Raw genomic sequence first — 118455 nt, 5'->3', positions numbered from 1 at the left:
AACCTGGTCCTTCCTCTTGATTGTGTATTCATCTAATGAAATTTTGTCCGAATTTACTTGTATCTCTTCAGCGATTTCAGAGTTGATATCATCATCTTCATCAGCATCACGCCAAAAAAAAGCGAATGAAGCGAATTTGTCTTCATAAATAAACGGATATCTTTGCTGTAGCCAATCTATGAAGATCTTGCAATCTGTATAATAGTTGGAGCGTCTTGCCGCCCCCATCTCCACATACTGCTCGCTTGCTTTCACAGTAAGGCCAGAAATAAATTCTAAACTTGTGATTCGAATTAAAACTTATTTTCTGACCAGTAAAATAACTTTAAAACTATGAAAAGATGTAAATATCTAGCATTGATAAATTATAAAACAACTGAACGCATTGTCGGGTTCTTTCTAATTTTTTTTCCTTCAGAAAATTACTTATCCTCCTGGTTGAAAAGAACTTAAAACACTTAAAATAATGATTTTTGTAAGTTGGTGAGTAATATTTTTTGTTCCAATTCGAAAGTTCTTTCCAATAGTTTAATTAATTTTCGAATTTAACAACTTCCGTTTTCTGAAAAATTAGGAATTTCACCTTTTCAAAAAATGGCACATATCTCATCTTCTACAAATGCTATCAATGGGGCTTTTTCCCTGGTAATCTACATATAAAAAGGAGTAGGTGTGCCAAATATTAGCTCTATATCATTTTTTTTCTGGGTCAAAACACTTAACGACTGGACTATGAAGGTTCTCAAAATCTATGTAGGTAGACACCGGCTGATGTCTCTCCCCTTCTATGGCTAGCACAATGCAAGCTAAAGAAAATATAATTTTCGTTCATAAGGGAGTGTTTATATCATATCATATATTGCTGGAATCTCGTTTGAAAGTATCAAGATGGTGGTTAGTCGGGCTGGCTCTGTTCCCATGTGACAGGTTATTATTTTTATTAACAGAGCCGAGGTCACAAGCCAGCTGATTTGAGCCCTGAAAACCGAGCCAGCACGGTTAACCGCAGGAGCTGATCTGGGATTTTTTTATGGTTAGGCAAAATTTAATAGATTTTTTGGGAAAGTACTGTCAAGGGTTGTAGTGTTGTTCGAGGTAAATCGGCCGTTTTATTTTTGTTGTAAAAAGAGCTAATACTTTCCCAAAGGTAAGGTTTTTAGTTATTAAAAATCCTTCCTAGATTAGAAACGAAAGTTTCTTTACAGCCAAATAAAAAACAGTAACCTCCGTAGTTTTAACACTTCATCCTTGTTAAAACATGCGGATGGAAAATGCGTCCGTTTAGCAAATTAGATTCGAAACAGGCTTATCGTTTCCAGTTTCTTTGAATGACATACTGGTAATAAGTATCATCATCTAAGCATCTTTTTACGTTTTACGCACATAATACGAGCACAAGTAATAAGTTGGAGAGTTGCTTTTTTTTAAAATATGCAGTAAGTCTAATAACTAACAATACAACAAAAAATTACATTACGAGACAATTTTAGGAGTAGTAGTCAATAGTAGTGCAAAGTAGAAATATTGTTTGGAAAATTATAGTCTGTGTTAACAACCTGCAAATGCAAAAAGAAAAGCAGTATATAAAAGTATGAAAGCTTTTTAGTTACACTTACAGTGTACGATCGCAACATATAATAAACGTCTACAAAGAGTATATAGTAATCACCTCTTCATGAAGTTAATACAGTTTAATATTAGGGTTACCGGTGTAGTTTTGCACCAATTTCTATTAAACATTAATTTTAATGTTACGAAATTCCCACAACAGTAAGGCAGTTTATTAAGCCAGAAAAGAGTTGAAATTAAAAAATAACATCAAAACATTTAACATGTCTGTATATTATTTACCCTCGCAAGTCACTGTCACCTGTGTTTGAAAAATATTTTAATACTGTAAAATCTTTAGGAAAGTTTTAGCAACTATAGGCCAATTCTAAAGATTCTCATATAAAAAACAACATACATACAAATCCTACTCATATGCATAAGTTAACATGACATTTTGATTAGTTTAGAGTCTGTAACAGAACGTTCTTTAACATGCAATTTTTGTTTCGATCTGTACTGTTTTATGTGAAAATCATTTCTATGATTTACTTGAATATTCACAAGCTATTTTGATTGATTTTTTTCACTAACTTTGTGGATTATACCAGATATATATCCATTGTTTACAGTTTTCCAATAGATATTATAAGGATTCAAAACAAATCTTCTGTTGTCAGAAGAATATTCATCATAGGCACCAGGGTGACATCAAAATATCTTATCCTAAAACAAAATTATATACGTTGTATTGCTCAACAAGATGAGAATAAGAAATATTATAAAACAAACTTGGACTATTCATAGATTAGGTATTGTTTCATTCTTTTGTTTTTAGCAGTTTTATTACAATTAAAAGCAGCATGGGAAAGTTAAAGAGACCTCCTCATGTTCTTAAATGTTTTATAATGAGCAGTGGGATGTTGTATATGAAATGCACTGTTTAAAAGTTTCAACAAAGTCAAAGTTCTTAGGGACAATCACAATAAAAAGGTATATGCAAAACGTATAAATTTGGCGGCGGACGAGGTAGAATCCTTTGATGTTTAAGTATATCTCATACTGTATACATCGATTTCTTAGAGAACAGAAAGTTTTTTTAACTTGTAATGTGTACCTGCTTAACAGGGACACATGGCTGAGTGCTTATCATTTCAAGGACTGACAGCATTCAAATATTACCTTTTCTGATTTTGATGTTTAGGGGAAGGAAAGGGGATCTGCAGATCTATTAACATTTAGTACGATCCTCTAACTTCGGACACTTTTTCAGTTTTACCTCTCTAAAACCTTATCTACGCAAATCTAACGCTGGTTCCATCATTTATCGTTCGTTCCAAGCTACGCGGCCATATTTACGGCGAACTTGCTCTCATGCTGGCACCGCACACTGGAAAAAACGTCCACCAAAGAGCTCCACCGAGTACCCCTAACGTCGGACAACTTCCCCTAACATCGGACAGTTGCGTTTTCAATGTTTTTAGCCCCTCTGAGTGTTGCACCCTACCGGAGATTCTCCCTTTGACCGGAGCGTTTTCTCTACGGCAGCTGAAGCAATGTGTTTCTTCGTCATATGATTCGTCACTTTGTTCGTTCTCGCTAGTTGTTTTGATTTCTTCGTCCTCCTCCTCACTGCTAGTATTTTTTAAAAAATTCGATTTTTTTCCGCTTGTTTCGCGATGGTCTTGAGGATGCCTGCTCTATCGTGATTAATGAGGAACTTGTTTGTTGGCTGCGACTGTTTTTTTGCTCTTGATTTTTCTCTTGCTTTTTAATGTCAGCTGTTTTTTTTTTCCTTTCTTTCTCTCTTCCGCATTTCTTTCTTTTCCTCTTCTTCTTTCTTTTTCACTTCTTTTTCTCTGAATAATTTTATATGTTCCTCAGATGTGAGTACTCTTGCTTTTGTTATGACTCTGAGGTTCTTTTTTTTCTTTTCGGGTGACGATGGAATAATGAACGACTCAATGATAGAATCTGGAATAACAGCCAGTAACGGATTAGATCTCTTTTTTTCTGAATTGGCGTGGACGATATAACATTGATAGTTAATATCTGCACCACCTAGCAATATACATAGTGATGGTGATGCTGGTGAACAATGTGGTGTTGTTACTATTGAAGGCGATGTAACAAATGATGTGCTAACAACGGTGCTAAGCAGTGTCACTATGATTGACGTGGAAGAAGAAATGGATGCCGACGTTAGGGCAGATGTTGTAACTGTTGGGTGAGGTGTATAAACTGGTGATGGTGGTTGTCCCTCTGGCGGCTCAGAAATAAAAGAAGGGATTAGCCTTTTCTTATCAAAAGCTTCCTGATCGAATGGTAGTATTCTGCATTTCCGGAAACCTGTTTTAATGACGTCTATTCACATTTCTTTTTCGAAGGCAACTTTAAGGATGGCAGTAAAGTTCTTCTTGAAAATATTGACCAGTTCTTTTTCCCCTAAAGTAGATAACTTAATCATATCCGTCAGCTTCGAAAAATATGTTTTCAAAGGCTTAAAATTGCTACGTCAAGAGGCTGTAAAATGTTTGTCGTGTGCGGTGGCAAGCAGAAGAGATGAATATCTTTTTGCACGAGCAGTTCTTTTGTATCAATATCCATGTGCGAACCATTTCCATCCAAGATAAGAAGCAATGGTTTCTTAACGTGTCCAGTTTCTGGTATAAATAGCTGTTGCACCCATTTTTTAAATAACTTCTTATCCATATACCTGTTAGGTAAAGTGCCATATAGAGCTTTGTATGGACCTGTTCGGGCGTATGGGCCACTTGGGTAACACTTCTCAAAAATGATAAAAGGGGGTAAAGGATAACCAGCAGCCGAGACGGTAACATGTGCCGTTATATGTTCGCGACTGCCCTTGCTCTCTGCGTAAGCTTGTTTACAATTTCGTTCTACAATCACCTATAAAAAAGTGTAGAATATAAAAAAATGTCAAATATTCGAAGGTGGGATTTAACTACAACTTCCGTCCCAGTCACACGTAGTATAATGGGTTGACAAGTGGCAAGCGTCGATTGATCTGGGTTCGAAGGCTTCGGTCTTAGACAATGGTAGACAATAATTAGAGGTTCTTCGCCGTTTCTACGTAAATTGGGTACTCACTTTTTCAGATCTCATGTCCATGGCCATGCCAGTTTCATCACAATTAAATATTCTGTCTGGCTTGTTCATTATGTCAAGATCTTCTAAAGTCTTTTTTAATAAATGAAATGTTGATTCATAACATTCACGTTTGCCATTCTACTTCTTCCTCTATCAAGATTATCCGGCTTACAAAGGGTTAAGTCATTTTGGTGTCGTTTCTTAAATTTGTGCCACCAGTTATGTCTTGAGCCATTTACCTTAGTAAATCGAGTGCTTCCCTTTCGTTTGGCAATATCCCAAGCAAACGTCTTAACAGCTGCCACTAACAATTGATTAGCAATGCTTGCCATAAACTTTATGTAATTGACAAGCGATGTTTCTTCGTCACATTTCAGCTCTGTGTGTCGGCCAGGTTTATCAGTTTTGCACTTCATGTTAATCCTGTCACTTAGTGTTTGCTTTGGTACGCCACATTGTTTGGAAGCTTTTCCTAACGACATGCCTTTTTTAACTTCTGCCAGTGCATTGGCTATATCGTCATCTGACCACCGTTTTGGATCTTATCGTTTTGGTGCCATTTCTTAAAAACACGACAATTTGTTTGTATTACCCCTAAATTCGGACAATTTCTTCGTATCAGAGAAACACTTATAAATAATGTTAAATGTATAGAATGACCCTATTAAAGCCGTAACAATTTCAAAAAGACTTAATTCATCAAATTATCGTAGATTTAAGACATAATTCACCAAAAATCATTCTACCTCTAACATCGGACACTGTAAATATACAGGTTTTGAATACAAAAATGATGTCGCGGTTAAAGTTAAAATGTGACGTAAAAATGCCTTGATCAACACAAATATAACCTTGTAAAGTATCACTAGGCATCCTTGAATAAAAAACAAGCAAATTTGTGCCCATACCTTTAATGTTTGGAAAGATAATGCAAGATATCTGAATTAACACGCTTCGCCCGAGAGAACAAATACAAAGAAAGAGCGGATAAAGCAAGGGTGTGTAATTTACAGAACAGATCTCGCCGATGCGGCACATGTTTATATTTTAAAAAACGGCAGATCTTTCTAGAATTCCTCGCGCGCTATTTCAATGCAGTGAAGCTTACACAGAGATTTTTATGGAGTAAAGTGTAAACTGTCCGAAATTAAAAGATGTCCGAAGTTAGAGGATTGTACTAGCTTGGACTTTGCGTTCATGAAAGAGCTGTCCCTTAGTTATCTTAGAAGGATGTTTTCTCTCCCAAAAGAAACAAATATACACAGTTGCATAAACGGCTACACGAAGCCTACGCGAAGCCTGTGACCTTAAGACGTTAAACAAAAAAACTAACAAAATTCCAACTAGTATACATACAGGTAGGTAGCTAGTAATACACTCTATACCAAATTTAACATACACACCCAAACATCTTTCGACCGCCAAGACAGTGTTTACATAAATTGCCTCAGTTATCTCGTTTAGCATTGGATTAGGATGTTTTCTCTCCCAAAAGAAACAAATATACACAGTTGCATAAACGGCTACACGAAGCCTACGCGAAGCCTGTGACCTTAAGACGTTAAACAAAAAAACTAACAAAATTCCAACTAGTATACATACAGGTAGGTAGCTAGTAATACACTCTATACCAAATTTAACATACACACCAAAACATCTTTCGACCGCCAAGACAGTGTTTACATAAATTGCCTCAGTTATCTCGTTTAGCATTGGGCTTTTATAAACAAACAATAACAATAACAACAAGACGTATGATATACGCAAACAACCTCGCGAATAAAGTTTACAAAAAGCTGTCTATCAAATTGGGATTTTTGTTACGAAGTTAGACACGACATATTTTATTATTCAGATACGCAATAATATTTGTTACACACTTATTTTTCAAAATTGATTTGTGAGACCTTCCTGAACGGAAAATTCCTCGAACTTTTAATTTTCGATGGGTCCGTCTTGGGTGAACCGACTGACAGGAAGAAGAAAGACCACAAACCCACAAACCCCAAAATTTGCGAAATTCATTAATTCAGTTAATTCTGCCTACATTCACTTTTAAAAAGTTTGGTGGAAACACCTTTATTTACTAGTTAGTTAAACAAGTGTTTTAAACACTTGTCTTATTTTCTTAAAAAAGAAAAAAGAAGAAAAAAAAGTAAAAATAGTTACCAAGATGAGATTCGAACACACGACGACTCCCGTGTCGGTGCTCAGAGAGGCAAAAATTTCCATTCTTGTAGGACACATTTGCATTTTAATACAAGCTCACGAGCTTGTAATAAGTTAAAAACTTTTGTTTTGATAAGAAAAAGATTTTAATCACATGTTTTGTAAGAACATCTGGTGGTTTACCACTTTTAAGAATAGTTCTTGACACAAAAGTGCCTAAAATTCAGGAGCAGCTAAAACTAAAATATTTCAAGTATTACTTACTTTAAAGCAATGAATTTATTGTCTTGGCAACATGTCACACGTGGCTAAAATATTTCCCTCCAGCATTTCCAATCCTTTCAATATTTGAAAGGGTTTCCAAATTCAAAACTTCTTCATTTAACTTAGGTAGCCTACAATTGCTTTGATATTCTAGACATTTGAAATGCTACCTGCAATTGGACCTGACCCAGGTAAACCATGTTGAAAAAGAAACATCCACTTGTCCATGTAACCATACCCGTGGTCGTTTTAGGCGTTTAAACTTAAAAACCCACGGACGTTTTAGGCGTTTTTTCTTTACATTTCAGAATTTTATTCATTGGAACTTGAAAACCCGCGGACGTTTTAGGCGTTGTTTCTTCCATCTGTGATTTTCATTCATTCGGAACTTTAAAACCCGCGGACGTTTTAGGCGAATCGACATTTTGCTTATTTGAGTAAAATATAAAAAATCGATATAACGTTGCATCGTCATGAAGTCGAAATCGGCAGATGCCAAAAATAAATTTATAAAAATAATTTAGTTTTTTTATAGATTATTCTATCTATAGAATTTTTTTTTCTCTAGTAGGTCACAAAATTAGTCTAAGGCAATTGCCTAGGCTGCCTAACCCTAGAGCCGCCCCTGTAATATTGTTTATTTTCGTAGAATGTTTTTTTTTTTTCATAAACAAATTTATTGCTCAATAACGATTTGCGACAGTAGAAACCATGTTACGAATTACGTCGCATATTTCGACAAAGCAGCTAAACTAATATCTTCTCGAAAATTCGTATTTTCTTAATTTTTGATCCTTTTTTAATCACAGACTAAAAGTCCTGGGTACGAGATTGCTCATGCAGGACAGCGAATCATCTTATTTTTGACGTGGTGATAACCTTGCAAAACGCAAGTGGGCTTATTTAACTATTTGTATCCTCATTTAGTTGAATACTATATCGAGTTAAAAAATTGTATTGTATTGACCATAAGTATTTCAGCTCTGTGTACTCTCCAGTCTGGATCCTGTAACGTATTTGGAACCAAACTAGCTGGAAAAATCCACAGGTTTGCCATTTTAAACACACAGATACGGGATTTATTTGCAATCAAATCAAACTTATATCTTTTTGGTCCTTGTTTGGTGAAAACACCACCTCCCTACCGCTGTGTATATTTACTATTATTTCATACCTTTTTGTATGTCAACTATCTTGAACACAATGTAACAGCTTCCACATAACACTTTCAAATATCTTTAAAACTATTCCCCTCCCAATCACAGCCTCGGCTCAAGCAACTCCGCCCTGATAAAAAGAAAGAGCGTTGGGGGAATAAACTTGCCTGTTTTCATCGTCTTTCGTGTGAGTTCGTTTTTTAATAAACCATCTTCATAGTTTTATGTAGAATTAGTCCTGTTGCTAATTGTAAGAACTCTAAAAATAAATTGATGAGCTTCAAGAAAATCAAACTGATTCAGTTACAGCTAAAGTCCTTTATTTGTCAGTATCGTTGTCTGTCATCACATTTAATAAAATATTTATGAAATAAAATAAAATATTCAGTAAAATATAGTCATGAAATAGTTGATTATATTGCTTTTCAAGTAACAAACCTAACAAGAATAGCGCAGTTGTTCTTTGGTGCTACGACGTTGCTTTATTAATTGGTTGCGGTATTATAAGTTTCCATATCACCACACCCCTTGACTGGCAGAGACTTTGTGGACACATTTGTCTTAGTAATAGTTGTCCGCAAATTTACGTTGATTGGAATTTAGGCTGATTGCAAAAAGTTTGTACAGTTTGTCTAGATACATTCCTAAATTTATTTTACTTTCTCAAAATCTTTGTTTCATCTAATAGTAAAACAGAGTAGCGCAAAAGACATCCATGGGTTTACAATTAGTTGATGTAGATTGTATGTCTCGTATGTAATCAATATACTATTTCGCATACCTTATTCATCCGTAGATAAGCTGAGAAAACACAAAAAAACTATTGGCTTATATACGCGGGTGGGCCTATAAACGGGCGGGCTAACAAGCAGGCGGGAAAAAGGTGCAAGAAACACCATAAAGCTTTTGTTTCGTTGTAGAGAAAAAAAGCAAGACAAATAAAAGAAAAGATTTCTTGAACTATGCAAGACCTTTTGTTTAAAATTTTATACCAAAAGATAAACAAATTCCTAATACTGGTAATTAAAGTCGTAATAACTGGAGATAATCGTCGAGTGCCAGTTCCCGGTGCTGGCGTTGAATTACCCTGTACATACTTTGTAAATGTAACCAAAATTATATATTGAAGAAGAACTACTTTGTTCATCACTAACATACTGCCTGGCAATGAGCGGGATTTGATCCGCTGTCCCCAGAACTGGGAGCCGCAGACGAACCCACTACACTACGTGCGGCAATATGTTATTGATGAACTCAGATAGTTTATCCGGATGGTGTGTGTACATAGGTGTACAGTCTGTTCTTCTCTTCTCTGTTGAGAATAAAATACGGATGTGCTATGACAAATATTCACCTATAAAAAAATTATACTGTAAAAAGACTTTCTCTTGAAAAACTGCAAAAAAAGGGCGGGTTACAGGGGGTGGGCCCATACGAGGGGTTATATATAGGTAAGAAGAACCATAGAGTTGTACGCGAGTGGGTTTATACGGCTTATTTGCAGAAGAATGTCTAGAAAAATATTATGTCGCCCATTTTCTCCTGGAATATGATTGGGATTAGTATGCTAGATTGATCATTCATTCGAACAAATTATTTTATTGCTGACCGCATCAAACTTTTTTTCTTTTCTTTTTTCTTTTTCCCCACCACATGTATTGCGGAGTTGTGACGCCATCGCCACACATGTGATGCTACGATATTGCTTCAATAAAGTCGTTTAAAAAAATACGCGGGAATATCCTTTTTAATAGTAATAAAGCTATGTTTTTCTTTATTTACCAGAATTTACCTTTTGTATGTTTTTGCTATGCTATTAAATAATTTTTTTAATAAAGTTACGAGGACACCATTTTTACGTTAACTTACGTTAGTTTTGTCCGCCATTTTACTGACGCCATGGTAACCGAACAAAGCGTCACAAGCTACATTTGACGTCAATTAACATAAAGTGTACAAACTGACTTTTTTTAAAGTTTTGAACTGTCAAGATGTTTTTGTTAGTTGCGAAGATAGTTTTGACGTGTTTACTTACTTTTAACTCAGTGAGTAATAAAAAGACTGAAAAACAAGGTAAGGTGATTCTTCTGCTGTTCTACATGGTCTAATAATGAAGTTTGGGGACTCCTTTTATGTTAATTCCAGTTCGAAACTGGCCAGTTTAGTACGGCAGACAGGAAAACGTGACTCTTTATTAAAGTCCTGTGAATTAAATAGACTATTGGCTCTTAGCTGTTAGCAACCCATGTAACCTGTACATTGTATAACAATGTTTTGATGCATGTTTACTGGTATTATGGATGAACAATGTTCATAAAAAAATATTGACGTGTGAGATTCGCATGTTTACGTTTAGATTCAGTTTGTGGAATCAATGACCTGCACCTTTTAAATGTAACTCAGTTTTCGAGTTACGATGTAAATGTGTTGGATGCTGACAATATTTACAATTCTTCAAAGAATGTCATCAACTTTGTCAAGTCAACTGTTCAGTTGAATATTTCAGAATCATCAGAAAATCAACTTGTGAAGAACTTGACTAAGAATCAGCAGATACATGACAGCCAGCCAGTTATTACATCATGGCAACATGCAAAGGACAGAGCATCATGTTTTATTGATTGGATGTCAGAAGTTTCATTACTTGGTTTGTTTAACTCTTGTTGTGTAATTGAAACTTACAAAAATATGAAGAACGCGGTTGTCGGATACTCCATGCTTTCCTACCAATATTTGAAAGATTGTGGAAAAGAGATATTTTACAAGGTTTCAAAGTGCTCCTTGAACATTTGTTTAACTTTTCAAAAGTTATTGGAAAAATCTTTACTTTTTTGCCGTGCAATATTAGAATTAACAACAGTTCTCTTCGATGCGTGGTGTGAATGCATGTTTGGTAATTCTGATAAAAAGATGAATCTTGCTGCTGATGTTTTGGAAAGTTACTTGTTGAGTTTTCAAGAAGAAAAACAGAAGTTAAAGATAATGGTGGAAGATTATAAAGATTGTCTTGTTAGTTTCGTGAATCATGTTTTCGACATGGTATCGACTGCAAACGTGGAAAAACGCTTTGAAGGGATTAAAACATCATTGAATAAAATCCGAAAGCAGATTAAAACAAACTTCGACAATTGGTATGAAAAACTCTTTGATTATTCATATACCAAGATGAATTTGGCGAAAGATAGTTTGGGAAACATTGCTTTGACCATCTCTGAATTGTGGAAAGAGATAATGCAAAAATTGAAGGAAAAAGTTGATGATTTACAAGAACAGATACAGCAATACTCCAATGGTGATTTGCAGCTATGTGTCACTAGGGTAGTACGTATGATTACTGAATTAAAGGCTACTTGTAAAAACAAAGTTGCATACTCGAAGATTGTATTCAACACTTGGTATGAGAAGATTGTTGAATATGCCAATGATGATTATAATCTTGGGTTAATGGATGATATGAAAAAGTTGATATCGACCTTGGATATATCATGGAAGGATTTGGCAATTGTCTTTCTTTGTTGCTTGTTGTGTTACCATAATCAACAGGTTAGTTTCAAAAGAGAATTTGTTTTTCCATCCTCCATGCTTTGTGCAACAACAATTAAACGCCTTGTTTATCTACTGCTATTAATTTTTCTTACTTTAAACGATTTATGAGATGTTTGTTCAAAGTCCTGGTGAATAATTTTTATACATTTCTTTAACTTAGACTTCTTGTTATTATTTTAGAACACAAAAAAACAAATCCACGTTGTGAAGGATAAATATGGTACGAGTTCACCTAGTACTTTTGCCTTCAAATATAACTATCAAAAAACCATTCATTCATTCCTGAAAATCTCTATTTTTTAGGAAATGCAATTGGACGATTGCAAAAAAATATTTTAGTGAAGAATAAGCAACTTGATATTCTTATGCGCGCTTATGAAGAACTTAAACTTCATAATATTAGGTAAGTAAAACGGACTAGTGACCTTCCTTATTGATATGGTAAATCTGTAACTAGTAGTTTTTAAATTTGTTCTAAAGAATATCCACAGAATCCACAAATAAATGGGTGAACATGTTTTATAATACTTTTGGGTTGGGAAATTTTGAGAATTATGGAGTAAGTATGGAAACAAGTTAAATTTAGATCCTTTCATTATGAATAAAATTTGCTAAGTGCCACGCAACTATTTTTAGTTGAATTAGCTTGAAAATATCATTTCACACTGTCACATGGTGTATTTTAATTGGTTTCTTGTCATTGTATTTCCGACATATTTTGAAATCTGATGTATATGTTTATTTCAGCTCCAATCAGAACATGTTTCGAGAATTGAGAGAAGTTGAGAAAGTAATGATATCCACGCTGGAAGAAATGTAAGTCAACCCTCTGAGGCCAACAAGATGTTCTTGTTCGTCTTGAGGTCAACTAGATGTTTTTGGAAGATCTTGCGTATTTACTAAACATACAACAAATGTTAACACACCGGATATATATAAATCATAAGATATTGGGAAATGCACCTTTTTAAAAACCCTCTAACTTCCGTAAAAAAACTTTTAGGAGGGGTTGTTCTAAATTCTCTTTTCTTTCTTAACTCAATCAAATTTCTCAATAAAAATATCAAAAAAGGGAGACTGGTCAGTTTAGTTTAATAGACCACATTATACAAGGTCTTACTGATTTAGCTGATTTATTTCACCTTATAAAAAAATGCTTTTCTTCTTATAGTTATAGGAAAAAGGCCCCTAATATTGTACCCCCCAATTTGTGAATATAAATTCATTTACGAGCAGTTTGAGGTCATCATCAAGTTTAGATTTTGCATTGGATTGGCATTTTCGTTGTTGTTGTTTTTTTGTTTTGTTTTTTAATTTGAAAAATTTTTGACTTTTCTAGAAACAGAGGAGTTCCGCCACAGATTAAACAAAATTCTCAAAAACTAGACCACTTATCAAACATGGCTGACTTATATCGTAAGTATAAATATTGCTATGCTCTTTATTATTATTTGGTCAAAAATGTTAACATGTTCTGTTCCCCAAATCATGATAGCTCGCAAGTAGAATGGTAACCTAACTGCTTTGTTTTTAACACACCACACGTGTTTACATCTTATGAGAGTCTGTAGGTGCTTTAGCTACCAGACTCTTTATAAGCAGACCACCACCATCTAAAATTAGATAAGGACTTGGAACAAACTGAAAATTTATTTATATTTATTTATCTTTTAACTAATAACATTGTTCAATTTTTCTTTTCTAGGAAACACATCATCAGAAAATGTTCTAGTATCGCAGATTATTAAAATTGATGACTCAGCACAAGAAAGTGTTGATGTCTAAAAATACATTACAAATAAAATGTGTTAGTTTTTAATTTTGGATTGTCTTTACCCTTGTTCCAAAAATTTTCTTCAAGTGTACCTAAAGTTCGTCATTATTATTAAATAGATGAAATACTATATATGTGTGCACCCCCAATTCCTCCTGGGCTTCAATGTAAAACCTCCTAAAAGTTAATTTTTTTAATGTCTAGCCCACCTCACATTAGCATATCGCCAAGCAAATTTCCATCATATTCTTACCCAACCAAGTTTTTCCAAAAGTCATTTGACCACAAAAGTTCATTTTCCAGTATATTTATAAGGAAAATGCATTCAGGATTTGATTGATAAACCTGGTGCAAAACCATTAGGCATTTTCTTGGTTACGTCACTAAATTACATTTTTTTAGTTTAAAAACAAATTTTTCGCCAGAGGTCTGCTACACAGGAAGCTATGGCATAAATGACAAGAGAAGAGCCAAAAGTGTATTTTTGGGATTCGCTCGACGTTATATCTATTTCCAATGACTTCATTAAGTTTACTTATTACTATAGGAACGAGTTTGTAAAAATATATTTTATAAGGCTTTGTCACTTCGTAGTTTAGGACAAATGACTCAGGGGTTGGATCTAGCATTATTTTATTTTTTTTTTTACGACAAAAATTTTGTTGCAGTTAAAAAAAATTAGAAATAAACTCTCCCTGGGCTTCCTACAGAAAAACAGACTACCTACCCGAGTCTCTGAACATCTATTTAAAAAATAATAAATAAATAAATAATAAATAATGATAATAACCAATGGAGTTCTCTTTCCTTCCTTGAAAATCTACCCTTTCAACAATTGGTTTTTACGAAAGACAAACAAAAATGTTTTATATGAGTAACTGATAAGGTAAGAAAGATCCAACGGTGCTAGATATTTTTAAGCATTGTATTTATAGAAGATACGAGGAACACACACTGAGAATTTGCAGGAAAGCAAGTGGATGCTAATATTAAGGGGTATGTACGTTGCTATGTTGTTTTTATGTTTGTTATGTAGTTTGTGTTCGTTACGATCCAAGCGGTTTATTTGTGATAACTTATAGGCTGGAAATTTTATGGATCTTACTCTTCCCTATTACAAGCAGATATGGAAAGTCTTATTTCCGGTACTACGACAAAAGTTGGATTTTTCACTCTATGTCGTAGCAGGGAGTCGAAGCTGGATAAAAAAGTCTTTTTTTTCTTTTCATGTTAAACATTCTCCTAATCTAAAATACTTGTTTTTGAGTTATGAAAGGCAGATTAGGAAAATATTAATTAAATAAAAAAAAAAATTCGAAAAAATGGCAATACTTTTTTTCAGGAATGTTGTCCTTGCCTTACCCTACATCTCAGCGTGGAGGTGTATTTCTACCTTAGTAATTTTACGGATTATTTTTAATGATACAGCGCCGGGGGTAGTCTTAAATTTATTGTCTGCGCGAGGAAGAAATATGGATTTGCGCAAAGATGGAGTTTTTACATTTTTTCAAAAAAACATCATTGATAAAAAATGTTATTGTGGTGGGCTAGACTTTGACAACTTATAATTACGTAAATATAATACAGGGATAATTTTTTGTCACTTTCGTCTCAACATTTTTTTCCAAGGGTTAACCGATTTAGATGTTTGGTTTGAACGTAAAAATCTTTAAAATGATGACAGTAAGAGAGATAGCTTAGAAAGTGTAAACGTTAATAATTCTTTGGCTTCCAGGCTAGTCTCGTATTAGAAAACATAAAGACGTTACGAAAATGTTGGGTGTTAACATAGTTAGCTGAAAAACCGTGTATTTCAAAATATACTTTAAAACGTTTTAGAGTTAGAATCTTTGTATGGTATGATAAAATGTCAAGTTATCTAGGATTCAAGTCCAATAGTGTATGTTTGTATAAAGATTTAGACCACCCGAATGTTCTTTAGAATATTCTTCAATAAAAATCTGATGAGTAGGAAGGTCTGTCTAGCCATCAAATAACTTGTTTGGAATATTGGTAATAAATTAGACACTAACGTAGGCTTGAGATGACGAGTGAAGAACGCAATGACGTCATACGATCCCTTAACCATGGTAATTTTTTATCTCGACTTGTTTCTCGTAAGAAAAAGTTCTGTAAACTTTTCATGTTTCTTCTTTTATCTCACCATTAAAACTTGATTATAATTTGTTTATTTGTGAATGATAAGCTGGCGAGTAATGCTACATTCTCATCGTTACTTAGACATGTGAATGATAAGTCTAGAGTTTCTTTGGTGAGTGGGTTTCTTTTGATTCTGTTATTGCGGATAAACACTAATTTTTCTTCAGAGATTTCTTCACTAACATTGACGACACAACCTAATCGACAGAAGAGGAAAATATATCTGCCCAATGGGACATGGAATTCCTTTAAACTCCTGTTTCCAATCACTTCAGAAAATCAATAAGTTAAGAAAAATATAATAATAGCAGGATTTTGTGTGTTCAAAATGGCTGCACGCAGGAAATAATTTGCTGACGGGCGACCCCGTGGATTTTCCACGGGTTTAACGACTAGTGGGTATAAAGTTAAAATACAAAGATCTTACATTGACCTTTCAAAGTGTAAAAATTAATGTCTCCAAAGACAAGTGTGAAATAACCAATAAAGACTGGCTAATTTTTGCTGTATTATCAGAATTTTCGCATAGCAACCAGATGAAACGCTGTTTGTCGTTGTCAAAAAGGCTTCCATCAACAGAAAAAACGATATATTAGTCATATTTAACTTGTAAAAAACATTCAGCTTGTAATCATAATGTCTAAGGTTCGGGTCTCCACTTTAAATGTAGTGTTGTCAGACCATTTGGTGCCATATATTAACCGCTAATGGGCTTGTGTGGCAGGCAAGCAAGTTAGAGCAATGCTATACGCATCTGTAGGGGTAATGTAACATAGTTACAGTCGGAGGGGAGGAAGAGCCAGCCGTTAGAATGGAATCCCCAAGGACGTTAAAACTTTTCGTTACTTGCTTATGAAAATTTTTTTGCTAAACAATTCTTTTGCAAACCCGGATTCTCGGTTGATTATTTCTTCTGTTCTAACTGAGGATTTCTCTATCCTTCTAGAACCAAGGCGTTTTAAACGTGCACCATATAAACACATTTCTTTAAAATCTTGTTAGAACGTCGTTAGGATGTCATTTTATATCAAGTTTCGGGACTTCATTTTAAAAATTCCAAGTAGCCCTGTCATAACTTGTTTTTGCCACGTATTGGCTTCTGATGTGTTATTGAAATGACAGTTCGAACTCTACCAAGAATAGATTCACCCATAACTGTCAGGTGACGTTGTATGGTCGCCCGAGTTAATCCGATAATTGCAACTTATTTAAAAATTCTTCTGATGAAAAAAGTATTCTTTATAAACTCATTTTGACTCGGATGCATGCCAAGTTAAGTTTGATCGTTAATCTAATTGCCGCTTTTTCAACGCCCCTTACAAATTATTGTCATAATAAGCATTTACCGCTCCATGGACCCTCGTTCCCGGTTTTTTGCCTTTTTGATATGATGAAAAAGCCAAAAAAACCTGGAAACGAGGGTGCGTTCCATGTACACGGTTTACAAAGTTGGGGAGGATTAAATCTTTTCCATTGTTTTTTTGGTCATTTCTAACGTATTTTTACTACTAAAAGTGAGTGTTTGAAACGTGATTTCTAAGTGAAAAAATATTGACTCGTATAATTGCAGTTAGGATGCAATGACATTAAACTTGACCTCAACCTCGTCCCCAGGGCTACCCTACGCCTATGATATTTTGACAGCGTAGAAGAGGCCTGGGAACGAAGCTAAGGTTGAAAATAAGGTGAATCAACCTATCAGAAGTGACACGTTATAATCGTAGGAATGAAGATTTCATGTTTATTTCCGCAAGTGCAAATTCTTACAGAAACCAAAACAACTTCTGTGTTGTTTCCATCGCAATTAGAAATTTACAGATGCGATACAAAAGATTTTTACTTTTCTGTTCTATCAAACTTTGTTGCATCATTCTACTCCCTTTAAGGTTTTCAACGTTTACAAGTCACTAACCAATTTGTTTCTCATTTGGACTAAATAATATATAACAAGGGAGTGATTACATACAAAGCGTGAACGGAAATTATGGTCACGATGCGGTAAATTGATCATCAACAAAATTCGTCTAACATTTTGTTTAATTATTTTGTACCGCAGTGGTAATAGGTTGGTCAACTTACACAAGTGATAAAATATTCTTCTAATTCCATGCTTCATCATGTGGTATATTTAACCATCTTTGACGCAAGGATTATTTCTTCTCCAATGCTTGTTAGGTTCAATCAGCTACTTTCTTTGCAGGCTGTACTATATCACACTATATCGCACAACTTGTAGAAGCAGCCCAAATGCGGAAGTGATAAAAATATAAATATGTTAACAATACAGGCGTGACTTCATTTAGTGATCATCATCAACGTCTGATAAAGTTTTAAAATTGTATAAACTTTGTTTTTTATTCCAGATGAAATATAGAATAAAATAGTAGGATTTTTTTTTAACGTTTGGTTTAGTCATTTAAGTACGAAATAAAATATCAAAATATATCTTCTGTCGATATTTTTTTATACACAATGGTTGCATCCAATCTTAATCAGCAAGCATAATTCACCTGACTTAAACTCTGAAAAACTACACCCTAATAATTGTGCCAATGGTCATTCGCATAATGGCGTATCCATTTTTATATTTCTCTCTCCGATTAGCAGACACTCTTCGTAAAAAGTGTCGCTAATTGCGAGTGTTCGAATTTTTTTAAAGTTTTGAAATCATATTTTATGTGGTTAGCCTCGCTAACTTTAAGAGATATATACCATATAAATTGTTTTTAATAAAAACCATAAAAACGGGTTCTACAGTGTCAAACCTCCCCTTTAAAGCTACAGAAATTATTGAAATTTGTTCCTACTAGGTCAGTTTCATGTAGGGATTGCATACTGTATTTCCTCTTTTCAGCGACCTTCGGCGCTAATTTAATAATCGACTTAAAAGGTGCGGCGCTAATAAGAGGGCGGCGTTAATAAGAGGGCGGCGCGAATAAGAGACAGTGCTAATAAAATAATTTCTAAAATGAAAAATCAACGAATTTGTTTTTCCCTCTATACGGCTTTAAAACATAACACAACGTAATGATACACTACAAAATGTCAATAAAATCATCCTCGTCGTCATTCTGATTCACCGAAAAAAGTCTTTTACGAATAATCTGTTTCAGAACGTTGCAGAAGATACAGAACAATCAAATCACCTCGAACTAACTTGGTTTAACAACTCAACACCACCAACTCAGCACTATCATGTGCGAAAACTTATTGTTTAGATGAACTAAAATCCATCGGATGGTAGTTTTATTGATAATGGTGTAGTTGAAAAAGGGTTCTCTTTCTTGATTTTTTCAGCGTCTCTTTTGATTACATACTGTAAATAAAATAATGTTATACTTCGCGCTTAGAAAGTTCATAGAAAAAATCTCTAAATAACATAAAATAATTCCTTCCTGGCAGTGGACTATATGGAATGTCGAAAGTACTTTACTGTGGTTTTATGCACCACGTGGAAATCCACACAAACTGATAATATCTGTTCTGACAACCTGCAGGAATAACATTCATAGGGACTTAATTTAAAACGCATTTTTTCATACAAACATCTTTTATTTTAAAATAACCTTAACAGTTACTAATATCAGTCATAGAAAGACACAGACATAGATTATAAAGAACTTTCGAAAAAACAATGTATTCATTGAGTAATATTCCATGTTTTTGGCTTCAATACTAAGCTTTTCAGGAATATAAATGACAATTTAATTTTATAACAATAGACAAGACTGGATCGTAGAGGGTATAATTAAAGAAATAATAAAATTCTTTGCAATTATTTCCCTTTCAAAGCGTTGTAGAATTATCCGATTAGCAACATTGCGGCTACTGGTTAAAGTTAAGCTAATATATATTTTTGTCTTTTTATGTTTACGTCATGATTTTATTTCGAATGATCAAAACTTCATACCTTCCTCACAATTTAAGACACTCTTCAATAAAGACACACCTTCGCAGTTTATCTCTGCCAATACCCCGAACTCCTTTTGATATTACTTCAGCCTCGCATTGGTCTAACTACAAAGGGTTGATGTAATATATGCTATGCTTTTTATAGTCTTCCAGATGTTTTCAGGATCTTCTATATGTTGGTAAAAGTCCTAGAGGTTGTTTAATTACTCTTTATGTACACCTTCAATAACTCTGTTAGTTTTTATTCAGTTGGAAAATCAAATTCCTGTAAGGAAGACTGCTGACTGCTAGGGTGCTTCCTCGAGGTTGTACAGAAATATTTTAGGGAAAATGGGATAATTTAAAAGAACTAGTCCGTGGCCCGTGGGTAAATACAAGAGTTCGCCCGTCTTTTATTTGTGGCACTCGCGTGTCTCACTACTGCGGTTACCATTTTGAAAGAGAAAAAATGGATGGATTGATTTAGCAAAACAATAGTTTAGGTTGATTCTGTGACTCAAAATCGTTGTAATAAAACGATGTTAGAAAAACATACGTTGTGGACAAAGCACATTCTCAACAGATGGCCATTACGTAAACATTTGTAGATAATTAGCTTGTTTGAAACCAATAAAACCAAAAATCGAAACGACTTATCGACGGTGGCGTATGACATTTAAATAAACAGCTGCGTGATAACACTGAAGCGTCGTTCCTTTTAAATAACCTCAGATGGTTGAGATGATCACAAAAAATTTCCATCGCGAAAACAAAAGTTCACATTATCCGAAGAAAAGAAAGCATACAAAAGGGAGCAAAAAAGATCTTTTTCCAACCTCGTTCTGGGCGCCTTTTGTCTCTTTTTTATAACCAGTAGGCAAGATATCGCCGTGCTGATGTCAGAAAAGATACAAGATACCTATGGACGAGGTTTATTCAAGCCCCAAATGATCTTAGTGGCAAATTCTTTTGCAAAAATGGACTGTTTAAATGTTGTATTTTATGTTGTAAAATCTGATTGTTGGCCGTGTGGAAGAAAAAGACTAATTTTTTCTTTATTGACCTTAAAAAGTATATATAAAGTGACGATAATATAGAAAGAATAAACTTTATACATCCGCATTTTAGGCTGCATCGATGTTCAAGTTTCACTGAAGGTGAAAGTATGTCCACTATGAGTTATATTAAGGATTGAATTTTTGATGATGCTTTTACAAAAACTTTGTTACTTCATATCTGTTGCAACATGGAAGTATAAAAGACAATATAGTTACAAAAATAATCTATCAAATTAACGTCATTCCAGCACTTTTCTGTTAGTTCTGAGGTGTTAAGATCTAGTTTGCTGATAACATAACAAAATAGATTATCATCCATTCGTTTATGAGTTTCCGCAAAGTAACTAATTACCAGCCACATCAGCTTTTACCGAACGCCACATCAGATTTTACCGAACGCCAATTATTTAAATATTCATGTTTGAAAGGTAATTATTGTTGTTGCATGCGTGTATGGTCGATTGTGCAAAAACCATTTAAATGTCTACGTCAAGAATTTTGGCTGATAGATTTAGACACAAAACTCTGTCTATGTGGTCTCCTAAAATACCCTATGTTTTAGTTATAGCTGTTTTAAATGGGACAAAGTCATTACACATTATTACATACATATGCAAGCTCTAGAAATAACTCCCACTGTCTGAACTTCGGTTTCACTGCCAACACAGAATAAAAATAATTTCATTGGTTAAAATTTTAAAAGCATGAATACAACATCAAGGCTTTATATTTCTATGGATATTTCTGAACATTGACACAAAAAATCTAAGCTCTGTTTATATGGTCACTTCTTCAGGCTTGTGCAAAAATTAAGAGCGTTACAAAGCTTTTTCCAAGTATTGTTTAGTGTATGAAGCTTTAATCAATTGACTGATAAAGATATAAGAATGCTAAAAAAAAACATTTTGAAATTAAGAAGAAGTGAACTCTTTTCACTTGTGGTCAACCTCACAAAAGTCATAAACAAAAAAATGACATTTAGATACTTTCATTTATATCTACTTTCATCAGAAACTTGTTTTTTTTACCCCACAAGAAGTTGAAGAGCAAATAAACTCTTCACACTAGTAATTGCTCTGTTTACAATCTGTTGTATGAAACCGCCTTAAACAGGAGGAGTTGGAAAAAAATCTAATTGAACTGATTATGATCGCAGATTGTATGAATTCCATCTCCACGACCATATATTAAAAAGATTGTTAAAAATTAATTTGTGGTTATAATTTAAAGCTAGATTTACAAATTCCCATCGCATTTTAAAGACACCGCAAGAGAAAAGGCAATTTTCCTCTATCTTTTTTCTATACCTTGGTAATTTTTCATATCGGTTACTACTTTAATATAATTGGCTGGTATTACTAAATAAAATGTCGTAAATTTTATATTATGATGATGTTTTGAACATGTAAAATTGGAATATTTATGACACTGACAAAAATGAGTTCTTATAGTAACAAAATCATTTCTAAAAATATTGTCATAAAAGGGGCATTAAATATTTTCGTACAAAAAAATTGCTGATCAAGCAAAAAAAGACAACAAACACGATCTTAAAACCTGCGATTGGAAAACAGTTTTTTTTAAACTTTATGAAATAACCAAATTAAACTAGAATGCATGTTACTGTTAAAAAAAAAACAGTTTTAAAGGGTCTAGACCCAACAACTTTCGTCGTCATTGTGTCGCAAAACATATCACTGGTGTAGCACTATAATGTGTTCCGTATATTGTATGCGTGTTTTGTTTATACTACTGACAAACAGGATTCCAAGGGCGAAGGTACGGTCTTCCATGCCAGTTTTATGTCTATAAAAAATAGGTGTTAAGCAATCACTAGGAAACTCAAGGTGCAAAAAGGTTCCCTTTACTTATTCTGACTTAAAAAATAGGGTTAATTATAAAGGAAATGTGTACTTGATATTATAATGGTACAAATAAAGGGTTGCGACGTTTCGGATATTAAAATCATTCTTATGAAAAAAAAAATGTTTTTCTTGTGTTTAAACTGTTACAGAAGAAGTGGAATGAGAACGAAGTTAGGCGGGTATTATTAGTTCAGTTGAGGGAACAAATAGATTCTTGTTCTTGTTTGAAGGTAAGAAAATATCCGGAGTTAGAAAATACCTAATTACAAAATTTCCTTTTTTTCTATAAAAAAACAAGTTAATAACTTTGTGTTGAAAATTTCGTATATTATTTTTATGAGTTTTAATTTTATCTTTCTGTTCTTTCTTATCATTCTCTTTTACCACAAAATCTAGTTATGTGCGGTCTTCGTCTAAGAAAAAATTACGCTTGTTTTTACGCGAATGTTAATATGTCTTTAACCAGAAGACTGGGTGAGAGAATTCAGATTGCTTGAAACGGATCAGTTGAAAGAAGTTTTAACCCGACATTATTCTTCCAGAAAATCACAAAGGGCAAAACATTTTTGACGCCCTACATATTTTAGAAATGAGCAAATCATGCGCATTTAGCATTTACTATCATTGGATGGGAAGAGGTAATTGAAAATTGACACGAGTCAATATCAGTATGATGAAACTTGATAAGTCCTTCATCATTTTCAATGTCATTTTTTGTCACATTATGTCAAAATCCAGATGTCCATTACATCGAGCTTCCGCGTGGAAACAAAAGGTTACTACAGATCGCATCATTTTTTAATCACTTTGTAAACTAAACAGGTTTTTAATAAAACTTTATTAAACTCTACTTAAATTATAAATGCTGGGGAAACCACAAAATTGCGAAATTTATATTTATGAATTACAACATTAATAGTGCTGTAGAAAACTGCAAAAGGGTAGTGCGCCTTTTACTAAACGTAAAAAAAAATTAGCAAAATTTTAACCCGTGGTTACCCTAAAACATAGCTCCTTGTAATCTTTTATCAAAGTTACTCCTAACTGTTTCATTTTCTTATGATGAAGATAACAAAAGAGTTAGTTGATTATAATTTTAGTTGACATTTGTTAAGTGGAACCAATCACGCTATGAGCGCATATGTTCACAAATGACCATTCTTTTTAGCATGGTAATAGGATGTGAAATGTGTGTCATGTATACGACGTTGGAGAAAAGCTTGGCGTGTCTCCTTGACGGTTAAACATAAGATAGAAAAACATATCATATTTTCAAAACTATTGACTGAAATCTTTTAAACGGTTGTATTCTTTTTTTTTAAATTTAACAAAAGCATTGACATCAGCGTATATGTATCAAATTCTACTTTCTACACTTTTTGGACTCTCTGTAAGGTGACAAGTGATTGTGATGTAAATATTTGGGTCCACAAAATAGGAATTTTAAAATTTGAAACATGGCATTCTTTCAAACCTAACGAAATCACAATACCATTGGAGTTTGAATAATTGCCGCCCTCACAAAAAACAAAATAAACAATTGCTTCACTCTACAGTCACCCTCGTCCCCTAGTGTTTTTTGCCTTCTCTTATATCAAAAAAGGAAAAAAAACTCTGGGGACGAGGGTGCTCTACAGTATAAACTAGCATTTATTGATCGTTTTCTTTATTTTGTTTGACTTAGTTCCATCTTCTTGTTTTTTCAGTTTTTTGATTTACATTTGATAAACGCCCACTTCTTTCATCAGGGGCGTTAAGTTATCATATTACTGTTGCTAAAAATGGCGTTTTGATTTCACAATGTAATCAATTACCAGTCTTTCAAAAGTAAATAATGATATTAAATACTAGAATATTGAAAATATTGTTAAGCGCTGAGCTTGAAAATAAATACAGTTCTGTTTAAAGCAAATGAAGTTTCTGCTAGAATATCATACGCTGCTTAAACAATAACTTGTAACAATACGATGAGTCAATGTACAAAATTAAACATATGTTCATCAATTAGAACGCTACATGCTGCTATAAAACATATTACATTTTAAATCAATATGTCGCAACAAGCTGTGAAGTAACATTGCAGCATTATAACAGATAGCGGTAGTAGTGTGTATTCCCTAATCAGAATATTTAAAAAACCGCAAATAGGACATTATTTTAGTTTTGTTATGACACACCTTACAAACTTTTTAATATTAAACTCTTTCCTCATATTAATATGCTTTTTTGTTTTAACTCATCATCTAGAGACCAACTGAAGGAGCCATAAAGGCGTTTAGTAAGATACTTAGATTTTGTTAAAGGAAGTTAAGATTAGACCAATATTTGTGCTATCATGAATTAAGCCTTTGATATACCGCAATCACTGGTTTTGCATTGTGGAGAAACCGCAGTGAAATCTCAAGAAGAAAAATGATTGTTTTAACGTTGATGTAAACCGACCTTTAGTTTTTCTAGCGGAAACAGCCTTCAATTTCGTTATTGTTATTGTTTATAAGTCTTTTATAATAAGACTTGGCGGTTGCACAGCGTCACGTGGTATATGCAAAGTTGCCTAACCCGATGGTTTTGCTGTTTTACCTTCTGCTTTATTTAACGCTTCTAGCGTACGGTGAAAGGAAATAACTTCTTTCACGGCGTCACAATAAACGCAAGGCTGTCAGAGCATATATTAAAATAGATACCGAAACAGACTTGTTCTTAACCCTATATTAGGCATTGTAGAAATACAGCAACCGACTGGTATTCTTGTGGTACAGCGATCGCTTCCAGTGCCGTAAGCCTCGTGCTTAAACACCAGCCGAGTCTAGAGACTATACTAGTGTGAATTTATTTTCTCTGTGCTTGCACGACTTTCTTTGGTCAAATGGAAGCCACAAATACACTAACAACCCTTCGTTTATAGCATTACCAATAGGAACTGAAGAGGCTATCCTGGGCAAACAATTTCAATAATAATAATAATAACTACGGGGGGTTGTAGCAGAGTAGGACCATTCCTTTCGTGGAGCATGGGAGTGTACATACAATAAAAGTAAAGTGGATTTCTCACGATGGATTATGGTCTGCAAATATCCTCTTTGGAAGATAAATAAAGAACCCTAACAGCAAAAAAAATTATAAAACTTTTTTTAAAAACTGATCTCAGTTTTCTCCCCAGCATTTGTAGAAAAACTTTTTTCTTCGTAAATCTCACGTAAAACTTTCGTAAATTACAATAAAATATAAATGAAGGTTGTTTTTGTTTTTTGAAGGCGGGAGGCGGGAGGCAGGCGGCGGAGGGCGAGAAGGCGGGGGGCGTGAGGCGTCAGGCAGGAACGACTTTATTATGACACATGAAAAGGTCAAGTAATTGGCACAAAGTTACCAGAAAAGAATGTAAAAATTCTTCCTTCTTTTCAAATTAACAAAAACACGATATTGTCAACATTCTAGTGGTTTCCCTGAAATATTCAAATGGAAAATCATTTTAAAACCAAAACAATTTCAACCCCTATTAAAAGATTGACATTCGACTCCATGAAAATACTGACAATAGCCACAGTGCTACGAATCATTAAAAGCATGCGTTACAAACTATTTGTGATGCAAATACTAAATGTGTGTGTCCGATTGTCTACTTAATAAAATGTTTCAGAACACGCCCAATACTCCAACACCAAGAAGAATATTCCGACAAAAGCTTTATCTTTGCTTGCTGTGGAAGTGCGTGTAATTTATAGTGTAAAGTTTGTATAAACTTTCCAAAGAGTCACTAACTCGAATTTACAATCTAAAAGATATAGCTAAAACGTTTCTTGAGCAAAAGAGATAGTGGAAAACATCTATCTTATAATACCCTTATACGTCTGTCCATCTGTCTGTCACGCAAAATGGTAGCTTAGCTGTGCAAGTAGCGAGACGCACGCAATGCGGTATAAAAAGGACGGGCGAACCCGCAGATTTTTCCACGGTTAACGACTAGTTTAAGCAAATACAAAGCATAGTTAAGCGAGTCAAATCTCGATTAGACAAGCAAAAAAGGTAGTTCAGTTTTGTTTGTTTTTTCCGTTAGTTAGTTGATTTCTGCCAACGATGGTGGCATCAACGGCACTTCACTTTGTTTTATTTTAAAACTTTAGCCCTCAAATAGCTTTAGCTGTTTTAATTTATGTGACAAAAACATTTAGAAATGATTGAAACTTCTTTATCTTTAAACTTCCGAACTTCAATTTTGACCTTTATTGCAAAGGCTATTTTTACGTATGGCTGTTCAGAGATTGCTAGGAAACATTGATTATGTTAAAGAGAGATCTGACAAGCCGAATATATTTTTCACTGACTTTTCCCTTGCCCTCCTAGTCTCTAAGCATTTACAGCACATAAGAAAGTCTTGTAGCGTTTTTTGTTATGGCTTTTGTGAGCCTGGTAATTCTTTAGTTGTCTTCCTGTTCTTCTGATTTGATCAAAATTTGAATCGTACTGAACACAAAACAGAAGTCTTTATAACACTACGCATGTATTATCAGTTCATGGTAGTAGGAAGATAAAAGCCGTCGCTTTAGTGGCGTTATACAAAAATTATTTACTAGTATTTTTATCGAAACTCTCAATGTTTTTCATGCAATTCGTCGTGGTCAAATAATATAAAAACCAAAAGTTATTAAACAGTGGCTAAATAACAATAGAAGACGATAAACAAACCATCTCTGGAGACACTACTCGTCAATGACGTAAAAGAATAATCAATGAAAGATAGAGACATAAGTTATAAATAAAAAATACAAGGTTAAAAATACTGGAGATTTTATCACAGTTTATTCATCAATTATATATCTTTCGTGTGGGCACAACATAACCTCGATTAAAGCGAAAAGAAAAACAACGTACGAAGATAGTTGGTTAAGTAGCCTGTAGTTTTATATCAGTTGGAACTAAGCTTTTACTTGTAAATGATAAAAATTCATTTATACGACTGCCGGTCAATGTTACGACAAAAGATCTTTAAAAATTAATATTTAGATTATGGAGGTATAAAACGTCGGGTTTAGTTACAAAAAGTTTGTATAGAAGTTTTTTAAAAAAGAATCGAATGAAGTGAATGGCAAGGGGCAAAGTATTAACAAAAAGGTTAACCAATCAATTGCTCCATTAATAGATTGATTGACAGTGTAATTTAAAGACAGCGCGGTCTTTTCTTATTTTTATTCCATTTGATAACATTATCAAAATATCTGGAAAATTTTATCCTCCTTGAAAATGTTTGGCGTTCAAACATCCGTACCAAGTAAATATAAGATAGTCGTCCGAAATCTGTCCGAAAGTAATAATAAGAAAATTTACATAACATGAATTATTTCATGTTATGTAAATTATTTCTGATTGATACGATCGTCTGAAAATAATGGTCAATTTCCCTTTAAACTTAAACCAAAATCTTTTTTCCCAAAGCTAACCCTACACAAAGAGTTGTTTTTTGTGCTCTGCTTCATTAGCAGAAGAAATAACAAGCCTCTTAAAACTCTTTGTTACGCCCTTTGGTAAACGTTTTCTGTTTGTTTTTGTTTCTTAAAAAATTTTTGAATTCATATTTCTTTGTCAGGTTTAATGTAAATTTTCATTTCTGCACCATTTCAAAAAAAATAAGGTTCAAATAGGAATGTAAGAATACATTTATTCATCAAATTTTTGTTTTTACGTAATACTTTCAAAACTAGTGCAAAAATTATTTAATAAAAATTGCACTAAACTTTGAAAACTAAAATACCCAAAAACCTTTGGTGGCGTAACCCCATTCTGTAACATCATTTAGTAAACGACATATTTATTTCGCCTAATAAACGTTAATGAAGTCAATCAGACTAACCAGCCAATTATTGCAAAAAAGATTGTATTACGTTTTACGAAGAATGCGAAAACAATCAATATTATCCCTGTGTATAAAACGGAAAATAATCTAGCCGTTTGTTTTACCATGGGTTGTCCTCGCGAGAACATTAAAATTAAGCTCCCTTCCTACAACACTGTAAATTACACTGTTTTCTCCTGCCGTATATAATGAATTAACGCCTCAGAAAAACCTGTATGGATTCTCACAGAAACTAGGTACTTAAATTTTCGAATATACCTGAATTTTATAATATTATTTACTTTTTAACGCTTCTAAACGTTTTCTACTATTTTATATTTAAACGTGTGCAAATGTCTTTACAACATAAAAGATTCCGTTCTACAGATTCTATAAGGTTTAGTGCGACAATTTTATTTCTCAAAACTGATAACAAAAACATTTAAATAGACATGAGTTGCACGTACCATCTAAAGTTTCACCTGCACAGTCCTGTAATTGCCACTCACTCTGAATTAAAACCCTAACTAGTAAAGAATGATATAGACAAGCACAGCATGGTGCACCAGCAGGCTCCCTCTGTATATGGAGCAACAATAGTGCATATATACAGCACGTAACTTCCATGGTATGTTGCAATTTAGTTGCTTACTACTACCAGTAAAATAAAGAGTGCTGGTTTGCACGCTAACATTCCTGACATAGCTGTGTAACTACAAACAACCGGACTATATCTCACTAACACATCAGAATTGCTAAGTATCAACGACGAATTTCTCCATATTAAGAAAAAATAACAAGCATCCGAATGCTTATTATCTCACATCTTGATCAGTTGAACGAAAATAGACAGTAATTAGGAATTGAAAAAAACACGCTACAATTAAATGATATCAATATGCATATAAATAGGACCAAACTTCAATTCTTTGCCAGTTTTTCAACTTTAACACTTGTATCAAGTATATTCTATTAGAAGTATTTCAGTTTTGCAAAAGGGAATAAAACTCAAATGGTAATATCAAATGTGAAAGATAGTGTTGAAGAAGATCAAGACAAAGCATTGTCAATGAAATTTTAGGTTTGTTTGTTTTTAGGAGAGAGGGAATAGAAACTCTTTGTTTTTAACTTAGTAAGTGTATTTAATTTGTTTTCGTTTTTTTAGCATTCAGGGAGGTTATGACATGTTTGAAAATTGACTGAAACAAGGAAATTCACACTTCTTGTTAATTTCCTTGTTGTTATTGTTGTTGTTTAAAAACAATATTGTTTACAACATTCTGTTAAGGTAGCATTTTAATTTGATGCTTAGTTAACGGAAACCTTGAAATAATGACATCGGTCTGTTCAAAGCCTTAACTTTGATTGCTACAAAGAAGCGTTTATTTGTCATCGTAAGCTGTTGTTATGGGAGATTATTAGAACCTTCCATCAGCTGGCACCATCATATTGATCAAGCACGTAGTTAATTAGAAAGTCCACAGAAATCACACACAATTTAATCTTTTCAAAAAAATAATAAATCCAAAAGGTTGGAATATACAATGTGAATGTTTTCACACAGTAAAAGGGCTTTTAACACGTGCTTTTCAATATGGATTAATACACAACGTCGTATGAAATGAAGCCTAATTGAGTCTCTATGATCCAATTAGGTGAACTAGTTTAATACAATCACCGCATAATTAGTCTTAAATGAGAGAGCACTTTTATTTAGCTCCATATCTCATGAGATCATTAATATAAAGGATCCTTTTGTATATATGCGAGACGAAGAAACCTGTGTATACTAGCGAAATGCGTCATGATGACCTGCGGATATAATTAAAAATGATTTTTGCAAACACTACTACATAAGGCAAACCTAGCTTTTGTATGTACGACATAGAGTCATGCATGCACTAGCTTGATAAAAAATCAAATTACTTAGCTGAAAACGTAAAGGGAAATTAAATAAAACAGTTAAAAAGGTTATGAACTTTCCTGCCACAGTATTAACATATGGAGTGAGGAGGGCATAGCAGTTGCGGGAATTTGTTGTTTACATCCTGTGAAGTAAGAACAGGAATTTCATATAAAACCGCATATTAAGTACAAAATGATATTGTTGCCACAACAATATAAAGTGTTTATCGAGCATCTAAAAACAAAATGCCACAAGTTAAGTTGCTCTGGAATTATACTGGTTTGGCTTTTTAGAAAATTATAATTTTGGTTTTTTTACCACGCCTAAATCCTGTGTAGCATCCTTCATTAAACAATTTCAGAATGTAAGGCTGTACCGTACGTTGCTGAGTTATACGCGTCCTGCATTGACAGTAATTACCTTTGAGATTTTGTTCTGTCCTTATTTGATATTAAAGAAGAAAGTATAGCTATTCTCTTTCAAATCCTATTTTCTTGCTCAAATCTCATATCTCTCTATGTATCGTATATTTCCTAAACTTTTAACGCTAGTTAGCTCTAACGCCAACCTTTTTAAACACAGATCATAACATTCAACAAAAGTATGGCCAGCTTAAAATTGGTCCAAAAAGATAAATACGAAAGTGATTTTGATTAACTTCTTCCACGCTTAGCATGTCTATTCAATTACTTGGTGTCTATCAACTTTTCTTCAGCTTGATTGATGTTCTAATTAATACGTGAAATGGTTGTACGCGGTAAGTAATTACGCATGACAGAAGTGCAGTCAAGCTTAAAAGTATAGAATGGAATGGTAAAGTTGTGCGATGTATTCTTACGTTACGTTGAGGAAAAAGAAAAGATAAAAATACTTTTGTACGTTTGTTTACAAAAATGTAACCTTTTTTATCCGGGGATTTATATATATGAATATTAACCTTTTCATTTCATAAAATCGTTTGTGGTGAAGAAAACCAGTCACTGCTTACTCATCTTTATTGTTTAAAAACGAGGTCATGAAAACAACTCGTGATTGTAACAGCCTACATATCGAAAGATATAATTTGCCAAATTCATAAATTTACTAATACCTTGGCGTAGTTTACTTTTTGTGTTATTTAGCTATAATGGAACTTCTGTACTTACTGGTGCTGCTAGTTATTAGAAGAGGTCCAGTGAAATAGGACTTATGTGTTAAGAATTGCAATTTAGACTCCAGACTCCAGAAACAGTACAAATAACTCACATGTCCCTGCTTTACGCAAAAAAGTTTGGCTTTCGCTAATACTATATTGACTTCACTAGTAACTGGAAACATGACCTCCCGCATTGAAAGCAAGCTTACTGACAGGATAACATTCAGTATTGTCATGGAAGCAAACAAAACACGCTTATATTAATGACAACTTGGTTTTCGCGGAATTGCTATTTGTTGGTTTTTTATTATCCGTTTCAAATTCAATAGCGCAATCTGGTGGTAACTTCTTGGTGTGGTTAACTCTTTTGGCAAGAATTGTCTTGCATTTAAATTCTGTGAAGCAGTGTGTCATGCTTTTAATGTGGGGAGTCCCATGAAAGGTATTATTCCAACGTTTTCATAATTTCAGATCACAGCTAGACAGGTACCATGTGTTACATTTCAGCCTAAAATTTTATGATATAAAAAATTATATATAACCAATTTGCCGATTTGAGATATGTACTTTTTTTCTAAAATAAATGTGAATAAATAGCTATACTCCTCATCATCCAACCCTAATCATTTTTTTGCTACAATGTAATGAAAAAACTGATTTTCTATATTTCGAATGATTTGGATTGTTTAAATTGAGCCTGAGAGTAATAATAAGGATAGTGTTGCTTAGTGAAAATCGTTTGTAATTGTAGAGCTATCTTAAAATTGATTTATTCTACTCAAACGCCAGCGACAAAATATTATTTCACAATAATTTTTTACAGTGCTTGTGTATTACTCAACAAAACTATCAAGTGATGGTTAATTTTTGTAATTTCCTTTTATTACTATCCAACTGCTGTGCGCAAAGACAGAAATAATCTTAGACTAAATCACCTTTTTTTCTTTGTTTGTTGTTGTCTAAGAACTATGATTTGTCATCGGAAGTATAACTATCGAAGAGTCAATTCACTAGAAAGTGAAATTGCAATTTGCGGATGACACTGTATGATAGCTAGGTGAGCTGACCGCACAAGTCGAAAAAGATGACGTTCATAAATCTTTCCATTTCTACATTTTTTTCTGTATTTCTTCACCGACACACATTTATTTTGGTACTTCTCAAAGTGACTTGTATTCCATCAGCAATCATTTTGTACTTTTTATTCATTTTTAAGTGAGTTTCAACGGCGTCTTTTACAAACTATGATGATAAGCATAGTCCAGGAATGAATTTCTTCTCAATACACTGACGCAATGCGAGGGTTGAGTAAACAAAGATCATAGCTAGGCTTGACCTATTTCAGAAATAAACATGCTCAATGAAGATCACAGGGAAGTAGCTAAATATGAATTGTGAAACCTGCGTTTTCACCTTCAGTAATAAGGAAAGAGGGAGGAGATCCGTTTTTCCGAAAAAAGAATTGGTCTTTCAAATGTGACGTTAAGTTTCCTAACATTATACAAAATGTATTCCTATGATTACAAATCGTTTCGTCATAACTGTTCAATATGGGTGGGTCATAATTAAGTCTTTTCCACATTTATTGGCGATACTATCTGGTCCTAAATAACTAAACTATTATTAAAACATAAAGAACTCAAAAGTACTTTGCTGGTCAGTTAAAACTACGGAAGATGTAGTAGATACCCCATGATGTAACAAGGTTTAGTGTGCATGACAAAGAAAAAAGGAAAGTAACAGAATAAATATACCCGTATTTTGATCGTCTCTATCCCATTTCATTGTCGTGCTAGGGACATGCAAAATATTTTTGTACAAAGTAGCAAGCGCTAGATATGTTCCATACGCACATCTTTTGGCGATTGACCCTGGGAATATATTTCGTTGGTAATAAAATATAACTCAAGTAAAGAATCTAAAAAAATCAACAAAAGCGCCATCATTGAACGTTCTCAAAATAATTAAAGGAAGGTGATGTCAATATCCGGCCTTGATAGCTTTCTGTTGGCAAAAAAAGTCAATCACCTAATAAATGACATCAACAGATAAGTCATATTCTTTCTATAGGCAATTCCTATTTTAAATATATCTTCTGTTATCATTCGAGAAAGAAAAAAATAAATGACTGCACGTTGAATTGAATGCTTATCATTTTTACGATTCGCTTTTCTTAAATGACAAATGATTTTAATTAAAAGACTTTTGGAAAAAAATATTTATAATAACGGTCTCCTTATCTTGTGTAGTTGTCTTTATTGGTGATTTTTGTTGTTGTTGTTGTCATTATTTATTGATTGATTGATGGTTGTTGTTGTCCCTGCTAGTTATTGTTAATGTTGTTGTTGTTGTTGTTGTTGCAGTTTGCTTTAGATCGTTTCTGATTTTTGCGCGTTTTGTTATTGTTTTTTCCTTCTGTTTTTTAACTAAGAATTTGAAACAAGAGCTATACAATGTTGTTTCATTTGCACCAAGTAGGGATGCTATACGTCATTTCATCTCACGCTGGGAATGCAATTTTCATAATATAAAGACAGCGCCAATGGGTAAAGTTTATGGGCGAAATATGTTATAACCTGCTTATAAAATTCATTCATTCTTTGCTGTGACGATAAACCGATTGACGATTTTATTTATTTATTTCAATAGAGATTGCTAAGAAGGTGTCTGCCAACACAGGTCTTCTTCCGTTTGAAGGTTTGTATTGGCGAGACTTGTCTCGCTTTTACAAACATATTTTTATATCTCTAACTCTAGACAAAAAAGGCGAAACTACAATTACTTTGTTAGCCATTTCGTCATATATTTGTGTGGTCGTTGATTTTTCCATATGCGACCATATATATCTCTATTTGTCTATAGTTTTGCTTATGAGCTCTGCAGTCATTACAGAACGAGTAATCCCATGTTAAAAATCAAACAACGCTCCTATTCGTCTTTCTCTTATCCTTATCTGATAAAGAAAGCAATCTACGATATACAATGGCTTAGTACCACGAAACAATTCAAATCAACCTATACAATTCATCAAAAAGAGCGGGAATTTGAAAAATAACCTTCAATCATTATATTATCTTCTGATCGTTACTTCGCATCAACTTCATTGGACCATATAACTGACATAATCGAGACAAATTATATAAACAGAGAAACAGACAGAAATAGTCGGTCCCTCTATTACCTCACCAATATTAATTATAATGGTTTTTATTCTATAGTAATTAACACAACACAGCTATAAATGCTTGTTTATTAAGATCCACTTGACAGTCTGATGTTAAGTCGAATGTGTGAAGAACACATTGGATCTGATCAGGAAACAGACCAGTGAAGAAACAGGACTTTTTGTAACTCTTTTGTTTACATGTTTTTTGTATTCCTGAACTTAACACGTCGTCAACAAGTATTGATCAGAACAAACGATTTTAATGATCTATGACAATTAATTACATTGCATAAAAACATTTTTTTATGAAAGGAAACAGATACATTTTTAAATTAGAAGAGATGTGTGTTATATAAAAAGCAACGTGGATATACGAAGTAGATACATTCGGAATATTCAGTTGTATACAACAAAACATATTTGCAGAGAACATATATTGTTGTTGTTGTTGTTGTTGTTGTTGTTATTGTTTACTGGCGTTTTTCATTTGCTTATAAACTTTCGCAGGATATTCGTGTGTGGTTTTACATTAATTTTCAAATTTTACAGCGAATCAATAAAAGACAATGTACCGAAATACGATTGTATCAAATCTACTGACCATACTGCAGTTTTCAACTATACTTCATACCAACCTGGCATGCATTGAGTTGATAAATCGACAATGGAAACCCATGTCTTTAGAGGAACGTACAAAACGCGCAGATGTTGTATTATCTGCTAGAATTTTATCCACTACTCCAATACCTGGACAAAATATCTTCTACGCAGCAACTTTTGAAGTGATGAACGTCTTAAAAGGTTGGGAACTATTGAAGCTTTTACACAAGCGCAAAAGTCTATCCATTGTTAGATTGGATACAAAGATCGTTGTATCTGCTAAAGGGTTCGCCGATAGTCGACACTGTTTTTCTAATGTTGAAGTGGACGAATCCTATGTACTGTTTCTTGGTTATAAAAGAGAAACTACTGAGCTAGTAGCAAGATATGATGACTATTTTGGCGCTGCTGAACTTCTTTACAAGCGTACAGAAAGAAACATACTACAATCTTTAGGTAAGTGTTTAATTTCTTATTTATTTAATTTTCTTATTTTTATTTATCTTATATATCGTAATTAATTCGATTATAATTATTATAATACATATTAAATATTCAGTTTAAAATGCGAGCACGAGTAGTTGGTACCGTTATCTTATTAACATCGCGTGTAGAAACATGGTAATTAGTGTCATCATGTGAACTTAACACGAATTTAAAGTTTTTAAAATTTATAAACACTGAATATACGAGCTGAAGTTTCAGATAGAACTTTTTTTATTATTATGAATATGGTGAATATACCCTTCTCAAATTCAAGTTTAAATTGCTCCAGGAATTGGGAAATTAGTTTAATGATGAACGAACTGTCATGCGAAATTGTCTCGTTGTAAAAATGGGATGTTTACCTTAGCTACTGAAAGCCACATAAATATGTCAAACAAATGCAAAAACGGAAAAATAAAAAAAGCCAATTAGTCGCCGAGTGATTGAATGAGTAAATAAATGGCAGAATAAATTCTCGAGCTGAAATTACAACCTTTAATTTGAAATCTAAATGTGCTATATAACTAACAAGGGAGCTATAATCGAAACAAATATCTATTTTCAAATCAAAATATTTTATTTGACGTCATATATTAAACTATGCAGAGAATGCTTTTGAACGAATGTTTACATTATGTTTCCAAACGATCACATGTTTTTGAATTTATTTGCGTTATGCAACGGCTATCAAAAATTCGATGTATTTTTGATTTTGTCAATGATCAGAGTGCGGATCAATTAATCAAATTTTTCAAAAATAAAGACGGAAGTAAACGAGTTATATATGGCCTTATTAAAATTTAGGGGAAACGTAAAAGTCAATAAAAAAGGAGGAAAATGTATCTTTATAACAAGAAGAATAAAATTAAATGTTAGAGAAAGAACTGAAATTAAGTCAAGGATTCTTGTGGGCAAAGAAATTTAAAAAAAAGTTTGTTCCGATTCATGTTGGGAACGACTTCCGTTTTACACATACAGATAAATCTTTAACTAAAATACGACCACAAAACAAATAACCACATTGTACATAATTTTCGTGATTTCGTCACATGACGCCAAAACTTTTTTAAGTTGTTTAAAAATTATTAGAAGACACTGTTGGGTAGTGAACACTTTTGATGTTGTTAAGTTTTTAAAAAAACTATAAAGAAAAAGGATAACTAGAGATAGTTAAGATAGAAAATCAAAAATAAAAATTTAAATACTTTTTGTTATAACTTATTTTAAATGCTCAGCCATCAAGGGGATAAGTTGTGCCATAATAGCTATACTGATTTAATATAATATTAGATTTCTTCTACGTATACTGTTGACACTGCTTGTCCTCGTTCTAAGCCCCCCCCCCCCCCCTTCCCTATTTAAACCATATGTTCTTATCATTTGCTTCTTATACAGAAAACTAATTTGTTAAGCTTTATTACATTTCACCAGACAATTTTATTGTTTAAAAAATTAATCAATATTTTTTATAATGATGTAAGAAAAACAGATGGTATAAAAGAAAAAAAAAAGATTTAGGAGTTAGTCAGTAAGAAAGCACCACACAAAGATTATATAAAAGCATTGGTGTAGCAACAACTTGATTAGAATAATTAAGATAATTAACATAATTAGGCAGGAAAGGAAATAAGTGGTGATATATTATTTTCTGACAACACCAAAGTGAGTGCGACCATGTAGGGTGGTATGTCAAATACTGCCCTTTTGACTAATATCTGCTAGTAACGAAATGTTAAAAATGTTGCTTAGCTTGGGTGGGCTGTTTTAAAAGGAAGCAGTTTTAATTTGTGTAGCAACTAGAAGGAAGTATACAATACATTGTTTGCTACAAAACTTTTGTTACGCATAAGTTAGCTATTCCAATTACGCAAAGTCAATCGCGCTTATTATCTATGCAATTAACAAAACAGAGTAAATTTATTCATCATGTAGAATGATAACTGTTGTCGCACAAAGGGGATTGTGGGTAAGAAAGCGAGTTTATGGATAAGAAGTGTTGGCGCAAATAAAAAAAATATTCGCTAGTCTGAATTATGAAAACTTCTTTTCGTCACTTTTTTGTTACTGGCTTGTAGCCTCACATCAAAGACCTCAAACCCCTTTCCGGAGTCCTTTGTTTCCTTTTTAAACTCTGATAGATCAAAAAGCGACAGTAGCTCTAAAGGCAAGTTGTGATCAAACGTTTTTTAGCATTACCGTCTCACTAAAGTGGTCATATACATTCTCTCAGCATGCTGATGTTTCCCTATTCTAAATTTTATTTTCTCCCTAAAGAAATCTAATGTCATTCAATCGAGAGGAACGCGATTTGTAAAAATATGTTGTTGCACTGTAGTCTGGAGCCAGCGTTTAATTTGTCAACCCTTCAAAGGAAACAGAGATAAGCCATCACATTCTTATGTTTTAAATAGTTTAATAAGATTGTACTAACCGGACAGACAGTCTCTAATACACTATAAACAAGAGCAAGACACGTACACGACTTCATTACGTAATGTTTTGAATGTCCTTTCAAAACGTAAACATATCACATTACAGTCAATAGTTTAGTGCGACAATAGAGTGCTTTCTTCTCTATAATTAGAACTTAATCCAGTGGAAAAACAGCCCCTGCTGGCTGTCTGCCTACACATAAAAGTTAATAATACAGCTAAAGGAATAAAGATAGCAGTTGACAAATACAAAGATTGTTAAATATATATTTTTGTAGTCGTTGTTAGATTAGTTCGTGAATCGCGACGACGGTTGTCTGCTGAAATGTAGAAAAAAGGAAATGGCACCTTAAGAACAAAGAAAAAAAATGGATGAACAACTGAGTAGGCCATGTATCTAAACAAATATGGGCGAATTATGTTACCACCAGTAAACACCAGAAAAGAGTCAAGATAGTCGCTCTCGTACAACTTCATACTAAGGTCATGTTAGGGTCTTTTTATATTTGGATGGAACCTAAATCGGAAGTGTTCAGAGGTTTTTTTATTTTCAAAACTGTCAACTGTGAGGTGTTTTCTTTTTAATTTCGTATTATCCTTGATTTCCTGGTTTGGAGACAAATATCAAATCTGTTATCGGGTGGAGAGACGAAGTCTTGCTTAGGTAAAATCCTACGGATAATCAGTAACAGACTTATAGAATTTCCGGAGTAACAATGAAATCGGCTATTGGAGCCATATCTTTTAAATCTTCCAGACATACTCAGTTGACTTTTGTGGGGACAACCTCGAGCCTCTTAAAGAGGAAATAAAGGAACCAACATAGATTTTAATGCACTTGTTCTTATGAAAAAGTTATCGCTAGGATCAGTTAAAAGAAACTGCCGACAGTTAGATTCGACTTCCCTAGACTTACTTTGGTTGCCTGAATTGCAATATTAAAACTTTAATTTTGGGGGTAGAAAAGTTTTGTGTGTATTCCAGAGCGATCTCAAACAGAAGTAAACACGATGAAATAAATATGTTTTATATTTAACTTATAGTTTTTAATTGGCAGTTATATTTCTGCTAAATCAACATAAAACGTTTTGTACATATAAGAAAATCCTTCTTGACATAACTGTCGTAATTATTATTATTCTTATCTAGTTTATATTAACTTCGATAAGTGCTTTATCTCTGCAGAAGATGTTATCCTTATTAATTTACGCATACTTTCATATAGTACTTTTATCGCGTTAATATAAAATTCCCGCAACACGAAAGCAAATGAGACTTAATGCGTATTAACACAACCTTGTGAAATACGGTACAATAAATTAGATGGTGCCAAAAGTTTTTTGTTAGTATTTTTCTTTATTCTATAATTATTTTGTAGTTTGTAGTAATCCAATGATAAAAATATTTCCGCATCATGAAACAGAAAGATTAGTACAAACATAAGCGTGTAAAGAGGATTGATAAGTCAAAGAAGACGATTTTCAGAAACATATTCCTTAACACAAAGTTTGTTTCACGTGTTAAAAAACTAATTTAAAAACTGTCTTCACTAACAGATTTCCCGCCATTTTTGACGTAATAGGTTGGGATTAATAAATCAGTAAAATATTCGTCTCCTTCTGCGCATAAACATTACTTGTCATATGATTTTCTATCTGTTTGTCTGCCAAAATGGTAGCGGTCAGCAACCACGGCTCTTTCAGCTGGCTAATAGGTAGTTTAGCTATACTTAAATTTGTAACTTTTATAAACTAGGCTGGGAAGAATGGAGCAATTGGTCGAAATGTAGCAAATTTTGTGGCACTGGTACGCAGCAAAGATCAAGAGAATGCACTATGAAAGAACCTTGTCATGGTCCACGTGAACAGGCCAGAGAGTGTAACACATTTTATTGTTCAGGTGTGCAATATAACTTTATATAAATTTAATAAAATTATGCTACCATAATTCTTATCCATTCTTAGCTTTTTGTTAGACATCAAAGTTGTTTTCAGCCTTGAATTTGACATTAAATTCCAATATATTTAAAAAAAAATATTTTCCTCTTAGCAATCTTGTATTGCTTAAAAAATAAAAACAACAATTCCTGAAAACTCATGACTTCACAGCAAATATTTTATTCTTTTCTTTTACATTTAGACACGATAAACATACTACCTTTCATCTTGGAATATCAACACGACGAAAACATGTTACCATGGAAACTACCAGGAGAGAAATTTACAAATGACATAGAGCAGCGTTCAGTATCAAAAGCTCCCACACACCTGTTATTTACAGACAGTTTTCCAAAAGACTCTGTGTTACATGTTTCATTTAAAGGACCTGTGAAGGAGCCCCAATATGTTTACAGTGTTTATAATGCAAATGATCGTCTTATATTTGGCGTAAAGCTTTCCCCCTACGATATAAATTTTATCCAGGGTAAAAGGTTAGACTCGACCGTAAACTTGCCACGGGAGCACTCCTTCCCGCATCCTTTCACCAGTGATATGTGGTACACTTTCGCTATACATCTTAGTGGTGACGAAATTAAAATTAAAATCGACTGCGGAGAAGTGTACGCCTCTACTTTAGTTGAAAATATTTTTAACAATATGGATATATTTGGACAAATGTATCTTGGAGGAGGTCCAGGCGTTAAATCGAAAGAACAAGTCAAGGTATAGAATCTTTGCAACGTTTAAAAAATTCTTTCAAATAATCGGAGATTGTAGATTGCAGATGCGCATTTTTATCGCCGTATGTTTTACCAGGATAGTTTTGTATTTTAGGTCGAAATTGGTCAGATATCCTTAGTTAAAGACCCCAATAGTCTAAAGAATCAATGTGGCAAAATATTATTGGTAAGTTTGTTCACGTGCTACACAAATGCAAAGTGTAGCACTTTGTCGTTTTACTTTTTATTTTCCGACAATTCTTCATGTCGTTCTGTTCTTCACATGAGCTCACAAAGTAACACAATAGGGCTTGACAGTAAACGTAAGTTTTTTATATAAATTTAGGATACTGATGAAGAAAAAGAAGAAATAAATAAGGACGGGAAAGTGACAGAGATTTCTGGTGACGGGCCTTTAGCAGGACCTGATGATTCAGAGAGTGGCGATGTTGAAGAAGGTTATGGGTCTGGAGAAACAGAGGGTAAATATTTTACAGAACATCATTGAACAAAATCAATAATCCGAATAACGAACGAAAATAAATATATAAATAGACCCCAATTCGGTCCATATCGCTCTCATTTTAGTAAAATATTATTTCAATTTAAAAAAACTTTCTATTTTTTTAGTGAGCTGTGACTGCATGAACGGTGGTGTATGTAAGCAAAATGGCGTCTGCAAATGTTCTCAAGGTTGGAGTGGTGATAAATGTGCAACTCGTAAGTGTTATAAATGTATATTGTATTTCAGGGAAATCTGTATTACGTGGCGGTTCCTCCTTGACTGTTTTTTTTTTTGTATATAAACTTGTATTTCTCATTTTAGCTATGTGTTATAACAAATGTCTAAATGGTGGAAACTGTACTAAACCTAACATATGCAGTTGCAGAAAAGGCACAAGTGGAAAATATTGTCAATTTAGTAAGTCTTTAAGAAACTTGATAATGACCTTGCTTTCAATTCAAGCCTTGGTGCCAACCTATACTATGACATTATTCTTTAAGGGATAACCTCATAACCTCATTCATACCAGTTGATTTCCCCGCGTATAACTTTATTTGTTTTTTTATTATTTAGCTGAGTGTCAGTTACCATGTAAAAATGGCGGCATGTGCATTGGACCAAATAAATGCAAATGCAAGCAAGGTTTTCAAGGAACACAATGTCAGACAAGTAAGTAATTATTAACACTTGGAAAATCTGGAAAAATAATTAAAAGTTATAATAATTATTTTAAATTATTAGAAATTTGTCAAAAGAAATGTGAAAATGGAGGTACCTGTTTTGACAATAAATGTCAATGTCCGAAAGGTTTTAAAGGAGACATGTGTCAAGAGAGAGAGTAAGTACGCTCTTTAGACTCAATTTAACAAATTCTAAGATTGATTTTATACCCTTTTTTCGAATGAAAAAAGGGGGTAATTAACAGGCGCGGTTGGGGGTAATGGGGATGGTTAGGAACATTTAAAGAGTAAGGATGTGATCATGCGCATACTCATTCGAACATGCTGCTTGGCATTACCCTTTTCTCGAACGACAATTTCAAATTCTCTTTTACTTAACTCGCATTACAATCTGGTTTTAGAAAATGCATGGAGTATACAACAAAGCGAGTTTCCTTCACAAAGCCAGCAGTTTCAGTGAAATTTGTATGCAAAGAACGCAAAGATGATATATGTCAAAAAACAGCGTAAGTTTTTTATTATGTTTTTGTAAACAAAAAATCCAGGGTGCTTCCTAGAAAAATCTTGGAATAGACAACAACAACAAAAAGCTTTGCGAGATAAGACCCTAACTTACCTGAAAATGGGCGTACACATATAAAAAAGACGCAATAACGGGAACATAAAGTAACGGATGAATAGTAAAACATATATTTTATTTTAGACTGGAACAAGTGACTAGACTGGAAGTACATTACCGACAAGAATATGTTTGTAAAACGTAACGAAAGTTTAAATAAAAGAAAATAAACCGAAAACAATTAGACGCCCGAAAACTGCTTCCCACGGTGACAGTGTAGCTACCCTTACAAGATGTACACCATGGAGATTGTACTACTAGACCAAATTCGAATTGATACTACCAAAATATGCTTAAAGAGTCAAAAAAGGTTGTAAATCCTGCAAATGCAGGCTTATATAAACACAAACATATACAAATAAATATATGTATAGTTTTATGTTAATTATATTTTGTGACTTAGAAAGTAAATTTTGTCATCTCACAAAAACCAACAAAATTTCGCTCTTATGGAGAGTAGAAAACACTTGATGGGAAGAAAACGCTTTTTTTATTATTATATATCATTATTATATTATAGTTATTATTGTTTGTCATTTCAAATTGTATCTCACAATGACATACATATATATATATACATAGTATTGTATAGTTATTTATTACGAAATTTTAAAGATAAAAACACTAGAACGCAAAAAATTTCAATTGTTTTGAATTGTGATCACCAGTATTTTTGGTTCATTCTTAATACTTTGACAATGGATCTCTTACTTTCTTCTCTATCATTAATTTCATCGTATTTCTTTTGATAAGATTCCGGGAAACGAAAGTTCAAAAACAAAATAACTATTCAATATTTTCCGAAATTTTTATACTTGGATTGAATTGGTATCCTAACTCTGAAAAGAAAACTTCCATTTGCATGTGAGCTGATGTTATTTTGGAGAAAAGGACTGTTTGTATGTTTATCGCATAGATGTTTTGTGCTTCTTGAAAACGCATTTGGTTTACAACTGCACAATTACTTTTTGTATAAACCCATATCAACTGACAGCATTGCTGATAAGTAGCATACCTTAGATTTACCTCCTCAATAAGTACGAAACGACTTCCTTAATCTTGGAAAGATAGAAGAGAGAAAGTGTAATTTGCGGAACAGAACTTAAAATATACAGACCGTATCTTATGCAGTATTGCTTTATAAACTAGAAAAGGTCACGTTGACTGATAACCGTAAGCGTAATTCTTCTTCTTAATAATACTTATATTTTCGTAAGAATTAGTTTCACAATTTCACGAATAGTCAATTTCTGTTACATAATTGTTTCCACACGCTTCTTTTTATAAGAATACCAAATTTATAACCCCCTGAAATTCGAACCTGATATTTATATGGAGCGTATTTTTACAAAGAAAAAAAAGCGTGTAACAGCAGATAACTTCTGTTCATCAAATTGTTGATGGTATTTCGTTCTTTAACAACATAACGGCTGCATCAAAGTCAATTAGATTAATAGAATAAATCGCCATCTCTATCATTGGCGTAAGGGTTCTCAGAACCTGTGTAGGAAGACATGGACTGATGTTTCTTCAACTTCTCTCGCTGGCACAATGCCAGCGAGAGAAAATATTATTTTTGTTATTAAGGAAGTGCTTATATCAGCCCGCTTAGCTGGGCTGGAATCAGCTCGCTATCACATGACGTTTACTCAGCCTAAGCTGGAAAATAGTTACATGAAAAGTGTGTATTTTCAATGAAGTTTTTTATGTATATTTATTGTTTCTAATGCCTCATTTATATTTTATAAAAAATTTTCAATAAAAATAGTCAGTCTAGTTTGCCAGTCATATAAAAAAATTCAACTCACCTTGCCGGAATCTCTTTTAAAAAAAAGCAAGATCCTGGTTAGCCGGCTCTCTTCCCACATGACAGGTTATTGATTTTTATTAGAATTAGTAAAGGGAGCCGAGATCACAAGCCAGCTGATTTCAGCCTAACTCAAATGAAAGCCTCCTAACATATATATAAACAATGTCAACGGAGTAAAAAATTGGTGAATTTACGGAAGCATCATGACTTATTATTCACAAATTTTGCTATAAACAAGGTTTTAAAAAGTTGTGAACTTTGCGTATGATGGAATTGACAAAAATTGGCGAAAATACGTTTTTCGTGAATAGCGATAGTGGTTAAAGCATTTCGCGAAAAGCACAAAATGTGTGAAATTTAGTCCATTATTGTTGTTTGTTGTTTTTACCGCATGAAGCGAGGTTATAATAATAACGAAAATACAAATGAAACTCAATATTCATTTGTTGCTAGGAAAGCAACTTTGTACTCAGGTTGTGGTAAACCTTGACCGTGATATCATAAGGACAGCTTTAGGTAAGAGACATGTCGAATTTGCGGGAAAGCACAACAACGAAATACGTGTAACATAAATTAATCACAACGATAGCTTATATTTTTTTAAAAAAATAATTTTATTATCTATCTCTTTTCAAGGAGAAAGTTCTTAAACACGCTAAAATAAAGTTTATTAATTCCGACCTCCAAGTACGCCCTCTAAATAGCGCCACCATTTAGCTAACGCCGCACCTTGGAGTTTAAAAATGTAAAAGGCGACACAGCGGGTTAAATAGTAAAGGAAAATCAGTAAGGGAGTTTGCTTGTTTTGCATTAAGTAGTTCTCTCCCATGAGATATTTGTGACCAAAATCGTGTGCTCTTTTCCGCCACATGACAAACAAAGTTGGCATGCTCGATTACTTCTTCTATATTATCGGGTACAAACGAGACAGTATTCTTCAAGATTAATCGACTTTGCTCAAGCAGCTTCATCCTCACATCCTCAGAAATATTTCTTAAAACATTTATTTCAGGTATGAAATAGTACTCCAGGTGACCAGTAGTGAAAGCTGCTTCAAACTTTGCGAAAAATAATTGAATAACACAGAGTACGGATGCTTCCTCCCATAACACATGACCAGGCGGATACTCTTCCACCAACCAGCACATTATCGTTTTAGCAAAAAATGAAGAAACGTTCTCGGGATCAAACGGTTTGAGCCAGCGATAGAAGATAGACTTTGCGATTAAATAAACTAGCTTTTGTTCTTTTGTATAAAGTTCACTTAGCTTTCTCTCTACACACGAAAATGAATATCTGTTTTCCACGGCGCTATCGTTTTCCTTCTCATCATCAGAAGGTTTGGTGATCATGTAAGCATACTCACATAGCTCCTGTGCCAGATCTTTGTTAGGCCAGGCTCTTTTTCTGTTCACCCATTCGTTGGCTACAGAGGGCCACCAGGGAAGCTTCACAGCGATGATAACATCCCAGGTAAGACAGGCTTTGTATTTATCATGTACGTATACTTTAACGGATGAGGTGATGGAGGATTTTGTGGGCATATAACAAGTTGTGTTCAGTTTTACTTCGTCAGCTCTGACGTCCATAGCTGAAGACATGATAAATTTTAAAATACCATAATCAAAATCAGAATTTTTGGAAAAGATTTCTTTCAATTTGTTCGAGCTTATGTATCCATCTTCATTTATTGCATCCTTTGCATGATTTCTGAACTCATCCTTTTCAATCAAGTCTAATATCTTTTTGTCAACTTTTAATTTCGCATAGCCAGGTTTACCAGCTATATCAACAACTGCGTCTTTGCACTGGTTTGTAAAATCACAATAAACAAACTCAATATCTGCTTCAATTTCTTTAGTGATCTTCTCGTCGTGTTCTTTGTCAAGACAAAACATTCGAGCACTAATCGCTCCTTCGAATACACTGCCTGTCACATTGCTACGCACACCCCATCCTTTTATTTGCGTGATTGCGTGAATGTGATGCTTAATTAAGTCGCAGAGCTGGTCATCTATCTTTTGAAGATCACGAAAACGTTCTAACTTCGAACCTAAAGAACAAGAAACATTAAAACTCTTCGGTAGAATTTAATTTCGGGAAGGTTAATAAAACTAATGTTTGGTGAGCTGTAATGTCCATTTTTTCGGAGGGGGATGGGTCTACCTATTTTTTGGCGCCAAATTTATCCGGGAACACGAAGGCAAGTAGATAAAACTCAGTTTTTGTATCCCTTTAGTCGATCAACAATTCACACAGTCCAAAGAGAAGTGTTTTAAAGTGTAAATTTGCTGTGGAAACCGTGTTTACCAAAAAAATCTTAAAATAAAAGCAAACGGCCCGTGTGCTAAATGAGCAAGATTTTCGTGTTCAATCTTTTTTGATGTACTTAGCTCAGAAAATGCCATTTTGTTTACCATGCATAAATTAGGACCTGGGTTTTTAAGACATTATGGTATGAGAAAAAATCGCTTCATTCAGTAGCACAGAGTTTTGTTCTTCGGTAGACGAGGACCGCTAACAACACAATCGAAGCCGTGCTCGTTACTTAGATTTTCTGGTGGCGCAAATCCGAATTTTCCATTTTTATGCATAATGGGTGGCCACAAACAGCCAAGCAGGTAAATGATCGTGTCGATTCTGTAAGCACAGTTTACGATCATATATTCTCGATGTAGTTAAGGAAAGTTTCACGGCTTTTTCGCGCGACATAGGGGAATTTTTAAACATAATAAATAAGTCAATTAAATGACACAAGAAGGAAAAATCATTGTTTAACGCACCGCCCTTTTTTTTAAAAAATGTTACTTAATTATTTCGCGGGTGATTGACCACGGCTGTTTGGTCTGGAATTTTTATGCGTTGGACATAAAACACATGTCCGTTCTGGTCTGGAAATTATAATTTTAGCAAACACTTTTTCTTTTTGTCTGTTTGTTTTTGTAGCTAGATACTGGGTGTCTTTATCAAATTATCGCATGCTTATTTCACACTAAATATTTATGTGATATTTGGAAAGGGCATCCATTAGTGCAACGTTTGGTGCCAAATCTACTCCAGTTACAAGTGCATATAGAGATTTGTGGACCATTTTAGTACCAAATAGCAAAAAAACATGCATGTTTTTCATAATTATCCCGATGTCATAAAAAACCCTAGACTTTTTTGAAACGAATAGCCACCTTTGTTGTAGACATAAAAAGAAGCTAGATGTATCAGGATATTTTAATATAAGCTTGCGATGTTTAAAAAACCTTCCAAGAGTGTACCCTGCTTTGGGACGGATAACTCCTTCAAAAACATTTCATTAATCTAGACCAGGCCTTAATTCAAGAGTTGAAAGCTTGCAGACCAGATATAATATCAATTCCCAGGCGTGAGACATATTATTAAACATTTTTTTGAAGTTCAAAGTTCAGGTTTTAAAACCCCCGAAAAACGTGTATTTTACAAAACCCCACCTTAACTGCGTCGAGTTGATCAATTAAGTTGGTCAAAACCCAAGTGGTGCTACAGCTCGCATAAAATATGTTGGAGATGCAAAAAATATCGATGCAGGAAATTTTTATCATCGACAAATTCCTGTAGATGCAGATCTGTTTTAATAAGTCTGGCATCTTGAATAAAATTATCCGCGTTAGTTTGTTGCGACAATTATATCTTTGGCTACAGATCTTGGCATTTTCTAACGCTGAAAGTGAAGAAATATCGAGTTATTGATCTATCATGCTTAAAAATAGATAAATCAGTCATAAAACAGCTATTGTAACACAAAAAATGTTATATTTTTTGAACCACGTGTTGTTTTGAGTGTTGATTTTTTTTTGGAAATATTTTATCACTCTAGAGATTTTAGAATATATTGATGTTAGGGTTAATATAGCGAGCAGAAGAGATATTTTAAATATACTGAGTATATGTCTCAGGGGGGTACCGTATCCTTGACTCGGAAAAAGTTAAAGATTTTATTGCTATAAAGAATTAGGATAGAAAAAAAACGACTTAATAAAACGTTGGAACATTTATGAAAGATTTGGCTAATTTTGTAGTTGGTTAATTTTTAAAACTGCTAAAATAACTCGAAGGTTTCACTAACAAACTTTATATTAAAAATGATAAAAAACAACTTACAAAAACTTTCTGTCGACATCTCTCTTTATAAACATACCAATTGTATACAAACAGAAATCGCCACAAGTTAAATACAGAAAAAGGGAATTACCCTCACGTGATCTTTATCTTAAATTAGGTGAATTCCTTTTTCTTTTGTACTTTCCTAGAAAAAATATACGGTACTTTCCCTTAGATAATTTTCTCGGATGTCGTTAAACGCCTGTTAAAAGCCATTCTAGTTCCCATACCTCTTACAGATAAACCTGAATTAGTGCTCTAGGCACGAGAATGGTTCAAAGTCAAATTTAAACGCTTCATAAGAATATCATAAGTCTTAGCAAGCTGGGAATTATTCTTATCTCTCTGTTGTTCTAAACGGTAGACATATAATTTTAACCTGAACTCCCAGCCTGATAAAAAACGTGTATAACCAAAAAGAATTTCCTTATTTGATTGGCTGTTTGCTGACTCAGGGGCGGCGCCACTAGGGGGATGGGGGGGGCTTTACTCCCCCCAGCCCCCCTAGTGGCGCCGAAAATTGATTTTACCCAACCAGGGAACCTGCAGGCTAGCCCCTATCCATTTGGAAATTGTGGCGCCGCCCCTGTGACTATACCGGCTCGACTAAAGATTTTTTGTAACACCAGTCATTGTGTCTTAAAAATTTCCCTCATAAAGGTAAAGATCGGTTTCTATTGAACTCTGTAACTGCTGTCCAACTGTTGTATTGATAGAAAAAATGGTATATCGACACATTTGTTATGCAACATCTCTTGTGCCGCTTTCTTGTACAATGTGTTTCCAATAAACGGCGTGACGGCGACTTTTGTATAATGTGTGACTGCAGTGTAAAGATAACTTATTGAAATACGGTACGCGATAAAACAGATCATTTTCAAAGAAAGATATATTCACAAAAGAGAGCAGAAATACAGTTTATTTTCCACCAGCTTTCGATTTCTTTTCACCTTTCTTGACTTTCTGCTCAGTATACAGAACGTGCTTGTTGACTAAAAAATAAACAAGTGAACAAAAACATTACAATAGTCATATGTTCACAAACCTGGAACAATATAAGTGCCTTCGAACGAGAAAAATTTAAAGGATTTCTCATATTTTTTTGCTTCAACTTTTACAAAATTTCAATATTCAAAGTGCATTAAAACGCGCACAAGCGGACACGAGAAAATTTATGGCAAGAGAAGCATTAAAAGGCTTAACACAATGACTTACAAAAAAACAATGTTTTTTAACTGGACAAAAAATGGTTTAAAAATATTTATATAAGGCTACGTCTGCTAGTCTGATTTTATGATTTTAGAGGTTTTAAGGTCTGGGAATACGCTACTTTAGCTCCAGAAGATACGTTACTTTGGACACCCCGCAATACGAATATGGGCGACTATCAAGTATTCCAAAAAGTACTACGGTAATCTTCAACACATGCACGAACAACCCTGCTTATAGCTGAAACAACACTGTCTACAGTTTAAACAACCTGTCTACAACCCCCAACAACTTATCTAACAACCATGACTGAAACCCAAAGAACCTCTCTATAGCTCAAAAAACCCTGTCTGTAGCCCAAACAACCCTGTTTATAGGTCGAAAAACCTTGTCTACAGCCCAAAACAACCTGTCTACAGCCCCAAACAACCTGCATACACTCCGTGTTTAGGCTGAACAAACCTGTCTCTAGCATGAAAAACCGGCCCATAGCCTAAAGAACCCTGTTCATAGCAATAACTTACCCACAGGATCATGTTTGAGCATCGTTAATTTATCTTTCAGACGATTTCTAGTCGTGGTATAGAAATGTCCTGTTCCTGCCATGCTAACCAATCGAACAACAATACGTCTAAAAAACATGAAGTCATAACATCACATCTTTCGCATTCACAGTGGTCGGTTTAATATTCGGTTAAAATTCGTGGTCGAACTTAATACTCGGATGACGTTCGTGTCAATATTACATCGACTGCCGACAGTTACAAATAACCTTGCAGATTTTTTTTTAGAAAACATTCTAAAAATAAAAGGGTGGCTTAGCGAAATTAAACTTGACTGTTTTATGGAGATTGGCGAAATTAAATTTGGCGGTTTTACGGACCAAGGTGAAATTAATTTGTGAGAAATAATTTTCGTTTTTTTATAGAACTATGTGAGTTAACGGGTGTTAAGAGTTAATAGGGGCCAAAGTATTAAAAAAACACCCTACGAAACAGCGGCATTTTTTCCACGAAATGTTCTAAAACTGAAGTACCAACTGTAGGGAGCATGCAAGTGTCTACAAAATAATTTTATCACTTACTTAGCTTTTGCTCTAGCCACTAAGAAAAAAAAAGAAAAAAAAATTAGCATCGAAATAGAATTCTTAAGTAAAAACAACAAAAAACAAAATCAGCTTTACTTGTAACACTTGACACCAACACTGGGCACGTTATCCTCTTCGCATTGTTTGCCTTTCAATATGAAATAATTGTGTATATTTTTCTAGAAGTAATATTTAATATTTTATACAACATGTTGGCATTATTGTAAGGTTTAAACAAACGAAAACAAACTGTTTGTTGGTTATACAGGTGAAAAACAATCAAGAAGATTTTTTGATAACAGTATTTCTAGCGAACAACATTTTATTCGTTTTTTCATTTAATACAGCATCGTAAAAAAAGGGAAAACTTCTAAACAATTTTATAATATAAAATTAATTCACAAAATAATGTTTTCTCCAAACTAAATCGCAGTGAAATCTTTGCTTCCATCGTTTTCTTTCTTACAATGTTGTACATGTTATCTTTAAACTCGTGGGTGACACAACAATGGTAGTTGTAGAATAGTGTAATGTATTTTTGCCGACCTCAGCTTTTGCAGAAATACTTTGTATTTTGAAATTTGATAGTCTAAAAACAAAAGTCACTGAACTTCAGGTTTCGTCTAAAGAATGTCTTAAACTGCTTTTTTTATTATAATCCATCGGAATGTTACAACCAACGAACAATCAGACTAAAACAACTGTTTGACATATACATAGTGAAATTTTCATTAATATAAAAACGTTTTTATTCTACTTGTCGAATGTTTGATATGACGTTAGAGACCTCCATGTTTGTTATGATCTTTTCTAAAAGATTTACAGCCTTTTATGCAAAGTAATGTAGATCTCAATAAAGAAACCGAGATTTTTGTTCGGATAAAGATTTACAGCCTCTTATGCAAAGTAATGTAGATCTCAATAAAGAAAACGAGATTTTTGTTCGGATAAAGATTTACAGCCTCTTATGCAAAGTAATGTAGATCTCAATAAAGAAAACGAGATTTTTGTTCGGATAAAGTTAGTTGCTGTTGCAATAGAGACGTTTCTCTTTTCTAAAAATGAGGTCTGCTAATCATCATTAGCATTCTCTTCCCATTCCACCGTTTGTGGGAAAACACATTAAGACGTATTAAGAATGTCTTAATGCGCTTTAAAAAAGACACCAAAATTTTTGATTGTCATGAAATTTTTTTGCAGAAACAATGCAGATTGAACTAACCAGTAAATAAATTCTATGTATTTACCTCGTTTCCCCAACTCGTCCAACCAGGAATCAAACTTCTTGCGAATAACTCTAAACACAACGCTGTGTTGCGAACATACGGTCGTAATATTTCTAAACGTCAATATCAGACAATACAAAAGAGAGTAGAAAAATACAATACACTTTTGCAAGGGATTCTGTCTATTTTACAAAATTACTTAGACTTTCCAGGTTTCCGAAGGTTTAAAATCTAAAAGGTATTTTTTGTGTTCAATTCCATAAGAAATATCCATAAGCTTTTATCTTAAAATATCAATCTTGAATTATCAATAATTAGAAAACAGATTTCAATAAAACGAAAATCCAAATTGTAGAAGAATTAAGGTTTTTCCACTTTTTACACAATTTTTCGTTCATATATTTATAAACACTTCAGAAAAAGTTACGTTTTTACAGGGTGAAGGACAACCACGGGTGAATCAAGTTTTGCATACATATAATAGTGTTTGCGGAAAGAAATTTTTGCAGTTGGACAAAATTTTCATTATTTCCAAAAAGTTTTTAAGATTTTGTCTCATTAGCATGAAAACTCTTAAAAAACCTTTCTAGATACCACATCTCGCACGAAAAACCTCGGCGATTAATGATTGCCCTTACTTTTTGCGGGAATAAAATTTTCCAAAACCCGCGAAAACCACAAAAGTTCCACAAACACTTTTTTCACCTATTATACCAGGAATTTTTTTTTCTTCTTTTTATACACTTGTGTAAAAAAAAGAATTTATTCACATAAGCGGTAGTCTAAATTATTATATTTTATTAAATGGTCAGTAACCATATATATATTTTTTACAAAACGAGAGAGGGGAACCATAATAGATGCAGATTTAAGATAATTATTTTAAATTGCAAACGTGCCATAGTCAGAAGAAATCCTGGTTTTCTGAGACGAAACAATTCACAGAATGCTTCAAACATGTCACCCAGAGTACAATCAGTACTCCACGCAACAAATCGCAATAACTATTTTTACCGTCTAAGGTTGGTTTTCTTGAATGAATAGAACATGGTAAAGAACAGAAGATTCTTTCTCGCGGTATGTCAACAGCTGATTGTTTTCTTCGACCAATGAGAAGCGGCTCGTATGGTTTCTTGTGTGTTGAAGAGAACTCTGTTACGTACTCACCACATGTTGTCAACTTGTAAAACAAAGTTAAGAAAATGTTACCAATTTTTTATTATAAAGTGGAATAAATTGACTGAGTTAAAAATGTAAATGAACATTCTAGCAATTGCTAATGGTTGTTCATAATGCTCTTAGAAATTCATTTATTTTGATAACTCTATAGATACCCTAAATTAAGAAAGACAAAGTGGCTACATACCTTCACCCAGTGCCAGTGAGCAACTAACTCAACATCCCAATGCTTAAAAAGAACATCTCTAACAAACTCAAGATACTTTTGTTTGTTCGTTACCCACACAACGATAATACCATCTGGAGATAGTAAGTGTTGCATGGGAATCTTCTTTAAGTCGTATTCGGGTAGGTGCGAATATCTGAATTTAAAAATAGAATTAAAGAAAACCTGACAAACAAGGAAATAAAGAAATAAAACAAAAAAGCAACAAACAGGAAACGGGCGAACAAACAAACAGGAAACAAACAACAACAGAACAAGAAACAAACGAACAAACACAAAACGAATAAACGAACGCAAAAGAAATGAACGAACGAACAAAAAACATAAAAACAAACAAGAAACAAACGAACGAACGAACGAACGAGGAACGAACAAACAAGAAACGAACGAACGAACAAAAAACGAATGAACACGATACGAACGAACAAACACGATACGAATAAACAAACAAGAAACTAATAAACGAACAAAAAAAACGAACGAACGAACGAACGAATATGAAATGAACAAGAAAACTAGAAACGAACGAACAAGAAACGAAAAAAAAACAGGGGAAGAACAAACCAAGGTCATCGAACGAATAAATGAACAAACAAGAAAGAAACAAACGCTACCGCTGTGAATAAAATACGGGCATCAATACGAAGACAAACAAAATATTACTCTTATATCACAATCAACAACATGCATAAAAAAGTGTTTTTACTAAGCAAATCTTACTTCTTACTCCTTTTCACAGATTTATTCTCCCACGGTGGATCCATTACTATCACATCATATGAAAAACCTATGTAGCAACAAGCACGAATAAAAAAATGTGTAAAACAGAACAGCAACACAACGTTTGCACAGGTAACATCATTCTAGATAACATTACCCTACCTTTCAATAAATTCGGTAACACTTTAAAATCAGACATTATAAATGTGGATTGAGCAGGAATGATGTAAAATTGATTCGAAAATTGAAATATATGGGCTGCATCGTTAGAATTAGTGACAACACGATTAAAAATATCATCATATTTACTTGAGTGAGCTAGATAAAAAATGGTATACAGTGAAATGAACGTAACAAGAACATTAGAAAAAACTTTCAGAATTTACAGCAGCCTAGAATTGTTTTTTAGGTAATAAAGGTTTATGAAATTCCCTTTTCTGACTATATTAATTTTTAGCAGCTTTTTCTGGCTTTTTTCATATTAAAAAAAATAAACTGTTAAATATTAAAAAATACATACAATGAAGTATAATTGGTTGCTTGCAGATAAATTCACAGTCACTACAGAAGGACGCCAAATGTATTTCATCCACCGAATGTTGCACACTAGAAGTATCTATTGCAAACAAGGGGAGAAATATTTAAGAAGTTGACCAGTTGTTTATACGATGTTAAAAAGAAATGTAATTTTAACTCACAAGTATGATTCAAGTTGTTAAAATACGTTTTTCCAAGCGTAACAAGTTCTTTAGTTGAGGTGTCAATGAAAGTGGAATGCTGGATCGATAATTTGAAAAACAGAATTTTTTTATGGTAGTAAAATAAAAAAACAAATCTAGAAAAACATAATGGGGTCTTTAAAAAGGTCCAATTAGATAAAAGTGGAAATTTTAAACAATTTTGATCACATTGATCATAAAATATATATACAAAGATTTTTTAAAGTTTTACATTTCTTAACTAATCTTTTTTGCTACTAAACTTTTTTGTAAATAAGACCTATTTACAAAAATTCAATAATCAAACGAAAAAAATCACCTTCTGATGATATGCTATCATTTTTAATTCACCATGATTCATTGCACACTTTCTCTTACGCTATAAAGACGAACAAAAATCATACATATAGATACCAATTTCATAACATAAAAAAAATGTAAAAAAAACATTACTAACCTTACGTTTTCTTTTCTTTTCTGAATCAGACGTTACACCATCCTCAGATATCATATCACTGGATTCATGCTTCTTTGTTGTGTCACATCCTTTAACATATGGTTTGTTCTTATGATCAACTGCATCTCTATATGTTGCTTTCACATAAAATAAAGCTGCATTCGATCTGTAGTTTGTCCCTATTGCTGCAGATGTGAGAGAGTCATTTTGATCTAATAGCCAGCCGGATTTTGTTTTTAGTATTATAGCCAGTTTAGCTTTAACAAATTAAATCAATGATTAAAAAAAGGACGTTTTAAGTAATTTAATAAGACAGGCATTTTCGAAACTATTTCTTTTTGTAGAAATATAAAGCTTATCTCTCACAAAATAACAATTTCATTTATCATTAAGAGATTGAAAAATTGTCCATCTTTTTTTATTTCTTAAAAAAACCTTGACCAGTTCTCAAGTTTTTGGACTTAGAAGTTTTAATAATAATGCTAATTGAGTCATGACGTATGTATTTGAAATAATGAGGTGCTGTTAGGTTTATCAAAGTATGTGGTAATGTAAATATTTTTTGCATCAATTCAGTTTGATATTTTTAATATGTGTGAAGAATATCAATATTTTGTTATTCTGTTTATCACTCATAAAAAACCAATAAAAATTTTATGAAAACCCAAACCGATGCATACCGGGGGCTTATTTGTTTTGGGGGGGGGCTATTCGGTCAGGGGGGTTATTCGGGAGTGGGGGCATAATCAATGAATAACGGTACACAACATTTAAGGGACTTTTGTATGAAATCAACTTGCTTTTTAACAGGAGGTAAGCTTTACCAAGTCTCACTTATGTGAGAATAAAGTAAATTTGAAACCAATCAAAAAATTCAGTTTAATATATTTATTTAATAAATAAGATACAAAGAAGCTAATTTAAAAAAACATTTTAAAAATATAATAAAAACATAATATAAAATCCTTTTAATACAGCTATACCAACAACTGTGGAGTAACTTGTAAGTTGGTTACAAATCTTAAATTTATTTTACAGTACGCACACAAAAACTTATATATACAAAATAGAAAAGCATTTCTTCTTCTTTCTCCCCCACACTATTTTTTTGTCAGTTGTTTTTGATATTTATTTTGATAAATTACTTAAAGTTTAAAGGTAAATTTAATTAAAACAAAACTCAGCTTCTCATTTAAACAAGCATATTAATTACTTTGAACAGCGCTGGAAGTTGATTGGATGTTATGCTATGAATTATAACCATAAACTCAATGTTTTCTGAATAAGTTAAAGAACTTTACACTCCCTTGAAAATTTTAGGAAAAAGGTAATCTTGAAGTTTTTCTAACATTAAGTTGAAATTTTAAGAAATTTTAAGCTGAGTTTGGTTAATGAAGTAGTTAACCCGTTATGTGGTTAGTAAACTAACCAATAAACTTGGACAAAACTTTTTAAAACACATGAATAGAAATACCTTTTTTACAAAACTTGGTCAAAATTCATCAAAACACTGTTTTTGATTTTTCAAAGTGATATTTAGATAATCGATCTTAGATAACAATATAAGTTGTTCTTCTTACACTTTTTATTCCTACATTATTTCTATACAGCAAGATATGGCTTGGTTAACCTAGATCTTTGCTAATTACTTGCTTGTGACTAATTTAGGAGAATATTTTCTTTTTAATAAAAATCTTATATAAAAATGCAGTTAAAATACCTGTGCAACAATACCTAAAATCCTTCATTTTGACTGTGCTCAGTAAATATAGCCATAAAAGCAAAATATGATCCAAACATAAAACAGAGAATTCCAAATAAAATAATAAACCCATCTATCGTTATCTGCCACCAACGCAATTGTGCTCTACAAAGCTTTAAATGAAATGAACAGGGCACGACAAGTGACATAATCACTGTTATTGTAGAACCAACAAATGCCATTAGATATGCAAAGTATGGAACCAACACAGCAACACCCAGTGAGAACCCCATAACAACAAACCGTAAACAAACAGATAAAAAAAGGTTAAAATTATTTTCTCCATGTGATGGACAACATGGAAACATCTGATGAATTGCGTTGTCAAGTTTTTCAAGCACAACAAATGTTGGTAGAGAAAAATGTGATAAAATAGAGATTCCTATGAAACAGGCTGTAGCCACACCAAGTGCAAAATGATTTTGTAGATCAACCGTGATCACTTGATTTGTCTTCCCACCATATAAAATAGCATTAGTAAAACCAAAAAAACATTGCACTCCTGCAGCGAGAAAAAATGTGAGGTTAATTACAAATCCAAATCTCTTGCGTTTTCCCATTTGTTCTTCTAACCCTGGCATGACTCCATGAATGCCAAATGCATAGATTATAATTCCAATAGCTATAGGCAATGCTGAAATATTGTGTTTGGGCACTGATGAAATACTCCATTTTGAAACGTTTCCCAGACAGTAACCTTGAACTATAATTAAACCCATAGCCAATGAAAACACTCCAATTGTTTGCATCCAACCAATTACTGCCAGCTTACGGATAAAAAAAGTTGGCAATGCAAGTACTGCAGCAATAGCAGTACAGCCATGAATATTTACACCTGGCACTATCTCATGTGTCAGTCTACCAAGTACACAAATATTTAAAACACATATAGCTACCATTTCGAACACTTGAAAGGTTTGAATAAACCAAGCTCCTTTTCGTGAATTAAAAACATCCTGTGCAAGATCAACATAATCAACTCTGATCCTGACACGTCTTCTTCTGCTATGATAATCTGTTGATTTCTCATACATCATATTCACCAAAATTCTGCTGGTGTAGTTTGTGACAACACATATGAGAAAAATAAACGGTAACACAACATAGCCACCCATTGCAATTGCAAAAGGGAAACAAAGCAGACTTGTACTTAGCAATAGGTTGACAATATTCCACCCAACCAAAGCTGTGGATGCACTTCCTGTTACATTCTTTTCCAAATAATAAAACGTTTCTTCAGTGGCAGAAGCATCTGTACGAGAGATGTAATTTATGCTCTCTCGATCCGGGGGAAGAACAGTAGCCCCTGGAAAAGAATACAGTCAGGATTTATCAACTCTATTTAACTGGATTGTTTTTACTTCAATAATGACAATCATAGACTTTGTTAAAAATAATAAGGCAAAAATATGTTGAGAGGAATTAACTTTGGCAGACAACAAGACATTAAAAAAACATAAAATAGAGGAAGAGTTAAAGAGACAAAAAAAATTAATGACACTAAAAAAACTGATTGCAAAACAATGGACAAACCATCAGTATCTGTGCAGCAAGATTGATTACATGAATAAGCACCATAATCAGTTTCTGTTTCGTAAGCTGTACCATGATATGACTGTTCATCCTGGTAAGATCTATTCACCATGGAATCGTAATCATACCATCGGTGATAACTACACACACAAAACATGTCACTCACAGTGTTAAAAATTTTGACACTTTGCTTAATACAAGTTTCTACCTTTTAAAGTTAAAAGGCTACTCACACTTTTTATTGACATAGCAAAAATTATGAGACCATCAGACTGTTGCATAAAATGCTGATTAAGGTATGGAATCGTGTTTTCAACAAACAGTTACAGAGATATTGAAGTTTAAATCCCTTAGATGATATTATTATTCAGAACACATGTTAATAACATTCTAATAATAATAAATGTTCTATCCTGTATAAAACATTGTGTATATAATAACCCAGTTTTGACTCAATTTAGGCTAAAGGTGATGGCACCTCCCTAATACAAGGAATAAAATTTTGCACATAAGACCTGAGAGCAGCATGCCCGCCTTTGTTTTATGGGGTTGAAGGTGTGCTAGTGCAATAGACATGCTAGAATGACAAGACTGCCTGGCAAAGAACGCATACATTTTCAACTTTTCCTGTCAGAAATATACATAAAATGCAGAAATATATATAAAATGAAATTACAAATTTGAAGTTGTTGACGTTTGTTTTATGAGATAAAATGGGGCTAACTTCCCCTAAGTTATTGATGTGAAACTAATTTTTAACCTCAAGAAAGAGCTTATTTGTCACCTAACAAACGAGACCTACATATCACGTAAAAATATTCTCTTTGTAAAAGATACTGACACATGGACAAAGAGAATTAAAATACTGTACATTAAGAAGAAGCAAAATGAACATGCTTTGAAAAATATGTTGCATGTTGTAATTAAATATAATTTGTTCTACTCAAAATTAAAATACCTTACCTGTCATTAGTTGAATCACTTACGTTACCTAAACTTCCATAGGTAGCTGCTTGTTGGCCAAACAACAACGTATTACCCTCTTCGTCAGGAAAAATATCACTGAAATTTTCTGGAGCTAATACACCATAACCCACGTTATGATCCATTATTGACTTATAATGCAATCATTAATTTGTATATATTTGAAAATATAACACTTTTTTATGTCTGAAAGTTTAAAAACAAAATTTTAAATTTTACGAAAAATTAAAAAAACTGCTTTTTAGCTAGTGCTACAATGAAATTGTAAAAAAAATAATTTTCGACAAAAAAACAACAAAAATAAATTTGTGTTGAAACATGATCTATTTATGCCAAAACATACACAATGCACACATCTATAAACATAATTAGACACTTCAAATGTCAAGAGATAATATTAAAATGTGTAATATCACAAAGATCACTATATATTGTGTGAGTGTATATTTTGTCAACTAACAAGTTGTTAGCCTTTGCAGTTCCCATGGGGTCCTTTATATACACATTTCCAGCAACACTATTCTGTCTAATCTTGGTCGTCTATTAGCACAAAGTAATGAATTTTTTTTTTAGACATGGTTTATTACTATGATCATAGGTTAAATTATAATGTAAGTGAAAACGTATCATTGTAAAATGTAAATATATACATTTACAATACTTTTATAGTATGATATATGTAGGTTTTATCCAGGTGGGAATTTGTTGCCATGTATCTTTATTTTTATTTATTTTATTTATTTAGAATATTTATACAGCATTTTTTTCAGTAGTGTTACTGTTATCAATGAAATAGCTGTTAAAAAAAATAACATCAATAATGTAAGATACATTATAAAGATATTATAAACTAAAAACATACTAACCAAATTAAATTTACAGTTTTGCTCCTACAAATTTGACATAGATTATAATGAATTCATTTACATTAATTTCTTCTTAAAAAACCCTTCCACAGTCTTACTCTATATATGTATAATCCAAATCAAGATTTTAAAATATCAAAATTTGTTTTAGAAAACAAAAATTAATATCTTATGAAGTTACACAGGCCAGGTGATTTTTCATATATTTGCCGACATAAACTACTTAAACGCTGGTATATGCATGACCACACCAGTATTAGCACTGGGAATCTGGTACAAATGTGGGATGTAATTTATAGAACCTATAAGATATGTGGCAAATCTTATATCTATATATGTGTTTTGGAGCCTTTCTTTAAGCACACATAATGAGACATTAAAGAATTTAATATGTGGCATAAGTGTTAGGAAGGAGTTCATAACAAAATAACTTGATTATGAATTGATTTGGTATCAAATTGACTAGTATGCGAGTAGGAAAAAAATTAAATTGTGCTTGTGAGGTGCGGGGTGAGTGAAGTCAATAACATATTTGAAAGAAATAGCTTCAGAAAGTGTTTTTTGATACAACTTGTGAAGAAAAAGAATATTATTCATAGGTACAATATATATTAGAAAATTTAAGTATAACAAGATTACCATAAAGAATGGTGGCAGATGTGTATTGGTTGACAAAAGACACCAAACAAATAGCTCAATTTTGAAGTGTATAAATCTATTTAACAGAAGCACTAGGTTGACCCCAAATTTGAGAACAATAGTAGATGGGAATGAAAAATAGCATGACAAACTAAAATGAGGACATCGCACGATACGAAGTGTCTAATCTTAGCCATGGCTCCATTGTTAATTTGTTTTAAATTACTTGCAAGACATTCAACATCAATAAAGTTGCAAAATATTGGCTTGGGGAAAAGCTTTGTCTCAGTCGCCATCTTGTTTCCTAAAGGTAAAATAATTCCTTTCCTTTAGGGCTTGTGCCGTAAACTTCCGGATGATAATTTTGTGACTTAGACACAGGCCAGGATTTTATATATACAAAGCGGTTTTATATATATACCATGCGGTTGTTTTCTTTCGTAATATTTGTAAGAGATACTGAAAATGAGCTTGTTACAGGTACTGAAGATGAGCAATAACTCAATTGCTACTTCCTGCTTGGAAATGTCTGCAAAAGTGTAGAAAACGTACAGCAATGCCCACACAAAGGTTTTTGTTGTTTACAGTTTGACTCAGCAAGCCTTTTTGATTCAAGTCAGTAAAGAACTTCCTTTATCGCTGACTACCTGCAGCATTGACTACAATGAACACATGAGTAAAGAAAATGGACAGGCTAGCAAGTTAAAACACCAACTGGTAGAAGTTGTAGAATAGGGGGGTGGGGGAGGGAAGTCTTGGCCCAGCATCTGTGTCTTCATAGTATATGTTACAAGGAATTGCATTTCAGGAATGCTCTTGGGGAGGGGGGGGGGGGGGGGGGGGTTCAGGAAAGTGCAGGAGGTTTAGGAGGACAACCAATTTAAGTTCAGGCCAATTTAATTCGAAAATTCGCCTGAACTCACCCTTATATATGCAGGCGTTTGCGGCTTATCGACACATTATTATCATTATAACATTGTAACAGGATAGTATTTTTGACTTCATAACAATTTTATCGGAGGTCCATATTTCAGGTGAAGAGAGTGCAGAGCTAGACACATTTTGGAGTTTTAAGAACAATGTTAGGAAGTTTGAGCACAGATAATTTTTTGGAGCAAAATTTAGATAGCTAAAAGCATCATTTCCAGACAGATTTTTATTGCGGTTACAGTTTGTTAGCTAATTATGTTTCCATTTCCACATTTTATAGCATTCTTCCCCCTACGAACTAGGTTTGTTTTCACCCTGCGAAATTTTAAAAATGACGGATGTAGCACAAATGTGATTCATTACATAATCACTTAAATGCGCCCGCAAGTAAATATCAGGACTGTGACTCCCCGTGTATTTTTGTTTTAAGATAATGCAAAAACTGGCTATAATCTAAAAAAAAATTAGCACAAAACAACTTTCCCCAGCGGAGAAAATGTGGCTTCATATTTGCTTTATTATTTCAAATTTTATTAACTTAATTAACGTGAAATTACTAATTCTCAACATATATATAAATGTATAAACAAGCTTCGTAGCAGTGACAAGGATTTACCCAACCCCTACCTTCATTTGCTTAAAAAAAAAGGCAGAATGGAGGTAGTAAATCATCTGAGATGTTCTTAAACAAGTGAAATCACTTCTCCAAGTCGCCGATGCGATGGCAGGATAAAAAAGCTAAAATCCTCCAAGCAGGGACACGGATGGTGTGGTGTAGTGCACGACGGATTTTGCATAAGTAGGCAAGGCAACAGTGCATAGCTTGTCTCGTTTATCCAAACCTAAATCGACGCAGAAGGTTGGGAAATAATAGATTTGTACCGAAAGTTGTGAAGTGAAATAAGTGAAAATGAACAGGAAGGTCACGCGATGTGAGAGTAGCTGTTTTTTTGTTAAAACTTTTGTCTGTAGCTTAGCTAGATAGATAGATAGATATGCATATTTTACATGAATAGCCTCACTAATATTGAGGGATATACCCTGTCTATTATTTCCAGGAGGGGCCATTGCTTAGATGGAGAGTCCTAGAGTATTTAATGCTCATTTTGAGCTACGCAGGCCCAATTAGGGCCCACGCGCTCTACTAGACAACTCCCGGCAACATCAAACGGCCCACACATGGAGCCATCTCCCCAATCTCCCTCACATGGCTTGGGTTAACAGGGGGCTATGGTAACATTCACTTGCCCATGTTGAATTGCCGTCAAGAGAAATCGAATCTTGAATCTAATTTCCGTCCGTGAAATACACACATTCGGATAAATCTGGGAGGCTCAGGGGCGTGTTTTGTAGATAAAAGGTATCGGAATTGATGACAAGAGGAATTATGCTCGTGAACGACGAAGAATTTTCAGGCCACAAACAAATTTTTGAAATTTCTCAAAATTCCAGATGTTTTTTTCAAACTTCAGACCCCCTCACCCCGTAGCGGCGACATCCCGCTAATGGGCCCAAAGCAAATTTTCAAAGGTCCCTTATCAGTCAGAGATAACTGCAAGTTAGGCTATGATAGTCTAATAAGTCTACAATAGCCTATTTGAGCAATTTATCTCCCCTAATTAGGCTATCAACATGGTTTTTGCTGCCTATCCCTGTTTTGTTGCATAGTCGCTACAATTTTATTAGCTAAGAACATTCTATAGAACCTCCTTCTGATGGCCAAATATATTTTAGCCTCATTAGACTATTTTTTGTCTATATAACTGATCCAAAGATTTTTGATGTATAATTTTTAGTCCCACAAAGCAAACTATAAAAAATTTTGTTTGAATGAAGATGATCTAATGAGCAAACACACTCTGAAAAAAGTTTGCGCAACCAGACATGGTGGTCGAGATATCCTAAAAGAAGAAAATAAATCTCCTAGGATAGGAGATGATCTTCTAAGTAGTCTATGGAAAATCTCCTAACTAAGCTACTATCCTAGTTTAGCGTGATAGTCCAATTTGCGGTTGTCCCTGACTGATTATTTCAATAAAATTAAAATAACACAAAAAAGTTCCAATTCTTGCGTCCAGGTTTGCGTTTATACAGTTATTATGATATGTAGTAATACACGAAGTAGTGGTTTCAAAAGACAATGCTGCACAGCTATGAGAAAAATCTGCGCAGGGGCTACTGCGCAAAAACTAAAGAAAACAACAACAACAAACACGTTTGCCAGCCCACACAATGGGTATTTTTAGTAAAAAGGAAAGGTTGTTTTAAGTTTTAATATTGAAGTTATGTCTTCTAAATTGGTTTAAAGATGATTAGCACGTTGTAACTAGTTGTACAGATAACTTGAGTTGGATAAAAATAAGGGTATGTTAAGGGTTAGGGTTAGTTTAGGGGTATGAAATGGTGTACAAATGCCATAATCATAATGTTATTGTGGTGAAACCTTTATAAATACAATACTGCATGTTTCAAAGATTTCTTTTTTTTAGTCAAATTTTAATATGTTGTAGATACTGCTTAATTTTGCCATTTTGCAACATTTTAACGCTGTTTTGATTGTAAATTCTGTTTAATTAAGATTTCTACTGTGAAGGTTTGACCATGAAAAGTCCACTTTGTACCCCATTGGAGAGCAACGAAAGAGAACATTCTGACCACAAGAATAACTTTACAAATGCAATATTTCAAAAAAAATTTAAAAGCCTTTTTTGTTTCCTGTTTTACTGTAGCACAACATGTGGAATTTACCCTGTCTATTATTTCCAGGAGGGCCTATTGCTTTGATGGGGAGTCCTAGTATTTAAAGCTTACCTCTCACTTTGAAAAATCTTTATTGGTTCTCAAGATTTTTTACCTAAAATTTGCGCTAATTATGCATGACATATCCTGGATCTAAGTCAGTTGTATTTAAAGGTTTTACCAAGATATGATGATGTATAAAATCAATTTGTTTTTATTTGGGGGGGTTAACCTTTATGTTCAATTGGAGCTACACAGACTTAATTAGGGTCCATGCCCTGCCAAACAACTCCCTGCAAGATCCAACAGCCCACACAGAGCGCCATCTGCCCAATTTCTAACACATGGCTTGGGTTAACCTGGGGCTATAGTAACATTCACTTGCCCGTATCAAGTTGCTGCCAAGAGGAACCGAACCCTTGTCTCCTGCACAAAGTGCGAGAGTTATAACCATTCAGCTGCTGTGCCATCAATAGTAGCTACTGCCAGTAAGCTGATTAATCTTTCAGTATTCTTTCAGCTCTTTTATTGGGTCCTTAAGTATATTTTTCAAAATTTGCTAGTTTAGACATTTTTGCATGTTTTTTGTCTATTTCATGACTTCTATATTGAATTTCAATAAAACACCAAGTATTGTTCCAACTGCTTTATTTTCTTATGGATTGTAAAGTAGACCATGATTATGATGGATTTTGTATAAATATATATTGTAATATAGTTATATTGATCTAAAACCCATATTTCTAATCTACAATATGTAATTTGAATAAAGCTGGTAGGGTCTGGTAAGGAGTAAAATAACCCATATGTGAAAAATCACTTTCTCTTATTAGTGTTAAGGTGTGACGATTGAATGACAAATTCATAAGGTGTGCTGTTACGAAAAATTTAACATATTTTTTTATATGTTATTTATATATGTAGCATCTGTAACTACTTAAAAACAACCCTTAGAAGCTTAGTTTAATTATTCTAAAATGACGAGAAAAGGTTTTGTCAAAGCTTTACAAACTGCAGGCCTGGTCAGGAGACGGTCCGATCGCACGCGCACATGCCCACACGCACGCAAAGAAGTTTATCGTCATTTTAAAAATCTTGTTAAATGTCAGCGAATTAATGGTGTTTGGCTCATACAAGGCAAAAGTGGAAATAAAGCAGGTAACCGCAACATTTACTTGTTTTCAGGGTTTTTTTGTTCTTGTTTGTCATTGATCGGACATGTCAGATAACGAGTTGAACTATTTCTTTTTTCCTATGTGTAGGACGTGAATACATTCATTATATTGCGGAGGCAGTAAAAGAAACAGTAGCTGCTATTATTGCTATCAATAATTTTATGGCGATTCTATCAGACGGATCACAGGCACGCAAAACAAACAACGAGAAAGAGCAGGTATTGGTCAGAACAGTTCGCAATGGCATCCCGATTTATGTTGTTGTGTCTTTACTTGAAATGTACGAGCGCGGAGGAACCGACGCTGACTCCATTAAGGACGCTATTGATAGTGTCTTTCAAGAAGATGAAAATATCCCAATGGAAAGGCAAATGTATCAAGGCAAACTTGTTTCAGCCACAGCTGATGGTGCGAATGTTAACATGGGGATTTATAATGGTGTTTTGACACAACTACAACGCGAGAGACAATGGTTAATCAGCATACATTGTGTCAACCATCGGCTCGAACTCGCCATAAAGGCTGCTGTATCTGAAGTTTGTTCTTTTACAGATTGTGATAGATTTTATCTGTCAATCTATTTTTTATTTAAAAACTCCGGCAAACTGAAAGCAAAAACAAAAAAGGCCTCAGAAGCACTTAATGTAACCCATTACCCCCTTCCAAAGATCCATGGAACGAGATTTTTAAGCCATAGGAGAAGGGGTTTTCAGAAGTTGTTACATAATTAGCCTGCCCTAGTTGCCGTGTTTGATGAAGCCGAAACTGATCGTGGATATAGAGGTGAGACAAAGGGAAAAATTATTGGCATAGCTCGCAAGTTGCGCGATTATAAATTTCTGTGTAAAGTGGCTGCTTATCTCGATTTTCTGGAACGACTTTCTTCCTTGTCTTTGTTGTTCAAAAAAGAACAACTTATGCCGTACGAAATAATTCCAGCTGCGAACCAAACCATTGACAATTTTGAAGAAATGGCACAGGAAGAAATCGATGATATCATTGATTCAAATCTAAGAAAATTTAGGATTGTGGATCAGGACGGATTAGTTACTCTGGTATCGACATATCCAAAAGCTGGTCATGAACTAAAAATGGTTCAAAATCGCGAGTATGTAGACATTGAGCTCGATAACATCGCAAATTTGAGTCATGGATCCATCGAAGAAGCAATGGAAACGAGGAGACAAGGTGCAGAAATCTGTATTCCTTTGATTCGGGAGAAGTTTTCTTCTTTTGAAGAAGACAATTTTAGTAATATGAAATGGCTAGATCCACAGTATTGGACCGACTCTAGAGACGATGAAAAAAACGCCATAGCGCAGTTGATGGCTCATTTCCGTGAACCTCTATCGGCAGCTGGCTTTGATGAAAGTAAAGTCTTTCAAGAGTGGAAAGCGCTGTGATTCACCATCAATAATTTTTACAAAAATGTGAAGGCATCGACGGTTTGGGAAAAAATGATGGTGTACAAGAAACGCGAATTTCCCAACATTCTACTCGTCGTCAAACTAGTGCTTTGTCTTTCCAGCTCAAATTCATCCGTGGAGTGTGTGTTTAGTACACTAACGATTTTATTGTCGGATCGTCAACTCCGAATGAAACACAACACGATGGAGGAGTCATTGTTAATTGCTGGGAATAACTCCCTGTGGAGTGATGGAGAGAAAGAAGAAATTTTGAACAGCGCAGTCGATTCATACATGCAGAAAAGGAGGTTTGTCAGCATGGAGACACCTGTTCTAGTAACAGTTATGGATCACGATACACGCAACGAAGAGAGTAACGAGAGTAGTGATAGTTATGAAACAGACAGCGATGTATAAATAATCTTTAAGTTCGTTAAAAATATATACCAAAACTTTGTAGAGACAACAGCACGTGGGTTTCGTTTATAAAGTTGTTTAAATAACACTTGCATCCATTAAATCCATGATAAAATGTCTATTCCGCCTGTAAGTGCATATTTGCAGACTTGCTTCATCCGTGCTCCGTCTGTGTTCACCACTGCATTAGTTAAGAACCGCATGGCTGGATTTCTTGGTAAGACCTGGTTACCAACGACGAAGGGGCCAGGCAAAAGAGATATATGTCTACGTAGTTCTTTTAACTAAGTCAGGAGTCGGTGATTAGCTAGGATGGGGAGGTTGGCTATGAATAGACTTGCTTATGGATTAAAAAGGCCAGGATTATTCAATAACTCTTAGATCTAAAAGTAATCTGTTAACGGAGGTACTCGGTTCTTCCCGTACCTCATGTAATTTAGGTACACGATAGGGCGTAGGAACGCGATCGCGTACCTCAAAATGAGAAGCCTGCATTTACTACTTGGTTGTTTGGGGTCTGGATCAAAGTTGGTTATTCATTTTTCACATGCTTCATTCAATATGGCAGCTTGTTGTGAACATGGTTTGTAAACATTTTGTTGCTAAAATAAATAAGTCAACAAACGAAAAAGAAGCAAATAAAAAGTAAAAAACAATGCTTCAAAAACTCCACCCTGCCGCTCTCCTGAATGTAATAATTGCACGCCAAAATCATCAGCTAGGCGTGCGATACTGATCGCACGCCTGTATTAGTGTGGGCTTACGTACAACCGCACGCGGGTGCAAATATTCATGACCAAGACTGATTTTAATTTAAAGAATGAACTTTAATCCTGAAAACACTATTTTCGTTCTGTTATTCTTTTTTCCATTATTGCCTTTAGGCGAAATAAATAAATACCTTAAGTTGGTTAATTACCACGAATTCCGCGAATTGTATTCATATTTTCAAAAAATTAATCTTTGCGGGATCCATTTATTGGACCTCGTAAAAACAACCTAAAAGTATGAGAAAAAAGCCCTGTGAACTAGGTGGTGCCCTTTTATTTATCATATTTGGTAGTTTTAAGGTCATAAAGTGTTGTGCATAAAAATCACAAGACCTTTGTGCCACTTTTGCTGCTTTATCTGGAGTAAATTAATAATAACTGCTGGTTCCCTTGTTTTAACTTAAAAAAACAGCCGGTTCTCTGGTGGTTACTTCAAAATACGGCTGGTTAATGTTAGTTACTGCTGGTTCCTACTTATAGTATCTACAAAAGGTTCTTTATGTATAGGAATCAGGTTGCATTAAGTTATAAAGTTTGTGTACATATAGAGTTACATTTAAGCAGTACTGTAGGTCCACTCTGAACTTTGATAAGTTCAAAATGGGTAAATCTAATATAAAAATAATCTAAGCGATTACTTGTGGTTGCTAAATTCAAAATTATAGCTGCTTTGTTGGAACATATTTTGGCCAAGATTGTAGATTGCAAAATTGTTTCACTAATATATTAATTCACTAGGTCACTAGATTGTCACTATTATTTGCAAGGTTCAAAATTGTTTTGCTACTATAATACGAATCCCTAGGTTGTTAGTTTTTTTTCACCACTAATATGATTCACTAGTTCACTTAAAGTTGTTTTCTAACTTATATCTACATCCAAAGCCTTTTATAAAATGTCATTATTGAAAAAGAAGATAGTTTTGTTGTGTTTAGACACCTGGTTAACAGCAAAAACTTATATAATTTGCAAAAACGACCTTACAATTTAACTTTTGTAGTTTTTTCTTATAGAACTACAAATGGCTACACTGGTACGACAGATACACAGACTTTCTTGTCCCTGTGTAAAACTATTGTATCCAATATTTTCACCGGAAAGAAAGTATTCAAGCATATTACCAGCTAGTTTCCAACTTTTAAACAGAAACAATACTTTCCAATCATTTTCTGATGTTCTCAAAGACATATGGGATGGATATCTCTTTGCTGCTCCAAAGAAAAGAAGATCAATTGCAAAAAGAAGACATATGCGTAAATTTAAGCAATTAAAACCAAGAAACGATATTGAAGACTGTGTTGTATGTGGACATAAAAAACTCATGGGTAGATTGTGTAAGAATTGTTTTAGTTGGACTATGTCGTTGACAGAAAAGGTCTGGGAAAAGACAGGCGCAAACAAGTGGGGACGGTATGTCCGATGATGTGAATTACATGCCTGAAAATATTGACATACTTTTTGGTATACAGCCTAGATTCCAAAAGCACATTTTTAACTGTTGTATCATGGTTTTGCATCCTTGATTACAAAGATAAACTACATCTCCAGATTAAATGGTCAAGTGTTTTGTTTTGTTTTGTTTTGTTTTGCAGGGTTTAAATTAAAACTTAATTTGCCTACATATAGGCATCTATAAAAAATTCTCTTTAATTCATTAGTCACAAACTGCTAAGGGAACTTGTAGTTGATTCAACGTTCATGTTAATATTTTGTGATGAAACTAAAATGCGCGATACACTAATTTTTTATTTTACTATTATTATGTCTTTTATAGTTGTGTTTCTAGCTTTTATACTACTTAAATATAGAAATTATAAAAAATATACACAAAAATAGTTACATAGTTAATCAAAATTTAATTTTTTTATGTGATTTATATAAAGAATTAGCTACTTTACCTAAAATAGCTATAATACGAGTAAAAAACAAAACAGATTATTGTTGTTGTAACACCCTTTTCCGTTATGATTATTATATATGTTTAAAAATATGGTTGCTAAAATGTAATACTGCAAGACTTTAACTAAATTATAGTCGATGGCATCTCTATAATAATACGCCAGTTCTGTCTGTCTGTGACTTTTGCAAAGTGGATAAAATTTCTTTGATAAAGTCTATAAAACATCACCTATAAATTTCTTTGACGTTAAAGCAATATTGACGTCAAAGGAAAGTATATTAAGATTAGTGAAGCCATTCCATTGCACTTTTAAATTTGAGGCTAAATAACTTGGAAACGGGTGGAAATAACTGACGTCATCTCCTGTGTGGGTAACTAGGGACTACCTGGAACCAATTTAGGTAAGTTTTCCAAACCTGGGTTACCTAATTCGTTTCGGAATGGAGGGGTTAATGACGTCATCAAGAAACCTTTAAACGCTAATATCTCTGCATTCGTTTGTCAAAAGTACACAATCTTATATATACATATTCTTGATCACAGTTCAAGATCTATACGATGAAGGCAACAGGTATACATATTTTTAACAAAAAAATTTTAGGTTTTGACGGGCCATTGTTGACATCAGCAAAATTTTTAAACCCTTATATCTCATTAACCGCTCATCAAAAGCACATGATCATATACATTTTCTTGATCAGCATTTTAAGCTCTACATTATAGAGGAAATGTGAAAACAAGGTAATAAATTATTTTTTTATGAATGGGTTGATTACGTCACCAAAATTTAAATGTTGCTTCTTTTTTGTTTTTAATCTGCACAAGTGGATTTTTCCACGGGCTTTACTGACTAGTTTCGGAATAATATAAAAACAAGGTTAAATATGCTTGTCTTAACAACCCCCTCCGTTATGAATTTTAAATATATAATTTAATTACTGTTAAAGACTTTAAATGTTGTCAACTAAACTACAGTCCATAAAAAGATTTTGTATTAAAAGAACACTAATTATAGAAATAATTTTTCTTTTTATTTTATTATTTTAAGTGGGATTAGAATAGCATGCTGTATAAATTTTAAAACACGCAACTATAACTTGCAGAAACATCAAAAACAAGTTAATGAATCAGAATGCCCCCTTAATGTTTAGCTGATGATACAAATACCATGAACAAAGAATCAACTGCAAGTGAACCCTGTTTTGCATCCTACCAATTTCCACAGAATTAATATTAAAATCACTTATCTTTCCCTTAATTTTTGTGGTCCTCTAATTTTTTCCCCCAAATTTTTGTGCCATGTATCTAAATGTGATCAGAGTGACTTGATTATGATATGATATCCTTTTTAAAAATGTTTCTGAAAAAAATTATTTTACAGTGTTCCTTGTTAAGCCTTTTTTGTTCATTCAAGGTTTATTTCCTACAATTAGAAAAGATCTAATCTCCACACCCTTTAAAATTAAAAAAGTATAAAAATAATTAAAAAGAAGGATTGCTAGTACTCTATTCCATTGTTTTCTAATTCAGCATGTTTTAAGAACACGCCAAACCCTTTTTTAAACTTATAATAGAAGCAATTCAAGGGAAATATAAAATAACTACTTTTCTTTATTTAAAAATCAAAAAGATTTTTAATCTTTCACACATGCACAGGTTATATACAGGGTGTAATCCAGAAAACTAGGATATGAGCCATTAAATTCCAAATAAAAATTTTGTCAAATTGGTGCAAGGTATTATTAAGATCTTATTTGTTTACAACTTTTTGAAATGGATCATAAGTCCCATATTTTTGAGTCAATATGGTTAGTTTCTGTATCTATCAGGATAAATTCAAGTTGGGAAATAGCTGTTTAGCAGCTCCTGAGAATTCTGGATTACACCGTAATATATTGTAGAATTGAAATACAATCACTATAAGTCTGTATCATCCGAAGCGTGCAAACAGAAAGTCATTCTTTTCTTTGTTTTTAATTACTAAGGCATTATTAACCACTGTATGTGTTTTTTTAAATAGTAAACTACTATACAACCTGTCCAGATGATAGATAGAACTACCATATAATAGATGATCTTTAATTGTAATAAGTAGCCATTCTTACTAGCTACGTGGCTAGTACCACAAATACTGCCAAAGACTTAAAGATGGTGTTTAATTTCCCTATTTCAGTGTCTGTTTATCTTTGTGAAGTCTATTTGAATTTAATATTAACAGAATGACAATGCTCTTAGCTTTCGTGGAATCAAGTCTTTGTTTAATTAGTTTACTTTTGTTATAATCTTTCTTTTTATTAAAAGCTAATAAAAATGGAAACAAAGATTAAAGATAGAGGTACTCTCCAGAATTTCTTGTGCAAAGCTAAAGTATGTTTTAAATTTTCTGCTAGTATTAATAATTTTTTCAGATGCAGTATTCTGTAATCTAATTGTATTGTTTTTTGATGGATGATCTATTATAAAATTGAATATTTTCTTTAGAATTTTATGAAAGCTACACCAATTGAAAAATGCAATGTTTTTTTTGTAATTGGCAATGAATCGGCTGATTTGGACTCAATTATATCAGCGATTGTTTATGCTTTTTATTTGCATGAAAAGGTCAGAAAGCAGGTGAGGTATCTAAATATTTTGATGTTTATTGTCTTGTGTTGGCTTTATAATATGGTTTAAGTTTTTCTCACATTTTGATTGGCTAATCCACACGAAATATATGCTATATTTTGATTTTCTATCAAAAAATTAGTGCAATTATTTTCTCAATACTATAGTGCAAAAAGCGCTTATACTTTTTTACTGATTGGTTTAATTCGTTGGGTGAAGTTAAAAAAAAAGAGAAATTGTCTCAAATTTATATTTTCTCATATAAAACAAGTAATTTTTTTTTAAACCAACAACATTTAGTCATAAATATACACAGTTCAATTATTATTTTGTTCACATACAGTCATTGGAGATACATTAAGGTGCCAGTGCAAAGAGTAAATAAGTTTAATTGTGACTTCAGATGGGCATCTTATATTTATAGCATACTGAAGGAGATATTTCTTTAATTCGATTATCTGCACAGAAGGATTTTGTGGAAGTAAAAAGGAAATTGAGAAAGAAGTTATGCATGCATAATTATTAAGACATTTGTCATAAAATTAAATGACATAATCACATAATATTATCTTGCAATAATTTTTTTCCACTGTTGAACAAAGAACCTTTTGAACCATGACTGAAACTTGTAAAGGTTTAATTTCAAATGTTTATTCCTTTGAAATATTGTTGATTGATGAACTATTTATATATATGTTGAGAAGATGTATATAATCATGTAATACTCATAATATTTTGAAACTAGTATCGTTTGCAAAACGTTTTCTTGTGAAGTTTACTTTCTGTTTGTTTAGCATCTAAAATTAACTTACTTAATGTTGCTGTTCGCTATTACATATTGTTAACCGTCTGGATTTTTCAAGTGGGCAATACAGCTTTTTAGGCATTCTGATTGGCTTAGCGCTCTTGACAACAGGCCAATATTTTGCGGTATTGCCCTTTGTCAAGAGAAATGGTAGCTTAAAATGTAAACAAGCACGAAAAACAAGTTTTAAGAAGCATTGGAAATGATTAACTCCTACAATACATTTATCTTTAAAAACATTTTCATAGGATAAACACAACAACAATGTCAAGTTTAACAGTTAAAATAACCAGATTCAACAACATTCTCTCCGGGTGCTTCTTCAACATGGCTAGTTAACTACCTACATAGTCCATAAATAAAAAAAACGATGATCTTATATCCAGTTTTATTAAAAATACTAAATACAGAACGACGAAATTATAACAAATACTTCTCCTCCCATTTTCAGACTTGTTCCTTCGGCTTTTTGGTTACTCAGTCAATATAAAACTTATTATAGCCTATGTTATTCTTCACTAGCTAGTGGGCTAGTTAAAAAACTTACTTCAATATTCGCCGTAACTAAATTTTAGTTGCACATTCAACTTTTCTTCTCCAAGTGTCGAACATCGTAATGTTTTGTTTACAGAGATTTATTTTATAGGGACTTTCGAATTCTGCATACAATGTTTGTTTTTAGACAGGACTGTTTCGAATTTTGACCTTAAGTGTTAACGAAAGTAGTGCTAGTGGATTATGTTATTATAAGAACAGTAAACCGAAGTTCTTTATTTTTTATTTTATCGAACTTAGACGGTTAACAAATACAATAATCAGTCATTGCACCGACCTCGCAAGCTCAGTCGGCACTTAGACCTCGGGTGATATTTTGCGGTACAGCCCAGGGTAATCGGTTATTATTCTATTAGCGAAGTACTTTTACGTACATGTTGAAATACATTCACAATCCTGATTACAACCATATCATCATGTCTTATTAATGCATTTAGAATTGCAATGAAAGCTAAAGTTAAACAGAACCATTAGTCCAAGTAATTCAGGATTTTTAGGTTCTTAGATGTTAAGAGATTTTTACCGTCCAAGATTTTGTGGTGTGTATTTATTTATCTACTAGTCAATAAGGCCCGTGGAAAAATCCACTTAGGCAGAAGGACAATGAAAAAATAGGTTGTTTTAAATTTTTTGCTGACTTTTTTAACGAAATTTAGTTTATTCGTTGCCTGTACTGTGCAGAGGTGTAAACGCTGACCAAGAAAATGTATATGATCATGTCTTTTTGATAAGCGGTTAATGAGATATAAGGGTTTTAAAATTATGCTGACGTCAGCAATGGCCAGTCAAACCCCCCAAAATTTTTTTTTAGATATTTGTATACCTGCTGGTTTCATTGTATAGGTCTTGAAACGCTGATCAAGAAAATGTATAGGATCGCGTATTTTTGACAAGCGGTTGCAGACATAAGGTTTGAAGGTTTTTTTGATGACGTCATCAAAACGTCCATTCTAAAACGGATTCGGGGACCCAGGTTTGGGAAACTTACCCAAATTGGTTCCAGGTGGTCCCTAGTTACCTACGCAGGAGATGATGTCAGTTATTTCAACCCGTTTCCAAGTTATTTAGCCTTAAATTTAAAAGTGCAATGCAATGGCTTCACTAATGTTAATATACTTTCCTTTGATGTCAATATTGCTTTAACGTCAAAGTTTGGTAATTTACAGAGCAAATTTATAGACGATGTTTTATAGACTTTATCAAAGAAATTTTATCCACTTTGCAAAAGTCACAGACAGACAGACAGACAGACAGAACTGGCGTATTATTATATAGTTTTTTGTTTACAAACTTACTGTTCACTTGCCTTATCACTGTCCAGTCTTTAATAGACCATTAGAACATTAATAGACACAAAAAATGTGATATTTTGGTGCAACACTTTAGGTTAATGTGAAGCAAACCATTAGTCAAAGTAATTCAGGATTTTTAGGTTTTTAGATGTTAAGGCATTTCCACTGTCCAAGATTTTGTAGTGTGTATTTATTTATTTATTTTGGTTTAAAAACTTGCTATTCACTTGCCTTATTGCTGTCCAAGTCTTCAATAGACTGTTAAAGTTATAAATACAACTGCAGTATGGGGAAATAAAATTCTAGTTGACTATGTAAAAAAGGAATGTTCTTTCAATTTAGAATGGCAAAGACATATATGTCCCTGTAGTCTGCATCCCAGAAGAAGACATGCACTTACGTACAGAAGTTATTGTTTTATTTCAGAAGTGTGGTATTGATTTGAAAGATATTGTTTACATAAATGAAGTCAACTTTTTAGCATGTTTAACTAGCTATACTGTCAATGTGACATTAGTTGATCACAATGATGTTGGAACTCATGGTGTTTTAAAAAATTCTGTTCATCGTATTGTAGGTATGTTATATTTGCTCACAAGGTTGCATGCATGTTTCCTTTATTTAAGATAATTTATTAATACATCAAATTTTGCAATACACTGGTTATTTATTATTTTTATTAGTTTTTATTATTAGTTTTTTGAAAACTTCTTACCTTTCCAAGCAAATAAAAGCATGAGATACCAAATGAGCTTTAGACTCTACATTTTTGACTGGTGTAGCTTTGATGAAATTTTAAGGCGAATAATGGCGATGTGCTAGACAGTTTGTCTGCATATTTTAAATCATGCTCACTTGGCCCTCACCTGTAAAATGGTTAAAAAACTGTTATTGTTAAAGTAATTATGTCCAAAATCACTCTGAAGTGTGTGCGTTAACCAAGAGGTATATTTCCAAAAAGAAAACATTGTGCGTTGGAGTACACCGAAACAATTTCATGTATGGAGGATAAACTATTAATCAATTTTTTTTTTGTATGTGAAATGATTTTTCAACCCTTGGCTTGCAATAAGAAACCACCTTAAACTTAAAAGAAAGTAAACCACAAAATGAGTTTATTTATTGGTAATAATCTACAGTTGAATTTGTGTCTTTGTGCGTATGTTTTCCTTGTGTACATGCTTATTATTTTTGTTGAAATGTTTTTATTCATTATTACTTTGTTATTATTTATTTTTTATTATATTATTGTTTTGGTTTGTATTCTATATTATAGATCATCACCAGGACAGCATGCAATTTGATGAAAGCAAGGTCTGCAAAAACATAAAAATGGTTGGATCTTGTTGCACCTTAGTTGCAGAGGAAATTTACTACAATAAGAGTGAATTACTTTCTATACATCCAGTTGCAGAACTCTTACTTGCTGCTATTTTAATTGACACTATAAATCTTGATCTTCACTCTGCTCGTACAGTGGAATTAGATGTTTTTATTGGAGAAGTTCTTTCTCAACATATCACTCAAGATCCAGATGAACTATTTGAACTGTTGCAGAAAGGTACTTTTAAAAATATTTTTGCTACACATTTTTTGTTGATTGTTTATGTAAGAAACAGGTGGTTGCATATATAGTTTGGTCCTCAGCCTAAATGTAACACAGCAAACTAATCGTCCTAAATTCATTATCTGTTTTTTGTCTTAGCTAAACTAGACATCAGCCCAATGTCTAGTTACAATATTCTACGGAAAGATTACAAAAAGGTCCCATCTTGTGCAGTACAAATGGGAATATCTTCTGTCATGTTGGAACCTTCACAGCTGTTAGCAAGAGGTGACTTCCTATCTGTTGTCCAATCATATCTCTCTCGAAATGAACTTCAAGCAATTGTTATTATGTTTATTTATTTCGACAAAAACTCTATTCCACTCCGTGAAATTGCAGTGGTGTCTGAAAGTGTCACTACTTGTGACAGGATTGTTACCTGTTTACTTTCACACACAAAGAAACTTGATCTTTATGAAATTGCAAATAAAATAACTAATGTGTCTAAGCCAAGCATGCGTTTATTTAAGCAGGCTAATGTAAAGTCATCACGAAAAGTTGTTTTACCATTATTGCAAGAAATGTAAGTAATAAAGTGTTTATTTCTGTTTTTGGTGTTATAAAATGTTGTCAACTTTATTTGAAGAAATAAAACGACAGTTTTCATTACGAAATAGAATATGGAAAATATTCTTATGTGCAAACTGTGTTTTTATTAAAAATTGAAATGAATAATAATAATTCATGCAGTTAAATTCTGCTACCTAAAGCATTCAAAACAAAAGCAAGGTAATCCCATACTATACTGTATCTTGTTTAATAAATTTCCCTTAAAACCTAATAGTTGTAGGATTCAGTACAAACAGTTAATTACCACTTGCTTAGTAGCTTAAAATTAACTACTTGACAGCTGAAAATTATTTAATCATGTACTGAATTACTCTGAATGGCAATTAAATATAAAAAATTCAAGTACAAATTAAAGAACTGAAATCTTCTAAGGGATCTCGATGCATTACACTGAATGAATAGAAAACCCTTTTTTTTGTTTAATGTAAACATATAATGAAAACATATGTTATGAATGACATTGAGAAAATGTAGAAAGCATTAACGTGTTTCTATTGCAGTAAATCAAATTACATAAATTAAAATGTTTTGTTTTTGTGATATGTTCTTTATAAATTGAATTACTGTGGTATAATAACAACATGAAAAAAAAAAACAAAGATTGAAATTAAAAATTTATAGAATAAAAAAAATATAAATTATAAATAGGTTTAACAATAATCAATTTAAAGTGATTGTTTTGGTGGAGTATAAAGGTAAATCGAATCCAAAGTGTGTCAAATACCACACTTTAGAGGCTACAAAACACTCTTTACCTGATGATTTGCCATCTACCGTGACATAAACAAACCTGCGCCTTAGCTTCCCAAATAGTGCGAAAATAATGGATCAAGTGGGACTTAAACCCACAAACGTGATTGCTCTATACTATTTCTCGTTACTATTACATTGTCTTGAAGTTATGTAAGGTTTTACAGGCCTTAGGAGAACGCTGAAAGTTTCATGAAATACGACCTTCCACTTGCTTTTTGGGACTCTATGTTTTATATCTTATTTTTTAGTTAATGTCTGATACCTATTGAAATGAAAAAGTGTTTTTATTCTTTTTGTCTTGAAAATCTTATTGAAAAGGCTCATTCTTTTTGATAAACTTATTAGAAATGAATATTATTTTATAGCTTGTCTTGTTCTAAGCATGCAAAATACTTGCAACGAAGAAAAATTTGGGTTTTTTACCTCCTCCATTCCCTTTTAAGATGTTGTTGCTGTACTTGCTGGTTAACAAACTGAAGATTGGAAAAGTGATCCAATGGTAACGGCCATCTTTCAGTCCTAGGTTTTTTACTATATACAACAGTAAAAAGCGTTTGGCAACTAAGGCCTTACAAAAACCGTTCTAATGTTCATAAGTATCAAAGACTAGTCGTACAGCTTGCGGAGGAACGCAAACATTTTACAGAGAGAAAATATCGATGACCAATGATCCGCCGCATATAAAGAATTTTAAGAGAGGGGAATATGTTTAGTAATTACTTTATTGTGCAGAGCTTGAATCTCTGATTTAAATAATGTATAGGAACATGTCTGTTAGATGAGTCGTTTGAAGATTTTCCGATGATGCCATTAAGTATTAAGCTATTAATTCCACCATTAAAAAAACGTTCTTGGCAACAGAATTGAACTATCTAAAATAAAAACGCTTAAAAATTCGATGTAATATATCTTTTACAACTGTTCTTCTTTTGTTTTTCCCTGCTGTATGGTAGCTGTAGTTATCCTCGTGTTTCGACGCTGCTCGTATGACATCGAATCTTTGCATGCGACCAACTGGTAAAATCTTTTTCGAATCGAAGAGTTCATAAAGACATAAATTAACACATCTGACAAGTACGCACAGCTATACAATAAAAATAACAGCATGAGGCGCCACATGCTCTTAAATTTGTCAACTTTTTGAACGTAAAACAAGATCATTAGCGTGACTTGTGGAGCTGCGGTAAAGAGAAGGAATGTGATGATAATCCAGAAAGGTATAAAATACCCTTTATTTGGTCTTCTTTGTGTTGGCTCTTCGCCACAGGTGTTTCTTACAACTGACATATGTTTTGTTTTTTTCGTGAGTTTGATCTTGCGATATATATATACGTATGTTATGCCGAATATAACTATAACGATCGCGGTGTATGTTGGGAAAATAATTTGGTTCATAACGGCCAGTGGTTTGGTGTGGTAATGCAAATTTGTGAAGAGGACGATACAGTAACAACATATGCTTAGAATCCAACTGATTTGAATCATTCGTCTAACAATGTTTACGTTGAAATATAATTCGTACTTAATGTTGAGTATAATAGTGAAGAAACGGTCTGTTGTGAGAAGTACAATCAGGTTGTACCATTGAATGTACAGGAAGGAAGTTAGAAGTATAGCTACATTCTCATACACTGTGTCATGACCAAAATAAGCGAGGTAAACCAGTATATTTTGCAAAATCATGATCATTATTTCTAATATGCTTAAATTGATGAAATATTGTTTTTGGTTACGATGAATGCTGTTTGGTTTATTCAATAAGTAAATACCAATAATGTGTAAAATAATGGCTGATAAGCTAACTAAGGTGTTTGTCACTGCGATTATGAATGCAGTGGGTGATGTCATTATTAAATCGCGTTCTGGTAACCAACAGGAATATACACAGAGCTGCTGAAGAAATGAATTATGAAATGGTTTCACTGTTCTCTCGGATTGTTTATCAGAGTGGGTTTTCGATATTAAAACAGGTGAAGATACATTTTATTAATTTTTTTTTAAGGTCTCATTATAGTGTTTGTATTGTTTTATTTCAATCCAAACTCAACAATTTTATATGGCGCAGTGCTTTTTATATTTAACTTTTTAATTGAATTTAAAAACGGTTTGTTATGTGTTCCCCCTCCCTGTAGAAGTTGAGCTATGAACTTTAGTTTTTAAATTTAAGGCGTAATATTCAGAGATATATTTTAAACCTGACTTTCTCAAGTCCTGTAAGGGAAAGTAGTGTGAGGAATAGCTCCACGGATACTTTTTCACCCTGTTTGTGTGAGTCATATGATTCACAATTGTGAGATTTGCTGACTTTGCAAAAATATTTTATACTAGTCGTTAGCCCGTGAAAAATCCACGGGTTCGCCCGTCGCAACTAAGCTACCATTTTGCGTGACGGACGGACAGACAGACGTATACGGGCATTATAATATTTATAATATAGATAACAGATATTGTTAACATACATAACTCTCAGTATAATCTTAAAATTGTGTTTTTGTTTTATAACCTACATTGTACGTTACAGTATTGAAACCACAAGATCTGAATCTCAATTTCTGTACCCTACCAACTGAGAGTTGTCACGCCACCTTAAAACTGTTCATTTTTTGTTAACAAACCTACTTTCTACATTTAATGTTAACTACATTTTTCACGTCCTGTTGTATATCTTTTATTTGTTGTCATTTATTTCTTCTTTGTAACTTTGTTTATTTTATTTTAGAACAGAAATTTCTTTCAAAGTATCAATTATGCGGGCTGCGGATTTTACTCGATTTTGTTTTGCTAAATTTCTTTAAAAACTGTGAAATTATCCCTGAAAACCGTAAGTCCTACCCCTTCTGGTAACTCAACTTGCAACTGAATTAAAATGCATCTATTCTAGTAACAGTTCTAGATGAATTTTTAGAACAAAAAGGAACAGTATATAGATATTATTTAGTGTGTTTATCAAACCTGGACATCATTTAATGCGTAAATAATGCTTAATCCGCCTTTACTGTTGCCTAACTACTGGATCTACTGGAATCAACATAGAGGTGGGAAAGAGAGAGCTTACACTGAATATAACCTTGTATTTAGCTAGGGAATACCGAGATAGCTTAAGATTCCTAATTTAAATGTGCTTAACATTCGGTATGCTTTGTTGAGGTATTTCTGTTTCGAGCTTCTGCTAGAGAATAGTCAACTTTCTTTTTGGTTGTAACAATGTTTACTCCAACAAGCTAGCCAGGGGAATTTAATGCAAGCACATTATTTTGAACTACATGTGCATTTTTTGGGTTATTTTTTCTTTCTGTTCAAATTGATGTCGTTTTTCGCTTTTATATCTTCTATTAATTTGGTAGATTCTATACTTTAGAAATGTTTCTCGGAGCATAATTTTGCGGTTTTACACATTCCTGTAAAATGGCGGAACCTGCATCAGGCTCTTAACCACGATCTTAAATTCTGTGTACATGTCCTTTTTTTAATTTCCATATCATGTGATACAATTTGTATTTTTTCGCTAATTAGAACACGTGGACATTAACACAACAACAGCACTCATTTATTTCTAATTCGTGTATCAGACTTGTTGATATGTGCGGGATTAAATTGTATTGATCCATTAAATTTATGTGTACTCTGAACAAGGAGATCTTGCTCTAAAGAATTGTGGTTTTATGTTGTTTGTGTGAGCCTTGAAAATCTTCTCAAATACATGTGGATTCTCAATCTGTCTAATTTTGTTGGTAATCAGATACAAATAAGCTGTAGCGTATATATAAGGAAAACTTACATTTAGGTCTAATCAAAAACAGTATGTATCGATTCTTCTTAAGATGAGTGATATAGACACCTCCATTTCAGTGAAAGGCACAGTGAATGGACATTCAAAGAATACAGGTAAAATTCTCAATGACGACGTATCATCTTATCATTCCGCAGTTGAAGATGATACTATTTCAACAAGTAATGATTCTGGAGTAACATTTCCATCCATTGAGAATTTACTTGAACAAAATGAAAGTGTGGACAATAATTTGTTGACTTCTACATCCGAAGAAGATCTGGTTTTAGAAAATACCATCCCTCGGTCTCTGAAATCGAACAATGAAAGTGATTCTCCCATCTCAGACTATGAAACAGAGTCTTCCAAATCTTTAGTCATCCTCTCTTCAAGTCATTTCCTTACTGACTCACCAGCCAATACAACGAAACCTCTTGACGCACGTGATACAAGTTGCACCAATGATGCGGCCATTATTGACGCACGTGATACAAGTTGCACCAATGATACGGCCAGTATTAACGCACGTGATACGAGTTGTACCAATGATGCAGCCAGTATTAACGCACGTGATACGAGTTGCACAAATGATGCAGCCAGTATTAACAAAAGCTTTATAAAGCAGCTTATTAGAGATGCGTATAAAAAAGACGGTGCCGACATGTATGACGGAGAAAGCAACGACACATGGCAACCTCGTGCCCAATCTTCCCCAGCACGAAAAGCAACTCGTCAGAAAATTTTAATAAGGGAACTCTCTTTCGATGAATTACAAGATGTGCAAGGTATCGATTTGATGGCGCCTGTTTTTTTGGCTGTCACTGATGATGCTGACGATAATGTAAATGATCTGAGGAGAAAAGCGAAATCAATCGAAGACTTGTGCAGCACAACGTACGACGACGGTACGTACAATTCCGCTTTCTTTTTGTGTGTTTGTAGTAACGTTCTAACCCGGTTTCTACTGACTACACCGTTGGTAGGGATAATAAAAGATAACTGCCACCTTTGTTCTGATTTGCGGTAGGCAGTAGCGATACTTATCTTTCTGTTATTCTCAACCGTTGTTTACCTGGTTTTCACTGTCGCCTAATTATACTTCCTGCCTTCTTTGCTAGCTGCTCCTACGCACTTGTTAAATGTAATTACTTTATAGCTTAACGAGGATTTGACAGACATGTTTTTTTTTTTAAATGATTACTTACAACATTTTGTACATGTGTACATGATTAACCTATTATTGACAACTTTTAATATCAGTTATGTTTTAATTCGATAGAACGTTATTAGAAACTTTTTTTGGTTAAGATATTTTTTACTTAACAATTTTATTGTGTGTTTTTTAGGTTTAGACTTCCGGCAAAGAAGCAGATCCGAACTACCGCCGGGTTATAAGGACAGGAAAAAAAGGATAACGAGTCCTGCACATGACACCAACTTTTATAACTACGAAGATAGTGATACTGATTATAGTATAGACGATGCGAAAAGTCGTCTCACCAGCTTAAGTGTTCAAAGTAATGCTTCTTTTGATGACGATATAAACATGGCGTCTGTTAGCGACCAATATAATGAGTCTCTCGATGATTCTCTTGAAGAACGCGCCATTATGGATGTATTTATAAACAATGGGATGTACGATGAGGCTGATGTCGAGGCGATCAATGCGATGGATGAGAATAACTTAGATGCTCTCAAACGAATGAACGAATCGCTCATTTTTGGCGAGCAGAACTCTACAAAAAGGTAAAACTTCTATTTTGGATCCGTTGAAATGGTAGTTGTTGTCTGTATGTTGCTAAAACCCGTCGTCTGTCTGTCACACGGGCTGGTCGCATGTTAGGAATACACGAAATATTTTTTGCGGAAGTAACAACTTGCGACTTATTTTTAATTGATTCTCACGGACTTACCGCGGGTTAACGACTTGAGAAATTTCTTGTTGTTTTTTTGGTTTTGTCATCTTTTGTGACATTAAATCTTCCCTCCTTGAAACTAAGTAACCTTATAACCCAGGGCCAAAAATTGTGAAATATACGCCTGATAGATAGATATAATTGATGGTGCTCGATGGAATACGTTTGTTTTGTTTCATAGTTCAGTTGCAACATATGATGACGAAAAACATGAGAAATCGCCACGTCCAAATTCGTTAAATCTTGCAAAGGGAAACGGTAAGAACTCTAGTTGGCTCTTTGTTTTGTATTTAGTTCAGCTTATATATAGTGTGTATATTTTACAGTAGCAAACATGACGTTATCAGTTCGTAAAGTCGTGGCTAGGTGATCTCTCCATAACCTATTTTAAGATGCCCAATCTACCTTATACCTAGAAATAAACGAGGGACAAAATTAAAGATTACGGAATTAACACGAATTAACTTAAATGCCTATATGAATGTACAAAGAAGAATTTAATTAACGCAATTTTCTAGGTCACAAAAAGCCTTAAAATGACACATAATCAGGAAATAAAAAACACAAAATGTGATGAAGAACCCCTTATCTTTTTTTAAGAATAGCTTCATAAATCAATTTTTTCTTGTTTTCTTTAACACATGTTTATCAGTCTTTACAACCTGTCCTAATCACATAAGGTATTATGTCGATACTAAATTTTTTGCGTTAATCAGACAAAGGGAACAACGTTAGCGTGCGCGTGTATGTGAGCTTTGTATTGCGATTGAGAGTTAAGTATAGTTACAGGTTATAAATTAACCTAGACATTTTCAACATTCTGGATATTTAGGTTACAATTTAATAAGGGGCATTCAATTAACGCGAATTTTCAAAACTGGCGTTAATTTTGTGTCTCGTTAATTTCCTGAAATAAGATATACGATTTTCTTTATGTTGGCGAAATATTACTGACGTGATGTGTTGTTTGTCTGCCAGCTTTCTTAACACGTAACATCGTAACGTAACACGTAACGTAACATCTACTGCATGTACCACTTCTCACCCATGATATCATCAAAGCGATGTTTAATGAATATACAAGAGAGTGAGTGATTCTGTCTATTAATTGCGCATTATAATATTCTTTAGATACTGACCTAAATATGACACCAGTGAACGTTTCAGGTAATTTATACAGAATTGATTATCTGTCGCAATAATTTATGCAATATTTATTCATTTGTCGCAATAATTTATACAACTAGTCTTTAGCCCGTGGAAAATCCACGGGTTCGCTCGTCCTTTTTATACCGCATTGCGTGCTTCTCGCTATTGCGCAGCTAAGCTACCATTTTGCGTGACAGACACACGTATACGGGCATTATAATATAGATATTTTTTCAACTGTCGTAGTAATTTTATACAATGTTTATTTAACTGCCACAGTAGTGCAGACCATAATTATTTAATTGTGACAGTAATTTAAACAATATTTATTATCTGCCACAGTAATTTATACTATATTTTTCATTTATTTCGATAATTTATGCAATATTTATTCAATTTCACGGTAATTTATGCAATTTTTACCGGTGATGGTAGCATACATATTTTATATGGCTTTCTTAGTTAAGTCAAGAAAGTTCCTATTCCCCCAAAGCTAGGTTAAGCTGGATTTCCACTGAACCGCAAAATACTTAAATTTGATTGGCTATCTGCTAATTTATTCTTTTATTTTTATTATTTTTTTCGTTCCTGTCCACAAGAAATTTCAAATGATTACAACTTTCAGTTTCGATCGGAACGGAAAGTTTCAGAATTGTCCGTTCCGATCCGTTCCAGTCTGTTTTTAAGTGGAAATTAACCATTATTCCACCCTCGCCGACGCTAAATTATGCACGTCAATTGGATATTCTGGTTGGTCGCGAGTAATTGCCATTTTAAGTCATATTCAAGAAATCTATTTAATAAATTCAAGCTTCTCTAAGCCTTATTATTAAATGTAACGCCATATACGCACCAATTTGAGGGTAACGCCCTCATGAGGGTAACGCCCTCATGAGCGATTCTTTCAGCATGTTGCTTTTTTCCATCTTTAAAACAATTAATTAGATCATTTGAGAAACGATTGTAGAAAGTGTTCTTTATTCATAGAGAACTAGTCGTTAAACCGTGAAAAAATTCACGGGGTCGCCCGTCCTTTATATTTCGCATTCTGTGTTTCTGTAACAGACAAACAGACAGACAGCGGCTATTTTTATAGAGATATTAGAAGGAAGACTTACTAGCATTTGATTTCACGGTTAATGAGCTATCGGAATTATTTATGTTATCAGAACACATCTTTTTAAATATCCTTTGTATCCATAAGCTAACAGCTCTGTATTTTGTCGTTGGTGTAAGAATAGCTATTGGGGTGGTCATATACGGCTCTTTTTCTTTAGCCACAGCCAGCGGATTTTGGGAATATCCTTGCACCGACAGTCCCGTTGCAAAAAGTCCTTCTTTTGCTAATTATAATCGCCAGTTGAGTTTTAACACTTCACCTAAATCTTCCATGGTTAGTACAAGCGTCCACGATAGATTTATTGTGGTTAGTGTGGCTGGCCAGCAGAAAGTTGTTGACATGCAGCTGATTGAACCGTATTTGAAAGTACTCTCACATGGAGGTATGGTAACAAGGTGTTGTATTTTATGGATTTATTAAATTGAAGATGTCCTTCTGAGGTGGAAATTGAAAATAATTAGAATTCAAGTAGACTGGAGAGATCTTTTCTATTACAATTTTTTGTCACTTTTCAAATTTGTTAAATTTTCGCGCCGGCAAGATTGCCCCCTAATCTTGTCATGCCGCTGTCGTGTTACCAAGGTGCTGGGGTTTACGCCCGTTCTATCTGAAAGAAAGGCTAAGTGCTCTCCTGTGCTTTTAGGCTCAAAGTCATGATGTAATCGATAAGGGCGGCAGTGTAGAATTTACATTTATTCTTTTTTTTTATTTTTTTCAGGACATCACAGAGTGGGAACGAAATGTCACGTCTTAGTAGTTTTCACTGCATGTTACCTACCTACGAAATACACAGACAAATATCATATCATTATGGAACAACTTTTTTAGTATGAAAAGATTTCAAAACTTATATTCCATTTATATAACTGTGTTTAAATTAGCTTCTTTGTGATAATACATTATATGCATCCTCTGATCTTTTGTGTGTTCGTGGTTTTGCACGGAATGAAGAATTTTGTACCCCCTCTTTCGAAGTAATCTCCCCCTAGTAACCCCTTATTTTAGTTACCCGTGACCAGTCTCGTTCATCCAAAACAATACTTTAGAAGTTTGGGAAACAAGGCCAAACATAAGAAGCATCTCTTGTATAACTTAAAGTTTTCACATAAGGACTGTATCCACTCGTCATCAGTGTCGATTTTTGCTTCTAGTTATTTTGTACATGCCGTCAACTTGCTGGTGACAGACACGTACGAAATTGTGTACTTCACTTCTGCTGTGGATGGGAAAAATATGCCGTCACATGCATGGATCAAACAGTGTTATGATATGCTGGAATATAGGTATATCGTATTTGCTTGTGTATGATTTGCAGAACAATTGTTTGTAATATACGGGTCTTTGACGAGTCGTTGTGTATATTTTGCAGAACAAATGTCAATGTTTTTCATTGTACAACTTCTCTTTTGGTTTTTCTTTAGATTAAAGAAAAGTTTACAAGTTGTCTATTTTGTCCATCAATCAATATGGCTGAAAACTATCCTTCGCTTCTCAAAGTTATTTGTAAGGTAATTACTATACAATCTTTCCACGCGACAGCTTGTATAAAAGCAAAGCATCTCACGGAGTCAGGTTCTGTCATAGTAAATTAAAAGTGGCAAAATTAGAAGGAGTAGAACAGAAACTATACTTCGTCACACTAATATTGAATTCATTGTTCAGAAAAGTACCGTAAATACTCGCCTAAGTCATATCCTAACCCCCCCCCCCCTGTCGAATAAGCCCACATTTTCGATTAAGTCATTACCTTAAAAAATTTTTTTCACAAATAAGCCCTAACGTCCTCCAGAGCACATTCTACGGTAACGATCTCATATTTTTATCCAGACGATTTTGTTTTATTGTTTCCCTTCGATATATTAAAGAATTTTAATGAACTATGTTTCGTAATATACTTGACTCCCCGATTTATTAACCCACCCCTCCCTCCTGCTGATAAATAGCTCCCTGGGTATTTACAGTATAGCTAATATGTAAAGGGTCTTTACATAAGTAACTGTATTGTTTATTCATTTCCTGTTATTAGCTCAAAGTTTAGAAGGAAAATCCGTTTCATTAAAAATATAAAGACTTTGCAAAAACACATTCCGTTAGAATATATTTTCATTCCACCTGAAATACACCAGTAAGTTGTGTTATATTCGATTTTGTTTGTTTATTATTTTAGTAGCAATCATTGTCTTTCTTTTTGAAAAAGAAGGTTATCTTAAGGAAGAAATTTGGGCCAAAAAAAAATCTTGTCAAAATTACTTTTTCGTCCACGGTGAAATCCCACTAAAATAAAATTTTAAATCCTTGCCTAATTTCTTAATTTTTGTTATCCGTCAAGTTAAATTCCACCAATTCCACAAAATTTTTATCCCTTACGCTACTATTTCCTTATTTTCAAGTAAGTTAACTTCTAGCTCACTCTGTATTGAGGTGTAAGTCAGTTTTTCGATGTTTGTGTCATCTATCATAAACATCGTTGACGATGTCTTTTTTGTTAAACTCTAGTATTAATCTTGATTAGTAGTTAAAAATTACAACTCTCTACTTGATTTTTGTTAATGGTAGGGAACGCGTACAGCCATTACCAGCATAAATTTCGGTTCGATTTTTTAAAACCTCTGTTTCTAAGACATTTCTTACCCATGCTAAACTTTGACTCTCAAACAAACAGTCGTTAGATATCTTGTAAAAGCTCTTAAAAAGTCAGTAGGTGTATTTAAAAATTTTTATACAATCCGTAGAAGAGTGATATTTTCTTTTTAGGATCGACAAAAGATTTAGCTGATATGTAAATAACGTGAAGATTGATTTTATGCACTTTATCACTGTCCAAATTTTCGCTTTCACCAAACACGGTAGAACTATGAATTTGTTGATTATTGATATATTATAAAGGCGAAAACTTTTGCCACGTAGACCAATTTTTCGGAGGTGAACTGTAGCGTTTATTTGACCGCTATCCACATGTTGTTTTATGGTTATTTGTTGGGGCCGGGTGGGGGTATAAAAGATGTACATATGTAGAATATAGTAGTCTCGGAATCTAACTTTCGCAGTTATTGTAATTTGTTAAATAGGTAAATTATAGAAAATGCTGCGTTATCAAAGTAAAATCTAATCTGGTTTCAAATCTAGAACTAATTCCTTTCCTCGTTGAGACAATAGATGGTTCGGGGTGTTTCAAACTACCTGTTGTATGTACGAGACAGAATAAGACATTTTTTATCTCAAGAGTTGCTCATTCAATGCTGGGTACTAAATTGACAAAAAACACGTTGTTCTCCTGTTCCACAGGTTTCAAGGATTTCTCTCTCCTCCTTGGTGTGGATTTTATTTTCATAACGCACATAAATTTTTATTTTTCTACTAGTTGAAATGGAGTTTGGTATTCGTTAATTTGCATTTAATACTTAATATATTTTCAAGAAATTATATGTATTTTTGATAATTAATGTAACTAGTAGCTGTTTAAGCAATTTGGAAAATACATTTCATTACTATGCGCTTTTTTTTTGATCGTCTGTTCAAATTTTAGTCAGAGGACCATAGGACTTCGTCCCAAATGTTGCGCGAGCATTATTAAGTAACTTCTTTGCCTGTCAATGTGATGGCACCTTTGCAGGCAGTCAGGGTCTGCTAAAAATAGAACACCATTTCCAGAGCTTCAGGCAAAGCATTTCAGGACTTTTCCATTGAATTTCTTTGATTTTTTAGATCGATTGCTTTGAATATTCCATTATGACAATAATGTGAGTAACATGGAAACTGAAAGATGCTAACAATTGTTCCCTCATTTTTTAACTAACATTTTGTCGTTATTTTAACTAATACTATGGCGAGGAAAGAGATACCGATACGAATTCACTACCTTACGTGGATTACATAATTTTCGCGTGGACTTATTTTCGCGAATGCTGGGCTTATTGCGTGGATTTATTTTATATTTTATATTAATGTAACATTGGAACTGAAAGATGCTAACAATTGTTCCCTCTTTTTTTAACTGCAAGCTAAATTGTTCAATAGCGTCTAACGTTTTGTCGCCATTTTAACGGGATTCGAAAAATTTCGCATGGATTAATTTTCGCGAATGACAAGAATGGGTAACATTTTGCGTTGGAATAATTTGGCGAAGTCTTTAAATTTGCGAAATCGCGTAAATTAATCCACGTAGGGTATTTCAGAAAAGTGAGAAATATATCACACAAGAAGTTTTCTAGAGTAATCGTTTCTGAAGTTCTGTTTGTACGCCAGACTGATAAAAAATGTAATTTTAAGTTGTAAATATGTCACCAATTAAATACAAAAAACTACACTGTTTACGCACTATATACAACGTATATATCGTTCGTGTTCACACTTGCTGAGGATCTTTTTTTAGGTGGTTATACCACTGCGTTATAGTCGCGTGAGTTCATCAAAACCAGGTGGAGGAGAGTCAGGCAGCCCTCTGTTTCCATTAGCTAATTCCATGTGATATTTTTCTTGGCGTAACTTTTGAATCAACTGCGAGTATAACTGCAAATCTCTGCGTCGTATAAACTCAAGATATTCACATTCTCGCAGCGTTAAAATTTCATACATCTTCTTTGCTACTGTTCCATGTCTGAGCACGCACATGATAGTGATCAAATGATCCAACAATTGAACAAGAAACCCAACAATGGATATGATCATACCAAACACAAAGACGAACCAGAGCAATATCAAGCAATATTGGTAGAGAATGTTTTGCGACATCTCGCAAACAAATGTATGTTTATTTCCCATGGAAGTAACTTTGTCCTTGGTTGCTACATATACTTGACAGTATCCGAAGGGAGGTAGTAGTTCGTTCCCAGGCTTCGGAAAATCGCGCATTCCCATGTAATCATGCGCAAGATGGTTATCCAATTTACTCCAACGTACCCATTTAGGTCCTAAATAAAAACGGGTGAAATATTTTCTGTCAATTGCCTTTGGTATCACACTCGCGCCATTTGAGCCTCGAAGTCATTTGAAAACAAAGATTTCTTCATTCAGCTTTGAAATTTGGTTAGTTCAGCCTTGGAGGTTCAGCCTTACATTTTCTCAGATTTTCAACACAATTAAACTTAGCAATTTCAAAAAATAAGTTTAAAAAACTTTTATGCGCAAAAAAAAGATCACTTCTATTGACGTCACCAACTTGCTTCTATATCTGGTTGACGCCTATGATTCAGGTGAAAGGGCTTTTCTTGAAGTTCTCATTACGGGACTCGAAAACAATATAGTTAATCCATCACTCACCATATCCTTTAAATTTTCCAAGCAACGCACTATCAGTGGCAACGAAGGATACAACATTAGCAGCAATATATAACAACTTGACTACATATGTAAAAAGGATCCGGGTACGAAGTTGTCGAACAGGATTTACTTTGTGATTAAAGTATGTACGTAAAAACACCTCTGTGTCTGCTTCTCCCGATTTTAGTTTTTTCTTCAGACTAATTAGATCCGGATTACCGTACAAGTGTAACACATAAGGAAGGTAATACAGTATGGCCAGTGAAGCAATGAAAAATGGAAACCATTGATACTAGAAAAGAGACATTTAATTTTACACACATTTGAAATAATTGTGCAGACACACACGAAGTGAGAAAATCTGCTAACCTGCAGAAAAAACGTTTTTGTGAGAGGTCTGCAGTGAAGTCCCCTCGCTTGGTATAACGGGTCCTTCGTTTTGCAAAGCCGACCATACTCTACCAGCATACCATCATCATTAATGTCTTTTGGCATACCTGCAATAAGTATTTTATTACTTATAAATTGTTCTTGTATAAAAACATAAATCTAAGGTTCATAATAAATAGACATGTCATGTTTAATACACAAATACACACCATAGAAAGCAACTTCGTCAATTCTGTCCATCAATTCTCTAAACACATACACTCCCTGTATCCAACAAGCATCTGATACGAAGTCCCCATCCACACTACCAGGCGTTACACAACGTATGGAATCCTATAGTAAGGGCACAATTACATTTCAGCATTACAATATTACAACAATTTTATAACAACAACCGATTTGTTTTCTTGGAGAAAAACACAAAAACACGCTACATCATCTTCAAGACAGAAATTTTTGCAGAATCAATTGTGATTTGTGAAACTTTTACTTAAATTTTGCATCGCAAATATTTTTAATGTTAATGTTCTTGGCTAAACTTGAGAAAAAATAAGAACACACTTCAGGCTTCATTTTCGGATTTTCAAACAAAAAAAGGAATTTTTAAAGAAAATAAAAAAAAAACGCAGGAAGAAAATTTTTGAAAAACACCACTGTGTTAGCTGCATAAATTTCATAATAGCTGCTTAACCTGAATACTGGCCCGTGATTGGTTCAACCAGTATTATGACGCGAATCCGACCGCAAGAATAAGAAAACCACTAACCTTGTACCAGCTTATTCCCATCACCAGTGAACATACCAACAAAATTTTAACAATAAAAATCCGATTAAATTGATCTGAATATCCATCATGCCTAGATTTAATTTTAAAGGATAATAACCCCTTTAATTCACCAACAATCATCTTCACTATAAATTGTTCTTTTTTTCGTCTGTAAAACTTCTTTACATAAAATTAACTTGCTCTTCGATAATGATGGTTTTATATCAACTTTCCTTTCAAAGACGTCACATGAAGAATAAAATGCCGATAGGTCTATAAAAAATACATGTGAATAATTTAATGCTTGTTCATTTTATAGCAGCCACCACCTTTTAAAATATATATGTGCGTTAATTCACTGCAAAAGTTTTTTTTTGATGCACACTATAAACCCGCCAAATTTTGAAGTTTTGGAAATCTTAAATTAATTTTTATGTATAACATGTGTTAATACTAAAATACATTTATTTAAAGTCTCACCTTTTTAGCACGAGGTCTTTTGTAACTTTTTAGTGATTATTGCAAAAATTAAAATCTTTCTTTAAGAAAGTTGAAACCTTTATCTTACGCAACAATGTTCATCTATTTCAAAAAAGAAGTTCCCACAAAGTTGTTTCTTCGTTCCGCATGATTACCTGTGAACAATAACATACCGCCAATGATGGGCGCCATAGATTAATCGCTAACCAATCAAAACATAATTTAAAGAAACGTACATGCATTTACACATTTTTTCCTAAAAGTGACACTCCGCTGCCATCAGACATGAATATTACCAAGAGATTTTCAGAGTACGCTTTTTTTGTTAAATAAATAAGACGAAAGAAATGCGCCAATTTGGCATGTTTTTTTTACTCACGCAACCTCAACTGGTTGCTGTACCGGCACATGTTTTTCTCTCAGTGCCCAGGCCTTTCCGTCCAGAAAATGAGGGCTCCGTCCAATTTTATTAATTAGTTTTCAGGCCTCTTTATTTAATTCGTTTTGTCAAGTTTTTTCCAGGGATGGTTAATAGAAAACCTATTATATATTTTTGAGAAAAATGTGCAACAGGCTAAAGTCTTCGCTACCGTAGGCGGTCAATGTTTTTTCAACAAGTTTTCGTGGCCCTGGGCTAGGGCTAAGGGTTTTAAATTATTTTTAGCCCTTGAAGAGGGCTGTATTCATTCTATTAAAGCCCATTCTATTTTCTTTTCTTATTATGTACAATAAATTCACAATACCTTATAAAATAGAAATATAATTGCAATTATTTAACTTTGCATAATTAAGAAATGGTGACGTCATTTTTGAAACACGCAATCCATATCTCGCCCCGGGGCTTTTTGTGGCGCAGCGCCTTGCCCAGGCAACGAGATTGCGCCAACCTTTAATTTTCTTTAGGCCCAAGCGTGATTTACGGTTTGATTTGTAAATAACAAATAAAATAGTTTCGTGGCAATCTCGATCCCAGGGCCTGTAGCCTCGTGGTTATGACACAAACAATGAAACTTATTGTAACACCCAACTATTGATGATTTATTTTTAGTATGTGTAAACGTCAGAAGATATATGTCCTTCAGAGACTTGCTATGACATTAAAAAGTAGGGTGTCATTTCTATGTAAGAGCCCGGTTAGCAGACTTTTCTCACAAGTCTCTTTGTTAACACTTGTGGTGTGGGGTAGATCACTCACAAGGTCTTTCGAAAGCAGGATGAACTTTTTTACCCAATTTCATCCAATTACTGGGTCATAATTTTATGCAAAGAGAATTATTTATACTAGTCGTTAGCCCGTGGAAAATCCACGGGTTCGCCCGTCGCAGCTAAGCTACTATTTTGCGTGACAGACAGACAGACAGACGTATACGGGCATTATAATATAGATTTTGTTAATTTCTGCACTGTTTATTGTTTTTATTGCTTTCCAAACTTGTATCCAGTGCTCTTTTTCACTTTTTGATATTGGCACCAAATGTCAAAAAGTATTTACAGTTCTCTAAAATTATACATAACATATGAAAAATAAAAAGAATAAAAAGAAGATTACATGTTACGACACGCGTGATCTTTCAAGAAGTAATTGCACAAAATAAGACTATGTTCACACATTGCAGATAGGTTTTGTTCCAGAATCGTTTTGTTCCAGAATGATGTGAAACACGTTTTTCGAAAAACAGAGAAGCGGAATCATTCCACTATTTCAAAACGGAATCATTCTGCTTCGCATATCGGATAGCTTCAAAACCGTGTGCTCGCATGCTCAGAAGTTTTTTGTCTTGAATTCATTCAAGTGAAATAACAGCATTTAGGAAGCAAGGTTGACCCTAGAGTGAATCCTAGAGCTTACCCTAGAGGTTCACACAGTTTCTATGAGGATTATGTTTGATTTCAGAACTAAATGAACGCTGGTGGGTTAAATAATGAGAGGTGGGACAGGACTAGTGCCGTGAAGGGACGTTCACAGGGATGATTGTGTCCCGCCTTTATGTGGGAAAAAGTTTGTCAAAATGAATTTTTTTTTTATAATTAAAATATGCAAAATAGGACGGTGACGGTGTATCGGTATATGGAAAAAAACGTCACGCCTGACCTAGGACTCCGCTTAATTGGGGGGGGGGGGGGGGGGGGGGGACGAAATTGTCTATATAATAAACGCAAAGTGATTTTTGGAACAATTATTGAGAAGGGCGGGATCCCAAAAAACGTCCAGTCCTAGCAATCGTCCTTTCCCTCCTCTAATCCCCAGGGCATTTTGCCTTGTTGATGAAGTTAATAACGGCTCAGGGTCACAAAACCCTGGAGACGAGGTTTCGTAAACCCAACCGTCATGCTTTAATCAAACGCAACTCTCATACTTTAATCAAAAATTTTGCGCAAAAAATGTGACAGTGCGAATTTTTAACTTCTCTCTATCATTTATATTGCACAGGCAACTGAGGAAAGTTAAAACCAAAACCAATATGTGACCCAACGCTAAGATATCGAGACAAGATATTTTTGATTTTTTTTTTCATATGATACAAGCCGGCGGTAAACTCATCCGTTTTAGTATTAAATTTTCGACACAAAACTTCTATATATGCCAAAGCAATTAAATAAAGTTATGCGTCTCTGAAAACAGGTGCAAATAAATTTTGTTCAATAATAAAGTATTATAACCAACGTTTTCACATAATTTACAACGTAATGAAAAATCATTTTACGTAAACGAAACTAATTTATGTACTTTTAAAATCACTATTTTCAACCGTTCACAAATTGAAAACAAAAACGAATTAAAATAAGATAAAAATTCTCACGGACAGATGTTTTCCATTCATTACCCCCTGAACAAACTTTCTTCTTTCATCCGCACAAAATACAATTTTTTGTTTGAACCGGAGGTAGGGTATATCAAGTAGAATTATATATACAAACAGCTGTTAATTAACCCCCTGATTAGTGCAATATATTAAAATATATAAAGAGAAAATTATCCCATCTTGCTCTATGAAAGAATAGAATAAAAAAATCAGCTTTTTATTGTAATTTAAAGCGTGCATGTTTTAAGAAGGTGGAGTTTATATCCCCAAATCGATAAATCATATTCGAGTGTTCGCTGGTAAATACAGCAACACGCGTTTTCCACGAGTCAACTTAATTAATTGAGAAATACATGGCATAAATGAACAAAGAAGAATATACAAAGAAAGGCACTGTAAAAGAGCGAAAGAAAAATAAACTAAAAAATGAGCAACCCATCGCGAGGGAGAGTTCAAAGCTTTCGACATAAAGTACGAAAAATATCGAATCAATTATCGAATGATGCTGAATTTCATGCGTATCTTGAAAGCGAAAAACGAAGAAAAGAGTTTGAAAAACTAGACTTGGAAGAATGCCGATGCATCTTTCTCACCAATAAAACACAAATGAAAGGACGGCGGAATGCTATCACAGAAGAAGAATTGAAAGATCAGATGCGAAAAGTAAGTTTGACCTCGTTGAAAAGCAAAGTCGTTCGAAAGATTAGCGGAAACGACAAAGACGAATGGGAGTTGGAAGAAATTAAAAAAATTGTGCAGTACCAAACTCACCCAAAGAGAAAAATAAGTCCATGAGGGGTTGTTTTTATTGTCTGATAAATAATACTTCGTGTCATTCTGACAATAGGGGACGTAAAAAAGAAGACCTTGGAACAAAGTTGACTAAAGATATCTTGCAGATAAATAAATCCCTTGTATATAAAAATGGGAAAAAATAACTTGCGTGTATTGGCAAAATATAACCGGTGAAATGAAAACACACGCTATCGACAATTCAAATAAAAAATTCTCAGTTAAAACATGAAACGCTCTTCGATTATTCACCTTCGAAAAAAAAATATATATGCATATTTTATTTTTATGCAAGAGAAAAAGGTGATAAAAAGAAAAACCAACAAGGTGAAGAATTTTTTTTTAACAGAAACAAGCGACATCGTGGTGAAGACACAATAACACCATCCAACATTTCCCATGATTATCGGAATACACTGCGCCACCTGATTGATGTGTTTTGTTCCATATACCAAACGAACGAATATGTTGTAATAAAAGCAGAGAAAAACACAAGATATAAATAATTACAGGATAATTTATTTCAATGAGTAAAAAGCGTTTCTTTACACCAGGTCATCACTATCCCACGTGTATAATGCATCTTGTGGTACTCACTTACCAAAACACAACACGATCAATTTCTTATGTGTTTTAACTGAGTAAGTGAAAACATGCATAACATGGTTGTAAAACGATGTACAAAACATCTAAAGTAAATACATATTTCACAACAAATATATTTTATATACAGATTAAAGTCGAGTAATGTAAACACTCGCGCGCGAGTAAATATAAGGAACTATACCGCACAAAATAAAAATTCAATTAATTTAGAATATTATTAAAAAGATTGATATAAAGAACGGTAAAATAATCTTAGGAAGGTATAAAATGATGGGAAGTGCATGCATACAAGACTACTGCAAGTTGTAAAACGTTTCAAAAGGGAAAGATATGTATACTGACAGCAACAGAAAAAATTATTTTCGTGGTACAGTATTTAGACATAGAGGCGCCAATGTTGACAAAACAGCCAATTTATGATGAACCTCCCGTCTAAACAGAAAACGCAAGTTGATAAATAAATTAGAATGTAAATATTTAAAATGTTTAATGTAAAAACAAAAAACAAATAGAGTCTTACCCTAGCTTCTAATTCTTCTAAAGCTTCAGCTATTGCCTTTTCCAGATCGTTCAACTGCTTCTTGTTAGCTCTATAAAACCAAAGCAGATAAATTATAACATTACAAGGTAGACATGGTTCTGCAAAAATATAACAATGTCATTTCAAAGCAAAAAAACTTTCCACTGATCACTAACTAATCATCGCACTAGATCCCTGAAAAGTCTGATCCCTTTGCTTGAATTTATACACACATAGGATTTCTACTATACATTGCATGATTGTTTACACATAAACATAAAAAGTAAACAAACACAACCAAGTAGAAAAAACACGAAGAAACGTGTAAAATACAGACCTATAGCCACGCTTCGTTAAATTGCAATCCAATCCCTGGAACCCTTCATCGAAAGCTTTCAATTGTGAGGCGTTGACTGAGTGTATCTGATTCGAACCAAACCAACTCACATAGAGCTGAAAATAAGTTTCGCAAAATTAATTGTGTACATTGAATAAAAATACTAAAATAAAGCAAACTAAAAATGCCAGTATCAAAACTAAACAAACGTCCATTTGCGGGGGGGCAGTCGCGAGGGGCTGTTGCGAAGGGGCCGTTGCGAAGGGCAGTTGACCTGATTTACTTTAGGCAAGCGAGGTTATACTCAGAAAGCCAACTCTGGGTAGTACACGCTTTATTTTTTTATAAGAATATGGATTTTCTAACCAGGCTGGTCGTTATTTTTATTTCTCTATTGTTTCTACTATAGACCTATCGTTTATTCACCTGAGATTCCAGCCTGACATTCCTATAAAACATATTTTTATAAAACAAAAAGCGTATAGTGTACGAAGAGTACGGTAACTAGCATTTACAGGATTACATTGCAACAGTGCTTCACAACTGATCGAGACCAGAATTTTTAATTTTATACAGGTAATAGACATGCTTAGAATTGGAAAGATCTGTTATGGTAAAACTTACCAACTTTCCATCTTGTTGACTTTTTTTAGCATCTATGTAGTTGATAATTTTACCGGGCCATGATGGATAGCCTGATATTTGCACCCAAACAAGATCACCTTCAATGAATGACGTAGTCTTTCGGAGTGACTTGTCGACAGGCGTGTCTGGTCGCATATTATCTGGAAAGTGCTTCGGCGAGTGTGGTTTACTCCCATCACTATTAGAAAGCAGATCACTGGATTGCTCGTCACAATGAAGAGTAACTTCATCAGATAGTGCGGTCGACTTTTGTGCGTCGGATTCTATAAGATGTTTAATGAGTTAACACGGAAAATTTTCACAAAATCAGTGTAATAGTATCCTAAACTTGCATGATTCGCAAACGGCCTCGTATTGTAAACAGTTTGAATGTAAATCAGGGGGTAAAATTTAACGCAAGCTTTGCAAAGTTATAACCGAAATATAATTACAATATCAGTAACTCCGCTTTGTTTAAGAGTGTTCAAACTCGCAATTTTTTTAATCAGAATAGCCTGAACTAGGTCCTGAAATATCTTTTAAAAGGGAAAGAAAGCGTACGTACTTTGAAATTCAGCTGAAGGCAGCGAATTTTCGGGGCGGCTTGTAATTTTGTTAGAAAGACACGACGAGATAATAAGTGACGCGTGCGATTTTAAATCTGACGGTGCTAACGCTGTTGACGATACAGTGGATGCTTGTTCAGATACATCCGCTGTGACACTAACACCAGATGAAGTAAAGGGTACGCTGCTGGCTGTTGATATATTCGTTTGCAGTTTGGCAGGATTGACATTGTCACAAATAGAAATACTTGCTGGTGGGTCGTTTCCGGGTGTTATGGTTCGTGTAGCGGTAGATGGAGTGTTTGTTTTCGACGCTGCAAGTGCCACGCTTGTGATAAAGGAGAGTGCACCAGAGAGGGCTGCTGGTGAGACTTGTGAAACAACTGAATCTCGACGTAGCTGTTCTTGCATGCTTTCTAATAACTCTTGTTCTTTTTTCTTTTTTTCTTGCTCAAACAACTGAACTTTGGCTGTACCCGGCGGAGGTACTGCTGGAGCAATACGAACAAAATTGCCAGTTTTATCAGAACTCGATGGTCGTAACACACCTGTATTTGCCGGATACATGTACGACATAGGCTGGGTAGGGTATTGTATCATCGGGTAAGGATTATCAAGTTGTTGTTTCGCTATCGGATAACCCGATCTGTTAACAGCTGTCACATATTGTACAGGCATCGTGGGCGCAACAGCAACAGCCTGGGACGGGTGTGCATTCATCGGTATCAATCCTTGTATTTGCAATGTCCTCTTGCCGTCCTCAATTTGAACTGGATTTTGTTGTGCATTGGGTGACTTCTGCATCGCCAATGTCTTCAATGCTTGGGATGCATTACCATTCCCCATTAGCAAAATTTTATTTTGCGGTTCTGTATGCACGTAAGCCTGTGGGTGTGGTACGGAATATGTCCGTACGATAGGCGTATTCACTTTCGCCGTAGTTGTTTGAGAGTTGCTTGCATTTTGAGTCAAAAATTGCACCAACACCATTTGCTGACCACTAGCAGGTGTTTGACTCTGAGAACAATTGCTTGAAACAAGTGTTGTTGACAAACTGAGTTCGGGTAGAGGTTTGTTCACTTGCTGACTAGTTGCCCCTGTTACGGCTAGAGGAGGCATAGATGTTTCAGTGGTTGACTCTGATGAGGTTTTCCTAGTTGTTAATACAGCGGTTTTCACCAAAGCGTTGCATTGTTGCTGTGATAATGCAGATGATTGTTCTTGTTGCAAATGCGAAGAAGTGACAATAGCATGAGATGGTTGCGACAATTGCAAAGACTGAGAATTTATACTGTTAAGTTGGTTTCTAAGTGCTTCTGGTAATTGGTTAACAGAGCTAATAGTTCGGTTAGGTGGTGCTGCTGGGTTTCCCATAGGGATCTGAACTGCGTTTCGTGCATCAACAGCCAACGTGGAACCAGTTGGTGAAACTAACGTGACTTTCCCATAAGTTGAGGCTGCTTGTAATTGCTGATTGATAATTGCTGCTTGCAAATAGATTTCTTTTAACTCGGCAGGAGTTTTACCAGCAGTCGATAGCATGGCTTGAGATGTCATGACTTGTTGATTTGACACATACACCGGTGTGGACTGAATGGTCTGTAATGACGGAATAGCATCCGCGCTCTGCATTGATTTTTGAGCTGGGAAGTAATTTGTGTGTTGCATGTATCCATTCAGCTGCAACTCGCTCGCCTTTTTTACTGCTGCATCTGGAAGCACTTTTTTAAGTGTCTTCTTTTTCGAGTATGTCATTTCTTCTGGGGTTCTTATGGTGCTACCTCTTCCTCTTCCTCTACTTGAGGGCTTGCGCGGTCTTTTCTTATCTCCCATCAAAGACTTAGGAAAAGGCATATCAACAAGATTAGGTTTTATTAAAGGTGAAAATGACGGCTTTGATTTAGATGATGTTACAACACTTTTGTTAACTGTAGGTGCTTTACTTAAAGACGAATTTTGCGGAACTTTATCAGTCGTAGATGAGGCGTCTGTGTTAGATAGATTTAAATTTCCAATCGATGCTTGAGTGTCACATCCTGGAACGCTGTTGGTGCGGAACTTACTTAAAGATGGTGGCGGTGAACCAAGAGATTTGCTGCGTACCTTTAAATTCGAAAAAGCTGACGTTGTTTCCTCTTTCTTTTCAGTTACTCCAGCACCTTTAAAAGGGGTGGCCGATAAGGCATTTATCACATCCATGCCAGTCTGAAACATCTCTAAGGGTGAAGCACCAGTCAACAGAATCTTCTTCCTGTCCGGGACAGTCTTTTCATCTTCGCTTCCTCCCCTTTTAACCTTTCCTAAAAATCGTAAAAATAAAAAGTCAGTTCCAAACAATTACTTACATAAACTGATATGAAATTAAAAAAAATTAAAATTTAATGTTACAGATAGTTTCAAATATAGCGCTAGTATTGACCAATTTAAACTGCAAAACCGTTGTGTTATCTAGTGTAAATAAAAGCTGCTCTGAAACTGTAATTTTTTAATCTGAATGTCCATGAAAAACTACTGAGTCAACCAGCGATTTATTTAAAAATTTATTAGACTTAAAAAAACACTAGCACAACAGGTACGCTCGAAGCGGAGTTTAAGTAATCGTGCCAATTTTGAAAGAACTCCAAGTGTGGATGCATATCCAGTACCAACAAAAAGACGGAATGGACTTTTGGAAAGGATAAACTTGAAATACAATTGACTTGGTTTTTCTTGAAACATAATATGCCATAATTATCTTAAAAAAAATCATACTTTTGATCACACACTGGGGCAAAGTAAGTTTGGAGAAATAGGGTACCAAACAAACATTGGGCATTAATCTCTAGTACAAATTACAATCTTTACCTGGTTTTCTTCCTCTGCGCTCATGCTTTATTCTGCTAGTAGAAGGAAAGCACTCCTCAAAACGTTTACAAACACCGCAAGCAGTCACGTGATTGGGATCGGTGTTTGCAGAAAAACCAAATTTACTCGGAACTTTCGGATTGAAGCTGAACACTTCTTCCGGTTTGAGAGGGCATTCCAGTCCACATTTGCAGGTCGACTCAGATAGCAGATAGTTAACAAGGTCATCGTGATGGCGTAGTCGACTTTTATTTGGACTAAGCAGATGACATAAAATAATTTACAACCACAACTAACAGATCTTTCTAAGAAAGTACTTCACTGAATCTTGCAGTTCAAGAGTGGACTTAATATACCATTTTTTAACATTCAATTTCTGTTCACGTAAAAGTTGTTAAGCAACTGTTGTTAAACAGTCACTGTAGCGATTTTAATGAAAACATTTGTCATAAAGTAAAGTGACCCAAGAGCTGTTTTACAAATGCTGTAGACATTTTTTATCTCTATAACAGTTGCACAAAAATTACAGTTTTCATTAAAAACCAAGTGCAAAATAGAATGGACGTTCTAAAAAATGTCTAGGTTTGAATTCTTAACTTCTTAATCTCTTAATTTGAAAAACAAAACATAATAATAAAAGCATACTAACCTAACATATGTTATGCCATCTTTTTCTAAGATGCGGTTCCACCCTCTTGGGACAAATATCGGAGGTAACGTCAGATTTGGTCCATTTGCATTACCAGTTTTAACAGCTTGGAATGTTTTCTGTTCTATATTAGAAACCCCAACAACATTTCCTGTGATCAATGCATTACTGCTAGTTTGAATGTTTGGTGACTTTGTGAAGGCACTCATATTTTGGCGACTTACTTTAATAAGCCCTTCACCTGCTGCCAAATTGGCAGTTTTATATAAAACAGCTGGTGCTGGTTTTATATGAATATAGGAGCTGTTCGCTTGGGAAACATTTAGGTTTGTACCTTGCATGATAACAGAATTAGTCAATGATTTCATATGTGATAATGGATTAACAGTGCTAGTATAAATTGTGGAATTATTGGTTTTATTGCTGATGTTCTGTAAACTGTGAGTGTAAATAATGCCAGCTGATCCAAGTGCGGAAGAAGAAATTGAACATGTCGAATTGATGTGGGAAGATATAGTTTTGTAAAGCAACTCAGAATAGGCTAAGGTTGGTACATTGCGTGCTGGCAGAGATGTGGCTATGGTGTTTTTAGTTTGCGTATTTGTTGAACATGTGCAAATTACTTGCTGCTTTGCTTGTTTTTCCGTTGTTGAAAGTTTTGTATTATTAGCTGTATTGTTTATTAAAGATGCAACTGACAGATTCATCTTATTTCTTGAAATTGGGTTAGTAGGCGATGAAGATGACATTTCTCATGATCTAAAACAAAACCGATGCATGCATTTACTACACTAACATTTTATACAATCATCATCATCATCATAATCATTCTTGGCTTAAGCCGGGCGAATAACGTGATTCTTATGGTAATTCACATGTTATTTGCATTCAACAAGAATTACTCTTTTTAAGTAAACAGTTTCCTTATTGGCATGTTATGTTATTTGCATGTTATTCATACATATTACATAAGAATAACCTTATTTGCATTAATGTGAAGCTGGCTTTAATATCCGTTTTCCATTTTAGCATGGATTGGACAGGGCATAAAAAATTATTAATATCAGTTTTCATATAATAAAACAGAAAGAGTTATTTAATGGTGTCCCCCTCTCTTTTCTAAAATTTCTAAAGTTGTTGTGCAATAGAATTAAAACTTACTACAAGGTGTTGCTTAGACCAATTTATGCAGAATAAAAGTTAGGAAAAGAAACAAAATACAAGGTGTAACTATATAAAAGCCCATAAAATGTTATGAAAAAAGTTTACCAGCGGAAGAGGCTGAATCAGCACGTGTAGAGTTAATAGCGTCACTGCATAAAATACCCGGAAATGTGCAGTGAACACTATTACTACACACATAATATTCATATGTTGATTCAAATGTCCAACATATCAACATTTTTATTAAAATTTGTCATCAGGTCTGGCTGCAGCCTTCTTCAGGAATATTTGAGTAGGTTTGCGATGATTTGCGCATGCAAATCAAGTAACAAGTGCGATGTAAGCCTCTAAGGTTTTACGGAAAGCCAATATGCAGATCGTAAGGTATGGGATTGTTAGCAAAAAATTAAAGACGTTTTTAGATGTCTTTTTTAAATCTTCTGTTAGAAGATGCTTTTAAGATATCTTAATTGCATTTTTTTAAAAATGTATTTCGAAAGTTAATAAATTTGAATCTCATGGTATATATACATGTTTTAGATGTCTTTTAAAAAATCTTTAAAAGACGTCTTTCAAAAGATATCTAAAAGTTATCTAAAATATATCTTTTAAAAGACATCTTTCTTTTCTTCCTATAATGTATCTATTGTGTATTTTCCTACTTCTATATTATATGAAAAATTCAATATTTAAAAACGACAGTGTTCGCAAACTTGGTTAGCAAGTTTATTTTTCTCTGAAATTAATTTTTCACAAAAGTAAAATAATCGTCACTTTAAATAAAAAATACTAATGTCTTTTGACAACATTTTTTTTTCATGACGTCATAATTTTGTTTTGCTGACCCCCCTGGTGGACATTCTTAAACAATTGATCATCAACATTCAAAAAAGTATATGAATGTTCTTAAGGTGTGAGTAAGGGAAAAAGTGTGATGTTTTAAAATACCTTCTATTAAAATTACGTGAAAGTTGTAATATTGTTGTTTAATATTTTCTGAAAGTTTATAAAATTGCCTAAAAGATGATATAGAAATTATTGAAAGCGAAATAAAATTGATGACATTAAAAGACGCTAAAAAAATGACCCCTCCTTTACTAATGCATCTCCATTTACAAAACTTTTAGTTTTTGTATGATTGATGTTCACTGTTTTGTAATCACAACACATTGATCTAAAAACGATCTGAAAATTACGGTGCAATTATTTTCTGTTTTGAAGATAATTTCCATTAACTTTTTTTATCGAATTAGAAACCATAATTCGCTAAAAAATACGTCTTAACTCGAAATCTGTTCACACTTACGAATTAAATTTTAAATCGTTTTTAGGTACATCTGTCTTTGAAAGCCGTTCACCCTCCCCTTGTAGCTTTTATAGTTTTGTAAATGAAGATGAAAAGGCTAGCAGTACTAACACACAAAATGAACATTGCGAAAAAGAGCTTTAAAGATTTTTAAAAATATCATCACTTTTGTATAGTTAAATGGTCGCTACAGGTGTTTTTAACAACTTCTGTACAACGCGTGTGTCTGCTCATATTCACACTTAAAAAATATTCAGAAGATGAGAGATGGGCAAAGTAAAAATAAACAAAAAGGAAAAGGAAAAAATGTTACAACATCTGATGGAATATAGATTTAAAAAAATGATATGATAACATAAATGTCTGAGTCGTATTCGCTATCGCTGAATAAAACATTCATTATTTTCTTTCGACTTACGCTTTTGTTCAATTTGCGCATTATTATTTATTTTCAATCTTCGCTTGGATGAAGAGTTAAACACTTTCTTCTAATTTTTTTTCTCCTTTTTGAAGGAACAGAAGCTTTATGACGATAAGTAGAGATTTTTTAAAATTTTATATAGCCTAATGTTGTTAGTGTTGCTCGCTTGTAAAAAAACTTTTTTCGGAAAAAGCATTAATGAAATTCAAATTAAAAAAGTGATTTTTAATTGATTGGATAAAAACAAACAATCATAAAAGAAAAGTGATACAAAAAATTTAATGGTATCGTTTTTTACAACGTTGGTCGTGATTACGTTATCGTTACAAAATATGCTTATACCACAGTTTATTCCCAAAGTGAGAGACATAAACATTTTCACCTATATTTGATCTTTTTAGCACGTTCAGCTGGAAGACAAATGATGAGGATTGCGTTTTTGGAAAAAAGACGCATTTCTATCCTATTTTGAAAAAAAAAAAATTTCCTTTACTCACACCTTAATTTTCTTTTGTTTAAATGGATTTGTTATAATTTTTTTGTAAGAAAAAGAAAAGAAAATTGTCAAGCTTCACAAAGCCTTATAGTTTCCCTAAAATGTGTTTAAGTTTTGTTCTTATTTTGGTTTTGCTATGACTTTTGACCTAACAAAAAATCTGATAAAAAACATTTTATACTGTATACAATTTAGAAACGTGCAATCAAATTCTGGATGGTATCGAAGAGTAGAACTAAGTACCAGTTGACAGAAGACCTCTGATTCATAGACATTAGACTTAACTCTGTCATTTACACATTAAATATATCCCTTTTTGTTTCTTCTGAACTGACTTCTTTATTGTTTTGAATATTTATGTTGTTTATTAAAGAAAACAACCTTTGAATGCCCTAGAGAAAAACTACAGGTTTCTTACAGTTTATGGAAGAAACATAATGAAACTTTATGTGATGACTGTAAGCCTTGCTAGCGGTACAACTAATATCAACTACTAGATATTTTCACAGAACTTTTGAAGTGATTCTTTCCTATGGCCTAAACTTAATATATATATGCTTAAGATTTTTTTTGATTAGAGTTCTAATTTGTGCTTTAAAAGGCATGCTTATTTAAAAACTGACTAAGAAATAAGTGTACTTCTCTACGCATGCATAAGTACATATAGGAAGAATTCATAATACAGTTTTTTTAAATGATTACAATTTGTAAATATGAATATAAAAGGTTTAATTGTAAAGTGTATTTTAATATTTTATTTATTTATTTTTGTGATATTTGCCTACTTTGTAAAGTATAGCATTGTTTAAAGTATAACTAAACAATAAGAGTTTGATATATATATATATATATATATATATATATATATATATATATATATATATATATATATATATATATATATATATATATATATATATATATATATATATATATATATATATATATATATATATATATATATATATATATATATATATATATATATATATATATATATATATATATATATATATATATATATATATATATATATATATATATATATATAAGTTCAAATATATTTTCATTGAAATATATTTGTCGTCTTTGATATCGCTATCTCTGCAACTTATTAAAAATGTATCATAAATGTCCTAAATTTATTTTAAAATATGCCTATTTTTTTCTGAGAAGTATAAAAAATAAGAACAAAAACAATTAAAATAAAAATCAAGATAGGGACGTCTTATAGATAGATAAAAGATATCTTTCTGAAGATGCATTTAAAAAGTTGCATTAAAGATGCATTCAAGTCGCTTCTACATCTTTAAAAGGTCTGACAGACATATTTAAAAAGCATGTGGTGTTTTTCGAAAGATGTCTAAAAAGATTTTTGAAATGCATCTTTAAAAAGACCTCTTTTAGACGCTTAAAAGATGAATTATGGACGGACAAATTAACGCTAAAAAAGAAGTCTTTTAGAAATTCGGAAAATGTCTACAAGACATCTTTTAGAGCTCTTTATGGCAGCTGGATAAAAGACCTTTTTAAATAGACAAAATAAATGTTTCTTTTTAAATCTTTTCCAAAAAAATATGTAAAAAATACAACCATAATCATGATAACCAAATTATTTTTACTAAAATGGTTGTGTGCAACATTTTTTGTCATTCAAACAAATGGCACTAAAAGACATGAAATATATTTGATTGATAGCTAGCACTACTTGATTAATTAAAAAAAAATGTGCTTTTTTAAAATAACCAATCATTTTTCTTGCAACTCAAAAATTCTCTCTTCATTATTGAGTTGACGGTATGAAATGTCACAAAATGTAGAACTTCAAACAAATGTGGATGCTGGAGGATTGTAAAAGCAAGTGGCATAGTGGTTAAATGACATTCAGCAACAAGATTGTAAGGGGCAAGCATTTTTTGCCAATAATGTGCTACCAGCTTAGTAGTTACAACTCTTGTGCACTTGGGAGGTAGCACTGGTGAACTGTTAGATGTTGCAAGTTGTTTGGTAGAGCACAGAACCTAATGGGATTCGCGTATCACAAAATAATTTTTAAATACTTTAGAACTCTACATCTAAACCATGATGGCCTTTTCCTGAAATATGCATATATTTGTATTGTTTATCTATAGCTGTTTAAAGTGTGTTAACCTAGAATTTAAGAGATGTAAACATCAGATCAAATAAAAGTTATAATGACAAACACGTACACTGGGAAAAAGGTACAATTACATTTGCGGGCAGGCTATGAAAATGATAAATATGTTTTATTTCGTGATCGTATCCAGAACAAAAAATCCACCATTTTGAACTCGTTCCATAGCACAAACACGCATGCGCGAGTGAAAATATCGGAACAAAGACTGGATAAATACCGGGACCATTTCTTATAAACAACGAACCCCGATTTTTCCAACTTCGTTCCACCCAAGGGTATTTTGCGAGAATGTGATTTCTATTCAAGATAATTATTATTCAGTTACACAAAGTATTATAAAAGAAGCTGGAAATCGTAAATTTTATCGTATTTTCCTTCAGATGAATGAAATGAACAGTCAAACTCTCATAGTCGCGGTCAACACTCGATAGCGAACGTCATTCTTCTGAGGTCCCAATTTACAGCACCCCTGAGAACTTACTCTAGCAGCGGACACCCCGACAATGGATATAAATTATATAATTCCCCAGTGGTTTTTGGATAAGGATCATTTAAATTATATTTAGTTCTATTATTATATTGAATGTATTAATCTAAAATAAACAAAAGATATAATATAATAATCAGAATGTATATATTATTGAGTTCAATATCCTACATCCCCACCTCCACGTAAATACGTCTCAGGGACGTATTTACGTGGAAGTTTTGTGGCATATCGCGGCCTGGAGGTCGATTCCATGTTGGGAGAAGTGTTCGTGTCGCGAGGAACCGTTGTGGTTGCGTCAGGGGACTCGCTAATGTGCTGCGTAGATTCATCAGTCTTGTAAATCTCGTCTCGTTGGACAGCTAGGCGATTGGCCAGTGTCTTCTTCTTCAAGACACCAAGGCTCTATGGCGACGATGGGGTCAATCAACGGCGTAGAGGCTTGTGCATTCGGCGAGTTTGCGCATGGGGATTGAGGGCGAAGTGTGGGCACGGGTCGGGTGCGTGAGAAGTTGTTACAGCTGACAATTTCCGGCGAGGCTGGCTCGAACTTTCACAAGAACTTCCTGTTCATACGCGTGACACGTCCTGTTCCATCGATCTTCAAGGTATAACTCTCGTGACCGTGACTTTCAACGACAATCCCAGACCGATCCCAACGCTTTGGATGGGGTCCTGTTTCGTTCTGGACGTAGCACCGATTACCAACATGAAATATCGGGAGAGACTTCGCATGTCCGTTGCGGTCTTCGGCAGTGCAATGTGTTGCCAAACGTTTCTAGACGATTGATGAAGGCAAACGCGTCTCGAAGTGGCCTACCAAAGACGTTTTCTGTTGGAGAAGTGTTGCAGTCAGGCTCTGGTGTGTTGCGCAATTGCATCATTGCTCTCCGAAAGCGATCGGTGTCCAGCGTGCCTGGCGAGTCTGTATTCGATCGCAGGAGACGCTTCGCCGATTTAACACCAACCTCTGCTCCACCATTGGATTGGGGATGGTATGCGGATGACAATCTGTGGTTCACCCCTCGTTTCGACAGGATGTCCTTTGACGTGTTAGTTACGAATTCGGGTTCCCCATCGCTTGACAGTTCCTCCGGTACTCCAAAGCGTGAGAACTAGTTGCGGAGGCAGCTGATGAGACCACTGGAGCCTACCTGTGGGGATTTGCTTGGAACACGTCAGACTATTGTATGTAATAAAGAAATACGTGCTTTCAAGATATTCCTATTTTTAAACCGTTCTATTTACAAAAGTGTGTAATGTATATATATATCGTCTCGATTATTCATACATAACACCAACCAGATAATGTTGACCAACACAGTCGAAAAAATCAGCGTAGGTCTGCTAGAATGGTGTAGCCGGTGGTGTTGATGAAAGCGTCTGGAGGGACAGTTGGAGGATGCAGTTTTGACAGGATTTAAACTAAACAGGATTGTCTCCGCCCGTCGATGTCCTTTGTGATGCCTGGGCAGAAGACTATTGATCGAGCACACAAACCCATTGTTGAGGTACCTTGATGTGCGGAATCAAGAATGTCAAGAACGGACGGGCGTAAGGAAGAGGGTACCACGACTCGATTGTTGTAGATGACAACCCCGTCTGTTACGTGCAGACTGTGGCGGTGCTGCCAAAATGGAGCACTCAAAGGTTATGTACACCATCATTCAGGGAAGGAAACGAGATCCACCAAGTGTGATTCGCCATCCGTCAGCACAGAAATTGGGACGCAGATCGCTACAGTTGCAATGCTTTTGGAGGAGGAAGTGTCCGATACCTGTCTTTGATCCGTCTGTGCGAAGACACGTCAGTTTGTCTAAGTCGAAGATCTTCAGTCTTTCTTTGATTGCCTTAACAATCGCTGCCTTAGTTGACTGGAATGCTTTAGCTTATTCTGAAGTCCATTTGAACAGGTGGTGCGGAGAGAGAAATTGGCGAAATGGTTCCGTGTGTCGATGTAACTGTGCTTAGTTTGCAACTTGGTTGACCAATCCAAACGAGCTTCGAATGTCAGTTGTTGATGTAGAAGTAGGAAAGTTTTCGATTGCCCCGTAGAATTTTGGCATTGGGTCGATTCTCTTGTCTGTGTTTTAAAACCCGGCAAAGTCAATTTCCCATGAAGCAAACTGAAACCTGGATCGGTTCAAAACAACACCTGCTTGACAAACAGTGAGAAGGAAGTCGATTGACTCCACCAGTTCTTTTCGAATTTTTCGTCATGGAAATTCGTGTCGTCTGCGATTCGCTTCTTTTGATCGAAGCCAGCAAGGATAGCGTCAAATCAACGGTTGTATCAGTCACGGGAAAACAAGAGGTCCCCCTCAAGTAACGCCATCGGCGAAATGAGGTGACAAATGTGGTGAGATATCTGACAGATTCCCGTAATGGTACGCTTTCACCTTGGAGAGGTCAGAAGTCAGAAAGTCAGCCCTGATGTAGGAGTCCAAAGACCACAGATTAGATTGCGCACCTGAGTCAGCCACGAAATCGATTTTGGAAGCTGTGGACGAGACGTCAGGAGAATTCTGTAAGGTAACTGTCGGATATTTGGTCAGTTTTTCCCGTTTCCGTTTGCCTTTGGTGAATATATAGTGGTCAAGTATCTTGGGGGCGGCCTGTGGTGTAGGTTCTTGGATGTTCACAGTGGAGATCTGGCCAAGGAAATCATCATTATTATGGGAAATTGACCCTGTAGTGCCTTCCTGTCTCGGGGCTCTCTTCTTTCAATATGTTTCACACCGGGTGTGAGGACGACGATTCCAGCCACGCGACTTCTTAGTGTATAGGCTGAAGGTGTCCGAGCAATCTGGACACTTGGCCACCATTGACTGATCGAATGGGGATGGTGACTGGGGGCGGTTTTGAGGTGGTTTTCTGGGTAGCTCGACACTGTCGCATTTGCTGCAATACTCACCAACTGATGAGATTTTTGTGGTCGGATTGGCATTTCTTGCTGTTCCCTTCGATTTGATGAGTGCATGACATTATTGATTGACTTCACTATGATACCTTTGATACCTTCCATGCTGAGGACTGTCAGCAATCCCACTTAAGAGTACGTCTCTGGTCACCTCATATGTGTAGTAGACTTCCCCCGTGCAGGTGCAGGGTTGTATGCAGGATGTTGATTTTCGTGGAGGTGGGACTGCACACTTATTAGTGCAGCAGCACAAACCCCTTCGACATCCTCGGTCTGGAATCCACAACTAGCAATTGAGCACGATATAAAAACCATATTGTTGTGTAAACCATATTGATCTAAAATAAACAAAATATATAATATACTAACCAGAATGTATATATTATTGAATTCAATATCCTACAGTTGTTGTAAGATATTTGTCTAATTTTACTTAAAACTATTCTCATCCCCAGAGCTCATTGAGATAAATTTAAGGTTTTATCTCATAGAGCTCTGGGGACAAGAATAAGTTAAAACAATGTGCACATTTTTCTTCAATTTTTCTTTATTTTTTTATTACCTGGATAAACAATTGAATTATTAACCCAGTTTATTTTTAGGGCTTTTTTTCTCTCTACTTAAACCAGCCTCTCGACACATTTTAAAATCAATTTCACGATTTCACTAACAACAGAAAGCGAAAAGGCAGCCCTAGGGACAAGATTTCAGTTACCTTCGCATAGGACGAATTCTTTTTATAGTGCCGATGTTTTCGGCTATGGAAAGACTTCGTTGCGTAAGAAACCGTCAAACTTCTTTACAAAGTATTTTGCCTTACGTTAAAAATAGGTTTAATCAATAGACCTAGAAACTAAAAAAAAAATACAGTTTTATCGAAAGAGCGAAATGATTGCAGTTTAATACAAAACGCTGCAACTGAGAAAGAGATTTAAATTTCGTTTATATCGTGTCATATTAGCATTAACGATTAAAAGCAACCTTTTATAGTGTAAACAAGCACAGCAACGATTTAAAATTGTATACACGCTTTTGGTTGAGACTTAATATTACCTACGTTTGTATATTTTACAGACTTTACTAATGTTGTTGGTTGACATATTTCTAGGAAAAAATCTAGGTATTGCTTGAGGAAACATAAATTAAACTGCGAATACTTTTCTATCTGGAGATCGTTGGTTGGTTATTACACTTCTTTGACCACCAAAACATCCTCGTTTTCACAGATGCAAGATATTTAGTCCATTTAAACTAACGTCGATTCGATTAAACGCCCCTCATGCCTGGTGTCTAACCGCCCCAGAGACTGCAAGACGGAGAAGATTGGGCTGATGTCCCCCGGGCCAAGCGTGGGGTATTGCACAAGGGAGAAGTACTCAAAATTAAGCCTTCCAACAAAGCGTATAACTTTCAGCTGTTTTCGAACCAACATCTCTTGCACAAAGCAACGTCGGTAACACTGAACTGCAAAAGAATCTAGATACGAAGTGGTTAAACGAGTATTGCAGAGGGATTAGAAGGGAACCATTGTTACAGCCATTTGCATAAAATTGAAAACCAATGCCAGCGAAGAAACAAGACTCGACGTTTCCAAATGCTTCAAGACCATCAAGCATTCTTACAAAAGAGAGCTAGAATGAAGAAATGCAGCGCTAGAGCAAAAGCGTTTACACGATTAGTATTTTTATCAACTGAAAGTCCGGAAACGTCATTCAACAAACTCTGGTCAAAAAAGAAATGTCGAAAACAAGACTTGCCTTCTACAGACCGTGCTGAATTGCCTCTATAGAATCGCCCTGGCCATGGAAAATACGGCCTTCGTTAGTAAACGCAGTCATTGTCTGCTTTACCACATATTCTAGGCTCTTCTTTTTATCCTCTGTAACAGAAAATGATGAAGTGGTCAGTGAAGCACATTTAAACGAGCTACTTAAAATTGAAAACTTAAAAAATAAAAGCGAAAAATAGTTAATTATAGTATAATAATTAAAAATTAGTTAATTAGGTTGGTTTAGGAAAATACAAGCTATGAATGTGACTCTATATATAGAGAACTAATAAACATCGTCCTGAGAGTGCTGTTGGCAAGGTTTTTGTATAAGGACGGTATCCCAACAAGGTTCGAAATGTAAAAAAAAAAAATAACAAAATAATTTTATGTAAAAAAAAGGTAAGTTTTTCATGATAAATTAATTTGACCCTTCGGACTCCACGATGGACTGACGCCTGTGGATGCAGGGGAGAGAGAGAACATTCTACAAAGTGAAAGTTTCTGCGAACCGTACCTCACAATACGCATGCGTGCGTATTTATAAACAAAGTACCCTAGCTATCTGGCCGTTGTGGAAGCGGTGGAAGAAGAAACAAACAAACAAAAGCTCAATGTTTATAAATTTTATACTTTCTTTAGCAGTTTAGCTATACTAATGCATCTTCTTGTATGTTGCTTTATTTGTGTTTGTTTTGTGTGTTTTGCCATTTTTGCTAATAAACGAGGAAACTGGTAATAAATTTAGCTAGTTAAGCAGCTAGCTAGATAGACTATAATAATAACACTTCAGCGAAGATCCCCTAGTATGTCCTTCTCAAAAATATTTAAAACTAAACTTAATCTACTATTTGTAAACAATCTTCATATCTTTTTTTTTGCTAGAAGTACGGCATTTACGTATTTTTACTTTCTTTTGCTGGAAGTTACGGCATTCACATATTTCTTTTTTCTAAAAGTCGCTTGGCCGGGTTGGTTGGAGAGTTGACGATGAAAAGATATTTTCTTTTTAGGGTTCTCTGTACTAGGAGCTTTTTTTTACTTCTCTACAATTTTGACTACATATGCTACAAGGCTGATATATGTTTTCAGGCCACTCTCGTTGTTTTTTAAGCTCATGTTATGAAGGTCTTTCAAGATAACATTTTTCCCACACAGATTGGAAATATGGTTTTGAATTAATTTTCTGTTGTCTTTCACTTTTAACATTTGTGATACCTGAAAAACATTCCTGTAAGAAAAAACGGAATATTTGAATCGCCGCAACTATGATATACGGTCAGATTTTTCTCTGTGCATACAATCAAGGTGACTTACTTTAGTTACAGGATGATTATGTTCTGCTGTAATTGATTTCATATACAGTTTTTTTCCAGAATTTCTAGCTCTTTTTGCTACACTTTCTACTGATCTTGAACTCCTTACATACAGTTGTGTGAAAGTTGACTTATCATGCTCGTTAATAGCCTTTAGCAATTCGTCAAAACTAAAAAACTCGTTACCAAAATTCATTTTCAATAAATTAATTTTTTAATCAACAACAATTCTTTCACTTGTAAATAACTCACGAGGAATGCTATTTCGTACCTTCTGCAATATTCTCCACGCCACATGCGAAGGGCGTCAGCGGTGATTTTATGTACGCTGACCAGCATTTTACGCATTCATGTACTTGTAGCAAAAAAATTAAAATACGGTCACATACTTTTAGTCACTTCGATTATAGCAGAGGAGCCAAACATTTGACGTTTTAGGAAGAAATGACCACATAAATTAACTACAGCAAAAATGTTTCACTTCAATTGTACATTACTGTTTTAATAACCATACAGTGTTCAAAAATTTTCATTTATACAATTTTTGCTGATAAATTCAAATGTGCCATTTATTTTGCTCAAACATTTTTTTGTGTCCTCTTTTAAAATTTGATGATGTTAACCAGATTCGAGATTATAGATGGTTTCAGAAATTATTCAAATGTTGGTTTGAACTTAAGGAGACGTCAAACCCTTTTTGCCCATGTTGAGAATAAAGCGTATATTTCCTAAACTATAAAATTTAACTTTATAAAAGTATATATATTCTGAAAGCCTATTAAATTTCCTATGTAGCCATGCTACTCTGATTATTCGTCGAAAAAATAGAAAGGCGTAAAAAATTATTGAACACGTTTTCAAAGTCTCTGATACTTGAAGGTAGAAGGTACAAGCATTTTACTTTTATATTGTAAAAGTTATATCATTAAACTCAGCTCCCCATGGGCATGGAAAAGGTGCCTGCGCTTCAGTAATTCGAAACAAAGAAAAAAATTTCTTTAGGTTTGCATGCTCTGTATGATACAGAATTGTGCTGATGCGTCATGATTCTACAGCATGTGGCTATTTTTTAATAAATAATTTATATATTGAAAGCGAAATAACGTAAACTCACTTGTAAGCATAACAAAAATTAGAGTACACAAGCAACCTCGTTCCCAGCGCCTTTTGTTTGGAAAAGGAATAAATTGATAGGAAAGACTGTATTCAAGGAAAATAAAGTATAAAATAATGTGGATAAATACGTTTTCTTGCAGCTAATTATTGTAAAATTTTGCTGATCCATACTGCACTCCTTGTATATAAATCCATAACACCAGCTTTCTCCATCGCCTGTGATAACAATTACAAAAAAGGTTAAAAAACGGGTACAAGTTGGGATTATTATGCAAATCAATGGTTACCTGAGGGCTTCCAGTATGATTCATGTAACAAGAAATTTCGTGCTCAATAAACCATTCAAGATACTCGATGGAGGTTATTTCGCCACTGTCACGTTGTTGTTTCTTCTTGCACGTAGGACATAATGCACTTTGGTGAACAATGTCAATGATCTTATGATCTTGCCAGTGTCTTGCATAATTGCGGCAACAATACCATCTTTTGCTTGCCAACCTCTACTGTTCCTAGAACAGTCAAAGCTTGTTCCACAAATGTGTAAACGTGGTGAAGAAATTACACTGTGTTTTGTTTTCAGCTCTTTTACCTCGTTTGCTGCAGAGGACATGTTTCTTTCTGCCACAACAGACGCCTGTGTCACTAATTTACTCGCATGATTCTTCCAGGACGAATAAATGATAGGGCTACCAAGGTTTAAAATTGTGAACAGTTTGAGTGCTGGCTGACGACCACGACCGATTACTCTCATACCAAGTACTAGATGCTGTTTTAATTTGGTATTTTTGTTGACCTTGAAAGCGATTGGTTGAGTAAAATCCCTTATTTTTTTAACAATTTTCATTTTTGCAGACAAAAAACAGTTTGGTGCCTAGACCATGGTGGAATGTTTTTTTCCCCATTACTATAATCTTTGAGTGACAAAAAGTACAGCACATTTTGCTATCTTCCTGCCATTGTTGTTCCTGGTTATATTATGAACCGAGGTTGCTAGCAGCGAGGATTCTTTTCCGTTGAATTAAGAAATGTTCTGCCTTTTTTTGCAACCTTTTCAATTTTCTTTTTTTGAACAAAGATCCACTAGCACGTCCCATATTCGATAAGATTATGATAAATGTAAATATAAAGAAAGAAAATAATAACCAGAAATTATTTTTTAAGTGTTTCAACTTGTGTTCTCAATGATATGTAGTTCGTAGGTTTTTATTCATATCAACCTCAATTAATGAGTATATAATCATTTTGAGAATGGTTAAATGATCAACTTCAAAAAATACCCTCATATCTTCAGCATATTAGAAAAAACATGCTCATGTGTGCAAGATTTAAATTTTTTTCAATTTTTAAACAAAGGTTTGAAAAAAATGTTTGTTAATTTATAGATAGATAGATAAAATTTTTTTAAATAAAGGATGATATGAACCATTTGCTTCCTGAAGGCATAAAAATATTTTTTTTGAGAAAAAATCAAAAAAAGGGTTTGACATATCCTTAACTCAGTAAAAATGTTCTCAGAGATGATGTAAAAAACTCTTGAAAATATATAGAGAGATAGCTAGATTCCTTTGTTTACATTTTCAGCAGTAAGTTAATGAAACCAGGGCTCGATTCCCCTTGACGGAGATTCAATATGGGGAATTGAGTATCACCATAGCCCTGGGTTAACCCAAGCCATGTTAGGGAAATTGGGTAGATGGCGCACTGTGTGGGCCATTGGATGTTGCAGGGAATTGTCTGCTAGAGCGCTGACCCTAATTGAGTTTGCGTAGCTCAAAAAGAGCATTAAATACTCCAGGACTCCCCAACAAAGCCATGGCCCCTCCTGAAAATAATAGATAGGGTATATCCCTCGATATTTTTGAGGTTAGCCATGTAAAATATGTACATCTATCCATCCATCCATCCATCCATCTAGTTCTTTGGCTTTGGCATCTGTTTGGTGAAAGATGGAAAAGCTTTAAGTACTTACTTTACTTAGCATTTCCATCTTCAGATAAGGAATTGTTAGGACTATAAATGGGTCGGTTCAAATAAATCATCAAATAATAATAGTTAAGACCCGAGAAGTATTTCCATGACGAGAA

General features: G+C 33.9%; 8 protein-coding genes across 9 annotated transcripts; 3 read left to right on the top strand and 5 right to left on the bottom strand.

The window, feature by feature from the left end:
- Window positions 1-13630: 13630 nt before the first annotated feature.
- LOC130621507 (uncharacterized) lies at window positions 13631-43210 on the top strand. The gene is made up of 12 exons (XM_057436808.1): window positions 13631-14565; window positions 35127-35633; window positions 39851-39994; window positions 40235-40758; window positions 40870-40941; window positions 41101-41236; window positions 41385-41474; window positions 41581-41676; window positions 41833-41928; window positions 42001-42097; window positions 42341-42445; window positions 42643-43210. The coding sequence occupies exons 2-12, from the start codon at window positions 35144-35146 to the stop codon at window positions 42701-42703; spliced, it is 1911 nt and encodes a 636-aa protein (XP_057292791.1). The 5' UTR covers window positions 13631-14565; window positions 35127-35143; the 3' UTR covers window positions 42704-43210.
- A 513-nt stretch (window positions 43211-43723) lies between these two features.
- Window positions 43724-48905, bottom strand: LOC130621511 (uncharacterized). Its single transcript, XM_057436812.1, has 2 exons — window positions 48500-48905; window positions 43724-46421 (listed from the first exon to the last, which is right to left on the bottom strand). Exons 1-2 carry the CDS (start codon window positions 48516-48518, stop codon window positions 45106-45108), a joined length of 1335 nt encoding a protein of 444 aa, XP_057292795.1. The 5' UTR covers window positions 48519-48905; the 3' UTR covers window positions 43724-45105.
- A 570-nt stretch (window positions 48906-49475) lies between these two features.
- Window positions 49476-56053, bottom strand: LOC130621517 (N(6)-adenine-specific methyltransferase METTL4-like). 2 transcript variants are annotated; one of them, XM_057436817.1, is made up of 13 exons: window positions 55323-56053; window positions 55185-55244; window positions 54845-54923; window positions 54667-54762; window positions 54309-54464; window positions 54147-54213; window positions 53388-53562; window positions 53036-53201; window positions 52043-52134; window positions 50892-50974; window positions 50793-50811; window positions 50233-50339; window positions 49476-49491 (listed from the first exon to the last, which is right to left on the bottom strand). In XM_057436817.1, exons 1-11 carry the CDS (start codon window positions 55374-55376, stop codon window positions 50805-50807), a joined length of 1035 nt encoding a protein of 344 aa, XP_057292800.1. In that variant the 5' UTR covers window positions 55377-56053; the 3' UTR covers window positions 49476-49491; window positions 50233-50339; window positions 50793-50804. The 2 variants fall into 2 exon arrangements, with proteins under 2 accessions (XP_057292800.1, XP_057292801.1); XM_057436818.1 differs by lacking the exons at window positions 49476-49491; window positions 50233-50339; window positions 50793-50811; window positions 50892-50974 and adding an exon at window positions 51100-51384.
- Window positions 56054-56195: 142 nt separating this feature from the next.
- LOC130621509 (vesicular inhibitory amino acid transporter-like) lies at window positions 56196-60244 on the bottom strand. Its single transcript, XM_057436809.1, has 3 exons — window positions 59581-60244; window positions 58618-58757; window positions 56196-58390 (listed from the first exon to the last, which is right to left on the bottom strand). The coding sequence occupies exons 1-3, from the start codon at window positions 59724-59726 to the stop codon at window positions 57057-57059; spliced, it is 1620 nt and encodes a 539-aa protein (XP_057292792.1). The 5' UTR covers window positions 59727-60244; the 3' UTR covers window positions 56196-57056.
- A 2645-nt stretch (window positions 60245-62889) lies between these two features.
- Window positions 62890-77857, top strand: LOC130621516 (exopolyphosphatase PRUNE1-like). Its single transcript, XM_057436816.1, has 6 exons — window positions 62890-62968; window positions 69557-72810; window positions 72925-73056; window positions 76042-76276; window positions 76976-77260; window positions 77405-77857. Exons 2-6 carry the CDS (start codon window positions 72754-72756, stop codon window positions 77830-77832), a joined length of 1137 nt encoding a protein of 378 aa, XP_057292799.1. The 5' UTR covers window positions 62890-62968; window positions 69557-72753; the 3' UTR covers window positions 77833-77857.
- A 4507-nt stretch (window positions 77858-82364) lies between these two features.
- LOC130621506 (uncharacterized) lies at window positions 82365-90076 on the top strand. The gene is made up of 10 exons (XM_057436807.1): window positions 82365-83302; window positions 83744-84143; window positions 84495-84571; window positions 85445-85480; window positions 86740-86964; window positions 87301-87409; window positions 87734-87865; window positions 88004-88090; window positions 88609-88707; window positions 89337-90076. Exons 1-10 carry the CDS (start codon window positions 82450-82452, stop codon window positions 89356-89358), a joined length of 2040 nt encoding a protein of 679 aa, XP_057292790.1. The 5' UTR covers window positions 82365-82449; the 3' UTR covers window positions 89359-90076.
- A 768-nt stretch (window positions 90077-90844) lies between these two features.
- LOC130621513 (innexin inx3-like) lies at window positions 90845-93638 on the bottom strand. The gene is made up of 6 exons (XM_057436814.1): window positions 93478-93638; window positions 92998-93270; window positions 92441-92564; window positions 92211-92338; window positions 91842-92133; window positions 90845-91492 (listed from the first exon to the last, which is right to left on the bottom strand). Exons 2-6 carry the CDS (start codon window positions 93136-93138, stop codon window positions 90972-90974), a joined length of 1206 nt encoding a protein of 401 aa, XP_057292797.1. The 5' UTR covers window positions 93139-93270; window positions 93478-93638; the 3' UTR covers window positions 90845-90971.
- Window positions 93639-97572: 3934 nt separating this feature from the next.
- On the bottom strand, window positions 97573-109228 carry LOC130621504 (uncharacterized). The gene is made up of 8 exons (XM_057436804.1): window positions 108817-109228; window positions 103220-103978; window positions 102571-102827; window positions 99726-102026; window positions 99161-99444; window positions 98537-98652; window positions 98200-98269; window positions 97573-98111 (listed from the first exon to the last, which is right to left on the bottom strand). The coding sequence occupies exons 2-8, from the start codon at window positions 103966-103968 to the stop codon at window positions 98094-98096; spliced, it is 3795 nt and encodes a 1264-aa protein (XP_057292787.1). The 5' UTR covers window positions 103969-103978; window positions 108817-109228; the 3' UTR covers window positions 97573-98093.
- Window positions 109229-118455: the final 9227 nt, after the last annotated feature.

Source organism: Hydractinia symbiolongicarpus, chromosome 12, assembly GCF_029227915.1.
Source record: "Hydractinia symbiolongicarpus strain clone_291-10 chromosome 12, HSymV2.1, whole genome shotgun sequence".
Classification (NCBI taxonomy): Eukaryota; Metazoa; Cnidaria; class Hydrozoa; order Anthoathecata; family Hydractiniidae; genus Hydractinia; species Hydractinia symbiolongicarpus.
This window is presented reverse-complemented; position numbering and strand designations above follow the sequence as displayed.

Excerpts from the sequence above, each read along its gene's own strand:
- LOC130621513 (XM_057436814.1), bottom strand. The coding sequence starts at position 93,138 with ATGATTGTTGGTGAATTAAAGGGGTTATTATCCTTTAAAATTAAATCT. Across the intron at positions 92,565-92,997 it reads TGGGAATAAGCTGGTACAAG|GATTCCATACGTTGTGTAAC; the intron begins GTTAGTGGTTTT and ends CCCTTACTATAG. Across the intron at positions 91,493-91,841 it reads TGGAAAATTTAAAGGATATG|GACCTAAATGGGTACGTTGG; the intron begins GTGAGTGATGGA and ends GTTTTTATTTAG.
- LOC130621507 (XM_057436808.1), top strand. The coding sequence starts at position 35,144 with ATGTACCGAAATACGATTGTATCAAATCTACTGACCATACTGCAGTTT. Across the intron at positions 39,995-40,234 it reads TAACACATTTTATTGTTCAG|ACACGATAAACATACTACCT; the intron begins GTGTGCAATATA and ends TTTTACATTTAG. Across the intron at positions 42,098-42,340 it reads GACATGTGTCAAGAGAGAGA|AAAATGCATGGAGTATACAA; the intron begins GTAAGTACGCTC and ends ATCTGGTTTTAG.
- LOC130621517 (XM_057436817.1), bottom strand. The coding sequence starts at position 55,376 with ATGATATCTGAGGATGGTGTAACGTCTGATTCAGAAAAGAAAAGAAAA. Across the intron at positions 54,763-54,844 it reads TAACAACTTGAATCATACTT|ATACTTCTAGTGTGCAACAT; the intron begins GTGAGTTAAAAT and ends TGTTTGCAATAG. Across the intron at positions 53,202-53,387 it reads CTCACTGGCACTGGGTGAAG|TTGACAACATGTGGTGAGTA; the intron begins GTATGTAGCCAC and ends TTGTTTTACAAG.
- LOC130621504 (XM_057436804.1), bottom strand. The coding sequence starts at position 103,968 with ATGTCATCTTCATCGCCTACTAACCCAATTTCAAGAAATAAGATGAAT. Across the intron at positions 102,027-102,570 it reads GCGCAGAGGAAGAAAACCAG|GAAAGGTTAAAAGGGGAGGA; the intron begins GTAAAGATTGTA and ends TACGATTTTTAG. Across the intron at positions 98,653-99,160 it reads GTCAACAAGATGGAAAGTTG|CTCTATGTGAGTTGGTTTGG; the intron begins GTAAGTTTTACC and ends ACTTATTTTCAG.
- LOC130621509 (XM_057436809.1), bottom strand. The coding sequence starts at position 59,726 with ATGGATCATAACGTGGGTTATGGTGTATTAGCTCCAGAAAATTTCAGT. Across the intron at positions 58,758-59,580 it reads AGTGATTCAACTAATGACAG|TTATCACCGATGGTATGATT; the intron begins GTAAGGTATTTT and ends TTGTGTGTGTAG. Across the intron at positions 58,391-58,617 it reads TTGCTGCACAGATACTGATG|GGGCTACTGTTCTTCCCCCG; the intron begins GTTTGTCCATTG and ends ATTCTTTTCCAG.
- LOC130621506 (XM_057436807.1), top strand. The coding sequence starts at position 82,450 with ATGAGTGATATAGACACCTCCATTTCAGTGAAAGGCACAGTGAATGGA. Across the intron at positions 83,303-83,743 it reads CAGCACAACGTACGACGACG|GTTTAGACTTCCGGCAAAGA; the intron begins GTACGTACAATT and ends TGTGTTTTTTAG. Across the intron at positions 86,965-87,300 it reads GAAAGTACTCTCACATGGAG|GACATCACAGAGTGGGAACG; the intron begins GTATGGTAACAA and ends TATTTTTTTCAG.
- LOC130621516 (XM_057436816.1), top strand. The coding sequence starts at position 72,754 with ATGGAAACAAAGATTAAAGATAGAGGTACTCTCCAGAATTTCTTGTGC. Across the intron at positions 73,057-76,041 it reads ATGAAAAGGTCAGAAAGCAG|AATGGCAAAGACATATATGT; the intron begins GTGAGGTATCTA and ends CTTTCAATTTAG. Across the intron at positions 77,261-77,404 it reads ATTTGAACTGTTGCAGAAAG|CTAAACTAGACATCAGCCCA; the intron begins GTACTTTTAAAA and ends TTTTTGTCTTAG.